The sequence below is a fragment of the Procambarus clarkii genome, chromosome 10, assembly GCF_040958095.1.
Source record: "Procambarus clarkii isolate CNS0578487 chromosome 10, FALCON_Pclarkii_2.0, whole genome shotgun sequence".
Classification (NCBI taxonomy): domain Eukaryota; kingdom Metazoa; phylum Arthropoda; class Malacostraca; order Decapoda; family Cambaridae; genus Procambarus; species Procambarus clarkii.
In genome coordinates, this window is record NC_091159.1 from 33054026 (window position 1) to 33165544 (window position 111519).

At 44.6% G+C, this 111519-nt stretch overlaps 3 protein-coding genes across 4 annotated transcripts; 1 reads left to right on the forward strand and 2 right to left on the reverse strand.

Annotated features, from left to right (window-relative positions):
- Positions 1 to 20058: 20058 nt before the first annotated feature.
- On the forward strand, positions 20059 to 34249 carry LOC123745772 (uncharacterized). Its single transcript, XM_045726731.2, has 5 exons — positions 20059 to 20188; positions 26449 to 27133; positions 29991 to 30134; positions 30732 to 30911; positions 32787 to 34249. The coding sequence occupies exons 1-5, from the start codon at positions 20184 to 20186 to the stop codon at positions 33297 to 33299; spliced, it is 1527 nt and encodes a 508-aa protein (XP_045582687.1). The 5' UTR covers positions 20059 to 20183; the 3' UTR covers positions 33300 to 34249.
- A 7149-nt stretch (positions 34250 to 41398) lies between these two features.
- On the reverse strand, positions 41399 to 61982 carry LOC123745771 (uncharacterized). Of its 2 annotated transcripts, none has more exons than XM_069321834.1 (6): positions 61845 to 61982; positions 58327 to 58400; positions 54189 to 54890; positions 52337 to 52483; positions 46291 to 46470; positions 41399 to 43666 (listed from the first exon to the last, which is right to left on the reverse strand). In XM_069321834.1, exons 1-6 carry the CDS (start codon positions 61924 to 61926, stop codon positions 43163 to 43165), a joined length of 1689 nt encoding a protein of 562 aa, XP_069177935.1. In that variant the 5' UTR covers positions 61927 to 61982; the 3' UTR covers positions 41399 to 43162. The 2 variants fall into 2 exon arrangements, with proteins under 2 accessions (XP_069177935.1, XP_069177936.1); XM_069321835.1 differs by having other exon boundaries at positions 61803 to 61855.
- Positions 61983 to 73568: 11586 nt separating this feature from the next.
- LOC123745768 (uncharacterized) lies at positions 73569 to 108523 on the reverse strand. Its single transcript, XM_069321833.1, has 6 exons — positions 108394 to 108523; positions 100620 to 100693; positions 93712 to 94413; positions 90949 to 91095; positions 82011 to 82190; positions 73569 to 75934 (listed from the first exon to the last, which is right to left on the reverse strand). Exons 1-6 carry the CDS (start codon positions 108473 to 108475, stop codon positions 75425 to 75427), a joined length of 1695 nt encoding a protein of 564 aa, XP_069177934.1. The 5' UTR covers positions 108476 to 108523; the 3' UTR covers positions 73569 to 75424.
- Positions 108524 to 111519: the final 2996 nt, after the last annotated feature.

The window sequence follows — 111519 nt, forward strand, 5'->3', positions numbered from 1 at the left end:
AATTTCTACCTCTCGTTTCCCTCTCTCAAACTCATATCTCTCTCTTTCTCTCGTGCAGTATGTTCATAATGGCTTAGCACTTTCTTCTGAAAAATACGTGGTCATTCTTTTTTTTAATATACCTTGTAAAAAATATTTATGTAGACTACAAACAGAACCACATTTTGTTTCTATTATGCATTTCTAACTAAAATGTAATAATGTATTGATTAAGTTCAGGTAGAGCATTCCAAGCTGTTCCGTCATCTTATTTATCTCTTAAACTTTGCATGGGAACTGAAGTGAACAGCTCTAAATGAGTTATCATGTCATCAATTGTAAGTCAAAGTAATAACATCAAAAGACTTCAAAATTATAGGAAATGTGATTTAAGAAGCAGTCAAGGAAGGGGAGAGCCTGTGATCGTGTGTGAGTGGTATTCCAAGGTCAGTTCTGTACAGCGTGTGAATAAAGTCCTGAAAATTTTTGAAGTGAGTTTTATTATCGAAGCTTATACACTTAATCTTCCCCCTGAGCACCATCAACAGTTTTGAAATATCAACTAATGAGACTGCTTATGACTAAAGCTGGAATAACTAACCATACGTGTTTCAGTTTAACATTCACATACTCCCCAGATTCGTGACCACGAGTGTTACACTTATATCTAGTTTATTTTATATTATAAGTATATACTTTCAAGGGAAGCCCCATTGTGGCGTCCTGTAGTTATCTCACTGATATTGCACAATTCAACAAGTCACATCAGTTGCATGAGTTCTATTTGACCCACCAAGGACCAGAGCTAAAACCTAAAACCTGGCTCCTCACACAAGGTGCAGAAGGCAAATGACATTCCGTCATTTCACCGGGAAAGCATCCAGAAATTCGGCGAAACTTTACAGACACCTGCTGGGTTCTCAAGACTCAAAGTCACGAAACAGGTAAACAACTCTCCAAATTATTCAAGATAAACAAAGGAAACCACACGAAACTAGTTAGAACCCATTTGTACTGAATACCGCCATCCGGGATGACACAGAACTCAGTTCAGCGGAAGCAATCAAATCAGCTCTGTAGCAGATAAAACACCACAACGAACCAGTGCACTTGGACGGCAGGGAGGGAGACAGGGACCTGCCGGGACTCCACCAGAAAGAAGTGTTTCATTACATTCAACACCGGATTTCTAGTGTAGCCCATATAGTAGCTCCCTCTTGGTAAATAACCACAGAGAAAAAAGATGGAACTTACCAGAGCAAAGTGATGCAGACACTGCCTTAAATTTTCACACAACGTTCCATTCACATCCGAGCAGGTTTTTATATACGTACTATATAGATATCACGTCTGTGACGGTAAAAAACATGCATTTTCTGAAAAACTGTTTTTCATGTGAGGGAAATCTTCGAAACCTTTTTACAGATTGCTTTGAATTTTTGACACAACGTTGCATTCGAATAGACGCGTCTTTTTATATATCTACTATATACATGCTTCACCTGTGACAGGAAAAAAAACTTTTTTTTTTAAATAGCGTCATCTGTTGGGCGTAAGAGTAATGCAAGCTGTAATCTCCGAAAGTTCTTCACCGATTGCTTTAAAATTTTGACACAACGTTGCATTCGAATAGGCGTCTTTTTATATACCTACTATATAGATGCCACGCCTGTGACAGGTAAAAACATGCGTTTTTGAAAAACAGCGCCATCTGTTGCCCATAATAGCAACATGCACGCTATACTAAATATGTCACGAATTCCATTTCAATTTTCCAATTGCATTGATAAATTTTATTTTCATAGATTTCGATTTATTTTATTTTTGATTCAATTATTTTTTGTGACATTGTGTTGGAATTGAGCTGTGTTGTTTACCATACCGTTCATTTCGTAAGTATAAGTATAGATGCCACACCTGTGACAGGTAAAACTATGTTTTTCTTGAAAAACAACGCCATCTGTTGGATGCAAGAGCAGGACACATGCTATACAAAATATGTTACAATTCCATTTCAATGTTTCTGATTGCATTGATATATTGAATTTTTATAGATTTTGATTTATTTTCATGTTGATTTAATTATTTTGTGTGAATTGTGTTGGAATTGAGCTGTGTTGTTTACCATATCGTTCATTTTGTGAGTATAGGTTAATTTTATTTTTTTTCATATTTTCATTTCATTTTTAACTATTTTTCTTATATTTCAGTGATGTGAACATCAGATCACTTTATGTTCCCAATTTTGTTCCCAATGGTAGGGATTACGAGGGGACGGAAGTGAGAGATGGTGGGGAGGGGGTAATGGTGGGGAAGGACGAGGGGACGAAATGAGGGGACGGGGGAGTTTGGGATGGTGGGGACGAGGAGGTGGGGGAATGGAGAATGGTGGGGAGAACAAAGGGACAGGGGAGTGGGGCATGGTGGGAAGGAAGAGGAGATGGTGGGGTCGGGAATGGTGGGGAGGACGAGGGGACGGTGGAGTGGGGAATGGTCGGGAGGCCGAGGAGACGGGTGAGGGGGGGAATGCTGGGAAGGACTGGGAGACAGGGAAAGTTGCTGTGGTTCAGCAACGCACATGCGTTGCTGAACCACAGCAATGCGTCGCCGGGTACTGCTAGTACCCGTCTATATATATATATATATATATATATATATATATATATATATATATATATATATATATATATATATATATATATATATATATATATATATATATATATATATATATGTGTGTATAACTGAAAACTCCACACCCCAGAAGGATTCAAACCCAGACAGTTAGGAGCACTATGCACCTTGGCGCACCATCTATGCCCAAGCTTACCACTAACTCTGGGGTGTGGAGTTTTCTCGTGTATCATTGGACAGGGGGGAGAAGGGAATTGTCAGGAGAAAGCACTAAGCCAATTCGACTATATAGCTCTTGGAAGGGATCAGGATGAGGATTTGGTATGGGACGGGGGGGGGGAGGGAAGGAAAGGAATGGTGCCCATCCACTTGGACGGTCGGGGATTGAACACGGACCTACAGGAAGCGAGACCTTCGCTCTGCCATCCAGTCCAAGTGGCTGGGCTGGACCTGGGAAGAACTACCTGACAGCTGGAAGACTGCTGCTGTGTATGACTTCTCGTTCATACCCACGAGGCAGGATAGTCACCAGGTACTAGAGTACCGGTCTTTATCACTGACACGTCTGCCTTCCGTAACACCCACGTGAACAACATCGAGCTGGGAACACTCACACCAGTTTGTCCCAAAACTTGCCAGATACAACCTTCCTTCCGACACGTTTAGCGTCATGCAAAAATGAAGAACAAATAATTGGCGTGGCGTGTGTATATGACAAGAATATAGCGCTCGATCACGAGCGTTATATTCATTAAGAACATGTGATGAATACACCGCCCCAGTGTACCCTAAACCACCATGGTCCCGATTATTCTATGTATGAATGTATATGAATGTATATATGTATGTATGTATGTATGTATGTATGTATGTATGTATGTATGTATGTATGTATGTATGCATGTATGTATGTATGTATGTATGTATGTATGTATGTATGTATGTATGTATGTATGTATGTATGTATGTATGTATGTATGTACTCACTTACTTGTGCTTGCGGGGGTTGAGCTCTGGCTCTTTGGTCCCGCCCCTCAACTGTCAATCAACTGGTGTACAGTATGTATGTATGTATGTATGTATGTATGTATGTATGTATGTATGTATGTATGTATGTATGTATGTATGTATGTATGTATGTATGTATGTATGTATGCATGTATGTGTGTGTGTATGTATGTATATATGTGTGTGTGTGTATGTATGTATATATGTGTGTGTGTGTATGTATGTATATATGTGTATGTATACATTTATATACGTCAACCATCGTGTTCCCGCTCATGAAAAATATAATCTCATGCATCCACAATACATGGAGAAGGTCTACTCTCTACGTCACAGAGGGCGCCCCCCTCCCCCTCTCTCCCTCTCCCTCCAAACACCGCCCCACCATTTTTCGCAAGTACGCAGACGACACACCAGGGGACCCGCCTCACCCGGCACACCAGGGGGGGCCCCGCCTCACCATGGGGCCCGACACGCCAGGGGGGCCCGCCTCACCCGACACACCAGGGGGGGCCCCGCCTCACCCGACACACCAGGGGGGCCCGCCTCACCCGACACACCAGGGGGGGCCCCGCCTCACCCGACACACCAGGGGGGCCCGCCTCACCCGACACACCAGGGGGGGCCCGCCTCACCAGGGGGCCCGACACGCCAGGGGGGCCCGCCTCACTCGACACACCAGGGGGGGGCCCCGCCTCACCCGACACGCCAGGGGGGTCCCCGCCTCACCCGACACATCAGGGGGGGCCCGCCTCACCCGACACACCAGGGGGGGCCCGCCTCACCCGACACACCAGGGGGGCCCCGCCTCACCCGACACACCAGGGGGGGCCCCGCCTCACCCGACACGCCAGGGGGGGTCCCGCCTCACCCGACACACCAGGGGGGGCCCCGCCTCACCCGACACGCCAGGGGGGGGCCCGCCACACCCGACACACCAAGGGGGGCCCCGCCTCACCCGACACGCCAGGGGGGCCCCGCCTCACCCGACACACCAGGGGGGCCCGCCTTACCCGACACACCAGGGGGGGGGGCCCGCCTCACCCGACACGCCAGGGGGGGCTCGCCTCACCCGACACGCCAGGGGGGGGGGCCGCCTCACCCGACACACCAGGGAGCCCGCCTCACCCGACACACCAGGGGGGCCCGCCTCACCCGACACACCTGGGGGGGGGGCCGCCTCACCCGACACACCAGGGGGGGGGGCCGTCTCACCCGACACACCAGGGGGGGGGGGCCGTCTCACCCGACACACCAGGGGGGGCTCGCCTCACCCGGCACGCCAGGGAAGGGGGGGCTCGCCTCACCCGACACACCAGGGGGGGCCCGTCTCACCCGACACACCAGGGGGGGCCCGTCTCACCCGACACACCAGGGGGGCCCGGCTCACCCGACCCGTCACCCATACAACCAACACTCATTACAACATCAATCGTGTTTGCCTTGCATGCTGCCATGTTCTAAGGTACACACACACTAAGAGGTCCTACAGTACACACACCCTACGAGTCCCCAGGGTATACACACCCTACTAGTCCCCAGGGTATACACACCCTACTAGTCCCCAGGGTATACACACCCTACGAGTCCCCAGGGTATACACACCCTACTAGTCCCCAGGGTATACACACCCTACTAGTCCCCAGGGTATACACACCCTACTAGTCCCCAGAGTATACACACCCTACGAGTCCCCAGGGTATACACACCCTACTAGTCCCCAGGGTATACACACCCTACTAGTCCCCAGGGTATACACACCCTACGAGTCCCCAGGGTATACACACCCTACTAGTCCCCAGGGAATACACACCCTACGAGTCCCCAGGGTATACACACCCTACTAGTCCCCAGGGTATACACACCCTACTAGTCCCCAGGGTATACACACCCTACTAGTCCCCAGGGTATACACACCCTACTAGTCCCCAGGGTACACACACCCTACGAGTCCCCAGGGTACACAAACCCTACGAGTTCCCAGGGTACACACACCCTACGAGTCCCCAGGGTACACAAACCCTACGAGTCCCCAGAGTACACACACCCTACGAGTCCTCAGGGTACACACACTCTACGAGTCCCCAGGGTACACACACCCTACGAGTCCTCGGGTACACACACCCTACGAGTCCTCAGGGTACACACACCCTACGAGTCCTCAGGGTACACACACCCTACGAGTCCTCAGGGTACACACACCCTACGAGTCCCCAGGGTACACACACCCTACGAGTCCTCAGGGTACACACACCCTACGAGTCCTCAGGGTACACACACCCTACGAGTCCTCAGAGTACACACACCCTACGAATCCCCAGGGTACACACACCCTACGAGTTCCCAGGGTACACAAACCCTACACGTCCCCAGAGTACACACACCCTACGAGTTCCCAGGATACACACACCCTACGAGTCCCAAGAGTAAACACACTCTACGAGTCCTCAGGGTACACATACCCTACGAGTCCCCAGGGTACACACACCCTACGAGTCCTCAGGGTACACACACCCTACGAGTCCCCAGGGTACACACACCCTACGAGTCCCCAGGGTACACACACCCTACGAGTCCTCAGGGTACACACACCCTACGAGTCCTCAGGGTACACACACCCTACGAGTCCCCAGGGTACACACACCCTACGAGTCCCCAGGGTACACACACCCTACGAGTCCCCAGGGTACACACACCCTACGAGTCCTCAGGATATATATATTCTTTAGTGTTTTTGCTTTATGATTTTATGCGGTAATATATTGTTAAAAAATTCAACACTTTTGCATTTTTATGTAACAGAAAAATTTAATATAATTGTCTTTACAAACATTTGGGCAGTGGTCAATGACGCCACCTGTAGAGCTTAATTAGAGGTGTGGCCGAGAGGTACTGTACGACCTGGCTCCTGAGTGCCTTAATTAATTACTAGTGGCAGTATGGTGATGGCTAGATTAAAACTGGCAAGATGTTCACTTAATTAATTCATTAATATAATTAATTATTTTAATTAATTTAATGAATTATTATAATTTATGAATTTAATTGTGTGTACTCACCTATTTGTGCCTGCAGGATCAAGACTCTTGGACTCTTGGATCCCGCCTTTCGAGCCATCGGTTGTTTACAGTAATGACTCCTGTCCCATTTCCCTATCATACCTAGTTTTCAAATTATGATTAGAATTTGCTTCCACAACCTGTTCCTTAAGTCCATTCCATTTTTCCAATACTCTCACGCTAAAAGAAAACTTCCAAACATCTCTGTGACTCATCTGAGTTTCCAGCTTCCACCCATGTCCCCTCGTTCAGTTACTATTCCGTGTAAACATTTCGTCTATGTCCACTCTGTCAATTCCCCCTGAGTATTTTATACGTTCCTATCATACCCCCCCTCTTCCTTCTCTTTTCTAGTGTCGTAAGGCTCAGTTCATTCAGGCGCTCTTCATACTCCATCCCTCGTAACGCTGGGACGAGTCTCGTTGCAAACCTCTGAACCTTTTCCAGTTTCCTTATATGCTTCTTCAGTTAGGGACTCTATGATGAGACGGCATACTCTAAGACTGGCCTAACGTAGGCAGTGTAAAGCCCTCTAAATGCCTCCTTACTTAGTTTTCTGAATTATGTTCTAACTTTGGCCAGTGTAGAGTACGCTGCTGTCGTTATCCTACGTATATGTGCCTCAGAAGATAGAGTAGGTGTTACGTGCACGCCCAGGTCTCTTTCTCGCGTCGTCACAGGTAGGCAGTTCCCCTTCATTGTGTACTGTCCCTTTGGTCTCCTATCACCTAGTCCCATCTCCATAACTTTACATTTCCTCGTGTTGAACACAGTAGGCCTTTCTGTGACCATCCCTGCAACCTGTTCAGGTCCTCTTGGAGGATCCTACAATCCTCATCTGTCACAACTCTTCTCATCAACTTTGCGTCATCCGCGAATGAGTGTGTGTGTGTGTGTATTCACCTAGTTGTGCTTGCGGGGGTTGAGCTGTACTCTTTCGGCCTGCCTCTCAACTGTCAATCAATCAAGTATTACTAACTACTATTTTTTCTCTCTCACACACACACACACACACACACACACACACACACACAGGAAGCAGCCCGTAACAGCTGTCTAACTCCTAGATACCTATTTACTGCTAGGTAACAGGGACATCAAGGTGAAAGAAACTCTGCGCATTGTTTCTCGCCGGAGCCGGGAATCGAACCCGGGGCCACATGATTACGTGACCAGCGTGCTATCCACACAGCCACCGGCGCCCCCCCCCTATTGATATGTGCGTATTGAGTGTGTGTGTGTACGCGCGTGCGTGCACACACACAATCAATACGCACACAGGTGACTGGGGTGGTATTTTTCAAGGTCTCATATAGTCTTGGATTGACCCACCGTGAGGAGCCCGAGTGGGTGTGTGTGATGTGTATGGTGGGGTGCGGGTGGTGGGGTAGGGGGGGTCGTGGGTGGGGGGTGGGGGTTTGGGGTGGGGGTGGTGGGGTGAAGGCCCACGCTAGCGTTGTTTTTGTTCCTATTGCAGGTGTGGACAGTGTGTTATTGATAATAGCTTGTTGTAGTTTGTTCTTCATGTAGTTTGTATTTCATTTTGGTGATGGTGTTCGTTGTTGCTGGCGTTGATGTTGGTGGTGGTGGTGGTGATGGTGTTCGTTGTTGCTGGCGTTGATGTTGGTGGTGGTGGTGGTGGTGGTGTTCGTTGTTGCTGGCGTTGATGTTGGTGGTGGTGGTGGTGGTGATGGTGTTCGTTGTTGCTGGCGTTGATGTTGGTGGTGGTGGTGGTGGTGATGGTGTTCGTTGTTGCTGGCGTTGATGTTGGTGGTGGTGGTGGTGATGGTGTTCGTTGTTGCTGGCGTTGATGTTGGTGGTGGTGGTGGTGATGGTGTTCGTTGTTGCTGGCGTTGATGTTGGTGGTGGTGGTGGTGATGGTGTTCGTTGTTGCTGGCGTTGATGTTGGTGGTGGTGGTGGTGATGGTGTTCGTTGTTGCTGGCGTTGATGTTGGTGGTGGTGATGGTGTTCGTTGTTGCTGGCGTTGATGTTGGTGGTGGTGGTGGTGATGGTGTTCGTTGTTGCTGGCGTTGATGTTGGTGGTGGTGGTGGTGATGGTGTTCGTTGTTGCTGGCGTTGATGTTGGTGGTGGTGGTGGTGATGGTGTTCGTTGTTGCTGGCGTTGATGTTGGTGGTGGTGGTGGTGATGGTGTTCGTTGTTGCTGGCGTTGATGTTGGTGGTGGTGGTGGTGATGGTGTTCGTTGTTGCTGGCGTTGATGTTGGTGGTGGTGGTGGTGATGGTGTTCGTTGTTGCTGGCGTTGATGTTGGTGGTGGTGATGGTGTTCGTTGTTGCTGGCGTTGATGTTGGTGGTGGTGGTGGTGATGGTGTTCGTTGTTGCTGGCGTTGATGTTGGTGGTGGTGGTGGTGATGGTGTTCGTTGTTGCTGGCGTTGATGTTGGTGGTGGTGGTGGTGGTGGTGTTCGTTGTTGCTGTCGTTGATGTTGGTGGTGGTGGTGGTGGTCACGTTAAGTTAGTGGGGCCAGTGTGAGTGATAATGGTGAGTGTGGTAGTGATGTTCACGTTAAGAGCCATAGTGGTGACCGTGTGGTACACTCCTGGTCGTGGAGTCAGCAGGGAATGTGCTACACATGCCACACAACTAACCATGGTCATGGTTGGTTGCTGTTTGCTTGTCAGTGGGAAGGAATGTAGTGCGATACCTGTGGCTATTTCTTCTTTTATTAATAAAAATATATAATATATACACGGGGCCCATATATCTAGCTCTCGTGAGTGTGTGTGTGTGTACTCACCTAGTTGTGCTTGCGAGGGTTGAGCTCTGGCTCTTTAGTCCCGCCTCTCAACTGTCAATCAACTGATGTACGGGTTCCTGGGCCTATTGGGCTCTATCATATCTACACTTGAAACTGTGTATGGAGTCTGTCTCCACCACATCACTTCTTAATGCAGTAAATTTGTCAACTACTCTGACACTAAAAAAAAATTCTAATGTCTCAATGACGGATTTGGGCACTCATTTTTCACCTGTGTCCCCTAGTGCGTGTATCCCCTTATGTTAAATAGTCTTTATCTACCCTATCAATTCCTTTGAGAATCTTGTATGTAGTAATCATGTCCCCTCTAACTCTTCTGTCACCTAGCGATGTGAGGTTTAATTACCGTAGTCTCTCCTCGTAGCTCATGCCCCTCAGTTCGGGTACTAGTGTAGTGGCAAACCTTTGAACCTTTTCCAGTTTAGTCTTATGCTTGACTAGATATGGACTCCATGCTGGAGCTGCATATTCCAGGTTTGGTCTGACATATGTGGTATACAAAGCTCTGAATGATTCCTTACACAAGTTTCTAAAGGCTGTTCTTATGTTGACTAACCTGGTATATGCTGCTGATGTTATCCTCTTGATATGGGCGTCAGGGGACAGGTTTAGCGTGATATCAACCCCCTGGTCTTTCTCTCTGATTCTTGAAGAATTTAATCTCCCAAATGATACCTTGTATCTAGCCTCCTGTTCCATACACCTATCTTCATTACATTACATTTGCTTGGGATCAACTCTAACAACCATATGTTGGACCATTCCTTCAGTTTGTCTAGGTCCTGTTGAAGCCTCAAGCTGTCCTTTGTCTTAATCCTTCTCATAATTTTGGCATCGTCAGCAAACATTGAGAGGAATGAGTCTATACCCTCTGGAAGATCATTTACGTATATCGGAAACAGGATAGATCTGAGTACAGAGCCCTGTGGGACTCCACTGGTGACTTCACGCCGGTTTGAGGTCTCACTCCTCATTGTAACTCTCTGGTTCCTATTGCTTAGGTACTCCTTTATCCACTGGATCTCCCTACCAGTTACTCCTGCCTGTTTCTCCACCTTATGCACCAGTCTCTTATGGGGTACTGTGGCAAAGGCTTTTCGACAGTCCAAGAAAATGCAGTCTGCCCATCCTTCTCTTTCTTGTTTATTCTTTGTCATCTAATCGTAAAATTCTATTAAGCCTGTGAGGCAAGATTTATCCTCCCTGAACCCATGCTGGCGGTGTTTCACGAAATCGATGTGTTACTAGGTTATTTCTCGCGATCTTCTCCGTCACCTTGCGTGGTATACAAGTTAAGGACACTGGCCTGTGCGAGTGTGTGAATGTGTGAATGTGTGAGTGTGTGAGTGTGTGAGTGTGTGAGTGTGTGAGTGTGTGAGTGTGTGAGTGTGTGAGTGTGTGAGTGTGTGAGTGTGTGAGTGTGTGAGTGTGTGAGTGTGAGTGTGTGAGTGTGTGAGTGTGTGAGTGTGAGTGCAGGCTGAAGGCTGACGCTGTTCTGCCTCTCAGCGCCTGGGTCCTGGGCTACCTGGGGCTAGTGCACAAGGAGTGTCTTGTTCTGAAAGATGCTCACGTGACAATGGTAGGCGCAGCACGACGGCGCCCACCACTACTAAGGCGCCCAACAGATATCCAGAACAACAGCCTCTCAATGGTTGTTCACAGTTGGTGGTAGTTACCGGTCAGTGTTTAAGGGCGGTGTAGTCCAACTGTTTGGGTCCCCACCTCCTAGCTAGCTGTGCATCTTTATTTGTATTTCCTTGTTATTTTTTATTTTTTTTATTTATATGCAAGAAGATACATTGTTAGAATACAGAGGCTTGAAGTTATACATTCAAAATGTGACCCACCGCCGCTTTCAGTAATTGGCATATTTTTGGTATTAAAAGTCAAAATTTCCAACTGCGAATACGTGAAGAGAGCCAGAATTTGGGTCAAAAATATGGCTCAGGTATCGAATTTGGGATGTTTGTGATATTTTGAAAACTGCAGGGGAGTTAGGGCAAAATGTTATCCACCGCCGCTTTCAGTAATTGGCATATTTTTGTATAAAAAGTCGGAATTTCAAACGGCGAACAGGTGCAGAGAGCCAGAATTTGGGTCCAAAATATGGCTCAGGTATCGAATTCGGGATGGTTAGGATATTTTAAAGACTGCAGGGGGATTTGGGAAAAATGTGACCCACTGCCGATTACAATAATTGGCATATTTTTTGTATAAAAAGTCGGAATTTCAAACTGCGAATAGGTTCAGAGAGCCAGAATTTGGGTCAAAAATATGGCTCAGGTATCGAATTTGGGATGTTTGGGATATTTTGAAAACTGCAGGGGGGTTTGGGCAAAATGTGACCCACCGCCGCTTTCAGTAATTAACAGATTTTTGGTATAAAAAGTCGGAATTTCAAACTGAGAATAGGTGCAGAGAGCCAAAATTTGGGTCCAAAATATGGCTCAGGTATCGAATTTGGGATCTTTGGGATATTTTGAAAACTGCAGGGGGGTTTGGGCAAAATGTGACCCACCGCCGCTTTCAGTAATTGGCATATTTTTGGTATTAAAAGTCGGAATTTCGAACTGCGAATAGGTGTAGAGAGCCATAATTTGGGTCCAAGATAAGGCTCAGGTATCGAATTTAGGATGTTTGGGATATTTTGAAAACTGCAGGGAGGTTTGGGCAAAATGTGACCCACCGCCACTTACAGTAATTGGCATATTTTTGGTACAAAAAGTCGGAATTTCAAACTGCGAATAGGTGCAGAGAGCCAGAATTTGGGTCCAAAATATGGCTCAGGTATCGAATTTGGGATGTTTGAGATGTTATGAAAAGTGCAGGGGAGTTTGGGCAAAATGTGACCCACTACCGCTTTCAGTAATTGGCATATTTTTCGTATAAAAAAGTCAGAATTTCAAACTGCGAATAGGTGCAGAGAGCCAGAATTTGTGTCCAAAATATGGCTCAGATATCGAATTTGGGATGTTTGGGATATTTTGAAAACTGCAGGGGGGTTTGGGCAAATTGTGACCCACTACCGCTTTCAGTAATTGGCATATTTTCGGTATAAAAACTCGGAATTTCAAACTTCGAATAGGTGCAGAGAGCAAGAATTTCGTCCAAAATATGGCTCAGGTATCGAATTTGGGATGTTTGGGATATTTTGAAAACTGCAGGGAGGTTTGGGCAAAATGTGACCCACCGCTGCTTACAGTAATTGGCATATTTTTGGTATAAAAAGTCGGAATTTCAAACTGCGAATAGGTGCAGAGAGCCAGAATTTGGGTCCAAAATATGGTTCAGGTATCGAATTTCGGATGTTTGAGATGTTATGAAAAGTGCAGGGGGGGTTTGGGCAAAATGTGACCCAGAGCCGCTTAGAGTAATTGGCATATTTTTTGTATAAAAAGTCGGAATTTCAAACTGCAAATAGGTGCAGAGAGCCAGAATATGTATCCAAAATATGGCTCAGATATCGAATTTGGGATGTTTTGAATATTTTGAAAACTGCAAGGAGGTTTGGGCAAAATGTGACCCACCGCCGCTTTCAGTAATTGGCATATTTTTGGTATAAAAAGTCGAAATTTCAAACTGCGAATAGGTGCAGAGAGCCAGAATTTGGATCCAAAATATGGCTCAGGTATCGAATTTGGGATGTTTGGGATATTTTGAAAATTGCAGGGGGGTTTGGGCAAAATGTGACACACCGATGGTATCAGGAATTGGCATATTTTCGGTATAAAAAGTCGGAATTTCAAACTGCGAATAGGTGCAGAGAGCCAGAATTTGGGTCCAAAATATGGCTCAGGTATCGAATTTGGGATGCTTAAGATGTTTTGAAAAGTGCAGGTGGGTTTGGGCAAAATGTCTCCTACTGCCGCTTACAGTAATTGGCATATTTTTGGTATAAAAAGTCGGAATTTCGAACTGCGAATAGGTTCAGAGAGCCAGAATTTGGGTCCAAAATATGGCTCAGGTATCGAATTTGGGATGTTTGGGATATTTTGAAAACTGCAGGGGGGTTTGGACAAAATTTGACCCACCGCCGCTTTCAGAAATTGGCATATTTTTGGTATAAAAAGTCGGAATTTCAAACTGCGAATAGGTGCAGAGAGCCAGAATTTGTGTCCAAAATATGGGTCAGGTATCGAATTTGGGATGTTTGAGATATTTTGAAAACTGCAGGATGGGTTTGGGCAAAATTTGACCCACCGCCGCTTTCAGTAATTGGCATATTTTCGGTATAAAAAGTTGCAATTTCAAACTGCGAATAGGTGCAGAGAGCCAGAATTTGGATCTAAAATATGTCTCAGGTATCGAATTTGGGATGTTTGGGATATTTTGAAAACTGCAGGGGGGTTTGGGCAAAATATGGACCCACTGCTGCTTTCAGTAATTGGCATATTTTTGGTATAAAATTCGGAATTTCATACTGCGAATAGGTGCAGAGAGCCAGAATTTGGGTCCAAAATATTGCTCAGGTATCGAATTTGGGATGTTTGGGATATTTTGAAAACTGCAGGGGGGTTTGGGCAAAATGTGACCCACCGCCGCTTTCAGTAATTGGCATATTTTCGGTGTAAAAATTCGGAATTTCAAACTGCGAATACTTGCAGAGAGCCAGAATTTGACTCCAAAATATTGCTCAGGTATCGAATTTGGGTTGTTTGGGATATTTTGAAAACTGCAGGGGGGTTTGGGCAAAATGTGACCCACCGCTGCTCTCAGTAATTGGCATATTTTCGGTATAAAAAGTCAGAATTTCAAACTGCGAATACGTGAAGAGAGACAGAATTTGGCTCCAAAATATGGCTCAGGTATCGAATTTGGGATGTTTGGGTTATTTTGAAAACTGCAGGGGGGTTTGGGCAAAATGTGACCCACCGCCGCTTTCAGTAATTGGCATATTTTTGGTATAAAAATTCGGAATTTCAAACTGCGAATAGGTGCAGAGAGCCAGAATTTGGGTCCAAAATATGTCTGAGGTATCGAATTTGGGATGTTTGGGATATTTTGAAAACTGCAAGGGGGTTTGGGCAAAATGTGACCCACCGCCGCTTTCAGTAATAGGCATATTTTTGGTATAAAAATTCGGAATTTCAAACTGCGAATAGGTGCAGAGAGCCAGAATTTGGGTCCAAAATATGTGTCAGGTGTCGAATTTGGGATGTTTGGGATATTTTGATAACTGCAGGGGGGTTTGGGCAAAATATGACCCACTGCTGCTTTCAGTAATTGGCATATTTTTGGTATAAAAAGTCGGAATTTCAAACTACGAATAGGTGCAGAGAGCCAGAATTTGGGTCCAAAATATTGCTCAGGTATCGAATTTGGGATGTTTGGGATATTTTGAAAACTGCAGGGGGGTTTGGGCAAAATATGACCCACTGCTGCTTTCAGTAATTGGCATATTTTTGTATAAAAAGTCGGAATTTCAAACTACGAATAGGTGCAGAGAGCCAGAATTTGGGTCCAAAATATTGCTCAGGTATCGAATTTGGGATGTTTGGGATATTTTGAAAACTGCAGGGGGGGTTTGGGCAAAATGTGACCCACTACCGCTTTCAGTAATTGGCATATTTTCGGTATAAAATTTCGGAATTTCAAACTGCGAATAGGGGCGGCAGTGGCTGTGTGGATAGCACGCTGCATACGTAATCCGGCCCGTGTTCGATTTCCGGCGCCGGCGAGAAACAAAAATGGGCGGTTTCTTTGACCCTAATGCCCCTGTTACCTAGGAGTAAATAGGTACATGGGAGTTAGCCAGCTGTTACGGGCTGCTTCCTGGGGGTGAGTGTGCGTGAAAAAGAAAATTAGTTAGTAGTTAGTAACAGTTGATTGATTGATAGTTGAGAGCCGGGCCGAAAAATCAGAGCTCAACCCCCGCAAGCACAAATAGGTGAATACTTTCACGCATAGCGGTTTCGTGAAGAAGTTTCGGATTATAATTCTCTATCGTATTTGCTGTTCAGGCTGTGGATGGAGGTGGCTCCTACTTCTTCTCCCTTCAGTGAATTAACTTGCTAACCTCCCTCACTCGTACGAAAAGCCCTATCTCAAATGTGGGCTTTTTATATTTCTGTCTAATTCATTTTCCACTGATCCTATTTTCCTTAAATTGTAAAAGGCTGATTAATAAAGGCTCAACTGATTACGGGTCAGATTCCAGGCTGTAACGGGACCAAAGGCAAGTTGACAGATTTGTTCGTTTTCCGTTGGATCTACGGGAGGAGAGACGAGGTACGACACCGTCGTGGTGCTGGGAGTTGGCAGGTCTTGGTGAGCTTGTGGTGTGTCCTCGGAGCCTGGTGAGCGTCTAGTGCCTCCAGCTCTGCCGGAGGTTACTGCATGATATTTTGGATATTTATATAAAGTAACCAACCTAGAACATGGTTTTATGTTCTACCGAAAGGTTGTGTGGGAGAGAGCAGGCTTATGTAAGCTAATACAGGCTTATGCTTGCTAGTACAAAGTGATGCATGTTTGTACTAAGCTATTTAAACTAACACACGAATTTATAGGATATCATAAGATTACGATAGCCTGGTAACAGCTGAGTTTTAAAGCGTAGAGACCGGATGTATAGATTGAAGCTGGGTAAATTAGGCTATTACAAGGTTATATCAATAATATCAAATTCTGCAGCGTGATTTACATTTATGTAGCTTTATGAGTCAATTGAAATTTTTTAAAGATCTGTAAAATAGAAGGACTTTCTATCTGTCCAAAGCAGGAGGCCAGCCGGTTTGTGTTAGCTTCACCTAACTTTCAAACATGGAGCATGGTGGATATGCGAGTGTCGTAAGCTAATCAGAGGTCGGCCCAAGTGCCAGGCTTTAGGAAATACGGGCATCTATAGTGACCCCCTGTGATTTTCATCAAATTTGAAATAAAATCGGGCACGCGATTCCCTTAAAGTTATTTAGGCTTTCTCCCTCTGTGTTGTGATATTACATTTTGTGAGAAAGTGATGGAGAGAGAGAGAGAGAGGGGGGGGGGAAGAGTGAGGGGAGAGACTGGAAAAGAGAACAGAGATGAAAAGATAGGGCCGGGGAGAAGACGAGACCCCGGGCACCGCCGGGTACCCCATCTGGTATTCACGACATAGAAACATGGATGTCCAGCAAGAAGAAACACATTACGGGCCGGAACGCTCATTCAGACATATATAACTCATTACTGAAATTAAACAAAAAATCAATATACGAAATTACTGAGGGCAATTTAACCACCTTCAACAAGTCTTATCAAAATAATTGCTTATAATTATATCAGTACTTTCAAATACTAATTGAGACTCTTGGATGATTCAGGGAGCTGTTATTGACGAATGATAGGGCAATGATGGTGCAATTATACGGGTGGAGGTGGTGCTGTAATTATAGAGAGGTAGTTATATATATATTTATTACTGTCGTACACCTAATATTCTACACTTGTCTTACCTGTTATTTATTTATATACATGTGTTTCTATAAAATATAATTTATGTCTGTCAGTGTGTCTAAAGAAAGGAGGCCCAGACGCTTGGGACTATAGCTCACCCAACTTTCCAAGATGACACATGGAGGGTAGGTGAGTGTCAAAGCCCAGTGGGGGTCGGCCCCAGTGCCATACTTTAAGAAACATCGGCATCTATATCGACTCCCTGCGATTTTCATGAAGTCTGAAATCGGGTATTAGATTTCCATAGAGGGTATTAGCTCTCAGTGCTTCGTAATATTAATTTTTTGGAGAAAGAGAGAATGGGCAAAAGGCAAAAAAGGGTGCGAGAGGAGGTGACGGAGGAGAGGAGAAAGGTGGAATGGGTGAGAGAAGAGGCAGTGAGAAAGACAGAGGCACGGATAAAGATATATGTAAAGTTATGACTTAATTAGGCTCTCGAGTTGTCAGTTATCAGTAAGAGCGACAAGGTCAAATTCATTTGGATAATGCCATAAAATCAAATCAAATCAAGAACTTTATTCATAAATAGTTGAACATTTGTAATTGGATAACTTTACGTCAAAATCACATCACGTCAATTACATGAGAGAAATTGGGAATAGCAGCACGTAGATATTGTCATTATATATTGTTCAATTTAGATTTAGATTAGAAGCTTTATTTGTCAGTGATTAATACAAAAATCATCACAATTGTGGCTGGAGTGAACAGGTGCCACACACCCATGGTGAACAGGTGCCACACATCCATGGTGAACAGGTGCCACACATCCATGGTGAACAGGTGCCACACACCCATGGTGAACAGGTGCCACACATCCATGGTGAACAGGTGCCACACACCCATGGTGAACAGGTGCCACACACCCATGGTGAACAGGTGCCACACATCCATGGTCAACAGGTGCCACACACCCATGGTGAACAGGTGCCACACACCCATGGTGAACAGGTGCCACACATCCATGGTCAACAGGTGCCACACACCCATGGTGAACAGGTGCCACACACTCATGGTGAACAGGTGCCACACACCCATGGTGAACAGGTGCCACACATCCATGGTGAACAGGTGCCACACACCCATGGTGAACAGGTGCCACACATCCATGGTGAACAGGTGCCACACACTCATGGTGAACAGGTGCCACACATCCATGGTGAACAGGTGCCACACACGCATGGTGAACAGGTGCCACACACCCATGGTGAACAGGTGCCACACACCCATGGTGAACAGGTGCCACACACCCATGGTGAACAGGTGCCACACACCCATGGTGAACAGGTGCCACACACTCATGGTGAACAGGTGCCACACACTCATGGTGAACATGTGCCACACACCCATGGTCAACAGGTGCCACACACCCATGGTCAACAGGTGCCACACACCCATGGTCAACAGGTGCCACACACCCATGGTGAACAGGTGCCACACACCCATGGTGAACAGGTGCCACACACTCATGGTGAACAGGTGCCACACACCCATGGTCAACAGGTGCCACACACCCATGGTCAACAGGTGCCACACACCCATGGTCAACAGGTGTCACACACCCATGGTCAACAGGTGCCACACACCCATGGTCAACAGGTGCCACACACCTATGGTCAACAGGTGCCACACACTCATGGTGAACAGGTGCCACACACCCATGGTGAACAGGTGCCACACACCCATGGTCAACAGGTGCCACACACCCATGGTCAACAGGTGCCACACACTCATGGTGAACAGGTGCCACACACTCATGGTCAACAGGTGCCACACACTCATGGTGAACAGGTGCCATACACTCATGGTCAACAGGTGCCACACACCCATGGTCAACAGGTGCCACACACCCATGGTCAACAGGTGCCACACACCCATGGTCAACAGGTGCCATACACCCATGGTCAACAGGTGCCATACACCCATGGTCAACAGGTGCCACACACCCATGGTCAACAGGTGCCACACACCCATGGTCAACAGGTGCCACACACCCATGGTCAACAGGTGCCACACACTCATGGTCAACAGGTGCCATACACCCATGGTCAACAGGTGCCATACACCCATGGTCAACAGGTGCCACACACCCATGGTCAACAGGTGCCACACACCCATGGTCAACAGGTGCCACACACTCATGGTCAACAGGTGCCACACACCCATGGTCAACAGGTGCCACACACCCATGGTCAACAGGTGCCACACACCCATGGTCAACAGGTGCCACACACTCATGGTCAACAGGTGCCACACACCCATGGTCAACAGGTGCCACACACTCATGGTCAACAGGTGCCACACACCCATGGTCAACAGGTGCCACACACCCATGGTCAACAGGTGCCACACACTCATGGTCAACAGGTGCCACACACTCATGGTCAACAGGTGCCACACACTCATGGTCAACAGGTGCCACACACCATACATATACATAATTCATTCGTATATTATATTTCCTGACAATGAAAATAATATTTACGAGAAAAAGATTGAGTAATCAGTGACAAGTGAATACCTTAAAAAAATAACTTCCTCTGTATACTTAATTGGTGATTCCTTCAGACAAAATGATATCATTCGTTTGTTTGGGTCCTATCATGGGTCTTTGTTTGGAGGATGGGATGGCTGTGGGGTGAGTTGGTCGGGCCTCGGACACTTAGGGAAGTCATGCCTTCGAATCAGAGACTTTATATATTTTACGTTGTTTACCTATGAGTTCTCCTCTGTATCATATTCATGGAGTTTTTATAAATAAAAATTATTATGGTTCTTATCATGTTATTTAGATTCTCGGTGTGTTAATAAGAGTATTACTTGTTTAATTTTTTGCAATTTAGGTTATAAATCAATACAGGAGACAAAGTTCTATGTTAACAAAAAATTAAAATGGTAAAACCCACTCGTGCATACGGGGAGCCAGGCGTGGGGACTTAGGGAGGAGGCCTGATCAGGGCCGCGGGGACCTCGACCCCCGGAATCAACGCAAGGGAACGCAAGGTAAGGGAATAAACCCAAAACCGAATCTAAAAACTGAGCAGAAAGTATACGCGCACTAAACAAGCATCTCTTGAAGAAAATTAGTAACCCTGAGGGAAACAACGCAATTATCGTCGCCGGGTTAACCCCCCTCCCCCCCCTTTCCTTCCCCGATGCACTTGATCGCCACCAGATGGCTGTCCAGCCAACCTGGGTCGCCAGCCAGCCAGCCAGGTCATTCACTTGTCTGGTTCTGTTCTGGGTACACATCCAGGCCATCCCGCCTTCAGCGTCTTCACATCTTCAGACATGTGGTATCTGATCTCACAGCAAAGTTTCCTAACGCGCCAGGACATTACTTTGAATTTTTGTCCCAGTTCCTACTGTAATTTTATATTGCGCCTCCCTCAGTGTTCATTGTTTACATTTGGCTCTGTGTGTAAGGGGTAATCTTCCCTAGTCCACCTAACCCCATCAGTTATTATAGTTTCCTCAGTGTTTTAAGTTTAAATTACTGCACAAATTAGATTGTGTAAGAGGCCAGTTAATGAGTGATCCCTGGCTGTGGGCTCTTGTGGCTCTTACGTGTAACGCCCGTTACTACGGCGACAGATAAAGTATGGTAACTTAATGTGTACTTTTGGTATAGCTTAGGTACAGCAGTTGGTAGTATGGTACGATGGCGCAATGGCAAGTTGACTCTTAAGATGGAGTTTGTGATAAGTTTAGATTTAGTAAAAATCTGGGGAAGAAAACTAAGTTTGGAAACTCTAGTTTGTGGAAGATTACCGGGTAACGTAGTAGCTGGGTGGATCACTAGATCTTCAAGCGTAGGTTAGGCTCGAATATGAAAGAGTTAATGGATATAAATAGGTGGCGCGTTTGAGAAGTTTAAGTTAACTCTGCCGTTAACTTAATTCTTGTGTATCGCATTGTTCCTTGTGGGACAAACTACTCGGGCTCCTGGGCCAAGGGATCGGGACCCATCCCCCTTTATCTTTGAGTCCTGACAGGGATGGAAGTTCGGACTCTTAGCACTAACTAGATTGGACTCTGATCAAACTTTATCTTTGGCTATCTCGACTAGTCTTCCCCTCCCACTTTCTCGGGATAGTCCCACACCCCCAGTGATGACTACCTCATCACCTGATTGATGATAAAGATTAAGCCACCCAAGAGGTGGCACAGGCATGAATAGCCCGTAATAATCACCTGGTGACTCTATTTTTGGTTGAAAACTGCTCCTTCCAGACCCCCTCGTGCTTCTTATTGGGTGGGGGGTGGGGGGGGATCACTGCGTCACCACACTTGACACACGTGAATCCTTCAGATACGTTCCTCGAGCGGTTTTGGCCCTGATAAGTGTCCTAACATTTGTAATTGCCCATACACGGCCTTGATGACTGTAGATGCCAATTTTACTTTCCAACATCCCCGTGTCACTCTAACATGCCGTAACTGGAGATGGTAATAGATTGTCGTGAAGCTATTAGGCTTGGTTCTAAGGTTACCGACCTCGATAATGACGCATTCACTAACATGGTAGTGACCTCGTAGTCGCTAACCTCTTAGAGTAGTTAAGATCACTTCGTTAGGACCCTCCAGTCGGGCCAATTACCAGCAAGAATTATCGAAAAGTGTAGTTAAAGCTAGTTCGTGGTGTCCAGTTTTCTCACCAGTCACGTAATGCTCACTGTTTTGGCGTTCACCACACTTGTTCAGTCTGCCACTGTTTGCAAAAGTACTCTTTTCTCTCTTTCCCCCCCCCCCCCCCTCAAAGTCGGAGCTTTTCTTAAACATGAAGGCTTAAAATATCTGATTTTGTAGACTCCTGTTTTGTCATGTTTTTTTTTTTTATTGTAGATTTGGTATAATTAATACTTTTAGGCTCGTCTCGTAGCTTTTTTTTCAGTTCAAAGACTTGTTTTAATGTCTGCACCTTTTCCATTAAAGATACTTCTTAAGATGAGGGCACCAAACAACCACTACATATTCCAGTTTCTCTTGGGGTCGTGAACAATTTCTCTTAATTTCTCCACCCATGTATTTGAGATTCTGAAGTTGGTCAGGATAACATAGGCTCCTCGGTGTTGTGCATGTAGTCCTCGCGAGACTACTTTTTATTCTGTAACTTCAAACCCTTTTCCCGAAATTTGTATGTGTGGTCTGTTTTGTTCTTCGCATTGTGGCTTTTATTCATGTTCAATTTGCCAGAAGCACCGTTCAAGTCCTTCACACCTCTGCAATGGGTACTGGCTATTTGGGCGTGGTTCCTTGAAGAGATGTCACTGTGCACATCGTTGAAAGTCGTCCACTGCTTGTAACATCGCGATTGTATACGTCTTTCCAGGTGACAAGACTCCTCCATCTTAAAACACAGATTTGTACTATTGCGATGCATTGCTCTACTCCCACAGCCTTGTTCCCTTAAGTTTCAAATCCTTAAATCCTGACTCCTCCACTAACCCCCCCCCCCCTCTACTACAGGATCATAAACCAGCACTTCCACCTTCCTTACCCGGTCTTCTCCTGTCCACCCTATTTGCGCCACTTCACCACCTCCCTCTTCTATCCCCATTGACTTTTACCCTCTATCCAGATTTCTCGGCTCTCCTAAAGTCTGTCCAGATATTCTTCCAGGCCGTATTTGTACCATTTGCTCTAGTTCTCCAGAGGCTGTTGACCCGTACGTGGCTACTGGCACGCTTGTCTTGGTCTTATAAACCAGGTTCTTCTCCCTCCCAGCGGGTAAGATGGCTTCTTTCCTTTTCTGAAATACCACTTCCATCTTTGTTCCTGCATCTCTATCAATGTAGCAGTCGGCTGGCCTAGTTATGGAAGTTCCCATAGTCCTCTATTCTGTGCTACCAGATAGTGCACGCTGCGATCTGTACTCCTTCTGTCACCCCTTCCTCACGGACGCTGTTGGTTCGCCTGTGATCCTGCTAGTCTAGCATCTTTGCTGGACTTGCCTGTGATGCTCCCCCCCCCCCCTCCTTAACTGAACTTGGTCCTGAGCTTTCAAAGTAGCCCATGTCCTTTGCTTCTTTCTTAATTTATCTATGCCTGTTCTAAAATGGAATATACTTTATACCAATTTTAGAGATTGGCTTTTTTCAGTTCACTCTAGGAGCCGGTGCTTGACACTCGTCCTAGACACTTCTGCCGTTACTTTTCTATTCTCCCCATCCAATAAAGCAACTCTATTGCTCTTGATCCGGAATATTCCTTTTACTCCAGTCTTGTCAGCTGTTTAAATTCCTCTGCTGACTATCTTTGTAAACACTGCTGTTTGCTATACCTCCAGTGATGCATGGAAGTGCGTCCCAGATGACATTAGGATTACCTGGGCTGTACAACACTTATGCTTTCGGTAGGAGTGCAGTGACCTGTAGGGCCATCCATACAGCTAAGCAAGAGTTTGAAGTAGTCATCCATTAAGATTGACACCACCCTCCCTCAAATCTGGAAGAAAATGCCAATGTTTTAGGAAAATTTAACATCGCCCATATGTGGTTGTCGTGTAAATCTGGTGTTGGTTGTACAACTCGTCCTCTTAAAAATAACTTGGCTTTTCGCTCGTATGCGCACTATGAAAAAAAATGGACGTAATTTGAAATGAAGTCTGCTCACGAAAGTGATGTACTGTCCGGTTTTCAGTCTTCAGACTTGCTCAGTTAGGTTAGGAAACTTTCAATTAACGGTTCTCATGACGTATTGAAACATTTTATAATTTCTTCCCTCCTAACCTACCCAAAAAAACTCGCTACTTGCTGTTGTAGAAAAAAACTTGCTGTTGTAGAAAAAATATCCCCAAATGTTAGTTTTTTCATTCTCGTATTACGTAAATTTTCGACCGTACAGGCAAACGGCCAAATTAAAGAATTTGTACGTAAAATTCGGGTTGATCGCTTGCACTTCTCGGCCATTCTCTACGGTACTAATTTTCCTCCTGCCTTGCTTGCTAGAAAGTCCCTTAATATCATTCTTTACTGTCTCTCATACAGCGCCTACATAACTATATTGTTGGCAACCAGAGCTTGCCGTGTCCCTTTGCATTTCTACGGCGGCGGGCTGTTAAGATAGATGCTTCATCCTCAATGTGCCATTAAGTAGTTGCTAAAAATTTATAACTGTATTTGAGAGGGATCAGTCCCAGAGAAGACTTGAGGCCTTTCCCCCTCCCCCTCCCAATTAGGAATCTGTACTAAGGGATTTGACTAATTTCAGTCTGAAGAAACCCTCTTGAGGCATGGTTAGTTACTTTATGAATCCTGAAACACCATCGCTACCGGCCCCCCCTTTTTTTTCCACCCTTAATTTGCCTTTGGAAAGTGTTGCAGTACGACTGATATCTTGGACTTAGAGCTCTACATTCATACTGCATTTGCTGCGTATTCCTCCATTCGTTTTGACCTGGAAATGCTATGTATTATCCCAACTACATTAATTTTGTCTGACAAGCTCTTCCTTTTAATATTTATTCTTTAATTTAAAGTAACTTGGTGCCAGTTTCTTAGATTCTTAAACAATATGACGGAGTACACGAAGGTAGTGTTTTGAGCACTATTTTTTTCCTGGTTGCCTTAAATATTTCCTTCCTCCTTCCCTTTTTCATTTTCTATCACTTTAAAATTAAAAAAAATTGATTTTGTCGGACAAGCGGCTAATGTCATGTTGATCTTTGTCGTGGTGACGATGCCTTGCTTACACCTGCTCCAGATTGCGACCGACTGTCCTTGGCAGTCGGTCGTTGCTAAAGTTCTTTAATATTAACTTGTACAATAACTTCTCGGAGCGGGTCGTTCTTCGTCCCATATTGTTGCTCTGGTAATACTTTGTAGTTTTAATGTTTGCAATTAACAAAGATTCGGCTGAACTTATGGGATTTGTCTTTGACACAAGTTTGTCTTGGTCGCCAAATTTCTCTCGCCTCGTAGTTCCATTCTGAAGGGCCCTTATTTAAGTCTGGGCCATACTTCCTTGTGGAGAGGGAGGGGGGGGGGAAGAGTCTGGTAGTGCACACGGGTATTTTCTCTTTTGCTACTTAACTAGATTATGGCTGCCCCCGCCTATTTTATTCTGCTTGCCTTTGATCGTTCGTCTTGTTCATACACTGCTCCATACTAGGTTACGCCTCTGCTTCGGTAATGTTCGTTAGTTTCCTTCCTTGCCCCTCTTTAAAACCTGGCATCTCTTCAAAGATTGTCGTGGTCATCACTCTCCTGTATCTCACACGGTGCCTTGCATCGCCCCACTCACAAATGCAGTGTTTAGTCACCCTCGAGCAGTTCCCTTTCGCCGCCTTTAGTTTTCTAAAAGGATATTCCACTAGTAAGATTCATATATGCAGTTATAGATTGTCGGTCAAACTTTGCCCCCGTGTCGGTTTCACTTCGAAAATTGAGGCCTTGACCCACCCCTCTTGCTGTTGTGAAACTCTTGGAGCAATTTTATTCGCTACATTCCCCTCTTCAGGTGGGTCCAAGTCTACCAATGGTGTTGGCTACTAGTCTTTCCTGACCACACAAGAGCTGCCGACCGCCAGAAACAAACTTCTTCAGAGCACAATTTTATGCTCTAAAACTGCCTTTCCTACATCAGTAACTTTTGTTGTCGTAGATGCATGCAAAACCTTTATGGCTATGGAGTCTCTTAACTCTACGAATCCTTTTAAAGTAGAAATCGAATATAGGCCATTTTCATATCTAGCAGATTTAAGACTGAAGATTTGCTTGGTTCCCAGTCGCATTGGTGTTACCTTAAACGAACGTGCGGATATTGCTGTTCAGGAGCCAATAGACGCTTTTCATACTAAAACTGCATTCCTAATTCAGATTTAGACCAGTCATTCCTCTATCCACGACCATTGGCGGGTTATTAGCATGGTGTTAAGGGTAACAAACTCTGCCCTCTTAAATGTAACCTTTTCCATTGGCAGTCGTCACTGTAATAGGTGATGGAAAAAATTAAATGACGTCTAATGGAACGCTGCTCTGCTCATTGTCCGAACTGCATTGTCCCGTTTACAACCATGCACCTCCTTGTGGAATGTCCAGACTTTAAAGCCTAATCTTGTTATCTTGTGTCCTTCAAGGTAACTTCATAAGAGCCTCCTCGTTGAATCTGATGCCTCTAATATCGCTCGCATTGTTCCTTTGTTCTCGTATTGACATCCTCGGTAATTTTTGGCGCCTTGTGACTATCCAGCAACACTGATGGTGCTACATAGTCTTCCCAGCTAGTGCCGCCTTTTGATTACTTTTTGCCATATTTACACAAACTTGCCCATCCTGGTTGTTTTAAGATTAAAATAGACATTATAGAGTAGTCTAATTCGGGTCTCCAGTGGTACAAAATGTCTTTTGGTTTCCACAGCCACTTGGACCCTAGTTAAAGTCCTTTATAACAATGTTCCACGCATAGTTTTTAGCAAAGTTCAATATTGGTACTTTTCTCTAATTTTTTTTATATCGGATCTGGATAGGAATAAGAATAGAAATACTTGAACAGATTGCATTATAAATTAATACTGATGCTTTAGGGAAGTAACAATTTTTTCTCCATTGGACAGCGTTTGTAATATTTGTAAAGCCAATTACGATGGAACTCTACGAAGGCCGTGTAGTCTGCCTTGTGGTCATACAGTCTGCTCGCAGTGTACTAAAGATGCTGTACAGAATGCTCTGCTCGTCTGCCCGAGCTGCAATACTGAGCACAGTGCCACAGCTGATGCTCACTTCCCAATTAGCTACGGTATGGAGGCCTTGATGAGGAAACTCGAAGGTGTTAGGCAGTTGTCAGTGGCACCAGGATCTGCTGCACCTAAAGAGCACTCTATAAAAGTCAGCAAAACGCTACAGTCGCTGGTGGAGCAGCACAAGAGCATCATCAACTCTCTCATAACTGGCTGTGAAAAAGTACTCTCTAATTTGGGAGAGTACCAGGTCAAGCTGAGTGACTGGGAGAGTAAACACGACAAAGTTGAGGACGGACTCGTTGGTGTGGTGGAGCTGAACAAGGCGGCAGTGAGTCTGCTGGACCAGGAGATTAAAAGTGTGGCAGATATGGCAAAAGTAGGAGGAGAAATAAAGCGGCAGCTACAAGAGTTGCTAGTGTGCCTAGACACCCCAGAGGCTGCACATGAGGTATACGTGATCATCGACGACGTTGATAAATCTAGTATAAAGCTGGAAGATTGGCTGGAGAAGTGCGAGGAACTCTTCCCGGACACAAACACTGTCCACACCTCAATTAAGGTATGTTGCTGATCAGTCCTGCCACTGACCTGCCTATTGGTCCTTACTGAAGTTTCACTTAAGAGTTAATACTTTTAGAATATCGGTAAGATTCGGTACTTATTTTTCATGTCTGCCATCACTCTGATCCCTGTCCTTCAGGACCTTGAGTGATGGATCGATATTCTAAAAGTTTAAGTTTTCGAATTCTATATATTTATAAGATTGAATTTATTAGACTTTGCTTAAATTCTTGAGGTCGGTAGTAATTCAAACTCAAAAATCTGAAATCGTGGATTAGAATCCCGGGAGGGACCCCAGAAATGGTTGGGCACATTTTTATATTGCCTCTTTGCCTAACAGTAAGTTGGGGAAACTGGTGAGGTAAGGTTCTAGAGGGTCAGTAGTTTGACATTGTTGGGGGGAATGCCCCTAGATAAAAGCAGTGTGGTTGTGTATACAAAGTGCCTGTTCCAACAAAATTAAATGGATATCATTTAATCTTAAGTTATTTAGAAATGTATTGGTGTCTTGTGCCTATTTCAGCACAAGAGTGCGTGCTGTAGCCAGGCAGGTGGAGTGTTGCTCACTACAGAACTGTAGTGCATGTACATAATGATTCCGTAACGAAGTGTTGGACGAGCTTCACTTGTCCCGCGTAGTCTCGTCGTGAGACGTTTTGAAGCTCTTGTCAGTTCTTGTGGTGCGCGGCCCCCCCCCCCCCATTCCTGCCCCAGCGCTTCCCTATTGTCCTTGGTACAGCCATTCCTCCTAAAATAAAAGTAAGTTTAGTAACTATGTAGATCGTGCAGAGGGACGTGATGGACCAATAGACATTTTCATTACTTAATTTGGACAAACCGGGAGTTTCCTATTTGTTGCTAATGAAGTCTAACCATCGTAGATCTAAAATGCTTAGAGGCAAAATGTAGTACCCAGGTGCTATACTAGGCCTAAGAATGTTTTAGCATTTTCTAGACTCTTATAAAAGTAAATAGTACAAACTTCTAATTCCTATTTGTTCATGTAAATATTTTTACGATCATCCATACTTACAATGAACCATTTTTTCCAGAGGATGGGTTGTAATAATCCATTGTTAGGACAGGCAGCCAGTGTGTATACAGGTTGAACTTGTATGGCATTCCTCCCAGGTCGAACTAATGACCCCAGGATTCAACCCCACAATAAATTGCATAACTCCTTGGTAGCTATTTAATGTTAGGTGAACAGGGACAAGGTGATTGGAAAGGGGCCCAACCATTTTTTCTGCCCGGGATTTGAACTCTGAATTCCTGATCGAGAATCTTGAAGAAATCAGTGTACTACCAGTGAAGTCGGTTTGGGATACGAACAATGACTATTTAAATTCTAGTTGGGGACTATTTTCTCTTCTCGCGCGTCTATTGGTGGCAGAGATCTGATTGCCATTATGTTATCTGATAGTTGTCCCATGAGACGGTCTCCCTCGTGATGGCTTTCAGCTCCTAAAGATTAGTCACTCTACACTCTTCCCCTTCCAGTCTGTTACCCATTGTGTAGTGTTCCCTTCGTGACGGTTTTTCTTCCCTCTGCCAATGGAATAACTCCTAAATTTTACCTTGGTTCTTTGATTTTGGCCTTCGTACTTGGCCTTGCATTTTTTAGAATATCTTCCTGCTCGATGACAATCATACGTTCTCTTGGTTCTGTGAGTACTGATAGAATCCTAACGCACAACGATATTCCCGTATTGAGTGATACAGGCGCCAGCTACGGTGCCCGGGGCCCATTCCAGGATGTCCACTACCAGGTCTCGCATCTCGGGCGTCCTGTCCTCCTGATCACCCGTTCTGGGGGAAAAGTTTAAAGTTTCTTCCCCCAAAGATTCCTAAAGTTCTGCCCCCTTTGCACTCTGGCTCTTTTGTAGCTTGTAGTGTGTGCATGAAAGTTAGCTTATTGAAACCATAAAATAAATCTCTTGTATAATTAAAAGTATTTTAGGGTATTTCTACCCTGCGATGTGATGTGTGCATGCTTCCTCCTCCCAGCTCTTGCCTGTTGCACCTGTTGTATACCCTATTGTATGGTTCCTGAATCCCTGATTTTATCCCCTTTGGCCTGATCTCTTGATAAACCCTTAATTTCACTCTCGGCCTTTTGGACTGGACGGTAGAGCGACGGTCTCGCTTATTGCATGTCTGCGTTTAATTCACGACCATTTAAGTGCTTTCATGAGCACCATTCCTTATCTCCGTCTTGACCCGATCCTCGTCCTCTTTAAGTGCTTTATGGCCGTAATGACCTGGTACGTTCTGATTACCTTATCCCTAACTATTGTTTTAGTGGAATTAAGGCAAAGATAAATCTAGCATAAATTTCAATCTTATAAATGGTAGTGCACCTGTACAATACATACAACATACAGGCTATAATGATAGTCTGTAAGGGTTCAGTTGTACAGGATCTAAAGGTTCCCTATATTTAAAGTATCGCTGACAAATGATAGAGTATGAGGAAGTAGTGTTGGATCCTCTTAAGCTTCAACCAGTTACTTTTAATTTTTGTTAAGCTCGCGGTCTCCTTGGTTTCTCACTGGCCAGAGCTTTGTCGTCCTAACTTTCTAAAGTTTTCTTGACATAATTTTAATGACCCGAATTACAAAGTTAGGAATGTGATTTTAAATGGTAGTGTAGAAGCAGAGAATGGTTTTCTGGCATATATTTACTAGGTTTATAATGTTTTGCCTCTACTTAAAACTAACCTAATGTGCAAGTTTGTCTTCACTATTTACTACCAATTTATAAAAGTTTACGTTGTTTTTTTTAAGATATTTGAAGTATTTATATTGCACTGTCGATATGCATAACGTTGCACTACTCGATATTGATATTGGCAGATGCAAGAGACCTTAAAGCATTCCCTGAAGGTGACCTCTGAGATGGAAGCCTCCGTACCCCCCGTCAGCCTGTATGACTTCACCTCCAGCATTCTAACTAGAGTTCAGGAAATTAATGATGACATCTTTGGAACACTGTTAACTGTAAGTGTGAGCTATATTTAATCTTGTGTAACTTTCACCAATATTCCTAATTTTTATTTTTTACCAATGTCACCGTCGACTATGTTGGTAGATGTTCAATTGTTCTGGCATTTTTAGGCAGAAAATCTTTTTCTGGTAGAGCTTCCTTAATTAAAAGGCGGTTATCCTCCCCAGCACCTTTGCTCCCTCAATAGGTTCTAAAGATTAAAGAGCACCTATGAGATCAAAGCCAGTCTAGTCATTAAAGAAAAAGTAAAATACATGGGCACCACAGTACCGCAAAAACACGAGTAACTCAACAACGTATGATTGAAACATTTGCAACTATGTAATTGTCTAGGTCTAAATGGTAGTTAGCAGCACTCTCTCGCCAAACCCCCGAGATGGCAGCCCTGGCAACCCGTCATTGTGACGTATAGCAGCATAATGATGATGAGGCTGACAATACACGGGACAAATTACGGCTGACACTTCTAAGACAAATCAAGGGCGTGACATGACCACACGTGTTCAGATATTTTGTGACGATAGGATTGATATCGTCTATAAATTGACTTGACAATGTTCACGGGTAATAATGCAGCCGACTATCCACAGGTCGAGCATCTTCAAAATTTCAGCCAGCCTATCCAGAGGCTGGTGGAGGCTGGCCGGGTCTTCGCTGTCAAGCAATTTCATGACGGAATTTACTATGCAAGGATAACATTACAAGAGGGAAGAATGTACCTTCATGCACTCGACAAGCAGACTCTGCCCGCCTATGCTGCTACAGTCAAGGTAACTTTTATTATACATTCCATCTTAAGCAGGATAAAATATTTTATGGGATAGTAGCATTCAAGCTTGAGCAGTGATTACCATCGGTATGTTGGGGAAATGTCACCAGGTGTGAGACTACCAGGATCTGCCGGGAGCCAAGATACCGCTGTCACTGGGTTTATTTAATACTGGCCTTCACTTGTGACATGTTGAGTTTTAGGCAGCATCCGCTAGTGGGGGGGGTGGGGGGATCCAATTTTGGCAGGTTTGGTGTAGGTGCCCTGAAAATAGTGTTGGTGGGGGGGGGGGGTTGACTAGCCGCCCTCCCCGAACTTGCTTCATTTTTTCCCAACCCGTCCTCGACTCTAGTCCATTACATCCAGCGGTCCACCCCACAGATGCATTCATAAATTTTTACATGCTGTTCATTCAAAACGGGAATTTTCTCAAATATAAATAAATATTATAGTATATTGTGCATATATAGGTTAGGTTGGGTGTTTAGGTTCTGTTGGCGATTATTTGTATTTGTAGTACGTGGGTGAATCATTTATAGCGTTGTGGCTGGAACAAAATTCGTCAGTGAAGCACTTGTTCCGGAAGTGTTCAAACGAAATCGGTTGAGTCGTGTGTAATGCACGCTATACTAAAGGTCATGAATTCCATTTCAATGTTTCAGATTATATTGATAAATTTTATTTTCATAGATTTCGACTTATTTTTTTATTGAATTATTTTGACTTTGTTGGAATTGAGCTGTGTTTACCATACCGTTCATTTCGTGAGTATAGTTAATTTTTAAATTTTTAATTTTCATATGTTTTAACTTGTTCTTATCTGATGTTCCCATCACTGAAATATATGGGGATGACGAAAGATTGTGGGGGGGGGGGGGACAAAGGGAGGGGGGAAGGGACGGGAGTTTGGGATGGTGGGGGACGAGGAAGGGAGAATGGGAGAAGACAAAGGGACAGGGGAGTTGGACATAGTGGGAAGGAAAAGGGGATGGTGGCGTGGGGAATGGTTGGGAGGCCAAGGAGACGGGTGGGGAGGACTGGGGGACAAGGATAGCTGCTGAGCCACAGTAACGCGTGGCCGGGTACCGCTAGTAACTAAATAAAAATAAATCTATCTATGAAAATTCAATTTATCAATGCAATCGGAAACGGTGAAATTGAATAAAAACATTTAGTATAGCATGTGTTGCTCTTGCGAGCAACAGATGGCGCTGTTTTAAAAATTGGTTTTCACCTGTAGCAGGTATTTTATCTAGTAGGTATATAAAAGCACGAGAGTATTCGAATGGCACGTTGTCAAAATTTCAATGCAATCGGTGAAGAACTTCTGGAGATTACAGCGTGTTGAGCTTACGTCCAACAGATGGCGTTTTAAGTTTTCCTGTCACAGGTGAGGCATGTATATAGTGTGTGATATAAAAACGCGCGCCTATTCGAATGCAATGTTTACATTTCAAAGCAATCGGTAACGAGGTTTCGAAGATTTCACTCGCGTGAAAAAGTTTTTCAAAAAAGCATGTTTTTTCCCCATCACAGACGTGGCATCTATACAATATGTATATAAAAATCCGCTCGGATACGAATGGAACGTAGTGTGGAAAATTTCATAGCAATCGGTGAAGAACTTTCGGAGATTAGCGATTTTGAACAAACGAACATATCCATTTTTATTTAGATATAATTATTCCACTTTTCTTGGTCATTATAAAGTCGTGAAGGTCCTGGCGAGATTTCTTAAGGATTGTTACCAGAGCTTAATCTCTGCTACCAAGTGTCACACCAGGTAGTCTTTTTTTATTAACATTCAAAACTTTATTTGTAGTTAGGTTGGATAATGGCATGTAATTTTGTTTTACTAATTTAATTTTGTATGCAGTACACAGACGTTGTAGAGATGCTGGACTACACCTCCCTCCAGGCGTTTCTCTACCTTGGACGCGAGAGATCTACAATGGAACAGATAGTCATATGCTTGAGTCGTGACACTGCACTGGGCAGACACTTCATAATGCTGTGTACTGGTGAGCTGGGCAAGTCTTACTTGAACACGCACATTCATCAAGTTGGGTACTCGCCAGAACACGGAGAGTATATGGTGTTTGGCGAAGAAGAGAAGTTCTTCAGTGATTTACACACGCCACGACCTGCCGTGAAGGGCGTGTATGGGACGACTCGCATGGCGGGGGCTGTTTACGCGTGGAAATGGCCGGACATTGGAAACTGTATGCAGTTCGGCGTCTCGCTTACTAACTGTGCAATTCCTAAAAGTCCTTCAGCAGATGTGTTTGGTGAGGTGGGGCAAGGTCTGGATGTGTTGAGGGTGGTAGCTAATACTAATGACTACCTCCACGAGATGGTGCTAGACTGTGGAATTGTGCTGCCATTTTAGGTTGCCGTACTGCCATCCCAATTGTCAGCATTGCCATTACAATGCTACATCCTTGTTTGTAACAATTAACCCTTTGAATGCCACGTAAGAATGAAAGTTAAATTTGCATGCAAAAAATGGAAAAAATAATAAAATATAAAATGAACAGATTTTTTTTGTTCAGTTTGGGGCTTCACAAAGTAATACTTTGTAGTTTCAATCCAGTTTACACACTGAAATAACGTAGCAACTGGATTTATAAAATTCAAAAATTATTTAGTACAGTGTATAGACCTACACTGTAATATACGCCTATGCAGAAGAGCTCAAAAGATGGCTCTGGCAAATAGCTTCTTTGCTACAGCTGTGAAGTATTGTCTGCCAGAAATATTCAAACTCTTGCAGGAAACTCCAAAATTGCGATATTGTTCTTTCGTGGGGTCCGGATTAGTTGTATTGCATCCATGTTTGTGTATTTTATATTTATTTAAGGAAAGTGTTAAGTCTATCCCAGGGATAAGTGTATGGTGATAGCGTTAACTGTTAAAGCGTTGTCATAATCTATTTCACGGGCTATTCATGCCCGTGCCAGCTCTTGGGATAGCTTAAACTTGAAAAATATCTCTTGTATAATAATTATTAACGCCATATCACCAGCCTTTACTGTCTTATCACCACCACACCTTTCTCACCATAACGGATGTCAACTTCAGTGACGTCCTCGTTAATTATCAGCTGTTGGTCACACATCACCCTCGCATCTGCTTTACAGCTGTTCCTGTAAGCCCTTGCATGCATTCCTGCCTTTGAATCACTGCCATTCACTCCCATAACTACCCTCGCTGTCGATCAGGTCCCACAACTGGGCAAGTGACCGTACCGAGCAATAAACATTGTCCCTTTATGACCTCTATGGCTAACTTGTATTATGTATTTTACACTATAAAATAATATAATAATAATAATAATAATTTGAATGTTATTATCCAAGATGTTAACTGTGGTTTATATTAAATGTTGAATACTAGATCAATTGGTGAGCCATCTGGTACTTTGACTGCACCTCCCCCCCCCCCCCCTCTCCTCAGTCTAGCCCGTAGTCGCCGTGATGGGGAGGGGGGGGGGGGACTGCTGGAGTGATGTATCACAAAGATGCCATTTCACGTTGCCTGGAGCCCTGTGCTTGGCGGCAGGGACACTGTCATGGTGGCCTGGTATTTGGTCGGACCTCCAAAATCCAACCCCGGAATATCAGGCCAGGACAAATTTGATATAACCGGAACAAGAGCAGCAAATTTCTGAACATGAGCCCAGAGGTAGATTGCAGACTTGCTGGACTCGGCACTGCAGACACCCTGGCGAAATCCAAACCCTGGAACACAGAATCAAGGAAACGGGATAGACTCGAAGTGTCGGACAGTCGGTGGCACACGGACAGTGGTGATGAGAGCTGCACATAGACAAATTGATGCTTCCCCAAGCAGCAACAATAACCAAACAAACCCTCTGGAAGCCCACCAGCTTTATCCTTTAGCAAAGTGTAGACGGTTGAAAATTAACAAATCGCCCAGCAGGACCAAGAGCAGAACCCATATCACCGGAGAAGAGCATGGAAATTAGATGGCTGGAGGTAAGAACAAACAAAAAGGCCACCTTGGAAAAAGTTGCCCCCTTGGTTCGGGATTTATGAAAACAGCAAGAAGACATAAAGGCCATGGTAGAGCAAACGATTACTCTGGAGGACGACGAGTAGGCCAGAGGTGGGGGCCCCTCCCTGTCCAGCTCGTTGCTGCCGTGAGGGGGCTTGGTGGGCGGCTGCGGGGGGAGTGATGCTCCTTGAAGTGATCCCCTGTCCTTTTGTAGCCTTGTGCTCCTGCTGTCTTCGCAAGTTTTGCTGGACGCCTTTTACTTGTTTCGTTTTTCTCTCCCCTCTTCTCCTTTCTCATTGTCATTCTTCGCAGACCTTTTGCTTGTTTTGATTCTTCTTTTGGCCTTCTTTTATTTTGATGTTGGGTGTTTGGGGAGGCATACTCTTGCACCCGTAGAACTGTAGTACCCAACGTCTCGAATGAGGGGACCCTATTTTTGTCGATCCTCTCATCACTGAACCCGATCTCAACGGACTGACGGGTCTTATGGTGGCGTTTGTTGGGTGTATACTCACGACGCACCCCTAGGGGGCCCCGGCATGATCGGCGATAGCGTCTCGTTGGGTGGCCTGCCTCTAATTGTGGCTCCATGGTGGGTGTGGGGGCACATTCGTGAATGAAAGTATTTCCTTCTTTCTATGGAAGATAGTTTCCCTTGTACTTTCTCAGGCCCGTGGGGTGGGCGACCAAGCCCCCGGGATGGACTGTGTTGGAAGACCAGGCCCTGTAGCCCCTGCTGCATTGGGCCCTGACCTTGCTCCTCTTTTGACCTGACTATTCCCCTCAGCTCCCCTCCCTCTGCGATAGGGTCGAGTTCCCAGCCCCCAGTGGTGACCACCTTGTCCCCTGGCACGGCTCAGTCTCTCATTGTGACTACTGCGCCTTTTACCCCCCCCCCCTCTCTCTCTCTCTGGGGGTTCTCAGCGTCGTCCCCGTCACGGCCACACTCGCACGATCCCTTCCCATACTAATACAACGCCTTGTTTGGTCCCGCTACATGGGCTAAATACTTTGATCTCCACCTTTTGAATTCTACTCCTCCTGACGCTTCCTCCCTCCATAAACACCTTGTTGATTCAGTAGATGCCTGCGACTTTTAACCCCACCAATTACTGCAAGTGTGTCATTGCTGCTGCTCCTCGGGATGCAGCTACTCGCTTAGCCACTTTGTCCTGCATTGGGGAGACCCCTGTTCGGGTCTACAAAAATGCTCGGTTAAATGCCAGTGTTGGCACTGTTCTCCTCCGGCACCATGTTGCAACTGGTGTTAGGGACCTCAAAGACTGCCATGAGGATATTAAACATATCCTCGAAGCCCAAGGTCATTCTGTCCTCCAGGTGTACACGTTTACTCGACCCTCTCGTGGTCGTCGCCGTCCGCCCCTTCGAGTTGTAAAACTCTCCTTTGATAGTAGGACCTTTCTGCCCTTTATTATTCTTGCCGGTGCCAGATGCTTTGTTCAGGAATACATTCCCTCTCTTAGGCTTTGCAATAAGTGTTGGAAGTTTGGGTACGGTGTCCTCAAGTGCACAATTACTGTGTATCTATCCCCTGTGTGTAGGGACGATGATAATTCTAAGTCCGAGTGCACTTCTCCCCAGGCTCGTTGCCTCAATTGCGGTAAGGCCCACCCTACCTTCTCACGCTCGTGTATAGACTACAAACTCGAGGAAGCAGTCCTCAACTTGAAACACCGTGATCGCCTGATTTTTTCCTGAAGCGAGACACCAAGTTCGTCGGTTCGTCCCTTTCGCGGGTGTATCCTATGCTCGCGTGTTGCGTTCTTCCTCTCCTCGTCCTTCCCACCTTCCTCAGTCTCACAACCGTTTCCAGGCCTTAGACCCGAACACACCCACCACCTCTTCCCCCATTCCTTTGCGTCCTGTCCCGAAAGGTCTCCCTCCTGGTTCTCCACCTGGAGTTTCCCCCCCTTCCTGCCCAGTCCACTATGTCTTCTTTCCCATCTCCCCCCACTCTTTCTTCCCAACCCTCCCCCCTCCCCCAGTCTCTTGACCCTCCACTCCGCCTGTCTGTCCAGGCTGATGTCCATCATCCTCCCAGCAATCTTCGCATTGTTCACTCCCGTTCCTCCTCTCCTGCTGAGATCATTGAGTCAGTCGCTCGGTACATTGCTACTGAAACGCCTGTCTCTTCGAGTCAGAAACGTAAGCCTGGACCTCTCCTCTCCTTTCCAGCAGGTAAGAAGGCATCACTTTCTTCCTTGCCCCCTCCCTCTATTACTACGTTTTTCCCATTTCAGTGGTCGGACCCCCCCCCCCCTCTGTCCCAGATATGGAGGTTTCTTTCGTCCTTGATTTCCCCTCGGTTGCTGCCCTTGCTGAGGTGCACTCCCTGATTTCTGTCCCCCCTCCTTCAACTGTCCTTGACTGCCTCTCTGTTGTCTCCTCCTCTGGGCCCTGTCAGTCTGTTTCTGGTCTGTCCTCCCGCTCCCTTCCCTCCATCCTTACTAAGTTTACCCATGCCCCCAAACCCTGATTTTGCTGACCCTGCTCCTGATCCCGAGATTCTTTAATAAACTGTGTTCTTCTTTACCTTTGTTTCTTTATTGTTCTCTGTTACTGTCCTTTCTCTTTGATAATGTCTATTCTTCAATGGAATATTCGTGGATTTTATGCCAACTTCCATGAACTCCAACTTCTAATTACACAGTTTTCACCACCTTGTGTTTGTCTCCAAGAACCCATGCTTGGTGCTCGTCCTGGTCACCTTCGTGGTTATTCCTTTCTTTCTCTCCCCCCCCCCCTTTCTTGCTGGGGCCCATAACTCTACTGGTCTCTTAATTCGTTCTGATATTCCCTTCGTCCCCCTACTTCTTCTATCACCTATCCATTGTTCTGCTGCCCGTGTTTTTTGTGGGTAAATGGTATACAGTCTATTCCATTTATCTCCCCCCAAATGTCTCGCTTTCCCTTCCTGATCTTAAGCACCTCCTAGACTCCTTGCCAGAGCCTTCCTTACTTCAACCACCAAGATAAGTCGCTGATTCAATCTGCTTTTAGAGGCAAAGCTGCGGAAAAACGCACAGGATCAGACTTCCAGTGTAGTGTAGAAGTGCTGGAAACCAAGGCGGAGTCGGCCACTTAACCAGAAGGGCCACCGTTCCCCCATGAATGACTCCAGTCTATACAGTAACTAACTACTGAATCGAGGGGAGGAAAAGAATGAACTTCCACCTTGACCTCCTCTTTACATTCCTCTCTCATTCTGTCTAAACTCGATTATGGTTGCCCTGCTTACTCGTCTGCTTCTACTGCTCTCTGCTGTCATGATGCTTTACACCATACTGGGTTGCGCCTCAGCTCTGGTGCCTTTCGTTCGACTCCTACCCTTGAGGTGCTTCCGGGGCTTAGCGTCCCCGCGGCCCGGTCGTCGACCAGGCCTCCTTGTTGCTGGATTGATCAACCAGGCTATTGGACGTGGCTGCTCGCAGGCTGACGTATGAGTCACAGCCTGGTTGATTAAGAATATTAACAGGGGCGTTCAGGGTGAAAGAAACTTTGCCCATTTGTTTCTGCTTCGTGCGGGAAACGAACCCACGCCACAGAATTACGACTCCTGCGCGCTATCCACCAGGCTACGAGGCCTCAGCTTGTATGTTGACACTGGCTTCCTGTCTCTCCAGGACCGCCGTGATCGCTACTGTCTTCGCTACCTTGTGCGGTCCTTACAACACCCTCACTGTCGCCTATGTTGTTCATTGACTTTTGCCTCTTGTAGTTCCTGTTTCAGCCCGGTTGTCTCGCCTGCAACATTCTCTTTCGCTTAGTATTACCAGAATTTTTCCTCGTGTTGTTCCGTCCTTGTCCCCGTGGAGGGGTCCCCCTTCCTAAATTTTGCAAATCCCTGACCCACACCACTAGAGCTATTAACCATCCTACAGTTCTGAAACGCCTTTTCCTTGAACACTTCTCCACACTCCCGCTCCATTTCCATCTTCACCGATGAGTCTAAGTCTGCAGATTGTTGTTTCTCCTGACCACACCCATGTGTCGCCTGCCTCCGGAGACTAGCGTCCTCACGGCGGAACTTTATGCTATTCTCTATGGTCTTCGTTTACTGCTTTCTCGCCGTCACTCCTTTGTTATTGTAGTCGACTCTCGTAGAGTCGACCGCAGAACCCTCATGGTTCTGGAGTCCTTTAATCCAGTCCATCCGGTAGTTGTCGAGATTCAACATTGGCTGTTTCTTATCTCCAGTAGATTTAAGACAGTTTTGCTGGGTTCCCAGCCATATTGGTCTCTTTAAATAAGACTGCGGACGCTGCCGCTAAGGAAGTTATCTGCATTTGTCCCATCTCCCGTAAAGGTATTCCTTAATCCAACTTTTACCCACTTATTCATTCCTCCATCCTTGCCCGTTGGCAGGGTTGTTGGTCTTCTGTTACTGATAAACTGCGTGCTCTTAAGAGTAGTGTGTACCCGTGGCCTGCCTTCCTACCACCGTAACCTGCGGTTGGAAACTGCTCTAGCGAGGTTGTGTATTGGCCACACACACTTAACTCACGGACACTTAATGGAGCGCCGCCCAGCTCATTATCCCATCTTCATTGTCCCTCTTACGGTCGTGTAAATCCTTGTTGAATATCCCGACTTCCAGGATGAGCTTTCTTGCTCTTGTGTGTCTTTCTTTCCGACCGTCCCTCACGGTCACTTGTCCCTCGATAGAATTTTTTGTGAACCGGATACTTTTGATATCGTTCGCCTTAAGCGTTTCTGTTCACGTATTGGCATCCTTGGTGATATTTAGCGCCTAATTATTCCGTACATTTGATGGTGCTACATAGCCTTCCCGGTTTGGTGCCTTTTGATACTTACTTCTAACTTGACCAGTCTAGTCGAAAGGTTGCACTGCTCACAAGAGCCTCGTGATCGGGAAATGGGGTCATATAGGAGTGAAGCTGCCAGTTCCACGCCGACGGGACGAGGTCCTCATCACAGCAATAAAACGTCTCTGAGCCAACAGACGGATCGGCTGTCCACTCCAAGGAAATGAGGCAGATGCAAGATAACCCATCCCTGAGAACGTTAGACACGTATCATGCGTGAACCTTGCAGATAACCAAACAAAGAACCCAGAAGGCGAGTTTCTCGAAGCCTTTAGCTCCACAGGGCAGGAAACCGAAGCAGTCACCCCCACCATAGTTCAGACACAGTGGAGCAGTAAGTGAAGTTCAAGCACGGAGCCCAGAGTAAATGATCCAGGGCCAATCCAACACCAGACGGTGACAAAGCCGCCGGCAAAGCAAGTCCATCGGAGACAGGGAAAGTGAAGCCAACTTAAAGAGTCCCATACGAGACCCAGCAAAGTCTGAACTTCAGCTGGGACTTCCGTCAGGAACCTGAACGTGGGTGAACTGGGATAGAACAAGATCTCTGCCCAGCTGACACCGAGCCCAAACTCCAAATATTAAAACACAAAAACAATTAACATTAAAATACAAATATAATTTATTAGAACTATACCAATTTTTATGATAATTATTGAACACAAATCACAATAGCGTGATAAATCAAATGAACAAATCCACAAAGGCCGCATGTGGAACAAATTCCAACGAGTATTTACTTCGTACCCTCATAACGCCGTTGTGGATTTGTTCATGATTATTGCATTATCTACACTGTAACTTGCCTTTTTGTATTAAAAATGCTTCTTGTCATCTTCAGCACCATGGATGGTGCAACAGAAAAATTTCAATTGGGCGGAAAATTGCCACAGGAATGCGAGAGCGTCAGCCTCGGAGGCGAGAGCGTCAGCCTCAGAGGCGAGAGCGTCAGCCTCAGAGGCGAGAGCGTCAGCCTCAGAGGCGAGAGCGTCAGCTTACTGATGCTGAAGGTAAACTAGGGACGGTGAGGGAGACGCCCTCCTACCCCCTCACCACACCTTGGTGATGAAGTTCTTTATCATTTTATACAATAATTATTGGAACCAAAAATAATTATATATGACACTAAAATGAAAAATGCATACCAAAAAAAATTTAAATTTGTATAGACTGAGCAAGTGCTCAAATCCTGGTCAGTAGTTTATCTGTGCAGCCATGAATAATTGTCATGTTAATAATTTTTATATAGAACTTTTGCAATACTTTATCATATGCCATGTTCAAAAAGAATGCATTATAAGCATTAATGATGTAATAAGCGTTTAGTTTATTCAACTTTGGCACACGTCAGTTGTACAAAATCCTCATGGTTGTTCTATGAAGGAAATATGTGAATTACAGGAGACTAGTGGCTGACTGAACGCACAATAATTAAGTCAATGGTGTCAAGGTGAAGCATCGAAATATACTTTATCATCCTTTGTTTCGTTTGGCGTCTCCCATCCTTTGACTGAATCATGAAAACATTCGTATTAGCATGGGGGAAATATTGACAAGAGTCAAACAGGAAATTTACTTGAGAATTTAAGGCTACATTGGCCTCAAAGGTTAATAATTACACTGAAAAATTTATTAATTTATTTTATAAAATTGTAAGAAAATATGAAAGTTAACAATTACACATCAGCCACTGACTAAATTACAATAGCACCAAATAACTTAACGACAGTGACAATATACCCAAACAATTAAATAAATACTAGTGGTTACATGTACTAGTGTACGTGTACTAAGGGGTATGTAACCAATTGAACTAAGCAAGGCTGACCTAGTTCAGTCAGTATCACCACAGCTCGGTCCCGAGTAATGCCTATGACCAGCCTCGACCCAAGCCTTCTCACCCTACAAACTCTGCCTCTAGCCTGACCAGATTACACCACAGAATCCCAATGACGTCTCATCATATTGCAACATATTTCAAATATAAAGTATATTGTTGCCTGCTATAGTGTTTACTGTCCAGCTGTCCGGGATCTCTAAGGTCTAGATCTGTTTGTAGTTAAATAATTTACATTAAATATTTAAAGTAATGTAATGCCAATTCAGTTAGTTTCCATGTGAATGTTTATTGGTGTAAATAAACCCATTCGTTGACAATCTTCACTTTACATAAACCTAAATTAATTTGCTGCCAATTAAAGCTCTTCCAATTTATTACAAACTTAATATAGAACCGGTATTTAAGTTAAACTGTTCATCTAGATTGAATCTATACAAAAATGACGTGACAGGCAGACAGCAGGGATCACTGTGCTCACTACACGGCTCTGCGTCTGGATGTGGTTAGCATAAATTAGTGTTGCTGTTTGGTAACACCAGCGAGGGGTGGCTCGACCCGAGTAATCACCACCACACTGAGACGTGAGAGATTCTTGCAGGTGCAGTCAATACCAAATGGGTCAACAATTAAATGTCGAGTGTCTTACACATTTACTAGAATCTATACAGTTAGCATTTTGGATAATGAGATTAAACATTTTTTGTCATGATGCAAAGTATACAGAATGCAACTTGCCCATAAGATATTCTAGGGACTTTAGTATTTTATTACTCAATATGGTCATTAAGGAACCCAATTATGGGTCTCAACTGGTAGGAGGTGATGGTTAGATGCGAAAATAGAAAGGCATGGTGATATTGAGGTGGTGGCGACTGATGGAAATGTATGAATGACTAACAGCAAATGTGACCGAGTAATTGACAACTGAAGACACACAAGTAATGATTACAGCACTCAAGGTACCAATATTATGGTGACATGGGTGATATTGACAGTAAAGACTGGGGATATGGAATCTATGACGACACAGGTTGATGACAGGACATGGTGATAATTAACCCTTGAAGTGTGGTTATCGTCTTATGTTCATCAATAGTCATCACCCGGTTGTCTTACAAAGGCTGTAAATTTTTTTATATATTATATATATTTAGTTTGGAATTAATCTAGACAAAAAAAAAAAATTGGCATATCAGTATGAATCTTTTTGGACGACATTACCAGACAATAGTTGAACGTAATACATTGTAGGCCTATACACTACTGAATCACCTTTCTTATTAATTATGTGTAAATAGTTATTCCTCACATTGAGTAAACTAAATTGAAATGCCAGACACAAAGCATTAAGCCTTCACCTTTCATGTCTAGACTCCCGCTCCCGCACAGGCTATACATGTATACATCGACAGGTTTCGTGTGTATACATACACAGGCCTAACGTACACCAAGCCAAAAACTTTATAGCTGCATTTACAGCATTAATTGTTACAAATAAAGGGTAGCGATATTACATTCATTTTGGTAGTGAAGATAAGTGGGAGAGACCTACTGTGACAACACAACACCACAGTCCCTGACAGTCACCAAAGACATGTATGTGGCTGCTGCCAGCACCACCTTCATACCCTTCTCCACCCGAGCAAATATGCCATCAGACTCATTGTTACGACCTTTATTAGTACAGATGCAAAACTGAGAGCTATGATCTTCGTCGGGCCAAAACAGTGCCCAAACATCTCCTACATTGTGAAATTTCCCATATTCACCCTTCAGGTTGAACAGTACTGGGTTTCCTCCAGATCCATCATTCCACTCATAGTCGCCTCCCACGATACATTTTGCCCCTTCACAATATTTGCCTATCTTTAGAAGCTTTGTGTTTAAGTAAGTATAGCCCTGCTGACCAGTGCACAAAAATATAAACTGTCTGGCCAGGCCGCTGTCATGGTTCATCCGTATGTCAACCTGTCCTATTGGTGACCCGTCACATGCCAGGTTAAGAAAGGCCACGGTGGAGGAGTGGTTCAGAAGGTCCAGAACGTATCCGTGCTGCATATAAAAAAAATGTATTATAATTGTACAATTTTTACGCCAATTTAAACCAATAAATTACTAGCATTTTATAACATGCCTAAATGTCTGAACTTAATATTAAGTGTTTAATATAATGAAAGGTCTTTTTCTTGTGGGCTTCTCAGTTGCCGAGATTAAATGTTTTTACCGAGATTTTACCGACAGGTCACAAACTGAACCAAGCCTCTCAGACCTGTCCTGACCTGTTGAGACAAGACGAGAATGTAGCTCATCGTAATGAGGCAAGGGGAAGCCTAGAGAGCTGATATCTACACAAAGAAAATACCTACAAGAAAGTGTAGACTCAAAACAAAACTGTTCACCGAAATGCAGCAATCCGGAGGTAAACCAAGGCAAACCATCATTGCCGCGGACTAACTACCCTAACTGATTCACTACCGCCACCAGTTTACCACCCAGGTCACCCAGGGTTCTGATTATCCGTTCACCTCGCGAGTCGCATACACATTACCCCGAAAGTTCCTTAGATACCACCCAAGACCTGGGCGGCACAAACAGACATTTCCTTCTCCAGCTCCCAACACTATCACCACCATCTCAGCAGACGTGCTAGCAGACGCGCTGTCTACAAATATTAACAGCACCACTAACGCTCCTGAAATAGCTTCTACCACTAATCTACAACACCTGAGCCTACTGCAGGATTGGAGACGAAATCACCAACTACGGAGGTTACGGACTCCTCACTCGAGGAAATCTTAATAGGAACTCCTCCGCCGCACCACAAAAACGACACCTACTTGATACAAGACCTCATGGAGGCCACCTCGCTAAACTCCAACGACAGCACGGCTCAGTCAAAGAAGAAACGGAAAACGTAGAAGTCTACACTAACCCACCAGTTCCATAACTGTTACAGCCAGCCCTCTAAGGCTGAAATCCACCATGAAGACACCCATCCATCCCTAGATCTCTAATATCAGCTCTTGATACAGATAATGACTCCAAAGAGCTTTCACTTAAGCGCTCACCATAGCCCGAGCTACTTGGATCTTTTTGATCCGAGTAGCCGAATCTTACAAAAAAAATAAAAAACAGCAAAAGCTCCATGGTAATAAAACCCAGTAGTTAAAAAGTGTCATATCTCTGGAACAGATGCAGAGGCGCAACTATTGCATTACTTACTGTAATGTGAAGCAACTGAAGCCCTACACATCAAACTCAACATTAATCCAACGAGAGCAGCTGCGTTAGATGCAAAAAGCCACAACGACTACAATGATTAGAAAAGTGGTTGAAGAACAGGACACTAGTGAACACAACATCTATATCAGCCACCATGTTATTAAATCAAGACTAAAACCAGTACGCTAAAACAGAAGCGGAAAAATGGGAGAAAGAGGAAACCATTTAAAACTTTGACCCAAATATCACAATAATAAGGTTATCGCGAATAGCAGAACTCAATTACGGGCTCACGATAGCCCGACATTTCGTGCCGAGTAGCTAAATCTAAAAAACAACATCTCCACGGTAAAAACAACAACTCCATGGAAAGATGTAAACAGGGTTAGAATGAGGAGCTCTTGAGCAACCCGTCCTCAGGCCAGAATCGTTAAGACTAACCAACCCCCACGACGCACTCTTCAATTTTAAGCGTGTGTAAAAAATCGGTTTGTTATTTATATATTATATAATGAAATTCTATATATAGTTAGTCGTACGTTAGATTTTAGGATCTCTGTTGGTGATAATTTGTATCTGAAGAACTTGCTTACAGCGATGTCGTTTGAACACAGAGGTCATCAGCAAAGCATTTCTCGAGAAAAAATTAAATGTCATCAGTTGCGAGTCTTGTTTAAACAGTTTTCATTCATTAACTGGGAATTTGACAGCTGGATTAATTAGCAATTGGCCTTTGTTGTTAAGGACGGGCTGCACCGAGGTCCGCCAGGAAGTTTCCCGACCTGTAACAACTTACGGGAAAGCCCTCTCGACATTTCCACAAAACCGGGGTTCTGCCAGATTAAAGGTTGGCTTCAAGGATACTCTTAAAACTGTGGATGAAACAGCCGTAGCTGCCACACCCACCACCATGACCCAGGAGTGCACGAGCCAAAGCTGTACAGAGCCCCAACCAAGGGAAAAGGCTGGCAAGGAAGAATAGAATGCCAAACTACAAAGTGAGCAGGAGGGACACTTTAGCCCAGACCAAGATGCCTGGATGGCAAGATAGACGAGGCAGCCAGTCCTCCAGGTCATCCATGGTTAGGTTTAGCTCGCAGCAATGATCGTGCGCCATGGCTGCCACAGGTTGTTATATTATTGCAACCAGTTGTTTGCTTTGATTCTTCACATTTCTGTCTTGGTCTTGGGTATATCTCTGATCCCTAGGCTCCACTCGCCTCGGGCTTTGGTACCAACCCTTGGTAGATCTTGAGAGATCTAAGAGGCCTAGTGTGGTTTCCGAAGCTCTGGCAATACCAGTACTCAAGCTTTGAAAGCTACTGTAGAGGCCTTACCTTACCTTGAGGTGCTTCCGGGGCTTAGCGTCTCCGCAGCCTGGTCATCGACCAGGCTTCGAGGACCTACCACACAAATTTATCTACTACGCAAGACGAAATGTATAATAAAGTTACCTTGAGTGTAGCAGCAAAGGCGGGCAGAGGCTGGTTAGCGAGTGAATGAAGGCACAGTCTCCCCTCTTTTAATGTTATCCTTGCGTAGTAAGTGTCATCAGCTAACTCCTTGACAGCAAAGACCCGGCCAGCCTCCAGCAGGCTCTTGACGGGTTCGTTTAAATCTCGAAGGTGTTCGACCTATGGAAAGTATCAGCTGCATTATTACCCATGAACATTGTTAGTCCTATTATCATTTATACGTACTGTCAGCCCCACTGATCTCTGTACTGTCAGCCCCCCCCCCCCCCCCGTCACCACACTACTGTGCAGAACGTCATCCACCGCTAATTTTTACTGTGCAGTATAATTATCAAAAGACCCTCATCTGGAATGACTGTGTAGCACCATCAGAGTCTCTCGATATTCACAAGGCACTAAATATAACTGAAGATTACAATTCGAGAACAAAAGCACTTGAGGAGAGCGCTTTCGGTGGTATCCGAGTCACCAAGAATTATATAGAGGGAAAAATGGCCTCTAGGGACATTAGGAATGCAAGACACGATCGTCCTGAAAATTAAGACATTTCACAAGGAGGGGCACGACAAAGAGGGACAATAAGGAGCTGGGCGGCGTTGTGCCCGTGAAATAAGCGTGTATGGCAACTCATAATTGAGCAAGAGCAGGTTGACATACATGATTGTGGGGGCGAGTTAGAGAGATTAGAGACCGACCAACTACAGGGAGCAACGGAAACAGCAGGGCACAGCCGACAGACTCTACCTGACGCAGGCCTTTGGCAGATCTCCCACACCTTGACTTCTTGTTACCCTGGAAACAGCCTGCAGGAGAAGAGAAGTCTATCACCCCTCACACAGAAGTTAGGTTTTTTAATGTTGGGTAGGGATTTTATTGACCTATTTGTGCTTGCGGGGGTTGTGCTCTGGATCTTTGGTCCCGCCTCTCAACAGTCAATCAACTGATGTACAGGTTCCTGAGGTTACTGGGCTCTATCATATCTACACTTGAAACCGTGTATAGAGTCAGCCTCCTCCACATCACTGCCTAATGGATTCCACCTGTTAACTACTCTGACACTGAAAAAGTTCTATCTAACGTCCCTGTTACTCATTTGGGTGCTTAGTTTCCACCCGTGTTCCCTTGTTCGCGTACCACCAGTGTTAAATAGTTTATCCTTATCTACCCTGTCAATTTCCCCTGAGAATTTTGTAGGTAGTGATCATCTCTCCCCTTACTCTTCTGTCTTCGTGTCGTGAGATGAATTTCCCGCAGCCTTTCCCCGTAACTCGTGCCTCTTAGTTCTGGTACTAGCCTAGTGGCATACCTCCGAACTTTTTTCAAGCTTCGTCTTGTGCTTAACAAGGTACGGGCTCCATGCTGGGGCCGCATACTCCAGGATTGGTCTTACATATGTGGTATACAGGGTTCTGAATGACTGTCCGTGTAACAGTTAAACTGTTGATTTGGGTGATGTCTTGTATTTAAATGAACTGTATACAGGAGCACATTCTAGTTGAGAGGCAAAAGGTAGTGTGTACCTGGGAGTTGGTAAAGGGTTCATTCCCAGGGAATCTGAGCACCGGAGGGCTCAAATATGATGATCACATGTGCCTTGTGAGAATAATTTCTCAATGTAGAAGAATTCAGTTATTAAAGTAATTGTAGGAATAATCAACCTCGTTTAACTACGTATGTTAAATTAACGTCATTTGAGAATAAAGAATAAGCCTAGTATGTTGACAGAGGCATTTGACTTCAGTGAGAATATGGTATCTCGTTATTGAAAATATGTACCTGCCAGCTTGCTTGTTAATTCATGTAAATTAGTGAAATTCAGGTGCTATTGAATATTGTAATTAGCCTGACTCAACTATCTAGATAATTTACCATTTGTTTTGGAATAATAAGTCACCTTCTGTGACGAGTACAGGATTTTACTTAGTAATCATATTTGAAGATTAATTTGGCAACTAAGCTAAGGTCAGCGTCGCAGAGCTCAGTGGAGAATTTAGTCAGTGTGATTCAGGTTCAGGGAAAATATATTACATAACACTAAGAGGGGTTGAAGCCTTTATACCTTGTGGGTCAGGGTCTTGCAATACTTTGCAAGTGGGATGCTCTGCACTGGGTGGAGGGAGGGGAGGCTAGAATGGAACGACAAGAGGGAAGACTTTGCTAACGTGAACCGAGAGGGAATCTTGCAAGCGAGACATATAGTACGGACAAAGGAAGGTAGTTAACGGGCCCACTTGAGGGGGTAACTGTCAAAAGGCATGGCACAATCCAGCGTGAGGATGTTCCAGGCACTGTGCGAGGCAGCGAAGACAGTAACGCTTACCACAAATCTTTAGAGACAGGACGCTGGTCTCAACATACATGCTCAGGATAGAAGAACTAAAGTCACCAAAGCCGAGGCGTAACCCATTGTGGTGCAGAGCATCAAGACGAGGAGTCGAATGGTAGGCAAAGGAGTAAGCACGGCATCCATACCCTGTTTAGACAGAACGAGAGAGGCGTGCGAATATTGGAGTACGCGTCCATCAGCTCCCCAGTCTTGTCCCATCAGTATGGGACAAGATTGAGTAAGGTAAGGGCCTTAGAACATGAAGTGAGGTAAGAGATACGTAGTAATCTAGACAAACTAAGCCGAAAATCAACCCCAAAAGTTCATCAGAATCTTCATACAGAGGGGAACTCTCAGAGCGACAAGGGGGGAGGGGGGGGGGACGAAGAAATTAATTCTTCAGAGTAAGTCATAATGACAAGTCTTGGTTGTAAAGAACTTCAAACAATGATTTGCAGTTTGAATATATCCTCGAGGTGCAAGATTATTCCAGGCTGATGCCTTTACTCGACTCCCTCGTGGTCGTTCTCATCTCCTTCGAGGAGTTAATTGAGGGTCGGACTCTTCCATCTTCCGTAATTCTTCCTAGTGACCGATTCTCCGTTCAAGAAAACATCCCCTTCTCCTCTCTTCATTAATAGGCATTGGAAAATTTGACACGATTCCTCGAAGTGCAATAGAAAGATGTTCCTTTACCCCTTGTGTGGTGACCCTGGTCATTCTAAGACGAGACTGCTCTTCTCTCTTAAGCTCGCTGCATCAACTGCGACAAAGCCCACCCTGCCTCCTACACGTACATGCACTATAAATTTGAGCAAGCCATCCTTAACACACTGATCGTACATCTTTTCCCAAGGTGAGGCACCATGCTCACCATCTTAATTCTTTCTCAAACATGACATATGCTTGACCGTTGCACCGCACTTTCCCCCCCCCCCCCCGTCTTAGCTCCACAACCATTTCCAAGCCTTAAACCCTGACACCTGCACTCCTCTGCGATCTGGAGGCGAGGGTGTTCCTAAGGGATAATTGACCAGCGTTTCCACCCTTCCTTCCCAGTCTCCTCGTTGTCTTAGTGTCACTTTTCCACCTGCTCTCTTCTATCTGCTGTGATCTTCACCTTTCGAACCCTTACTTCTTCTCGGCCCTTCCCTGCTTTTGGTCCTCCTGTCCGTCCAGGCCAATATAATCCATACTCTTCCCAGCCGTCTGTGTGTTTTCTGCCCTCGTTACTCTCTCCGCCTGAGACTGTTGCACAGAACATTGCTACTGGCACGCCTGTGTCTGGGTCATAAACGAAAACCTTCAGTCTAGTCCAGTCCAACCCCCACATCCTACCTCCTGCACTGCCTGTATCTCATCCCATCTTAGTGGTATAGTCGACTTGCCTCGTTATGATAACTTCCCTAACTTTATTCTGTGCTGTTCTTGATCCAGTACACACTGCCGTTTCTGTCCATCACCCCCATTCCCAGTGCCTCGCCCCTCGCCGGACACTGCCAGTTCTACTATTCCCCTTCCCGCCACCTTCGCGACTCTACCGTCTTTGCTAAAGCTGACAAATACCCGAGGCCACCTTCTAACACCTTTCGTCCTCTCTTCGTCGAAGTCTTGTTGACTCTAGCACTCGCAAATTTTCCTGTATTGATAATTTTCTGTTCCTCTTCTATTTATATAAACCTGACATAAGGTTCTTTATGACCTCCATAACCGACTATTTCCCCATCCTTGCAACCTATTTTTCTTTCTACCTTCTTATCTTGCCCTCTGACAGTTTGATAAGAGTGAAATATATTCACCCTCGGCGCTACTCTGACACATCTGATATGCGTTTCCCTCGAGCCCCCTCCTTTTTTTACAACAGTTTATTAGACACTGCTCTCCACTGTTCCTCACTATACGTCCCGCGGCGCGCACACGTTCCCTGTTGAAATTCGGGATGTACGCTGTAAACGTGCAGCCAGGAAATGATGCCGACAGACGCTCAATTGTATTTGTTTTTCGGAAGGAGTGCGCTCTTGCCCGTAGGGACATCAGTACAGCTAAGCATATAAATTGGAAATCTTGTCTATTACAGTAGACACTTTTTTCCCTCAGATCTGGAAGGAAAACATTATGATAGGTAAATTTGTGCAAGAAATATCGCCTTAAGAGATAAACCATCTGTGGTTGTGTCGTGGCAGAGCCGGTGATGGGTGCAAATGAACCGAGTTCACACTTTTCAACCGTTATCTTCAGTACTACTACTCTTCCTGCTTTCCTTACTCATAAGCACCTCGTCCCTTCGACTTTCACGCCCTCTAACAGCTCCGCTGTAATACCCTTTCAATCGGAACTTCAATCTGCTCTGACCCTCTGCAGTTCTACGGCAGCAGTTCTCAGACGCCATTCATTATGAGATGCCCCGTCATCTCAATGATTCCACCGTCATCTCCCTCGGTGGACCTTTTAGTATTTGCTGAATATCAATAACCGTACTTGGGAGGTGTCATCAGTCCCCGAAGACTGGCTTGAGGTGGTTCTTCTTATTCGGAAACCCGGTGCTCAAGGGTCTAAAGGTTTTTGGTCCATTGCCCTGTCGAATTCCATTTGTAAACACTCTAAACGTATGGCCAATGTACGCATGATGTGGTTCTTAGTTATTGCTACATCTCTCTCTCTCTCTCTCAACTTAGCTTCCGCAAGTGTCACAGCACTACTAATAGTGGACTTTGAAGTCTACATTTGTAATGCCTTTGCTACGGAAACCTCCGTTGATGCTGTTCTTTTGACCTGGAAAAGGCTTATGAAAATACCTGGAAATACATTATCACCCCCACGTCATTATTTTCGCCTCCTTGGCAATCTTTAGCTCTTCCTTGAAAACTTCCTCTAGTCGTTCCTCTAAAGCGAGACTTAGTACAACTTCGACTCTTACCAACTGGACTGGTAGAGGTTCGTCTACAAACTACTTACTCTACAACACACTGGTGTTCCGTGGTGTGTTTGGACCTCCGGGATAGCACCAGAATCCCTTTGGCAGGGAACTTCAAGGGAGAACGTGCAACAAGAGGCAGAGGCCGGTACCTCAGGACGCGGTACCACTACAACGAGTAAAGCACGGTGTTCAAGAACCGCCAGGGACTGCAAGCAGTGTGCCAAAACTCTCAAAAGGAAAAGTCTGCAAGTCAACAAGGCAAGACACGAAACTCAAACAGGACCCAACTCCAGAAGGGTAAAAAATCCCCGGGATGGGAACGAATTCAGGAGACCAAGGAGCCTCTTGGACTCAGGCACACAGGCAGTTAAAACAGAGGCAGTAAGAATGACATTTGGTTTCGAGTAAGTCCGAGACATTCAGCAAGAGCGTCTGTGGCTAGCCAGTCTAAACCACTCCACACTAGAGAATATAAACGGTTTAGCAGGACCCGACGTCTTCAAGAACCAAACAGGTGATCCAGGCAAAGGGATCACATGCCGAGAACCACCCATGCCTGACGCAGCTTGGGAATACCTGGTCTCTGGTAGACGGTCGTGATTTACAAGCGTGATGTGGTACCCAAGGTCTGGAAACTTCCAGCTGAACAGCGTTGGGGCCTAAATTGCAGGCCTAATTTAAAATAATCCACCAACATGGTCAACTGTGAAGCTACTAGTACTGGAAACAAAAAATTCATGATGAAGAGGTGTCAAGGAAAATCAAATATAGTTTATACTTACAGTTAACATTTTAAGAAAGAGGTCTTCAGTAATTTTCTGAATTTTCCCTGGAATATTGAAGCGGGGGTCTTCCAGGGTGACTGAGATTACGGTCTTCTCTCTCTCAATGGTCATCATCTTGAGAGCTTCTTTCATGATCTCCTGCACCTGTAATTATTAATGTGGAGTTGTGCAAACTTATGAATATTGGACAAAATATAAACAATGTCTGCACACGTAATAGAGGAAGTAAACTACAATAGTTCCTAATACTTGTACCAAGTATGTGCCTCACTCTAGTACTGCTCCATGTTCAACCAGTGGAACCAGTGCTCCCAAGTTCATTTTTCATGCTGCTTTCAGGTCCCAGCTGCTGGTCAAGGTGCGGAAATAACCCAGGATCGATGCTCCAGAGTCAGTGGGAAATGTGTTGTGTGTAGTGTCACTGGATGTGTAGGTTGGGAGCAGGATACCCTCTCCATGGGTCGCTTGCCATTCCAGCTCCCAGAATTTGGTCTTTAAAGTTTGCTCTTCACCCTAGATCTTCATCCTCCATGTCAGACATGACACCCAGAATTTCTAAGGGTTTCAGAGCAGGGATGGGCAGAAGTTTATGGCTGACCTGTCTAAAGGGCTATTCCCTGGGGCAATTGGACCATTTCCGTCTCATCCACACAGCCTACCTACACACTGTCACATTTCTGCCCTCTGGTATGGAACCTGTAGTCCGCTTTAATATCTCTACTGCCAGAAAATGTACATTTTTAATGGGATGTATGAAATCTAATAAAACGGTGTTATTTCATCTTTCTTAATTTTATCCCAAACATTTTAGAATTTAAGATGACGCTTGGCACAGCGTGACGCCACGAGGGAGGAAGACGCTTCTGGAGTCTTATTACCCAGGAGAACTAATGGAAAGTCACCTGGTTGTACATTTACCACCAATTCCAGCTCGTGGATGATCAGCTCGTTTCATTCTCTGAATAAATGTTAAGAGGAAACTCTGCCCCCAGGCCTCGCCCATTTGGAGCAACTAGCCGAATCTGAAAGTTGATCCAAATCCAGAGTTTAGAGCAGATGCAGACTTAATAAAGAGTTGCAGTCAGGGGACCTTCCCTTTACAGCCCTTATCCTTTCCTACAGCCAGTTGGTGAGCAGACTGACCAGAATAGTGAAGCTAGCATTTGGTAGAAGCCTGTAGCAGCTGTAGTCTATGTGGACCTTGCGAGGTAAATGCCCCGCTCTTTGTCACGTCCGACACTACAGCTTGGGATTCCTTGAACAGTATCACAGAGCATGACTGGAGCAGCAACGGATCTCCTTCACCTCTGTACTTCAAATTACATGGTGAACTTTGGTTGTTTCCTGGAGTACTAAGTGATAATCAAGTAGGAAAACAAAAACAAAAGACTAGGAAAGCTGAAGAAAACCAAGGTAGGCCGAGATTACGATCAGTGAACTCTGGCTTATGGGGCACTTACAAAGCCAAAGAGTTGTGATGTAATCTGCACAAGTTAAGGGATCGAGAAACTTCAAAACAGTATTTACTGCACTGCGAAATAGAAAGATACCACTGGTACCTCTAAAACTTTATTTATAAACTAAAAACTAAACGAATAATGGAGCCTATCTTGTACCACTGCACATACACTACGAAATGGATGTTATTGGTTAGTATGTAAAATTAGAAAATCAATATTTTTTTTCTTAAAGTGAAAAATATTGAACACGGATGCCGGGTGATGATAACCATGAAAATTTTAAATAAATGCACTGTTACCAATATATTCTAAAAGCGTTAACTCTTTATAATTAAAACTATTGTAAGGACCTATAGGCAAGTCAGTGGCAGGACTGATCAGCAACATACCTTAATTGATGTGTGGACAGTGCTGGCGTCCGGGAAGCGTTCCTTGCACTTCTTAATCCAATGTTCAATCTCTTTGTAATACAGATCATATACATCAACGGTCGAGACTATCTCTTGTGCGGTGTCGAGTGTTTCAAGGTGCACAACCATGGCTTTAAGCCGCTCGCTTCCTTCCTCTCCTTCTGTTGCCATATTTGCAACACTGATAACCTCCTTTTCCAGCGGCTTCATTGCAGCCTTGTTCTGTTCCAGCAGATCATGTAGTCCGTCTTCCAGTTGTTGGTGATGACTCTTCCAGTAAGTCAGCTGCCGCTGGTAGTCACTCATCAGAGAGAGCGCTTCTTCACAGCCAAACACGAGATTCTCTATCTTGCTCCTGTACTCCTCCGTCAAGGACCGTAGCATTTTGCCCTTGCGCTTTGAGCTGTATTGAGGTTTAACCGACTTTGGTGCCACTGACGTCGGTCTAATACCTTTCAGTTTCCTGAGCAAGGCCACCATACTGTAGCTAACTGGGAACTGAGCATCAGCTGTGGCACTGTGCTCAGTATGGCAGCTCGGGCAGATGAGAAGAGCATTCTGTACAGCATCTTTAGTACACTGTGAGCAGATTGTATGGCCACAAGGCAGAGTACACGGCCTTCGGACAGTTTCATTGTAGTTGCTTAGACAAACCTTACACGTCTCTGGCTCGTCACTGTCCTGTTGAAAATGTGTCAATGTATTAAATAGTCATTATCACTTAATTCTGTACAAAATTTTGTACCGAATCCCAAAAAGAAATTCAAAGGCATGAACACACTTTTTTTTAAGGTTAACGACTTTAATTAGGGTCTAGGTGTCGTGGGTGGAAATAATGTATGGGACTCAATTTCTTGCAGTGTTTGAGACCTGAGTTAGGCTACTTAAAAATTATTTGGCAGGAAACAATCATTGTGATGGGCAAGTTTCTTTGCATAAATGGTACTAAGACATCACCGACATATAATCATTCATTGACAGGAAGTGAGCTTCCCAAATGGGAAAACCACAAAGATGGTACAGTATAAATGGGGGAAAAAAAAAGGTATGCATGCAATTTTTACAACTGACACGATTGCATGTAAAATATTCACATATTTGCATTAAAGTAAATAAAACAAATTGGAAGTTGACATTGATTTGTTGGGGAGTTGTGGGGACAAGGTGGAAGGTATGATGGTGATGAGTTGCGTGTGGGGGGAGGGGGTGATGTGATGGGTGGGAGACACGTGTCTTGAGAGACTGACGGTGGGTGGGATAAGAAGAGTAGACGAGTCACAACAACGCAGCTGAAGAGTTGACGCCCAGGACCAGAGCTCTGATGATGATGAACCGACGACGTTCCGGTCCGTCCTCGACCAGTAAGAAGTAATTGAAAGAGTGGAAGACCAAGAGAAAAAGTTAAAGGTATGATCAGAAGTTAGGGAAGGAAGATAGGGCAAGAAAAAGGTATTTATGAAATACAAAAAAAAGGGAAGTAGAAATAAGGAAAACAGCATGAAGCTAAATGGCGATGAGAAATCTAATACCAGACAAAAGAAAAAGCCTAGCGAGGCAATGGCTTAGTCATGTCACGTTTGTTAAGCACACATTCATGCGCGTGTGCGCAAAACGCTGTAAACGATTCACCCATTTATTACAAATACAAATAATCGCCAACAGAACCTAAACACCTAATCTAACCAATGCCTAAATATGCAGTGTGCAAATATATAATATTAAAATATATATTAGAAAATTTCGATTCTGAATGAATAATGTTAAAATTTGTGAATGCATCTTTGGGGTCGACCGCTGGATGGAATGGCCTTGGTCTGAAGACGAGTTGCCTCCAGTGAAAACCTCAGATCCTCGAGATCCTTCGTGGACGAAGACGACTCCATGAAGGACCCAAAATCCCTCCAGAACCCGGTACTTGCCTAGTTCGACTCGCCAAGTTTTGCTTGCGGGGTTGAGCTTCAGCTCTCTGGTCCCGCTTCTCAATTGTAGAGTGCGAGACTAAAAACTGAGCGTCAGTAAGGGTAGCTTCTGATATTTGGGATGCCAAACCACCAGGAACAACCTAGGGGAAGGAAACTATCAGGAGAAAGACATTACTTCTTTATAGCACTTGGAAGGGATCAGGATAAAGAATTGGGATGGGACGGGGGGAATGAATGGTGTCCAATCCCTTTGACGGTCGGGAATTGAACGCTGACCTCCATGAAGCAAGACCATCGCTCTACCGCCCAGTCTAAGTGGTTGGGCACCATTCCTTCCCCCTGTCCCATCCCAAATCCCTATCCTGACCTCTTCCATGTGCTATATAGTCCGAGACCAATATAGTCCAGGTGAATGGAAAGCTCTATAGTTATATTTTAGGAACATCCAAAAAAAGGATGGGGACTAAGTAGAAGGCTCCGTTGATGGTTGTTAAGGTAAAGGTACATACATTGAAAATGAGTTACAAACAATGATGGATTAAGAGAGCTAGTACATACAATGCCTGAAGCCACTGATATGCACAGCGTTTCCATGCCCATTAAGGCAACGTAGGATACCATAATAAAACTTTAAAAGCCGAGTGAACCAAAGCTGGCCAAGGAAGAAACCTCAGATTGGACAAGTGTCAAAAACAACAGCAAAGTGCAAGCTCTCAACGCAGTCCCAGTTTGACAGGCCACCACACAATAAGATGGTTTGGCCAGCAAAGAAATCGTACACCAGCAAACGACGACACACCCGAGGATTAAGGGTGTCACACCCTTAATCCAAAACAGGCAGAGGCAGTAAGAGTAACCATCGGAGGCCAAGAACACCGAATCACACTTTGGAAAATTTATGAGAAGAGTTTGGAACAGAGGCAGACGAAGCGGCTATAAAAATTTCGCTAAAAATTTACACACAATAAAACTACATTACCCCAAGGTCGAGGGTGACTGGCCGCAGGGAAGCTGGCAGAACAGGTGCAGGGAAATGTGCGCGCTGAGTCAACACCAACCCCGACCTGACCCGCCCGACGAGGGAGGTAATACACAACTACGGACAAGATCCCTTAACCGGGCAATGAACACTTGAGTGCAGGGTCCAAATGAACGTGCCAAAGCTAAGCCTGATAGTATAGCTGCGTGTTTGTGTGGCTATCACTAACAGGCCCCACTTTAGGAGGCCCCTGATAGCTGAGTGGACAGTGATCTGGATTCGTAATCATAGGGTCCGCGTTCTATTCCCGGTGATAGCATTAACAAAAGGGACAGTTTCTTTCACCCTGCTGCACCTGTTACTTAGCAGTAAATAGGTACCTGGGAGTTAGGCAGTTGTTGCGGGCTGCTTCCTGGTGTGGGGTGAGGAGAAAAAACAAACTAGTTAGTAGTTAGTAACAGTTGATTGACAGTTGACAGGCGGGTCGAAAGAGCAGAGCTCATCTCTCACAAGCACAACTAAGTGAATACAACTAGGTGAATACTCAAAGCAAATACCCATACTACCTGAACATTAAACGACTAAAGGAGTCAGGGGGGTAGAAATAGCCTAAGCTACTCTATTCCTTTGAGATGTATTTCTTGTCTCAATAAACATACTTTAACTTTAAAGGAGTCAATTCTTAAGTCGTGGAAAACTCTACCTCCGAGAAGGAACCCCTTGTACACAGCTGGGTAAAATGTGTACGCAAACCAGGTGTCAACAATTTGAAGCTTGAAATAAATTAAAGCAACGCCACCTAGCAAAACAAAACTCAATGGGGGGTCAATACCACAGTTAAAGGCATGAAACTAAAAATAAGCCGAGCAGACGGACGGACGTACACGTGCATGTGTGTACCCGGTGGAGCCATTAAAGTGAAGGAGGTGGCCTGGGACGTCATTCTGCTCATCACAGCTGTCATGATTACCCAACAGCAACAATTTTTTACATTGCTTTCCTCAGGATTACCAATCTCAAACAGTTGCGTGTCTATGCGCTTAATTTTTTTTTTCTCCGTTTTGGGTTGAATTTTGATCTCCGAGCTCCAAGGTAGATTATGGCTCTGGGTCCTGGAAGGCTCGAGCTAGTCTCTAGCCAGCCTTTTAAGGTATGTGACGAGTCTGAAAATGTCCTCGTCAAACGGCGTTAAATAAAACAAGATATTTATTCTCACCATTATCAACAGGCTGCGAGTGGTGCTTCTGGTTATTCCGAGTGGTCGAACAGTGCAGTTGTGTGTGATGGTACCTGCATGTAGAAAATCTGTATTAATTTTAAATATTAATATCAAATTCAGTACACTAAAGCAAATTGGGGAAATGTCCATAGGGAATTAAACAGTGATTCAGATTGCATCTAGGTAGTACGTAAAGGCACTTAATTCCCCAGAGTCTGGAGTGGTGGCTGGGTTTGGAGGCGTCGAGCTTCTGGAAATGGAGGGAAGTCGTGTGTGTATGTGTGTGAACAATTTGCCCAATTCATTCTGGAGACCATGCAACCTGTTCTCTTACAAAGAACGTCGCATTTGGATCGTATGCGTTACACAAGTCCAAAAATTGTACTAGAAAATGGAAGCGGCTCGCGACAGTGATCGACACTGTCTTTCTTTTCTTTTTTTTTCTTTTTTTTTTGGGGGGGGGGATCCTTTGTAGGTTAGGACACGTTAAACTGACCCAACTTGACGTTGGGAAACCTTTGGAGGACGGGTTGGATCATGTACACTGTTTTAGGTTTGCATTGGAATGACATAAGATTTGGATAAAGGTGCGTTCATATTCGTACCACTATCTATGTGAGAAATGGATAAAATACCCATTCTGAATATCGGCAGTCACTTGCCTAAATTACTTGCTCAATACAAATTTAGAGCGCCAGTTTTCGTTAATATATCAGAAGATTTTTCATTTTACCATATCCCTCACTCATTGTATAGAACCAAGTCTCTTGGGAGTCAAGTGTCCGAAGACCGGCGATGTTACCTTGTGTGACTAACCTTTCTGCCACCATTCCCAGGCTGGGTATATGGGGGCCGTAAGCCGCCTCGACTAACTTTAATTGGTTTAAACACACTCACGCATGCACGTATGAACGGTACTCTCACACTTCCTCTCTCACGTACAGTTTATATACTACATTTCTGTACAGATTTACAACTCTTTGCCCATCTATTCCTTTCACTGACACATTAAATACATATAAAGTTATCATTATTGTATAGCATCATTCCGAGCAATAAACGTGTTATAATAATCATGTACAACAATGTCAGCCCACCTGATATTGGCCTCAAGATACACGAAATGATCTGCCACTACCACAAGTAAATGTGCTAAACAAAACACTTGTATGGGGCAGGTGACGAATTCTGTTGACAAACTCGTCACAGCTCTAATACGACTTTGCTACGATCGCCTCTAATGGGTCAGTTTGCACGTGACGAAAACATCATAAAATGTGGACGCGAGCGCGCGCACACTCATACACAGAGCATTAAATAATTTTAACTTTTTTTTAAACTGTAAAAGTGTATCCTTTAGAGACTTCAAAACTTGCGTTCTACGAAATTATGTTTCACTTGAATGCTAATAAAATCATTGAAATTCTTGGACTAAGTATATTTCCTAGTAGATTAATGAAATTATGTGATAAATGTGAAAGCTGTATAAAGCCACAAACAATATTACCATGCAACCTATTGCAATTATAGTATAAATAAATGAATTAAATATTAAAAAATCAATATATTGTCATGGCACTTAGTGTTACTAGCAATCTTTATAATTAAATTCAAGGACACATAAAATGTGTGAAAATCTATGTTAATCATCCACTGAGGTCGGAGTGTTGGACCTTCCCTTTGTAATGGTTGTGTCTCACTATTCACAGGACGCGTATGTAGGGTGCCGCCGCTGCCTGCAATAATCAATTACAGATGGAGTTTGAGAGATAACTTTGCTCCTGTCGTAGGTGACCTCTTGCTGTACATACATTACACAGGTTTAAGATCTCTGATCTGTCCTCCCCATCTCTGATGGTAATGTCCATGGGATACAATTGATCCTCTTATAAACGTGTTCTGGCGAAGTTCCATTACATGTGGCTCAAGTAACTATGAAGCCGACCACCATAAGGAGGGACGAGGATACACTGCCAACAGGATTGTATCTGCTACAATTATCTGATTCAGTACAAAAATTAATTAACAGCACCAGTTTATTAATTGTTTACCATTGTCAGGGTATGGCAGCCTATTCGGCGGACCTTCCCCAGGATGCAACTCAACAATTAACTCACTCCGGAGTACCTATATTTGCCGTTCAGCGACAGCCAACAGCTTTATGGAAATTAGCCCAAATGTCTCTTGCTTGAAAATCAAATGCTGGTCCAATCTGCTGCGGGCCGACAGCACTAATCGCTGCACAGTCTCTCTCGACACATACTTAAGACATTTATATTTCAGTCGGTACTGTACGACTTAATTGTCCTAAAATATTACAGATAAACTTTTGTATTCAACAAACATAATTAAAAGAGTAGGGTTCCAAGACGACCCTCAAGTGTAGTCACTACGTCATCGCTACTTGTTGAATCACTCTTGACAGCTTAACGAAAATAAGATCATTCTCGGTGTGGTTTATACTACATATTTCATGCGAGGAAGCGGCTGTGGTTATTATTGTGAATAGCGCTTTCACTAGGAATTTAAGGATGGCATTTATGTAAACATTGTTTTATGATTAAGACAGTCCACCCGCGTACCTGCGGGTACCCCTCTTCACCCCTTCCCCCTATCCCTCAGAGCCAAGATATTCCCTGCCTAGGACTAGCCTATTCCCCTTCAAGGACATTCTTGTATCCCATCCCCAAAGAAATCCTCATCCCCAACCCTTTGAAAAACCCACCCTGTCTACTTACCTGGAGAGACTACCTCACAGACCATAGCCCGTGCTACTTGGAACTTTGTTTCAAGTAGCGAATCTTTAACAACAACATACCTCCACAGAAAACACCCTCTCCGTCTCTCCCCCTCCCTCAGAACATCAATAACCATTTCCCAGCACATTATCCCCATAACCAAATGTTTGTACACATTAAGAGCTTTCATCTGAACAACCATGTTACATGTCAATAGCCAAGTTATAAACAAATATTAATGCAAATGCACAAATCTGTAGCTTCGAGTCAGAATATTTCGCATCCGAAGAAGTCTTGAAGGAGCAAGGTGCGTAGTGGGCCGACAAAGATCTCCCTACCTCTCTACGACGCTAAAATCATCACTGATCTTGCAAAAGTTTAACGAGGTTAGCCGCAAGCATCTGTCCTCCAATCTTGGACATTATATAATTTATAAGTAACCATTTTCAATAAGTGTTCATAAAAAAAATTATTTTAACGTCGCTGTGATCTACTGGCTTATGATCAAATCACATTGTTAAAACAAATCTATTTCCAATTAAATAATATATATATTTTTAAGGTTATCGGTCAAACTGTGTTAGGTTAGGTTAGGTGAAGGTCAGAGTGAAAACTGGCATCTCTATAACGCTCGTTAACTAGCTAAATAAACTATATATTGTTGGGTTGTGTTAGGTCGAGTTGGGTTAACTTGTTAATTAGTTGGTTTCCCGTCTTCAATACGATGAGACTTGCCTTCCTACCAGTTAATGAGACGTTCCGTGTTCTTAAAGATACCTTGTAATGACTGCACGAAGTGTTGTGGTGGGGAGCGTAACGTCGCTGATGGGGTCCGGCCTCGCACTGACCACTTGCACATTAGAAGTACTTGATTACGTCAGCAGGTCGCTTGCCATGCTGCCAGAATCGTGTTTCTTTGATTATCTACGTTTGGGTAGACTTACTTATTTTTTTCATTTATTTATTCTCTTGTGCCATTTACATTTACAAAACCCTGTTCTTAAATGCAAACCCTGATCTGAAACTTTTCCTGGATGGATGTAATAGAACCCATAATCACTACGCCAGAAATAAATATATATTTGATATCCCCAGAGTCAAACTTTTATCTGTGTAAACACTATGCAAATAAAAGGACCTGGTCTATGGAACTCACTCCCTAACGAATTTAAAAGCTGTCCAATTCTTGTCGTATTCAAAAATAAAACCAAAAAGTACCTAATTTCATCTTCATAGTTTCCTCCCTAGTGCTTTAAACTTGCACTGTATCTAGTGTTACCCAATCTCCCAGTATATGTGCCTAAGCCATACAACTTCACCATTCTAATCATTGCTATTATCTTATATCATGTTGTTATATTGAACGCATATTTTACGGCATTATACCTTGAAATAATCCTCAAATTATGCTACAATCTACCAGTTGATAATCCTCAAATTTTACTTTAATGTACCTACTAATCTTTGTCAAATTTTCTTACATTGTAGCTGTTAATATTGTTTCAATGTTGCTAGAAATTACCTACTTGAAATTATGTTAGATTAAGGACCAGCCAGAAACGCTATGCGTACTAGTGGCTTTACAAGAATGTAAAAACATCAATGCTATGTTCTCTCATAAACCCTATGTGCCTTCTTGAATACATATAAATAAATAAATAAATAAATGTTAAGTATGCAACTCGAAAACAGTTTGTCTGCCCTTGAATTAAATTTACAGAAAACTAAATGTGTAAAAAAAAATGTTATAAGCATTCACATTGTATATTTTAAACTTACGATATATAATAAAATACATTATAACTTGAGAATAATCTGTTTGACTAAGGTTCACTTGCCAATTTACATGTAGACTATTACTGGCACTGTAATATGCTTCAGATCATCACAAAAATATCTGTATAACTATCCAGGTGGTTTGAAGGGTTGTGTAGTTTCTCGTGGTAATTGATTTGAAGTGAGGACGGGCACGTTGTAATCATGCAATAATGTTGTAGATAATTATTATAACACCTTCATAGTTCGGAAGGATACCATATAATAATATCTTAAAATTGTTTTTTTCAGTCGATGAAACGAATAAGTGAGCAGAAGGGGCTTCCTGCTGGCTCGACATCTGCTGTGTTGGGTCCTGCCCCCTGCTCTTTCCCCAGTTCCTCCCTGCTGATCCTCTCCGTGCCCCTACTGCCTCACTGGCAGTGACTTCCACTGTATTGCTAGCCTATCTACCACTCCTTCACTAACAGTCACGTCTATATCGCATTCTTCTTGTTCTGCTGGAGGACCTTACCAACATAACCGCACTTGTGTCTCCCATCTTCTCCGGTGCCACCCTTAAGTACAGAGCTGAAGGTGAGCCGTCGCTGCTTCAGTCATGCTCTGTAATACTTCTCAATGAATCACAAGCTTTATGTAGTCTCAAACGTGACCAAGAGCGGGGCATTCTCCTCGCAAGGTCCACTTAGACTACAGTTGCTACAGTCGTCTACCAAAGGTCAGCCTCTCTACTTTGGTCAGTCGGCTCACCAACTGGCAGTAGGAAAAAACTGAAGCTGTAGAGTGAAGGTTCCCAAACTGCAACGCTTCATCAAATGTCTGTGCTTACTCTAAACTCCGGATTTGAATCAACTTTGCAGATTCAGATAGTTGCTCCAAATGGGCGAGGCCTGAAGCAGAGCTTCACCTAAGACATTTATGCAGTGAATGAGGTGCTGATCATTCACAAGCTGAAATTGGTGGTGAATGTACAATCAGGTAATTTTCCATTAGTTCTCCTGGGTAACACGACTCCAGAAACGTCTTCTCCCCTCGTGGCGTCACGCTGTGCCAAGCGTTATCTTAAATTCTAAAATGTTTTAGATAATAAAAATGATGAAATAACACACGCATTATTAAATGTCATATATCCCAGTTAAAATGTACATTATTTTGCAGTAGAGCTGTTAAAGCGGACTACAGGTTCCATAACAGAGGGCAGGACTGTGAAAATGTGTAGGTAGGTTGAGTTAACGAGACGAAAATGGTCCAATTGCCCCAGGGATTAGACCTTAAGACAGGTCAGCCAGCAACCTCAGTCTATCCCAGCTATGAAACTCTTAGAAATCCTGGGTGTCATGCCTAACTTGGAGGATGAAGATCTAGGGTTGAAGTCTAACTTTAAACTAAAGACAAAACTCTGGGGAATGGAATGAAGGCAGGCTACCCAGGGAGGGCATCATGCTCCCAACCTTCACATCCAGTGGCACTACACACAACACATTCCCCACTGAAGGCTCTGGAACTTCGATCCGGGATCATTTCCGCGCCTTGACCATCAGCTGGGACCTGAGAGCGGTATGAAAAATGATCTTTGTGAGCACTGAATCGACTGGTTGAACCTAGAGCAGTACTGGAGAGAGGCACATACTTGGTACAAGTATTAGGAACTACTGCAGTTTCTCTATTACTTTTCCAGAAATTGTATATATAATTTGTTTCCAATATTCATAATTTTGCACAGCTACACATTGTTAATTACAGGTGTAGGAGACCGTGAGACATGCCCTCAAGATGACGACCTTTGAGGGAGAAAAAACAGTAGTCTCAGTCACCCTGGAAGAGTCCAACTTCAATATTCCAGGGAAAAATCTGAAAATTACTGACGAGATCTTTCTTAAAATGCTAAAGTATAAGTTATAACATGCTAAAGTATAAGCTATATTTGATTTTCCTTCACACACAGCTTTTATCATACATTTTCTTTCATGTTTTCCACCACTAGTAATTTCACTGACCATGTTGGTGGATTATTTTAAGATAGCCCTACAATTATGTTAGTTTTGAGGTCTTGTATTTTGTTCAGTGAGGGGTTCCATCAGTGGCTCCCCAACACTGTTCACCTGGAAGTTTCCAGACCTTGGGTACCACATGACACTTATAAATCAGGAGCGCCTACCAGAGACCAGGTATTCCCAAGCTGCGTCAGGCATGGGTGGTTCTCGGCATGTGATCCCTGTGCCTGGTACGGCAGCATCCGCACGCTCATTTAAAGAAACACCAACATGGCTGGGAACCCAGCAAAACTCTACAGATTTAAATTTACTAGAAATAAGAAACAGCCAATGTTGAATCTCGACGACCACGGGATGGACAGGATTAAAGGACCCTAGAGCCATGAGGGCACTGCGAGAGTCAACTACAACCACAAAGGAGGATTGACAACGAGAAAACAGGAAACGGAGAGCTGAGAGAATAGCATAACGTTCCGCTGTGAAGATGCTAGTCTCCGAAGGGAGGCGACACGCATAAGTGCGGTCAGGAAAAACAACAGAGTAGCCTATACTGTTCGCAGACTGAGATCCATCGTTGAAGATGGAAACGGAACGGGAGTGTGAAGAAAAGTGCTCAAGGAAAAGGCGTTTCAGAACTGTAGGAGGGGTAAAAGCTTTAATGATGCGGGTCAAGGATGTTCAAAATTTTGGAAGAGAGGACTCTCCACAGGCGGCAAGGAAGGAACAATACGAGGAGAAATATTAGAAATACGAACTGAAAGAGAATCCTGTAAGCGAGATAGCCGGACAGAAAGAGGGAGGTGGCGAAGAGGAACGAGAACTACAGGTGGGGTAAAAGTCTAAGCTCGACAGAGGCGAGAGTGAGTGTGTTGTAAGGACCGCACAAGATAGCGACGACAGTAGCGATCACGGCGGTCCTGGAATGATAGGAAGCCAGTGTCAACATACAAGCTGTGGGTGGGAGTCGAACGAAAAACACCAGATATGAGGCGCAACCCAGAGATGAGGCACCCAGATGAGGCGCGTATGGTACAAAGCATCAAGACGGCGAAGAGTAGAAGGAGAAGCAGACGAGTAAGCAGGGCCACCATAATCAAGTTTAGACAGGACGAAAGGCGAATGTAAAGAGAGGAGTGTGCGCCTATTCGTTCCCCAAGAAGTACGGGACAAAATGTTAAGGAGGGTAAGGGCCTTAGAGCATTCAACTCGGAGATAAGAGATATGGGGGTGACCAAGATAAATGAGTGTCAAAGATTAACCCCAAAATCTTAGTGGAATCCCTGTACTCAAGGGGACGATCATAAAGTGACAAAGAGGGACGAAGAACGACATGCTTCCGAGTAAAGGTTATAGCACAAGTCTTAGACGTAGAGAACTTGAAGCCATGATCGGTGGCCCAAGACGACACGGCATCAATTGCAAGTTGAAGCCGCCGTTGAAGGAGAGGCGAATCATCACCCCGACAGCAAAGGGTAAGATCGTCGACATAGAGAGCGGAGAAGATGCCAGAAGGAAGGGAGGAAAGAAGACTATTAAGGGCAACCAGAAAAAGAGTATTGCTCAAAAGACTACCTTGGGGTACACCCTCGTATTGCCGAAAAGGGGAAGAGAGTGGTACCAAGCCTCACTCCAAAGGAACGACGAGAGAGGAAACTTTGGGGAAAAGAGGGAGATTCCTACGAAGGCCAAAAGAATGAAGTTGGGACAGAATATGATTCCGCCAGGTAGTGTCGTTAACCTTTTCCAGGTCAAAACGGACAGCAACAACGGAGGTCTTCGCGGCAAAAGCAGTACGAATACAGACCTCCAAGTTCACAAGGACATCTGTTGTGCTGCGGCACTTGTGAAAACCTAATTGAGAAGGGGAGAAGTAGTGATAGTGTTCTAAGAACCACTTCAGACGAACGTTAACCATAGGTTCAAAGAGCTTGCAGACACAACTCGTGAGGGCAATAGGGCGGAGGTCCTTAGGGGATGTCCTGAGAGACCCTGGTTTCCGAACAGGGAGGACAACAGCATCGAGCCAGTTCTCATCGACTGATGACGACTCCTAGATCCGATTATACAGACTGGCGCTTCATGAAGTGTCCCCGAGTTAAGCGTGTATGGCCGATACGCATCCTTGCCAGAGCCGTTGGCGCCGCCGGTTACGGTGGTAGGAGGAAGGCCACAGGGACACACCACTAGAGTGGGCAGTTTGTTACCAGTAAGAGAAGATCAACAACCCTGTCAACGGGCAAGAATGGAGGAATGATTTACTGGGTAAAAGTCGAAATAAAGAATACCTTTACGGGAGATGGAACAAATGCAGATAGTTTCCTTAATGGCAGCGTCCGCACGCTCATTAAAAGACAGGCCAATATGGCTGGGAACCCAGCAAAACTCTACTGTCTTAAATCTACTGGGGATAAGAAACAACCAATGTTGAATCTCGACTACCACCGGATGGACTGGATTAAAGTACTCCAGAGCCATGAGAGCACTACGAGAGTCAACTACAACAACAAAGGAGGAGTGACAGCGAGAAAGCAATAGACGAAGAGCATAAAGAATAGCATAGTTCTGCCGTGAAGATGCTAGTCTCTGGAGGCAGGCGACACGTACAGGTGTGGTCAGGGAAATACAAGAGAGTAGCCTACACCATCTGCAAACTTAGACCCATCGTTGAAGATGGAAATGGAGCGGGAGTGAAGAAAAGTGCTCAAGGAAAAGGCTTTTCAGAACTTTAGGAGGGGTAAAAGATTTAGCGATGTGCGTCAGGGATTTACAAAATTTAGGAAGGGGGACCCTCCACGGGGGCAAGGACTGAACAACACGAGGAGAAATATTGGTAATACTAACCGAAAGAATTTTGCAGGCAAGACAACCAGACAGAAAGAGGGAGGTGGTGAAGGGGAACAGGAACTACAGGAGGGGTAAAAGTCAAAGCACAACATAGGCGAGTGTGAGGGGGTGTTGTAAGGACTACACAAGGTAGCGAAGACAATTGCGATCACGGCGGTCCTGGAGACACAGGAAGCCAGTGTCAACATACAAGCTGAGGGGTAGAAGTCAAACCAAAGGCACCAGAGCTGAAGCCCAACCCAGTATGGTGCAAAGGATCAAGACGGCGAAGAGTAGATGATGATGAGTAAGAAGGGCAATCATAATCGCGTTTAGACAGTACGAAAGAGGAATGTAAAGTGAGGAGCATGCGCCTATGCGCTCCCCAAGAAGTATGGGACAAAACCGTAAAAAGGTTAAGGGCCTTAGAGCATTCAACTCGGAAGTAAGAGATATGGCGTCACCAAGACAAACGAGTGTCAAAGATTAACCCCAAAAGCTTAGCAGAATCTTCGTACACAAGGGGATGACCATAAAGCGACAAAGAAGGACGAAGAACGACAGGCTTCTGGGTAAAAGCCATGGCACAAGTCTAAGTTGCAGAGAACTTGAAGCCATGATTGATGGCCCAAGACGACACGGCATCGATCGCAAGTTGAAGCCGCCGTTGAAGGAGAGGCGAATCATCACCTCGACAGCACAGGGTAAGATCGTCGACATAGAGAGCGGAGAAGATGCCAGAAGGAAGGGAGGAAAGAAGACCATTAGGGGCAACCAGAAAAAAAGTAGTTCTCAGAACATTACCTTGAGGTACACCTTCGTAATTGCCAAAAAGAGGCAGTGTGTGTGGCACCAAGACTCACTATAAAGGAACGAGAAGAGAGGAAGTTTTGGAGGAAGAGAGGGCGATTATCATGAAGGCCAACGAAGTTGGGACAGAATATGGTATCTCCAGGTGGTGTTGTAAGCCTTTTCCAGGTCAAAAAGAACAGCAACAATGGAGATCTTTGCAGCAAAAGCGGTACGAATATAGACCTCTAAGTTCACCAAGACATCAGTCGTGCTAAGGCACTTGCGAAAACCAAATTGAGAAGGGGGAGAGGTGGTGATAGTGTTCCAAGATCCACATCAGACGAACATTGACCATACGTTCAAGAGAGTTTGCAGACACAATTCGTGAGGGCAATAGGGTGGAAGTCCTTAGGGGATGTCCCAAGAGGCCCCAGTTTCCGAATATGGAGTATAACGTCATCGAGCCACTCCTCGGGGACTGACGACGACTCCCAGACCTGGTTATACAGATTCAATAAGTACTGAGACGTGCATGGGAGATGGCGAAGCATCTCTACTGCAAAGAGCAGTGGAGTTATGGGCTCCAGTAAAAGCTGGTGGGGGGGGGGGAGAAAGGAATAACCACGAAAGTGACCAGGATGAGCACCAAACATCAGCCTCTGGAGACATACACAAAGTGGTGAAAATTGTGTAATCAGAATGTGGAGTTCATGGATGTTGGCATCAAATCCACGAAATCCATTGAAGAATAGACATTGACAAAAAGAGAAGGGACAGCAATAGAGAACAATGAAGAAACAAAGGTAAAGAACACTTCATATTAAATAAGCTCAGGATCAGGGTCAGCGAAATCAGGGTTAGGAGGCATGGGGTAAACTGAGTAAGGATAGAGGGAAGGGAGGAGGAGGACAGACCAGAGGCGGATGGGTAGGGTCCAGGAGACAACCGTGAGGGAGCGATCAAAGACAGAAGGACGACAGGGGGGGGGGGACAGAAAGCGGGGAGCGCACCCCAGCAAAGGAAACAATCGAGAGGGAATCGGGGGCTAAAGAAACCTCCATAACTGGGACAGGGGGCAGTCCCTCGTCTGTGTCAGGTAAGTCCACTACGGGCTCGCCATAGTCCGTGCTACTTGGAACTTTTTGTTCCAAGTAGCGAATCTTTAACAATAACAACATTGGACAGGGGTCTCAACCACCGAAATGGGATGGGACTGAGCGATAGAGTCAGAGGTGGAGAGGGGGGGACGAGGAAGAAAGCACTGCCTTCTTACCCGCCGGGGAGGAGGAAGGAGAGGAGCCAGGCTTACGTTTCTGACTCAAAGAGACAGGTGTTCCAGCAACAACGTACTGGGCGACAGACACTCTTGTCTTAATAGGTGAAAAAGAACGGGTGTGAACAACATGAAGATTGCTGGGAGGATGATGGACAACAGCCAGGACAGACAGGTGGCGTGGAGGGCCAAGAGACTAGGAGAAGAAGGGTCGGGGGGGGGGGAGATGGGAGAGAAGACACAGGAGACATAGGAGACATGGCAGACTGGGTAGAAAGGAGGGGAACTCCAGATGGAGAACCAAGAGGGGGGGACCCGTCGGGACAGAACGTAAAGGAACAGGGAAGGAGGCGGTGGGCGTGTCTGGGTGTAAAGCCTGGAAACGGTCGAGACAGAATATGGTGGGAAAGACGAGGAGAGATAAAACGCAATACGCGAGCATAAGATACGCTAGTGAAAGGGTTGAGACAGCCGACTTTGCGTCTCGCTTCAGGAAAAGACAAATGATCCCGGTGTTTAAGGTTGAGGACGGCTTCCTCAAGTTTGAAGTGGATACACACACGGAGGAAGGTAGGGTGGGCCTCACCGCGATTCGGGCAGCGAGCCTGGGAAGAGCACTTTGTCTTAGAGTGACCTTCGTCCCCAACACAATATCCATACTTGTGCATTTGAGAGCGCCATGCCCAAACTTCCAGCACTGATTGCAAAGTCTAGGAAAGATTATGTGCTCATGAACGGAGCATCTGGCACCAGCAGGAATTATAGAGGGCGGAATGGTCCTACTATCAGAGGCGATTTTCACAACTCGAAGGGGTTGGTGGCGACGACCACGAGGAGGTCGAGTGAACATGTCCACCCGGAGGACAGAATGGCCTTGGGATTCGAGGATATGTTTAATATCCTCATGGCAGTCTTTGAGGTCCCTAACACCGGTTGCAACATGGTGTGGGAGGAGAACAGTGGCATTTAACCGAGCATTTTTGTAGACCCGAACAGGGGTCTCCCCAATGCAGGACAAAGTGGCTAAGTGAGTAGCTGCATCCCGAGGAGCAGCAGCAATGACACTCTTACAGTAATTGGTGGGGTTAAAAGTCACAGGCATCTACTGAATCAACAAGGTGTTTATGGAGGGAGAAATCGTCAGGAGTAGAATCCAGATGGTTGAGATCACCGTATTTAGATCACGAAGCATGACCAAACAAGACGTTGTACGTATTAGTATGGGAAGGAATCGTGCAAGTGCGGCTGTGGCGGGGACCCCGTCGAGAACCCCCAGAGAGGGGGGTTAAAAGGCACAGTAGTCACAATAAGAAACGGAGCCTTGCCAGGGGACAAGGTGGTCACCACTGGGAGCTTGGGACTCGATCCTACCACAGAGGAGGGAAGGAAGCGGGTGGGAGGGGAGTAGTCTGGTCTGGGACCAATGTAGCGGGGGCTACAGAGCCCGGTCTTCCATCACAGTCCAACTCAGGGGCCTGGTCCCACACCCCCATGAGCCTGGGTAAGAGAGGTCGTTTCGTTTTCCATAAATCATTAATTTAAAAAAGTCTGGGGCCTGGAACCAAGGGATACCACCTACCAGGGCAGCCAGAGAGGCCAAGCACGGGCCAGTGTAGTACGGGCCAAGCACGGGCCAAGCACGGGCCAGTGCATCGTCCCCAGCGGTGCTTCCTCTTTTTAACAGGGTGAGTCCTACTGCTTCGTCCATTCTCCCACACTGGTGCAAAGACCTCATTCTCCCTTGCGCCCCGGCCTGGACACCCAGCCATCCACTTGGGGCAACCTCCTCATGGGCGATCCTTCCAGCGGGCGGTACAGTGACTCACAAGGGCCCTACATGGTGCCCTTCTGCACGTACAACACCCAAAGAGGGGCAGGAGAGGGGGGGGGGCGAAGGCAACCCTCACCAGTCCCAGGGAGGTGTATGTGAGCCCCTCACAACGCCAAGGCGACACCACGGAGGGGAGGCAGTTGCAAACCCATCCGTGAGAACGTTAGACACGCATCACATGTGAACCTCGCAGATAACCAAACCAAGAACCCAAAAGGCGAGTTTCTCGAAGCCTTTAGCTCCACAGGACAGGAAAAAGAAGCAATCACCCCCACCAATCCAACACCAGACGGTGACAAAGCCTCAGGCAAAGCAAGTCCATCGCATAAAGGGAAAGTGAAGCCAACTTAAAAAGAGTCCCTTACTACACCCAGCTAAGTCTGAAGTTTGAACTTGACCAACTGGGACTTCCACAAGGAACCTGCACCCCATCCTCCAAAGACCCAAAAGTGATTCCATGCACCTGCAAAACTCCGTTTATGAATGAAAAATGGTTTACACAAGACATGACTGTTGACGTTCGATCACTTCCGGAACAAGTGCTTCAATGACGAATTTTGTTCAAACCACAACGCTATAAATGCTTCACCCACGTACTACAAATTCAAATCGCCAACAGAACCTAAACACCTAACCTAAAATATGCCTATATATGCACAATATGCTATTATTAATATATATTTGAGAAAATCCCAGTTTTGAATGAACAGCGTGTGAACATTTATGAATGCGTCTGTGGGGTCGACTGCTGGATGTAATGGACTTGAGTCGAGGACGGGTTGGAACCTGAACGCGGTGAGCTGGGAAAGAACCAGTCAGCTCAGCCGACATCCCCAGTTGACACCGAGCCTAAACTCTAAATATGAAACACAAACCAGTAACATTAAATTACAAGCATAATTTGTTATTAGAACTATACACAAATTTCTATGATAATTATTGTATTATCTACACCATAACTTGCCTTTTTTATAGAAAACGCATCTTTCTTGCCATCACCATGCATACTGCAAGCAACTGAAAATAAATTTCCATTGGGCGGAAAATTGCCACAGGAATGCGAGAGGCAGCCTCAGAGGCGAGCGCGTCAGCCTCAGAGGCGAGAGCGTCAGCCTCAGAGGCGAGCGCGTCAGCCTCAGAGGCGAGCGCGTCAGCCTCAGAGGCGAGCGCGTCAGCCTCAGAGGCGAGCGCGTCAGCCTCAGAGGCGAGCGCGTCAGCCTCAGAGGCGAGCGCGTCAGCCTCAGAGGCGAGCGCGTCAGCCTCAGAGGCGAGCGCGTCAGCCTCAGAGGCGAGCGCGTCAGCCTCAGAGGCGAGCGCGTCAGCCTCAGAGGCGAGCGCGTCAGCCTCAGAGGCGAGCGCGTCAGCCTCAGAGGCGAGCGCGTCAGCCTCAGAGGCGAGAGCGTCAGCCTCAGAGGCGAGCGCGTCAGCCTCAGAGGCGAGAGCGTCAGCCTCAGAGGCGAGAGCGTCAGCCTCAGAGGCGAGAGCGTCAGCCTCAGAGGCGAGAGCGTCAGCCTCAGAGGCGAGAGCGTCAGCCTCAGAGGCGAGAGCGTCAGCCTCAGAGGCGAGAGCGTCAGCCTCAGAGGCGAGAGCGTCAGCCTCAGAGGCGAGAGCGTCAGCCTCAGAGGCGAGAGCGTCAGCCTCAGAGGCGAGAGCGTCAGCCTCAGAGGCGAGAGCGTCAGCCTCAGAGGCGAGAGCGTCAGCCTCAGAGGCGAGAGCGTCAGCCTCAGAGGCGAGAGCGTCAGCCTCAGAGGCGAGAGCGTCAGCCTCAGAGGCGAGAGCGTCAGCTTACTGATGCTGAAGGTAAACTAGGGACTGAACGCATATAATTAAATCAATGGTGTCAAAGTATGATATTTCGGCGCTTCACATTATCATCCTTTGTTTCGTGTGGCATCTCCTCCTCCGACTGAATCAAGAAAACATTCGTATTAGCATGGGGGAAATAATGATAATAGTCAAACAGGAAATTCACTTGTATTGAATTGGCCTCAGAGGTTAATAATTACACTGCAAAATATATATTATTTTTATTTTATAAAAATGTATGAAAATATAACTTAACACAAAGCCAGAATTACATATCAGCCACCGACTGATATACAATAGTATACAATAGCACCAAATTAGTATACAATAGCACCTTTAGTATACAATAGCACCAAATAACTTAACGACTAAGTAGTTTGACAACAATAGATCCAAACAAATAAATAAATAAATACTAGTGAGTACATGTACTAGTATACGTGTACTAAGGGGTATATAACTGAACTAAGCAAGGCTGACCTAGTTCAGTCAGTATCATAGCTCAGTCCCGAGTAATGCCTATGACCAGCCTCGACCCAAGTCTTCTCACACTACAAACTCTGCCTCTAGCCTGACCAGATTACACCACAGTAGCTCAATGACGTCTCATCATATTGTAACATTTCAAATATAAAGTATATTGTTGACTGCTACAGTTTTTACTGTCCACCTTTTGGGGACCTCTAAGGTCTAGATCTGTTTGTACTTAAATCATTTACATTAAATATTTAAAGTAATGTAATGCCAATTCAGTTAATTTCCATTTGAATGTTTATAGGTGTAAATAAACCCATGTTGACAATCTTCACTTTACATAAACCTAAATTACTTTGCTGCCAATTAAAGCTCTTCCAAATTATTACAAACTTAATATCGAACTGGTATTAAGTTAAACTGTTCATTTAGGTTGAATCTCAATACAAGAGCGACGTGACAGGCAGACAGTAGGGATCACTGTGCTCACTACACGGCTCTGCGTCTGGATGTGGTTGTCATAAATTAGTGTTGCTGTTTGGTAGCACCAGCGAGGGGTGGCTCGACCCGAGTAATCACCACCACACTGAGACGTGAGAGATTCTTGCAGGTGCAGTCAATACCAAATGGGTCAACAATTAAATGTCGAGTGTCTTACACATTTACTAGAATCTATACAGTTAGCATTTTGGATAATGAGATTAAACATTTTTTGTCATGATGCAAAGTATACAGAATGCAACTTGCCCATAAGATATTCTAGGGACTTTAGTATTTTATTACTCAATATGGTCATTAATGAACCCAATTCTGGGTCTCAACTGGCAGGAAGGTGATGGTTAGATGCGAAAATAGAAAGGCATGGTGATATTGTGGTGGTGGCGACTGATGGAAATGTATGAATGACTAACAGCAAATGTGACGGCGAGTAATTGACAACTGAAGACACACAAGTAATGATTACAGCACTCGAGGTACCAATATTATGGTGACATGGGTGATATTAACAGTAAAGACTGGGGATATGGAATCTATGACGACACAGAGGGTGATGACAGGACATGATGATAATTAACCCTTGAAGTGTTGTTATCGTCTCATGTTGATCAATAGTCATCACCCGGTTGTCTTACAAAGGCTGTAAATTGTTATATATTTATTTATTTACATTTACTTCGGAATTAATCTAGACCTTAAAAACTTAAAAAAACAATTTGGAATTTCTCAATATGAATCTTTTTGGATGACATTACCAGACAATAGTTGTACGTAATACATTGTAGGCCTATACACTACTGAATCACCTTTCTTATTAATTATGTGTAAATAGTTATTCCTCACATTGAGTAAACTAAATTGAAATGCCAGACACAAAGCATTAAGCCCTCACCTTTCATGTCTAGACTCCCGCTCAGGCTATACATGTATACATCGACAGGTTTCGTGTGTATACATACATATATACAGGCCTAACGTACACCAAGCCAAAAACTATTATTTTTATAGCTAAATTTACAGCATAAATTGTTTCAAATAAAGGTTAGTGACATTGCATTTATTTGATAGTGAAGATAAGTAGGACAGAGACCTACAGTGGCAACACAACACCACAGTCCATGACAGTCATCTTAGGCATGTATGTGGACTCGGCTGCTGCCATCACCACACCCATACCCCTCTCCACATAACCAAATATGCCGTCAGATTCATTGTGATAACCTTCAGTAACACCGATGCAAAACTGAGCGCAATGTTCTTGGTCGGGCCAAAACCGTGACGAAACAGCTCCTACTTCGTGTAATTTCCCGTATTCACCCTTCAGGTTGAACAGTACTGAGTGTCCTCCAGATCCATCATTCCACTCATAGTCGCCACCCACGACAAATTTTCCCCCGTCAAAATGGCTGCCTAACCTTAGAAGATTTGTGTTTAAGTAAGTTTTGCCCTGCTGACCAGTGCACAAAAATATAAACTGTCTGGCCAGTCCGGTGTTATGGTTCACCCGTATGTCAACCTGTCCTATTGGTGACCCGTTACATCCCAGGTTAAGAAAGGCCACGGTGGAGGAGCGGTTCAGAAGGTCCAGAACGTATCCGTGCTGTATGTAAAATCATGGATTATAATTTTACAATTTTAACGCACAATTTTTAAAAATAACGTAATTAAAATCAATGAATTACTAAAATTTTATGACATGCCTAGATGCCTAAACTTGAAATCATGTGTTGAATGTAATGAAAAACCTTTTTCCTTGTGTGCCTCTTAGTAGCCGAGATTGCGTACAGGTACCGACAGGTCACTAAAACAACTGAACCAAACCTCCCAGAAATGTCCTGACCTGCTGAGACAAGACCAGAATGCAGCTCATCGTCATGAGGCAAGGGGAAGCCTAGAGAGCTGATATCTACACAAAGAAAATACCCACAAGAAAGTGTACTCAAAACTGTTCACCGAAATGCAGCAATCCGGAGGTAAACCAAGGCAAACCACCATTGCGGCTGACTAACTACCCAAACCGTGATTCACTACCGCCACCAGTATACCACCCAGGTCACCCAGGGTTCTGATTATCCGTTCACCTCACTCACGAGTCTCATATACATAACTCTGAAAGCTCCATGGTTTACGGGCTCACCATAGCCCGTGCTACATGGACACTTCGTTTTGAGTAGCTAAATCTGAAACGACAAAAGCCCCATGGTACCCCCACACAGCACCGCTCCTGTGCCAGGTAAGTCCACTACGGGTTCACCATAGCCCGTATTACTTGGAACTTGTTCCGAGTAGCTAAATCTATCATCCTCCTCCATGGTACCATTACTATTATTCCACCAGTCCACATTCACACTGCGACCCGTTGAGGGTGTGGACACAATACGATCCAAACGTCTGAAGGTTAGAGCTACCACCCCCTAGTCGGTCATGCTTTCTGGAAAAGTGATATTCTTAAGGTCCTGAAGGACGTTACCGGCATCACACCCACTGACATTAGTCGGGAAGGTAATGATATCGTGCTCTTCTTTTCATGTGAGGACGAGATAGAGAAACTTTACCAACGATGCGATACTTCACAAGGAGCACCACCTACAACTTCACTTCCCACGTCAGTTCCTGGCCGAAAGAACTGCTTTTACCAGCAGGACCAGCCAATGGATCGCTGACCGACCGCAACAATAGATCATGGACAATATCGAGGATGAAAATCTGAGCCTGGGTGTATTTAACCTAGAGTTCTGCAGTACCGACAAATCTTCAATGAAGATTACTTTCATCACCATAGCTGCGGCCACCCAGGCTGCCGCACATGGTTTCTACTGCTTCAGTTTACAAATACAACCCCACCAAGTAAAAACGGAACGGTACCATGAGATCCAGCAGTGCTTCAAGTGCTACGAGCTCTCCCACCCCACCAAGTGTCAGCACCCTGTCCAGAAGTGCAGCACTAGACCATCACTACTCCATATGCAAGGCAACAGTACATCGCTGCTTGCTCTGTGATGGCAATCGCCCCGCATTTCCTGCCGCTGCCCCCGCAGACAGGAAAACATCAAGGGCCAGGTTGAAGCCAAGAGAAACAACCCTTCTACCTCCGCGACCAGAGCCCCAGGCGCTCAACCCACCACCTCGGCTCCCACCAACCGACTAGAAAACTTTCCAGCCTTACCAAAGAGTGGCTCATCCAACCTGGTGACCCACAGGCGACCCAGCCTTCATAATGGGGACCAAAGGCTCCACAGGATCCTTCGCAGCCCCTTGCATCACGTGCAGGCATTATTCCTAGTCTTATTAGACTAGCGGAAATGCTTACCGGACAGGACAACCACCGTTTTGCCAGTGAACTGAACATCATATACCTGACAAATGGCCTGGCCCCCATCGTAGCCCCTGGCGCAAGTCTGACCCCACTACCACTCCGGAGACTACTACCAGGACGACCACGGGGTCGATTTCAACACAGACTCCAGAACCACCCATGACCCGGGCGGCACAAAGGTAATTCTCTCTCCAGCTCCCAACACTTCTACCATCACTTCTCAGCAGCCGCACTAGCAGACGTGCTATCTACAAATGCTAACAGCACCACGAACGCACCTGAAATAGCTTCTACCACTAATCCACAACACCTGAGCCTACCTCAGGCTGCGAGACTTGAGACGAAATCAACGACGGATGTTACAGACTCCTCACTCGAAGAAATCTTAAAATTAATAGGAACTCCTCCGCCGCACCACAAAAACGACACCTACTTGATACAAGACCTCATGGAGGCCACCTCGCTAAACTCCAACGACAGCACGGCTCAGCCAAAGAAGAAATGGAAGACCTAGAAGTCTACACTAACCCACCAACTCCATAACCGTTACAGCCAGCTCTCCGAGGCTGAAATCCACCATGAAGATCCCCATCCATCCCCAGATCTTTAGTATCAGCTATTGATACAGATAATGGATCCAGAGAGCCTCCACTTATGGGCTCATAGATCTTTTTGTTCCGAGTATCTGAATCTAAAAACAGCAGCAGCAGCACCATGGTAATAAATCCAACAGTTAAAGAGTCATCTGTGGAACAGATGCAGAGACGCCACTATTGCATTACTTACAGGAATGTGAAGCACTGAAACCCTGCACATCAAACTCGACATTAATCCAACGAGAGCAGCTGCATTAAATGCAAAATCCAGTGACTACATTGATTAGAAAAGTAGTTGAAGAACGGGACACTAGTGAACACTGCATCTATATCCGCCACCATGTTATTGAAACTGCTAAAACCAGTGCGCTAAAACAGAAGCAGAAGAACGGGAGAAAAGAAGCCTCCATTTAAAACGTTGACCCAAATATCACAGTAACAAAGTTATCGCGAATAACCTAACTCAATTACGGGCTCACTAAAGACCGTGCTACATGGACATTTCGTTCTGAGCGGCTAAATCTAAAACAGCAGCAGCAGCTCCATGTACAACAGCAGCAGCTCCATGGTACTACAACAACAACTCCATGGGAAAGATGTAAACATGGGTTGGAATGAGGAGCTCTTCGTCCCTCTCTGGAGGAGCCAATCTGCAAGGCCTTCGCACATATTATGTACAGGCAGTTAGATCAGTGATCGACTATGCCGCACCTGCACTCAAGTCTATCACAACAGTGGAAAAAGCTTTTAATTGCCCAAAACAATGCTATGAAAGCTGCCCTGGGAGCCCCTACGTGGACCAGGCTTGAAACTAAGACTGGAAACGGGTTTGCTTCTCTACAAGAAAGAATAACGCACATAACAGCTGCAATTATCAGTAAGATAATTGTTTTTTCCTCATTCAGTCCCGGTACGACAGGCCATGGTGGTGGGACTTCGCCAAAACAAGGGAAACTCTTGGGCTGCCACAGCGGGAAAAGTCCTAACCAGACAGCAATTAAAAAGCATGAGCCTTGATAGAGGTGGTGATCAGCCACGCCCAAACAACACCTGTTCTCCACTGTGGGAGGGGCCTACCTTCAAAATAGTAATAGAAGGCATTGCAATGAAAAAGGCTGCCTGTGATAAAACAATCCTAAGGCGCATCATAGAAAAGCAAATGAGCAGCATTGCAGTAGCCACCCACATCTTCACAGACGAATCGGTTGACACAGAATATGAGAGTGCTGGCGCTGCTCTTTGTACGGACAGCGTACAGGCATATTAGAGACTGGAAGGACCAGTATCATCAACCCAAACGGAGCTGTTTGCCATACAGCAAGCAATCGCACATGTTATTGCACAAAACACTCAGAATGCAATCATACACAGACTCAAAAGCTGCACTTCAAATATTAGGACAAAAGCAGTGGAAAGACAACGTGGAAATAATTTCCATCATTTTTTATCTTGGAGCAGTCGCTAAAGGCAAAAGACTTGGCATAACTCTAAACTGGATCCCATCACACGTTGGAATCCCAGAAAATGATAAAGCCAATAAAATTGCTAAATTGGCAACTCGTCATCCAGTGATGCATAAAACAATCCACTCCAGCCTAGAGTACATAAACACCATCACCAAAAACCTCTCATACCTCAACAAAGCCCATCTACACCGGAAAATAGCAGAAGGTTCGCCCCTTTTCAATATGGTATCTTCAGGCCACCAAGTTAGAAAGGTTAAACATCCCAAAAGGAATCCACAGGGATATAGCAGTACAGTTATATTGACTACGTCTAGGTTACAGATGTAACTGGGAGATTGGTGAACCCAGACAGAGGGAATGCATCTTCTGCCAAACTGTCACAGAAAAGCCATCTCACTATCTCCTGGAATGTCAAACCACCAACAACCTTAGAAAAGCTTTAAGAGCCCCTGAATCTTGCAGTAACTACCCTGAAGCTATCAACACTGCCACTCATCTGGTCAAAAAAAAAGGTGTCCAGCAGTTTGTCACCCTCAAGCACTCAAGCAGTATCCACCCCCGAGATAGCAGCCTGACTATTTAAATGCGACCTCAGCACAGTATACATTCACTAAAAAAAAATCTACTTACGGGCTATTCATGCCCGTGCCACCACCTGGTTGGATTAATCTTAATCTAAGAGCTCTTTAGCAACCCATCCTCAGGCCAGGCTCGTTAAGATTGCGGTCAACCCCCTACTCGACGCACTCCTCAATTTTAACTATTAAAAATTGGTTTCTCATTTATATTATATAATGCAATTCTATGTATAGTTAGTGCATATTAGATTTTATGTTCTGTTGATCATTAGTGTCGTGGATTGTCTTGGCAATGACCAATCCTAAAGGGTTTTTCTGATATCTAACAAAGATTAGGGAAAGGATAGGTCCATTAAAAACTGAGACAGGTCAGATAACTGATAATAAAGTAGTATTTTGAAAAAAATATTTTATCTATTTACTAAAATGGAACTTAACATTATGCCTTCAGCCAAACAAGTCTGTGGGTGGGAAAGAGGATAGGTTGACTAGTTTAGGCGTTACCAGGGAGGATGTTATTAAACAATTAGTAAAACTAAAGCCAAACAAATCCCCAGGGCCAGACGAAGTGTTTACCAGGGTGCTTAAAGAATGTAAAGGGGAGCTTTGCGAGACATTGTCTACTATATTTAATAAATCAGTCAGGCAGAGTGCCAGAATCGTGAAAAGTTGCTAATGTGGTACCAATTTTTAAGAAAGGAGATTGATCACTTGCGTCAAACTATTGGCCAATTAGCCTTACGTCTATTGTGGGAAAGTTACTCGAATCAATAATTGCAAATACCATTCGTCTTGAAAAACATGAATTAATAAATGATTCACAACATGGTTTTACAAAACGCAGTTCATGTTTAACAAATTTGCTGTAATTTTATTCCAGTATAGTTGAGGCAGTTCATAGTGGTAATGATTGTGAAGTGTACCTAGACTTTAGCAAAGCTTTTCATACAGTGCCACATGAAAGATTAAAAAGAGAGCCTCATGGTACTGGGGGTGCTATATGAAGTTAATTAGGACATGGCTGTACCATGCCCTAATTAACTTCATGTTACCTGACCTGTAACAACTTACGGGAAAGCCCTCTCGACATTTCCACAAAACCGGGGTTCTGCCAGATTAAAGGTTGGCTTCAAGGATACTCTTAAAACTGTGGATGAAACAGCCGTAGCTGCCACACCCACCACCATGACCCAGGAGTGCACGAGCCAAAGCTGTACAGAGCCCCAACCAAGGGAAAAGGCTGGCAAGGAAGAATAGAATGCCAAACCACAGTGAGCAGGAGGGACACTTGAGCCCAGACCAAGATGCCTGGATGGCAAGGTAGACGAGGCAGCCAGTTCTCCAGGTCATCCATGGTTAGGTTTAGCTCGCAGCAATGATCGTGCGCTATGGCTGCCACAGGTTGTTATATTATTGCAACCAGTTGTTTGCTTTGATTCTTCACATTTCTGTCTTTGTCTTGGGTATATCTCTGATCCCTGGGCTCCACTCGCCTCGGGCTTTGGTACCAGCCCTTGGTACATCTTGGGAGATCTAAGAGGCCTAGTGTGGTTTCCGAAGCTCTGGCAATACCAGTACTCAAGCTTTGAAAGCTACTGTAGAGGCCTTACCTTGAGGTGCTTCCGGAGCTTAGCGTCCCCGCGGCCCGGTCATCGACCAGGCTTTGGAGCCCTACCAGACAAATTTATCTCCTACACAAGACGAAATGTATAATAGTTACCTTGAGTGTAGCAGCAAAGGCGGGCAGAGGCTGCTTTATGAGTGAATGAAGGCACAGTCTTCCCTCTTTGAATGTTATCCTTGCGTAGTAAGTGTCATCAGCTAACTCCTTGACAGCAAAGACCCGGCCAGCTATCAGCAGCTTCTTGACGGGCTCGTTTAAAAAACGAAGGTGTTCGACCTGTGGATAGCATCAGCTGCATTATTTTCCATTGTTAGTCCTATCATCATTTATAGGTACTGTCAGCCCCCCCCCCCCCCCCGTCACCACACTACTGTGCAGAACGTCACCCACCGCTAATTTTTACTGTGCAGTATAATTATCAAAAGACCCTCATCTGGAATGACTGTGTAGCATCATCAGTGTCTCTCGATATTCACAAGGCACTAAATATAACTGAAAATTACAATTCGAGAACAAAAGCACTTGAGGAGAGCGCTTTCGGTGGTATCCGAGTCGCCAAGGATTATATCGAGGGCAAAATGGCCTTGAGGTACATTAGGAAAGCACGATACGAGCTTCCTGAAAATTAAGACATTTCACAAGGAGGGGCACGACAAAGAGGGACAATAAGGAGCTGGGCGGCGTTGTGCCCGTGAAATAAGCGTGTATGGCCAACTCATAATTGAGCAAGAGCAGGTTGACATACATGATTGTGGGGGCGAGTTAGAGAGATTGGAGACCGACCAACTACAGGGAGCAACGGAAACAGCAGGGCAAGGCCGACAGACTGTCTACCTGGCGCAGGCCTTTGGCAGATCTCCCACACCTTTACTTCTTGTTACCCTGGAAACAGCCTGCAGGAGAAGAGAAGTCTGTCACCCTCGACACAAGAGTTAGATTTTAATGTTAGGTAGGGACTGTCTGACTGTATTGACACCTCTTCGTGACTTTGGGGAGGGGGCTCCCAGGGAGTAATCAACCCCCCCTCCTCCCCCTGCCTAACAGCAGCCATAATTATCGGCCAACTTAGACCTACCTGTGAATAGGGCAATTTAGTGGGAGTGAGGGAAAAAAGTGTTCAGGGAAAATGTATTTCATAACACTAAGAGGGGTTGAAGCCTTTCTACCATGTGGGTCAGGGTCTTGAAATATTTTGCAAGTGGGATGCTCTGCACTGGGGGGGGGGGATCCCAAGAATGCAACGACAAGAGAAGACTTTGCTAACATGAACCGAGAGGGAATCTTGCAAGAGACATCAGTACAGACAAAGGAAGGTGGTGAAAGGGCCCACTTGAGGGGTAACGGTCAAAAGCATGGCATATGCCAGCATGAGGATGTTCTAGGCACTGTGCGAGGCAGTGAAGGCAGTAACAATCACCACGATCCTTTAGAGACAGGACGCTGGTCTCAACATACAGGCTCAAGGTAGAGGAACTAAAGGAACCAAAGCCGAGGCGTAACCCAGTGTGGTGCAGAGCATAAAGACGACGAAGAGTTGAAGGGTAGGCAAAGGAGTAAGCAGGGCAGCCATAACCATGTTTAGACAGCACGGGAGAGGCGTGCATATATAGGAGTGCGCGTCTATCAGCTCCTCAGTATGGGACAAGATTGAGTAAGGCAAGGGCCTTAGAACATGAACTGAGGTAAGAGATACGTAGTAATCAGGACAAACCAAACCGAAAATCAACCCCAAAAGTTCAGCAGAATCTTCATAGAGGGTAACACTTAAAGCGACAATGGGGGGGGGGGGAACGAAGAAATTAACTTTATTCAGATTAAGTCATAATGACAAGTCTTGGTTGTAAAGAACTTTAAACAATGATTTGCAGTTTGGAGATTTGAAACTTTAAACAATGATTTGTATATCCTAGAGGCGCAAGGTTATTCCAGGCCGATGCCTTCACTCGACCCCCTCGTGGTCGCTCTCTCTCTTTTTTTTTTTTTTTTTTTTTTTTTATAGATATATACAAGAGTTGTTACATTCTTGTACAGCCACTAGTACGCGTAGCGTTTCGGGCAAGTCCTTAATCCTATGGTCCCTGGAATACGATCCCCTGCCGCGAAGAATCGTTTTTTCATCCAAGTACACATTTTACTGTTGCGTTAAACAGAGGCTACAGTTAAGGAATTGCGCCCAGTAAATCCTCCCCGGCCAGGATACGAACCCATGACATAGCGCTCGCGGAACGCCAGGCGAGTGTCTTACCACTACACCACGGAGACTGTTTCTCAGACTCAGTTTCTCAGACTGTTTCTTGGAGACTCATCTCCTTCGAGGAGTTAGTTGAGGGTCGGACCCTTCCATCTTCCGTAATTCTTCCTAGTGACCGATTCTCCGCTCAAGAAAACATCCCCTTCTCCTCTCTTCAGTAATAGGCGTTGGAAAATTTGACACGATTCCTCGAAGGGCAATAGAAAGATGTTCCTTTGCCCCTTGTGTGGTGACCCTGGTCATTCTAAGACGAGACTGCTCTTCTCTCTTAAGCTCGCTGCATCAACTGCGACAAAGCCCACCCTGCCTCCTACACGTGCATGCGCTATAAATTTGAGCAAGCCATCCTTAACACACTGATCGTACATCTTTTCCCAAGGCGAGGAACCATGCTCACCATCTTAATTCTTTCTCAGACATGACATATGCCAGTGCGTTGCACCACACTTTTTTTTGCCCTTTCTTAGCTCCATAACTGTTTCCAACCCTTAATCCCTGACATCTCCACTTGCGCTCCTCTGCTATCTGGAGGCGAGGGTATTCCTAAGGGATAATTGACCAGCGTCTCCACCCTTCCTTTCGTCTCCTCTTTGTCTTAGTGTCACTTTTGCACCTGCTCTCTTCTCTCCGCTGTGATCTTCACCTTTCGACCCCATATTTCTTCTCTGCCCTTCCCTGCTCTTGGCCCTCCTGAACAAATGTCCGTCCAGGCCAATATAATCCATACTCTTCCCAGCCGTCTGTGTGTTGTCTGCTCTCGTTACTCTCTCACAGGAGGGGTAAAAGCCAAAGCACGACAGAGGCGAGAGTGAGGTTGCTGTAAGGACCGCGCAAGATAGCGAAGAAAGTAGCGATCTCGGCGGTCCTGGAAAGAGAAAGCCAGTGTCAGAGTACAAGCTAAGGGTAGGAGTTGAACTATAGGTACCAGAGCTGAGGCCCAACCCAGTATGGTGCAAAGGATCAAGACGGCGAAAAGTAGAAGGAGAAGCAGAAGATTATGCAGGGTAACCATAATCGAGTTTAGACAGGACAAGAGGTGTGCGCGCCTATCCACACCCCAAGAAGTATGGGACAAAACCTTAAGGAGGTTAAGGGCCTTAGAGCATTCAACTCGGAGGTAAGAGATATGGGGCGACCAAGACAAATGAGTGTCAAAGAATAACCCCAAATGCTTCTCGGAATCTTTCTACACAAGGGGATGACCATAAAGCGACAAAGAGGGACGAAGAACGACATGCTTTCGAGTAAAAGTCATGGCACAAGCCTTGGTTGTAGAGAACTTTAAGCCATGATTGGTGGCCCAAGGTGACACGGCATCAATCGCAAGTTGAAGCCGCCTTTGAAGGAAAGGTGAATCATCACCTCGACAGCAAAGAGTAAGATCGTCAATATAAAGAGCGGAGAAGATGCCAGAAGGAAGAAACGAAGACCATTGAGGTCAACCAGAAAAAGAGTAGTGCTCAGAACACTACCTTCGGGCACACCTTCGTACTGCCGAAAAGAGGCAAAGTGTGGCACCAAGCATGACTAAAAGGAACGACGAGAGAGGAAGCATTGGAGGAAGAGGGAGATTACCACGAAGGCCAAAAGAACGAAGTTGGGACAGAATATGGTCGTGTCATAAGCCTTTTCCAGGTAAAAAAGGACAGCAACAACGGACGTCTTCGCAGCAAAAGCAGTACGAATTTAGACCTCCAAGTTCACCAGGACATCAGTCGTGCTATGGCACTTGCGAAAACCAAATTGAGAGAGGTGGTGATGGTGTTCCAAGAACCACATCATACAAATATTTACCATACGCTCAAAGAGTTTGCAGACAACTGAGGGCAATAGGGCGGAAGTCCGTAGGGGAAGTACCGAGAGACCCTGGTTTCCGAATATGGAGTACAACAGCATCAAGCCAGTCCTCAGGGTGTGGTTATACAGACTCAGTAAAGACTGAGACGTGCACGGAGGGAGATGGCGAAGCATCTCATAATGAATGTCATCCGAGCCCACTGCCGTAGATCCGCAGAGAGCCAGGGCAGACTTAAGTTCAAAAAGGGAAAGGATCGTTATAGGGAAGACGGAGACGAGTGTGGAAATCTAGGGGATGAGATTCAAGAACAGGCTTTCGAAGGAAGGAAGGATTGAGGAAGATGAGAACCAGAGCTAACAGTAGAAAAGTGGGAACCCAGTTCGGTAGCGACCTGCACTGGGTCCATCACAAGAGTACCAAGGAGGTGGAGAACCGGCGAGACATCTGGAACGAACTTGCCTGCAAGCTTGCGGATCTTCCAGATCTGTGGAAGAGGAGTATCGGACGTAATGGTGGAAACATAAGATTTCCAACTCTAACGTTTAGCTGTACGGTTGGTCCTACGGGCCACCCCACTTGCCTTCCGAAACAAAGCAAAAGAATCAGCCGTCTACCGGCGGCTGTGTTTCTTCCAGGCTGCACGCTTACAGCAGACAGCCCGAGCACAGCTCACATTCCACCAGGGAATGCGCTTCCGCGTGCACCGGGAGGTAGAGCGAGAAATAGAGCGGAGGGCAGCGTCGAAGACTGTCATGAAAAAGGATGAGGGCGCGAGGAAGAGGCAGAGAGGAGAGGTCAGAGAGAGTAGCACGGAGGGTGAATACGTTCCAGTTAGCCTTGGCAAACTGCCACCTAGGGAAGGAGAAGGGGAGGGTGGAAAGAGAAAAGTTAAACGAGGATGGGAAAATTATCACTTATGGAGGACATCAAGAACCCGCCACGTGAAATCTAAGTAAAGGGACGACGAGAAGAAAAAGATCAAGACAGGAGAGGGTGCGAGTCCGAGAGTCCACATGAGTGGGCTCACCAAAATTCAGAAGAGATAGAGAAGAAGGGAGGACGAACGGTTCGAGAAGGCAGCCTCAGTTTGTCAGATCACCCCAGAGGGAATTGTCGACAGTTGAAATCACCCAAAAGGAGCACTGGCTCTGGCAAGAGTCCAGGAGGTGCTTAAGTTCAGGAAGAGAAAGCGGGACATATGGGGGGGGGAGAAAAATCGAATAGATTATATACCATTTACTCACAAAAATACGGGCAGCAGAGCAATGGATAGGTGACGGAGGAAGTAGGGGGACGAAGGGAATATCAGAACAAATTAAGAGAGCAGTAGAGTTATGGGCCCCAGAAAGAGCTGGGGGGGGGGAGAAAGGAATAACCACGAAAGTGACCAGAACGAGCACCAAGCATGGGTTCTTGGAGACAGTGGTGAAAACTGTAATTAGAAGTTGGAGTTTCATGGTAGTTGGCATAAAAATCCATGAAAATTCCACTGAAGAATAGACATTATCAAAGAGAAAGGACAGTAGCCGAGAACAGTGAAGAAACAAAGGTAAAGAAGAACACAGTATATTAAAGAATCTCGGGATCAGGATCAGCAAAATCATGGTTAAGGGGCATGGGTAAACTTAGTAAGGATGGAGGGAAGGGACCAGGACAGACAGACCAGAGGCGGACTGATGGGGTCCGGAGGAGAAGACAACCGAGAGGAGCAGTCAAGGACAGCAGGAAGAGGGGGGGGGGTAGAAATCAGGGAGTGTACCTCGGCAAGGGCAGCAACCGAGAGGGAATCGAGGGCAAAAAAAAGCTCCATATCTGGGGCAGGAGGCCCGACCACTGAAAGGGAGGGGACGTAGTGATAGAGGGAGGAGGGCGAGGAAGAAAGTGATGCCTTCTTACCCGCTGGAGAGGAAGGAGCAGCAGAGCCAGGCTTACGTTTCTGACTCAAAGAAACAGACGTTCCAGTAACAACGTACCGGGCGACAGACTCAATGGTCTCAGCAGGAGAAGAGGAACGGGAGTGAACACCGCGAAGATTGCTGGGAGGATGATGGACATCAGCCTGGACAGACAGGCTGCGTGGAGGGTCAAGAGACTGGGGAAAGGGTTGGGAAGAAAGAGTGGGGAGAGATGGGAAAGAAGACATAGGAGACATGGTGGACTTGGTAGGAAGGGAGAAAACTCCAGATAGAGAACCAGGAGGGAAACCTTTCAGGACAGGACGCAAAAGAATAAGGGAGGAGGCGGTGGGTGAGTTCGGGTCTAAGGCCTGGAAACGGTTGTGAGACTGAGGAAGGTGGAAGGACGAGGAGAGGTAGAACGCAACACGCGAGCATAGGATACGCCCACGAAAGGGGTGAGGCCTTTCCAAGCTCACCCCATCAAAGATGCCAACTTTGCGTCTTGCTTCAGGAAAAGACAGACGATCACGGTGTTTCAAGTTGAAGACGGCTTCCTCGAGTTTGTAGTGTATACACGAGCGTGAGAAGGTAGGGTGAGCCTCATCGCAATTGAGGCAGCGAGGCTGGGGAGAAGTGCACTCGGACTTAGAATGATCATCGTCCCCACACATGGAGCATAGATACACAGTACTTGTGCACTTGAGGACACCGTGCCCAAACTTCCAACACTTATTGCAAAGTCTGGGAGAGGGAATGTATTCCTGAACAAAGCATCTGGCACCAGCAAGAATAATAGAGGGCGGAAGAGCCCTACTATCAAGGGTGATTTTTACAACTCGAAGGGGCTGACGGCGACGACCACGAGGGGGTCGAGTAAACGTGTCCACCTGGAGGACAGAATGGTCTTGGGCTTTGATGATATGTTTAATATCCTCATGGCAGTCTTTGAGGTCCCTAACACCAGTTGCAACATGGTGTGGGAGGAGAACAGTGCCAACACTGGCATTTAACCGAGTGTTTTTGGCGACCCGAACAGGGGGGTCTCCCCAATGCAGGACAAAGTGGTTAAGCGAGTAGCTGCATCCTGAGGAGCAGCAGCGACGACACGTGTTCCGTAACTGGTGGCGTTAAAAGTAACAGAGGCATCTACCGAATCAACAAGGTGATTATGGAGGGAGGAGTCGTCAGGAGGAGTAGAATCCAGATGGAGGAGAGTAAAATATTTAGTCCATGTAGCGGGACCAAACAAGGCATTGTACGTATTAGTATGGGAAGGGGTCGTGCGAGTGCGGCCGTGGCGGGGACTGCATTGAGAATCCCCAGAGTGAGAGGGGGTAAAAGGCGCAGTAGTCAATGAGAGATGGAGCCGTGCCAGGGGACGAGGTGGTCACCACTGGGGGCTGGGAACGCTACGCTACCTCAGAGGAGGTAGGGGAGTAGTCAGGAGGATCAAAGGAGGAGCAAGGTTGGGGCCCAATGCAGTGGGGGCTACAGAGCCTGGTCTTCCAACACAGTCCGACTTGGGGGCTTTGTCGCCTGCCCCACGAGCCTGAGAAGGTACAAGAGGGACAGAGGCAGGACACCCAACAAGAGAGATGTTGCCAATCTTGCCGGGGCCCCCCAGGGGTGCATCGTGAGTATACGTCCCACAAACGCCACCTTAAGAACCGTCTGTCCGTCGAGATTGGGTTCAGTGACGAAAGGAGGATTGACAATAAAAGGATCCCCCTCGTTCGAGACATTGGGTACTACAGTTCTATGGGTACAAGAGTATGCCTCCCCAAACACCCGGACGTCAAAATAAAAGAAGGCCGAAAGAAGAATAAAATCAGGCAAAAGGTCGGCAGGGAATGACAATGAGAAAGGAGAAGAGGGGAGAGAAAAACGAAACAGAAGGAAAAGGAAAAGTCTTCCGACACAATTAGAGAGGACAGCAGCAGGAGCACAAGGCTACAAAAGGACAGAGGACTGTCCCAAGGAGCATCACACTAGCAGCTGTCCACCAAGCCTCATCACGGCAACAATGAGCCGGACAGGGAGGGGGATCTACATTTGTAGTGCCTTTGTTACGGAGATCTCCGTTGCTGCTGTTCTTTTGACCTGGAAAAGGGTTATAAAAGTACTTGGAAGTACATTATCCCAACTACATTATTTGCTTCCCTGGTAATCTTCAGCTCTTCCTTCAAAACAACTTCTCCAGTCATTCCTTTAAAGTGAGACTTAGTACAACTTTGACTATTAAAAATTGGACTGGTAGAGGTTCGTCTATATACTCCTTATTCTACAACACACTGGTGTTCCGTGATGGGGTTTGGACCTCTGAGATGGCACCAGAATCTCTTTGGCAGGGAACTGCAAGGGAGAACGTGCAACAAGAGGCAGAGGCCTGTACCTCAGGACGCGGTACCACTAAAACGAGTAAAGCACGGTGTTCAAGAACCGCCAGGGACTGCAAGCAGTGTGCCAAAACTCTCAAAAGGAAAAGTCTGCTAGTCAACAAGGTAAGACACGAAACCCATACAGGACCCAACTCCAGAAGGGGGAAAAAAAGCCTCGGGATGGGAACGAGTCCAGAAGGCCAAAAAACTTCTTGGACTTTGGTCCGCAGGCAGTTAAAACAGAGGCGGTCTGTTTTGGTTTTGAATGACATTTGGTTTCGAACAAGATCGAGGCATTCAGCAAGAGCGTCTGTGGGGGGCCAGTCCAAACTAATCTACACCAGAGAATATAAAGGGTTTACCAGAACCCGACGTCTTCAAGACCCAAGCAGGCGATCCAGGCACAGGGATCACATGCCAAGAACCCTTGCCTAACGCAACGTATGAACACCTGGTCTCTAGTAGACGCTCGTGATTTACAAGCGTGATGTGGTACCCAAGGTCTGGAAACTTTCAGCTGAACAGCGTTGGAGAACCACTGATGGAACCCCTTACTGAACAAAATACACGAACTCAAAAACTAAATTGCAGGCCTATTTTAAAATAATCCACCAACATGGTCAACTGTGAAACTACTCTTAGTTGAAAACATGAAAGAAAATTCATGATAAAGATGTGTCAAGGAAAATCAAATATAGTTTAAACTTACAGTTAGCATTTTACAAAAGAGGTCTTCAGTAATTTTCTGAATTTTCCCTGGAATATTAAAGTGGGGGTCTTCCAGGGTGACTGAGATTACGGTCTTTTTTCTCTCAACGGGCATCATCTTGAGGAATTGTTTCATGATCTCCTGCACCTGTAATTACCAATGTGGAGCTGTGCAAACTTATGAATATTATAAAAATATAACTTTTTATTATAGACAAAAACAATTTCTGGAACTACAGTAGTTCCTAATACATATACCAAGTATGTGCCTCACTCCAGTACTGCTTCATGTTCAACCAGTGGAACCAGTGCTCCAAAGTTCACTTTGCATGCCACTTTCAGGTCCCAGCTGCTGGTCAAGGCGCGGAAATAACCCAGGATCGAAGCTCCAGAGTCATCAGTGGGGAATGTGTTTTGTATAGTGCCACTGGATATGTAGGTTGGGAGCAGGATACCCTCCCCATGGGTAGCGTGCATCCAATCCCCTTCCCAGAATTTGGTCTTTAAACTAAAGTTGGACTTCACCCTAGATCTTCATCATCCAAGTCAGGCATGACACCTAGGATTTCTAAGAGTTTCAGAGCTGGGATGGACCGAGGTTTCGGGCTGACCTGTCATAATTATTAAGGGGCCAATAGGTTCAAAAATGAAAATGGTTCGATTTCAAGGAAACTTTTTTGACGAATTGTATATGAAAAGGGTTTCATCTGGTCCAAGTCTCAGCATCGTAGCATAAATAGGGAGATAAATATTGAATTATGCGTCAAAAAATTTCCAAGATGGTCAGAAACTTATCAAACACAAGTGTCAACTTAAATCATGTCTATGACTCGGCTATCACAATAGCACATTAAAAAAAATTTAATTAGTTTTATTAAAAAAAAAAATACTTTTTTTAACTTTCATTTTTTTTTTTTTTTATCGGACGATTTACATGAAACTTATAAACCTGACTGCACGTAAGCCTATCTGTAAGGGTGCCAATTTTGGAGAAAATTGGTCGATGTCAACCTCAGCCACAGATGGCAGCACCCAGACTATTTTTTTTTACTTATTTATTTTCAAGTAACAAACGTTCATATAACTCATTTTGTATTCAACTTACATGAAACTTATACCTTACATGTAACGTTTATGTGTCTAAAATCTGTGGCCAGCGTTTTTTCCCCAAGTTCATTTATTGATTTTATAATAGCAAACATGATATATATGCATATTTTTGGGGAGGGGGGGGGGAACTTTGCTTATTTGTATTAGTAAAACTAAACATATTTTGGAAAATCCGCGGCATCAGATTCTTTATTATATGCTAATGTGTCAGAAAAGTGTCAATGATTATATCTGAAAGGTGTGGTTGTATATACACTTTAAAATGTGTAATATTCGTTGAAAAAAAAACTTTCTATTTAGTCTGCAGTACTCAAACTTGGAACAATTGCAGCCCTTTTCATATACAACTAGTCAAAAAAATATTGGTTGACATTGAACAAGTTTTAAAAACAATTCTATTGCTTCCTTAAGGTCTAATCCCTGGGGTAATTGAACCATTTTCGTATCGTCCACACACACACACACACACACACACACACACACACACACACACACACACACACACACACACACACACACACACACACAGCCTACCTACACGTTGGCTCTCTTCTCATGCCAGAGGGCACTTCTCCCCTCTGGTATGGAACCTGTAGTCCGCTTTAACATCTCTACTGCCAGATCATGTACCTTTTTACTGGGATTATGAAATTGAATAATGCGCGTGTTATTTCATCTTAATTTTATCCAAAACATTTTAGAATTTATGATGATAGGAACAGCGTGACGCCACGAGGGAGGAAGACGCTTCTGGAGTCTTATTACCCAGGAGAACTAATGGAAAGTCTCCTGGTTGTACATTCACCGCCAATTCCAGCTCGTGGATGATCAGCTCGCTTCATTCTCTGCATAAATGTTAAGAGGAAACTCTGCCCCCAGGCCTCGCCCATATGGAGCAACTAGCCGAATCTGAAAGCTGATCCAAATCCAGAGTTTAGAGCAGATGCAGACTTAATAGTGTTGCAGTCAGGGGACCTTCCCTTTACAGCCCCAATTCTTTTCTACAGTCAGTTGGTGAGCAGACTGACCAGAGTATTGAAGCTAGCATTTGGTATTCATTGAGAAGTGCTAAAGAGCATGACTGGAGCAGCGACGGATCTCCTTCAGCTCTGTACTTCAAATTTCATGGTGGACATTAATTGTTTCCAGGAGTACCCACCAATACTAATTGTTAATAAAAAAAAGAAAAAAAAAAAAAAAGACTAGGAAAGCTGAAGAAAACCAAGGTAGGCCGAGATTACCATCTGGACTATTATGGAGCTTCTACAAGGCCAAAGAATGGTCTTATGATAGGCATACGTTAAAGGATCGAAGAAACTTCAAAACGCTATGTACTGTAGTGTGAAATAGGATGGTACTACTGGTAACTAATACAGTACTTAATTTGTACATTAAAAACTAAACGAATAATCGAGCCTATTCTGTACCTTTGCACATACACTACGAATTGCATGTTATTGATTAGTATGTAAAATTTGAAAAAATCAAGTTTTTTTTTTTTTTTTAAATATTGAACACTGATGCCGGGTGGTGAGGAGACATGAAAAATTAAAATACACTATGTTACCGATATATTCTAAAAGCGTTAATTCTTTATAATTAAAACTTTAGTAAGGACCTATAGGCAAGTCAGTGGCAGGACTGATCAACATACCTTAATTGACGTGTGGACAGAGCTGGCGTCCGGGAAGCGTTCCTTGCACTTCTTAATCCAATGTTCAGTCTCCTTGTAATACAGATCATATTCATCAATGGTCGAGACGATCTCCTGTGCGGTGTCGAGTGTGTCAAGGCGCACAACCATGGCTTTAAGCCGTATCCTTCCTTCCTCTCCTTCTGGTGTAATGTTTGCAACACTGATAACCTCCTTTTTCAGCGGCTTCATTGCAGCCTTGTTCTGTTCCAGCAGATCATTTAGTCCGTCTTCCAGTTGTTGGTGATAACGCTTCCAGTAAGTCAGCCGCCGCTGGTAGTCACTCATCAGAGAGAGCGCTTCTTCACAGCCAAACACGAAATTGTCGATGTTGCGCCTGTACTCCTCCGTCAAGGACCGTAGCATTTTGCCCTTGCGCTTTGAGCTGTGTTGAGGTTTAACCGACTCTGGTGCCAATGACGTCAGTCTAATACCTTTGAGTTTCCTGAGCAAGGCCTCCATACTGTAGCTAACTGGGAACTGAGCATCAGCTGTGGCACTGTGCTCAGTATGGCAGCTCGGGCAGATGAGAAGAGCATTCTGTACAGCATCTTTAGTACACTGTGAGCAGATTGTATGGCCACAAGGCAGAGTACACGGCCTTCGGACAGTTTCATTGTAGTTGCTTAGACAAACCTTACACGTCTCTGGCTCGTCACTGTCCTGTTGATAATGTGTCAATGTATTAAATAGTCATTATCACTTAATTCAGTACAAAATTTTGTACCGAATCCCAAAAAGAAATTCAAAGGCATGAACACACATTTTTTAATATTAAGGACTTTAATTAGGGTCTAGGTGTCGTGGGTGGAAATAATGTATGGGACTCAATTTCTTGCAGTGTTTGAGACCCGAGTTAGGCTACTTAAACATTATTTGGCAGGAAACAATCATTGTGATGGGCAAGTTTCTTTGCATAAATGGTACTAAGACATCACCGACATACATCATTCATTGACAGGAAGTGAGCTTCCCAAATGGAAAAACCACAAAGATGGTACCGTACAAATGAACAAAAAACAAAAAAAAACATGCAATTTTTACAACTGACACGATTGCATGTCAAATATTCACATATTTGCATTAAAGTAAATAAAACAAATTGGAAGTTGACATATTGATTTGTTGGGGAGTTGTGGGGACAAGGTTGAAGTTATGTTGTTGTTGTTACAGATTCAGCTACTCTGAACAAGTTCCAAGGAGCACGGGCTATGGTGAGCCCGTAACTTACCTGGCACAGGAGCAGGGCAAGTAGCACTGGCTACGGGGAGCCCGTAGAGGTCTTGCCTAGCACAGGAGTGGTGCTGTGGAATTTATGGTTGTGGGGCCCATATTTATATATGGTCCACAATATAATCTCATCACCACCAGTGTGGTGATGAGTTGCGTGTGGGGGGGAGAGGGGGGAGTGTTGAGATGGGTGGGCGACACGTGTCTTGAGACTGACGGTGGATGGGATAAGAAGAGTAGACGATGAGTCACAACAACGCAGCTGAAGAGTTGACACCCAGGACCACACCGACGATGATGAACCGACGACGTTCCGGTTCGTCCTCGACCATTTAAGAAGTCGTGTAATTGAAAGTTAAAGACCAAGAGGAAAAGTTAAAAGGTTAGGGAAGGAAGAAGATAGAATAGGAAAAAGGTATTTATAAAAGACAAAAAATGGAAGTAGAAATAAGGAAAATTGCATGAAGCTAAATGGCGATGAGAAATATCTAATACCAGACAAAAGAAAAAGCCTAGCGAGGCTATGGCTTAGTCATATCACGTTTGTCAAGCATACAAACGTGTGCGTGTGCGCGCAAAACGCTGTAAATTATTCACCTATTTATTACAAATACAAATAATCGCCAACAGAACCTAAACATCTAATGTCATATCATTAATGCAAACACTCAAACGACAAGGCCGACGGGTACTTATCAACTGGGTGCCAAGTCATGTGGGAATAATAGTCTCCGTGATGTAGTGGTAAGACACTCGCCTGGCTTTCCGCGAGCGCTATGTCATGGGTTCGTATCCTGGCCGGGGAGGATTTACTGGGCGCAATTCCTTAACTGTAGCCTCTGTTTAACGCAACAGTAAAATGTGTACTTGGATGAAAAAACGATTCTTCGCGACAGGGGATCGTATTCCAGGGACCATAGGATTAAGGACTTGCCCGAAACGCTACGCGTACTAGTGGCTGTACAAGAATGTAACAACTCTTGTATATATCTATAAAAAAAAAAAAAAAAAAAAAAAAAAAATAGGAAATGACATTGCAGGCGAAGCTGCAAAACTTGCAACCGAGAAGAAATGTAGACATTTACATACCACAGAGTCTATCACAGATTAAGAAAGTAATTAGAAACAGAGCAATGAAAAAGATGTACATTGACCACAATACAGCAGTTGTATCATCAGGATCCGCGGGTTGGTACAAGAATTCAACCAACTATGAACCACTTAGTTTGATGAAAGGGAGCAGTAGAACAACAGAAGTACACTTACATCGCATCAGGCTTGGATACCCATGTGCATGGGAAATATATTAGAAAATTCCTATTCTGAATGAACAATGTTAAAATTTATGAATGCACCTTCGGGGTCGACCGCTGGATGGAATGGCCTTGGTCTGAGGACGAGTTGCCTCCAGTGACAACCTCAGATCCTCGAGATCATCCTTCGTGGAAGACGACGACTCCATGGTGGACCCAAAATCCCTCCACCAAATGCAAGGGTGTACTCGCCTAGTTGTGCTTGCGGGGTTTGAGCTTCGGGGCTCTGGTCCCGCCTCTCAAACACTTGAATGGGGTGACCACTACAGGTACCTCTGTGTCACTGTCGGCTCTAACAAAGGGAAGAAAGAGGAGCTCAATCAACTCATAGGCACATGAAAAAGTCGACTCAGGGCACTGAAAGCTATGACCTGGAATGGACATGGAGCCTCTATTGCCATGCTTAAAATGATGTACACAGCCTATGTGCGCTCCGTCATAGACTATGCGCTCCAGTTCAGTGCACCTACTCCCAAAGCGATATGAAAAGGCTTGAAAGCATTCAAAATGAAGCCATGACACTCATTCTTTGAGTTCCAAGAACTGCCAAAACGTCTAATCTACGAGAGGAGTGGTCCCTCCCCAGTGTTAAAAGCAGAATTAAGGAGCTGAATGCTAAGCTTGCAATTAGGATAGTCAGAGATCCCCATTACAATGATATTGCTAAGAAAAAACAGAGTTCTGTGCTACTTTCAGGGGGAAACAGGAGAAGCAAAAAATGGCATCACAGATCAGTCTGCTACCTCGAAGAACTTCACCTGCTTGAGCAAGCCCGTGAGCTCATGCCTGTAGAGAGGTTACCTCCCTGAGATGATTCATGCAGGATTATCAATGAAATGGCAACGAAAAAATCCATGATACCACAAGAAATGAGACGAGTATCTGGAGGAAATTTATAAAGAAGCCGGAGATGAATTGGATCAAATCTACACTGACGGGTCATCTAATTCTGTCAATGGCAGGGCTGGTGCAGCATACACGGTAATTAAGGATAATGCTTTCCAACAAAGAAATGAAGAAAAAGCGCGTATTGAGAACTATGCTTCTTCAACGCAATCAGAGCTAACTGCCATTGTTATGGCGTTAAGGTTTCTTGAACGGAACACTAATGGTGCAGTGATTTTCACCGATTCAAAAGCAGCATTGCAAAACGTAAGTAAAAATCGGGCAGAAAATCTTGCAATAGTCGCTGAAATCAAGAGCTGTGAGAGTACTTACCAATCAGGGAAGAGTCATCAAGTTTCTATGGATCCCCTCCCATGTTGGAATATGTGGGAATGAACAAGCAGATGTGCTGGCTGCTGAAGGCGACCATATTGAATACTTCATACCCAAAACTACTACAAATTAGAGGTATTGTCAGGCAGCATCACCTTGACAAGGTAGCTGAGGAAAGGAGGATAGAAGCACAAACCAGCGAGTCTGTACGATGGTACAACATGGCTGCAGCTAGCAATCCCAATCATTATGGACGAAGAGGAGGACGCCGGAGAGAATCAGTAATAGCGAGAATCCGTCTTGGATATAAATATTCATGGAGATACGGAATGGCAACAACAGTTGATCAGCGAAGTTGCAGAATCTATGGTGAAAATGACAGACACCGCCTTGACCACTACCCGAGAGAATGTGAACACCTGAGAGACATTAGAATTGTGTGTATAATCATAAACCCAACATTGTTTGAATTAGGAAAACACTTTGTCAAATATTGATACCGTTCTCAAAAGATTCCCCCATTTTGCACCAGCAAGATAACGTAAGGTTTTAAAGGTTGACAAATATTAATCTTGTTTGAGGAGCTGTTCACTTGAGCCAGTTAAGTCCCAGCTGTGTCTGGGTACAAGTGACAGGATGAACAACCCAGCGGGTTTTCTTCCTTTTGGGGAGTGTTGTACATGCTGCTATGGCGGTATGTCCACTCACAAGATGAGTGGCGCTGCCCAATAAACTCGCCCCTCGGGGCAAAATTAAAAAAAATTGTAGAGTGCGAGACTAAAAACTGAGCGTCAGTAAGGGTAGCTATCGATATTTGGGATGCCAAACCACCAGGAACAATCTAGGGGAAGGGGACTATCAGGAGAGACATTACTTTTATATAGCACTTGGGAGGGATCTGGATAAAGAATTGGTATGGGACGGGAAGGGGGGGTGATATGCCCACCACTTAGACGGTCGGGAATTGAACGCTGACCTCCATGAAGCAAGACCGTCGCTCTACCGCCCAGTCCAAGTGGTTGGGCACCATTCCTTCTCTCTGTCCCATCCCAAATCCCTATCCTGACCTCTTCCATGTGCTATATAGTTAGAGACCAATATAGTCCAGGTGAATGGAAAGTTATATAGTTGTATTTTAGGAACATCCAAAAAAGGATTGGGACTAAGTAGAAGGCTCCGTCGCGTCCCTCAAAACCTTAAGGTGCGGGGGTAGCCCTGGAAGATGTTCTCTGCTGGCACCAGCATGCTCTTAGATGGTTGTTAAGGTAAAGGTACATACATTGAAAATGAGTTACAAACAATGATGGATTAAGAGAGAGAGCTAGTACATACAATGCCTGAAGCCACTAATGCAAGTCTCCGTGGTGTAATGGTAAGACACTCGCCTGGCGTCCCGCGAGCGCTATGTCCTGGGTTCGTATCCTGGCCGGGGAGGATTTACTGGGCGCAATTCCGTAACTGTAGCCTCTGTTTAACGCAACAGTAAAATGTGTACTTGGATGAAAAAACGATTCTTCGCGGCAGGGGATCGTATTCCAGGGACCTGCCCGAAACGCTACGCGTACTAGTGGCTGTACAAGAATGTAACAACTCTTGTATATATCTCAAAAAAAAAAAAAAATGCACAGCGTTTCCAAGCCCATTAAGGCAACGTAGGAGACCATAATAACAAAACTTGACAAGCCGAGTGAACCAAAGCTGGCCAAGGAAGAAACCTCAGATTGGACAAGTGTCAAAAACATGATGTTCAACATACTCATACCGAGTTCAGCTGCCATTCCACTTAGCTAAACCCGAGTCCATGGGCGGCAAAAGCGAGAACAGCAAAGTGCAAACTCTCAACGCAGTCCCAGTTTGCCAAGCCACCACACAATAAGATGGTTTGGCCAGCAGAGAAATCTAACACCAGCAAACGACGACACACCCGTGGATTAAGGAACTCCTCAGTAACTCGCCCCTCGGGGCAAAATTTAAAAAAAAAATCCGACAGAGGTAGTAAGAGTAACCATCGGAGGCCAAGAACACCGAATCACATTGGAAAACTATCAGAAAAGTTGGAAACAGAGGCAGACGAAGCGGCTATAAAAATTTCGCTAAAAATTTACACACAATAAAACTACATTACCCCAAGGTCAAGGGTGACTGGCCGCAGGGAAGCTGGCAGAACAGGTGCAGGGAAATGTGCGCGCTGAGTAAACACCAACCCCGACCTGACCCGCCCGACGAGGGAGGTAATACACAACTACGGACAAGATCCCTTAACCAGGCAATGAACACTTGAGTGCAGGGTCCAAATGAACGTGCCAAAGCTAAGCCTGATAGTATAGCTGCGTGTTAGTGTGGCTATCACTCAAACAGAAAGCAAATACACACACTACCTGAACATTAAATGATTGATTGATTGATGAAGATTAAGCCACCCAAAAGGTGGCACGGGCATGAATAGCCCGTAAGTGGTGGTACATTAAATGAACAAAGTAGTCAAATCTATAGTCCTGGAAAACTCTACCCCCTTGGGAAGGGTCCCCTTGTACACAGCTGGGTAAAATGTGTACGCAAACCAGGTGTCATAACAATTTGAAGCAGGAAGTAAACTAAAGCAATGACCCCTTGCAAAACTAAACTCAATGGGCGGCCAATAGCACAGTTAAAGGCGTGAAGCTAAAAACAAGCCGAGCAGACAGACGTACATACGTGCACGTACGTGTACGTACACGTGTATGTGTGTACCCGGTGGATCCATTAAAGTGAAGGAGGTGGCTGGCTGGCAGACCCCCGTGTAGCCTGGGACGTCATTCTGCTCATCACGGCTGCCATGTTTGCCCAACAGCAACAATTGTTTACATTGCTTTCCTCCGGGTTACTAATCTCAAATAATTGTGTTTATGTTCTTAAGTTTCTCTTTTTATTTTCTCTGTTTTAGGTTGAATTTTGATCTCCGAGTTCCAAGGTAAATTATGGCTGTGGGACCTGGAAGGCTGGAGCGAGTCTGTCCTCGTGCGATCACCCCCCCCCCCCAAGGTTTGCCAGCCTTAATGCTTTAAATATGTGACGAGTCTGAAAATGTCCTCGTCAAACGGCGTTGACAAACACGATATTTATTCTCACCATTATCAACAGGCTGCGAGTGGTGCTTCTGGTTGTTCCAAGTGGTCGAACAGTGCAGTTGTGTGTGATGGTACCTGCATGTGGAAAATTTGTATTAATTATAAATATTAATATCAAATACAGTACACTAAAGCAAATTGGGGCAATGTCCATAGGGAATTAAACAGTGGTTCAGATTTCACCTCGGTAATACGTACAGGAACTTAATTCCCCAGAGTCTGGTGTGGTTGCTAGCTTCGGAGGCGGCCAGGCGGCCAGCTTCAGGAAATGGAGGCAAGCCGTATTTAGAAAAATAAATAAAACATAATAAGGTCCACTAGACAATGGAAGCGGCTCGCGATTGTAACACTGTCCTGTTTTCTTTTTTGGATCCTCTGGTAGGTTAGGCGAAGATATTTTAAATTGACCGTTTTCTTGACGTTTGGAAACCTTAGGAGGCCGGGCTGGACCATGTACACTGTTTTAGGTTTGCATTGGAATGACGTAAGATTTGGATAAAGGTGCGTTCATATTCGTACCACTATCCATGTGAGAAATGCGTAAAATACCCATTCTGAATATCGGCAGTCAGGTGTCTAAATCACTTGCTCAATAGTTAGTTTAATTCATTTATTATGCACCCCATACCCATCCCATGGGCGGTAGTGGAAAGGGTTACAGAGGCACATAATGGGCTCAGGGACTGAACCCCACAATTCATTTGCTCAATACAAATTAAGACCACCAGTTTTCGTTAATATATCAGAATATTTTTAATTTTAAAATATCCCTCTCACTCATTGTATAGAACCAAGTCTTCTTAGGAGTCTTATCAAGTGTCCGAAGACCGGCGATGTTACCTTGTGTGACTAACCTTTCTGCCACCATTCCCAGGCTGGGTATATGGGGGCCGTAAGCCGACTACTAACTTTAAATGGTTCAAACACACTCACGCATGACGGTACTCTCACACTTCCTCTCACGTACAGTTTATATACTACATTTCTGTACAGATTTACAACTCTTACCCATCTCTTCCTTTGACCGACTGACACACAGCTCCCTAAGGTATAACTGACGTGCTTATCTCTGAAGCTAGACACGGATATAATGAAATAATGATGGAGTCAGTCTGTCTCCTGTGGATTCCTTCCCATATTGGTCCCTGAGTGCATGATAGAATTGATGAGTTGGCCAAGACTTTTACTCGTAAAGAGGGAATTGATTACCAACTTTGAGTGCCTTTGAGTAGCCTGAGGGCAGTGAATATAATTAAGTTCATCGTGAATATAGTTTAGTTCATCGTTCAACCGTCTCCGGGAACAACTAAATTTCGGAGACTTGAGGCAGTGAAATTCACACCAGTTACTCCATCTATCATCATTCTATTATGCAGGAAGTACCGCACGTCTATGGGTCATCTAATAAGGTTAGCAGACTTCTAGATGTTACCACTGCTAGGCTTAGGCTCGGCTACAAGTACCTCTGGGAGTTTGTAACATCTGCTGATGTTGATTTGACTAAATGTAAACTGTCAGCAGAACTATTTGCATACTTTGCGTCATTATATAATGGAATGTGAAAAAATCGCGGAATTTAGTGAACATCAATGTTGGCCAAGAAATGTGTAAGTACTTCCTACTGCCTGAACTCTTTGCGAAGTATCCAAAATTTGCTTACTGTAGGTAATGCATGCACATGACTGTAAAACTGCCGCCCAGTTCAGATTCAGATTCAGATGTTTATTCAGGTAAGGTATATACATACAAGTGATGTTACATTAATGGATTGATATATAGATAGAGCTAGTACATACACTGCCTAAAGCCACTATTACGCAATGCGTTTCGGGCAAGAACTGGGTGGGTGGGCGTGCCACCGTGCACGCCCGTTGGGTGGGTGGGCGTGCAGCAAGACTGGGTGGGCGTGCAGCAAGACTGGGTGGGTGGGCGTGCAGCAAGACTAGTAACTGTGACCCACTATAGATGTAAAGTGCATTTTATAGTGACTTGTGAGCTATGGGATACACTTTATACTCTCTTTAAACGTGTTCTGGCGAAGTTCCATTACATGTGGCTAAAGTAATTATGCAGCCGACCACCATAAGGAGGGACGAGGATACACTGCCAACATGATTGTATCTGCTACAATTATCTGCTTCAGAACAAAAATTAATTAACAGCACCAGTTTACTAATTGTTTACATTGTCAGGGTATGGCAGCCTGTTGCAAATTGTTACTTACAGTGTACCTGTGAGTACTCGTAAGCAATCTACCTCATTTTTGCTCAATTTGTTTTTTTGTTCTTTTTTTTGTATTGCTTAGTCTTGCTTATATTTTTTGTTTTGTATTTCCATATCTTGTGTTTTGTATAGTCCATGTTTACATGTTTTTTCTTTAATCTCATTAATTGCCTAGGTTGCCTAGCCTAGCCATACTCCCTTACTCCATTGTACCCCTGTAAGCCCCTTTTGTGTTTGTTTTGTACAGTATTGTGTATATTTTTTTCCCTATTTTATAGCTTTTTTCTACTTATTTCTGATTCTACAATCAGCTTCTTTTATGCAGTCAAGTATAGACCCAGAACTTAACCTCTTATCCACTATCTATAACAATAATCACTTTAATGATCTAAATTGCAGATATTTTGCAGCACATGATGTAAACAATGTATTAACTCATAATCACAATATCTCTGTAATCAATTTGAACGTTAGATCCCTAGGTAAACACTTCGATGATGTTAGTGCCTTGATTGAAACTATTGGCAACAAATTCTCTTTTATTATACTTACTGAAACATGGTTGAAAGAGGATACTACTCAACTCTTTAACATGCCTAACTACTCAGCAATTCACAACTGTCGTCAACTTCAGAGAGGTGGTGGCACTGCTCTTTACTACCACCAAGAACTAACATGCTTAAAAGAAATTAGAACTAGAGACTGCTATGGGGAGTATATCTTCGCCAGCTTCAGAGTCAAGGGTGCTGAGTCTGTCCTGTCTGTGGGTGCAGTCTATAGAATTCCCAACACTGATGTGTCTGTATTCAACTCAAACCTTAGAAATCTAATACTTGATAACAGACTGAACAAAAACCACCTAATTATCGCAGGGGACTTTAATATTGACCTCTGCGAGCCAGAACACCCTACTGCTGTTAGCTTCCTCAACTGTATGAATTCCTGCCTCCTCATACCCTTAATCACTAGACCTACTAGAATCACTGATAGCACTGCCACGACTCTAGATCACATCTGGACCAACATAACCTCTCCGCTTACTTCAGGTATAATCACCGATAGCACTACAGACCACTACCCCACATTTCTCTTAACTAACATTAGCAAACCACCTCTAGAAACAAGGGAGTTAAGCTTTAGGCTGCACAATGAAACTGCTATAAACAATTTTATAACTGCTGCTGATAATGTCAACTGGGAGTCCGAGTTAGGTAACATAGGGGACATCAACCTAACAGTGCAATCTTTTCTACAAACAACTCTTAGCCTTTATAACACCCACTGTCCTAGGCTTACAAAACAAGTCACAAGCAAAAGGCTTAACAATCCTTGGCTTACAAAGGGAATACTGAAATCCATTAACAAAAAACACGACCTTGAGAAGAAGTATAGGTTAGGAATTGTCTCCAAAGAATTCTCAAAGAATTACTCATTATTGCTAACTAAGATAATTAGACGAGCCAAAACTAATTACTACGAAGATAAATTTACTCAAATAAAGAGCAACATTAAACAAACTTGGAGCACAATTTCACAAATATTGGGATCAAAGAAATCTTTAAATAACAAACCGACTCTCCTGTCTAATAACGATGGTCAGCTTTCAGCCTCTGATTCTGCTATTGAGTTCAATAGGTTCTTCTCTTCCATTGGTTCATCCCTTGCAAATGATATTCCATCTTCCAGTACTGACATTAAGGACTATCTTACAGGTAACTATCCACAGTCTCTGTACCTAAAGCCTATTAATTCCACTGACGTCAATGAGATAATCCTTTCCCTTAAAACCAAGTCTAGTGCCCTTGAGGAGATACCAACTTTAATATACAAAAAAGCCTCCAGATCTTTAGCCCCTGCTATTGCTTTGCTCTTCAACAAGTCACTTGAACTCCAAACCTTTCCAGATATTCTAAAAAAAGCGAGAGTAACGCCTGTCCACAAATGTGGTGATCCCACAGATGTTAACAACTACAGACCTATATCAATCCTGCCAAACTTGTCAAAAATTTTTGAAAAACTTATATACAAGCAGCTTTACTCATATCTAGCCAAACTCAATATACTTAGCCCTTGCCAATATGGCTTCAGACCCAAAAAAAGCACTAACGATGCACTCATTAGTATGCTTAACTCGATTCATACAGCCCTTGATAAAAAGGAGCTCCCTGTTGGGTTATTTGTGGACCTGCGTAAAGCTTTTGATACTGTCAACCACCATAACCTTCTTCTTAAATTACATCATTATGGAGTCAGAGGGCACTCCCTACAATACCTCGAGTCCTACCTTACTGACAGGCTCCAATATGTTTCTGTGAATAATACAATTTCTCCCACCCTACCCATCAACATTGGTGTTCCTCAGGGCAGCATACTTGGCCCTCTCCTCTTTCTCATCTACATTAATGACCTTCCAAATGCCTCCCAACACCTCAAACCAATTCTATTTGCTGACGACACAACCTTCATTTACTCCAGTCCTGACCCTCTTGCTCTAAATGCCACAGTAAATACTGAGCTAAATAAAGTCCATCATTGGCTAACTGCCAACAAACTCACCCTTAACATTGACAAAACCTTCTATATTCTGTTTGGCAATAAATCCTCTAGTCTTATAAATCTCAAAATAAACAATACCCAAATTTGTAACAAATTAGATGGCAAATTCCTTGGCATTCTCATTGACAACAAGCTGAATTTCCAGGGACACATTCTAAATATATCAAAAAAAGTTTCAAAAACTGTGGGCATTCTTTCTAAGATCAGATATTATGTACCACGCCCTGCTCTGGTGACTCTCTATTACTCCCTTATCTATCCTTATCTCAACTATGGTATTTGTGCTTGGGGTTCTACTACCCAAAATCACTTACGTCCTCTAATTACCCAACACAAAGCCGCTATTAGAACAATATCCAACTCTGGCCCCAGACATCACTCGGTACCCCTACTCAAATCTCTTAATATGTTAGATATTAAGTCACTGCACATTCTCTCATGTGTATTATACATATATAAAACGCTAAACTATAATGCCAATCCTGATCTTAAAAGCTTCATAGAAGGTTGTAACAGAACCCATGAGCACCACACCAGAAATAAATACAGTTTTGATATTCCTAGAGTACGTCTTAATCAAACTAGAAATGCTCTGCAAATCAAGGGGCCCAGAATGTGGAATGACCTTCCCAACCATGTTAAAGACTGTCCCTCTCTCAACCAGTTTAAGATAAAAACTAAACACTACCTAATAAATTCCCTGTAATCTACCTCACTCCTCTATTGTCAACCCATGTCTGTTATTTTCTTTTTTTTTCTTTTTTGTAATCAACACTGTTTGTCAACCTATTGTATTTGTGCTGCTTTTTCAGTCATGTTCCCCCTTTTTTTTTATCTTTATTTGTATTTGTTCTCAACATCTTTTATTCTTTATGCTCAATTAGTATTAAGTTCTAGATATTAATGTTTTTCTTGCCCGAAACGCATTGCGTAATAGTGGCTTTAGGCATTGTATGTACTAGCTCTATCTATATATCAATCCATTAATGTAACATCACTTGTATGTATATACCTTACCTGAATAAACATCTGAATCTGAATCTGAATCTGTTCGGCGGACCTTCCCCAGGATGCAACTCAACAATTAACTCACTCCGGAGTACCTATATTTGCTGTTCAGCGACAGCCAACAGCTTTAAGTTTTTCAGTTTAGCTCATTTATTATGCACCCCATACCCATCTTGTGGGCGGTAGTGAACAGGATTACAGAGGCACATATATGGGCTCGGGGACTGAACCCCACAATTCATTTAGCCAAGTTACAATCTTGAGCTAGTTACAAAATTCAGTACAAGTCGTCACATCGTCAATAGGTTCGAGATCGACCCCAAGTGCAGTTTTTAAATAAAGCAACTGATATGTGGAGAGCTAGTGTCAACTGATGTTTGTCCTGCACACCAGATGACTGCAACGTGCCATTTACTAAGCTAGTTATAATAGGCCCTACAAAAATAAGTAGAGCCACATCACCCGGTGAGGATGGTATCACTTATGACATTGCATCTGCTCCTTCAGTAGCAGGGAATCCCCTGCTTGAGCTGTATAATATGGGCTATGTTACCGGGAAACTTTCAATCTCTTGGACCAACAGTATAATCATTCCAATTCCCAAGCCAAATCAAGAGAATGCTTTCCGCCCAATTTCCCTTACAATTTCCCCTTATTTCCCTTACAAATTTTGTTTTGCATTTGCAACACATTCGAGAGAATGGTCCTAAACCGTCTCTTCCATAGAATAAGAACCATGCTATCCCCCCAGCTTTAATGAAACTACCCCAAATGTGTCTTGCTTGGGAATCAAATTCTAGTCCAATCTACTGCGGACCGACAGTACTAATCGCTGCACTTAGTCTCTCGACACGTACTTAAGACATTCATATTTCAGTTAATATTTTAGTAGGTATTGCATAATATGACTTAATTAATTGTCCTAAAATATTACAGAAACTTAAACACATAACTAAGGTTCCAACAAAACATAATTGAAGGAATAGTGTTCCAACTAGACGACCCCCAAGGAGTCGAACCACGTCATCGCTACTTGTTGAATCACTTGACAGCTTAACGAAAATAAGATAATTTTCGGTGTGGTTTATGCTACATTTTATGCGAGGAAGCGGCTGTGGTTATTATTGGGATAGCGGCTTTCACTAGTAAGAATGTCATTTATGTAAACATTTATGATCAAGATAGTCGACCCGCGCACCTCCGGGTACACCTCCATCCCTCAGGGCCAAGATATTCCCCGTCTAGGATTACACCCCTTCCCCCCTTCAAGGACATTCTTGTCTCCCATCCCCTAAGAAAACAATCCCCACCCCCTCCCCTTTGAAAACCCACCCTGTCTACTTCCCTAGACACTCCATCTACCCCTACAATACACCCTCCCCGTTTACCCCCTCCCTAAGCACACTTATCTATTTCCCAGCACATTATCTCCATAACCTAATGTTTGTACCCAAAATGCAGATCTTTCATCTGATCATCCATGTTTCATAACACAATCTGGTTATAAATACACCAATATTTATACAAATGCACAAGTCTGTAGTTTCGGGTCAGAATATTTCACATCCGAGGACATTGTGAAGAAGGTGCGTATTTTTTTTTTTATATAAGCAACAACGATTTTGAATGGTTGGTCTATAAAAATAGATTTTAACGTCGCTGTGATCTACTGGCTTATGATTAAATCACATTGTTAAAACAAATATTTCCAATTAAATAATATATCTATATTTGTAAGGTTATCGGTCAGGCTGTGTTGTCTTAGATTAGGTGAAGCTCAGAGTGAAGACTGGCGTCTCCATAACACTCGTTGACTAGCTAAATAAACTATGTATTGTTGGGTTGTTGTGTTGATTTAAGGGTGACGTATTGTTGGGTTATGTTAGGTCGAGTTGGGTTAACTTGTGAATCTGTTGGTTTCCCGTCTTCAGTACGATGAGACTTGCCTTCCTACCAGTTAATGAGACGTTCCGTGTTCTTAAAGATACCTTGTAAAGACTGCAGGAAGTGTTGTGGTGGGGAGCGTAACGTCGCTGATGGGGTCCGGCCTCGCACTGACCACTTGCACATTAAGAGGTACTTGATTACGTCAGCAGGTCGCTTGCCATGCTGTCAGAATCGTGTTTCTTTGATTATCTACGTTTGGGTAGACTTATTTATTTTTTTTATTTATATATTTACCTGAGGGCCACCATCTCTCTAGTGGCCTAGAGAGATGACAGGAAACTGGCATTTTTCAACGTTGTTCCTGCGGATTCGGCGGGTAGGCTGTATCAAGGGTTTATAACCTAATGGGAGAAAAAGCATCTCCTGCTTACTGTCCTGCGTTGTTGCTTGTTGAGCTTAAAGCCGTTGCCTCTTGAATGTGTTAAATTTGACATTTAAAAGAAGTGGCCTGGATTAATATCCAAATTGTTCAGTATTTTACACAAAGAAATGCTGGCGTCAGTAAAACAGTTGAAGTGAATACAAGATTACATAAAGTTCCGCTGTGGAAATGTTAGTCTCCAGGGGTAGGCTGCACATTGGATTGGTCAGGAAAGACAACAAGTCAGCCAACACCATCGGCAGACTTAGAGCCATATGTGAATAGAACAGTGGCCTACGAGTGCAAAGAAAAGTGTTCAAGTTAGTTTAGTTGATTTATTATGGACCCCCATATCCATCTTGTGGGCGGTAGTGGAAAGGGTTACAGAGGAACATAATGGGCTCAGGGACTGAACCCCACGATTCATTTAGCTAAGCAGGTTACAATCTTGATGAGCTAGTTACAAAATTCAATACACATCGTCACATCATCAACGGGGGCGAGATCGACCACAAGTACAGTTCCTAAATTAAGCAACTGACATATGTGGAGAGCTAGTGTCTCAATTGATGTTTGTCCTGCACACCGCCCCCCATCCAGTGGGCAGCGGTGGATAGGTTACAATCACTTAATTACTACCTACAGTTAGCAAGCTGGGGATATTTGGCTAAGAGTTCTGGTTGAAGATAATTTTGAATGAAATATTTACACATCACTGGAACATTTGTTATATAATTTTCTCTGAACTCGCGTATCATTTCGCACTCCATAACAGTGACGGAGAGTGTGCGAATAATTTTGTTGACATACTTTACATTTGGTCAGGTCTACATCAGTAGATAATGAGAATTCCCAGAGATACTTGTAACCGAGTCTAAGCCGAGCAGTAGTAACATCTAGAAGTTTGCTGATTTTATTGGATAATCCATAGATGTGTGGCTCCTCTTGCATGATAGTATGATGATAGATGGAATTACTGGTGTCGATTTTACTTTGCCTCAAAGCTACAAGGTCTTATTGAAGTTCTTGGTGAGGTATTGCTCTCAGACTGCTTATTGACAATCCAAGGTTATACTCAATTTCTCCTTTAAAGGCAGATTCTTTGGCTAACTCATCAGCTCTATCATGCATTCGGAGGCCAACATGAGATGGAGTCCACATAAAATGGACTCTGTTACCATCATTAATAATTTTGTTGTATTTGTGTCTAGCTTCAGACAAGAGCACGTTACAGTTATGTCTTAAAAATTTGAGAGCAATTAAAGATGATAATGAGTCACTTACAATTAATGTATCAAGTTTGGAGACTTGTACACATTTCAGTGCAAGAAGTAAGGCAAATAGTTCTGTCTGAAGGGTAGAAGCCCGGTTGTTTTGACTCCCCACTCAAAATATAAGCCATCGCCCTTTATCAGGACAACTGCACTTCCAGCTAGGGCAGTGTAGGGAACCATCATTGTACATGATTTGACCGAGAGAATGGTCTGTTGACAGAGCATCAATATGGCTTAATATGGACGTACTTTGTCTCAAGACAAAGCTTGGGCTGATCTCTAATTTGCTTCTTGGGTGGAAAGGGAGGGATTAAAACTGGAAAAAGAGTGTAATCTCCCACGGTGCAGGAAAGTGCCGTTGTTGTCTTTCTTGGTATAAATAATAAATCTGATACATTCTGAGTTGAGTTAAAGTTTCAGTTATCCATTTCGAACAATGTTGACCTTCAATAAAGAAATTTTGAAGGGCTTCTTTGCAAGGGTTAGGATGAGCAAGCCTAAGCATTTTTATATCAATTTGACAGTTAATTTCAGTAACACGATCAATAACACTCGGAATATTAATTAAGTTCCTTTCTCATGTTAAGTATCTTTGTGGTACGAGGGCACCCAAGGATTATCTTTAAGGCTTCGAGCTTTCCAAGCTTCCATTCAAGCATCAGAGCAAGCAGAGGTGCAGCATAATCCACTAAAGATCTGATGTATGCAAGATACATCATTTTGACAATTCTGACATTGGTACCATCTTCTTTCTTGAGGTTATCTTGAGATGATTTCGGGGCTTTTTAGTGTCCCCGCGGCCCGGTCCTCGACCAGGCCTCCACCCCCAGGAGGCAGCCCGTGACAGTTGACTAACACCCAGGTACCTATTTTACTGCTAGGTAAAAGGGCATAGGGTGAAAGAAACTCTGCCCATTGTTTCTCGCCGGCGCCTGGGATCGAACCCAGGACCACAGAATCACAAGCCAGCGTGCTGCCCGCTCGGTCGACCGGCTCCCCTCCGAGTGATATAGCCCGAGTGATAACCTGCAACAGCCTTGAGAGCTCGGAGCCTCTCTTTATACTGACAACAAAGTTTGAATACAACAGGACCATACAGTGGCACCTCAAGGCCAAGGTATTTGAATCTGTTTATATAGTCAAGCTGGGAGCCATCATACAGTTGCATCTTGCGAGCAGCTCCGCCCTGCCTGGGTGGGCGCCGATTTAGTATGTTTGTTTTCTCTGCTGAGATGACTAAACCTGGGTCCTGACATGAGTCTAATACAAAGTTAAGAGTGTTCTGCGTGTTAGCATACCCAGTGATGTATCATTATATCATCAGCATAGCTGATGATGTGCACGTTGGGTTTGCTCGGTACAGAGTTTAACAGCGTGTTTATCAAGATATTAAATAATATTAAACAATGTGGGAGTTAGGACTGAGGGTATCCCTGTGGGATTCCTAGTTCGAAGTCTCTTGTTACACTTCTATGCACCTGGAAAAACACTGATGACTTCCTATTGGATAAGTAACCTCTGATCTAACACAG

Excerpts from the sequence above, each read along its gene's own strand:
- LOC123745772 (XM_045726731.2), top strand. Across the intron at positions 30,135-30,731 it reads TCTTTGGAACACTGTTAACT|GTCGAGCATCTTCAAAATTT; the intron begins GTAAGTGTGAGC and ends GACTATCCACAG. Across the intron at positions 30,912-32,786 it reads CCTATGCTGCTACAGTCAAG|TACACAGACGTTGTAGAGAT; the intron begins GTAACTTTTATT and ends TTTTGTATGCAG.
- LOC123745771 (XM_069321834.1), bottom strand. The coding sequence starts at position 61,926 with ATGTGCAAGTGGTCAGTGCGAGGCCGGACCCCATCAGCGACGTTACGC. Across the intron at positions 46,471-52,336 it reads TCTTTCTTAAAATGTTAACT|GTCGAACACCTTCGAGATTT; the intron begins GTAAGTATAAAC and ends TACTTTCCATAG. Across the intron at positions 43,667-46,290 it reads CCTTTGCTGCTACACTCAAG|CACGGATACGTTCTGGACCT; the intron begins GTAACTTTATTA and ends TTTTATATGCAG.
- LOC123745768 (XM_069321833.1), bottom strand. The coding sequence starts at position 108,475 with ATGTGCAAGTGGTCAGTGCGAGGCCGGACCCCATCAGCGACGTTACGC. Across the intron at positions 91,096-93,711 it reads CTGTCCACACGTCAATTAAG|GTGCAGGAGATCATGAAACA; the intron begins GTATGTTGATCA and ends TGGTAATTACAG. Across the intron at positions 75,935-82,010 it reads CCTTTGCTGCTACACTCAAG|CACGGATACGTTCTGGACCT; the intron begins GTAACTATTATA and ends TTTTACATACAG.